The sequence below is a fragment of the Leiobunum rupestre genome, chromosome 10, assembly GCF_980474605.1.
Source record: "Leiobunum rupestre chromosome 10, qqLeiRupe1.1.hap1, whole genome shotgun sequence".
Classification (NCBI taxonomy): Eukaryota; Metazoa; Arthropoda; class Arachnida; order Opiliones; family Sclerosomatidae; genus Leiobunum; species Leiobunum rupestre.
Window position 1 is genome coordinate 10,213,266 of NC_143393.1, and position 138,670 is coordinate 10,351,935.

At 37.6% G+C, this 138,670-nt stretch overlaps 9 protein-coding genes across 12 annotated transcripts; 4 read left to right on the forward strand and 5 right to left on the reverse strand.

Annotated features, from left to right (window-relative positions):
* Positions 1-8,896: 8,896 nt before the first annotated feature.
* On the forward strand, positions 8,897-13,287 carry LOC149923610 (ABC transporter G family member 20-like). Its single transcript, XM_090161639.1, has 10 exons — positions 8,897-8,938; positions 9,136-9,290; positions 9,352-9,550; positions 9,607-9,750; positions 9,808-10,110; positions 10,172-10,349; positions 10,434-10,549; positions 10,612-10,951; positions 11,492-11,578; positions 13,076-13,287. The coding sequence occupies exons 1-10, from the start codon at positions 8,897-8,899 to the stop codon at positions 13,285-13,287; spliced, it is 1,776 nt and encodes a 591-aa protein (XP_090017765.1).
* A 25,491-nt stretch (positions 13,288-38,778) lies between these two features.
* Positions 38,779-41,947, forward strand: BCAS2 (BCAS2 pre-mRNA processing factor). The gene is made up of 5 exons (XM_090161334.1): positions 38,779-38,934; positions 39,015-39,107; positions 39,168-39,340; positions 39,402-39,593; positions 41,549-41,947. The coding sequence occupies exons 1-5, from the start codon at positions 38,860-38,862 to the stop codon at positions 41,667-41,669; spliced, it is 654 nt and encodes a 217-aa protein (XP_090017460.1). The 5' UTR covers positions 38,779-38,859; the 3' UTR covers positions 41,670-41,947.
* LOC149923612 (calcium-activated chloride channel regulator 1-like) lies at positions 41,669-47,025 on the reverse strand. 2 transcript variants are annotated; one of them, XM_090161333.1, is made up of 13 exons: positions 46,386-47,025; positions 46,032-46,326; positions 45,845-45,963; positions 45,619-45,786; positions 45,429-45,550; positions 45,224-45,332; positions 44,935-45,159; positions 44,575-44,877; positions 43,846-44,067; positions 43,509-43,785; positions 43,282-43,443; positions 42,564-43,208; positions 41,669-42,503 (listed from the first exon to the last, which is right to left on the reverse strand). In XM_090161333.1, the coding sequence occupies exons 1-13, from the start codon at positions 46,539-46,541 to the stop codon at positions 42,037-42,039; spliced, it is 3,270 nt and encodes a 1,089-aa protein (XP_090017459.1). In that variant the 5' UTR covers positions 46,542-47,025; the 3' UTR covers positions 41,669-42,036. The 2 variants fall into 2 exon arrangements, with proteins under 2 accessions (XP_090017459.1, XP_090017458.1); XM_090161332.1 differs by having other exon boundaries at positions 42,564-43,214; positions 46,386-46,993.
* A 374-nt stretch (positions 47,026-47,399) lies between these two features.
* LOC149923613 (uncharacterized) lies at positions 47,400-56,725 on the reverse strand. Of its 2 annotated transcripts, XM_090161330.1 has the most exons (21): positions 56,331-56,684; positions 55,975-56,269; positions 55,748-55,866; positions 55,398-55,690; positions 55,225-55,336; positions 54,919-55,152; positions 54,549-54,851; positions 53,861-54,085; positions 53,517-53,793; positions 52,940-53,458; positions 52,568-52,879; positions 52,376-52,504; positions 52,184-52,318; positions 49,902-52,121; positions 49,709-49,843; positions 49,095-49,229; positions 48,905-49,030; positions 48,703-48,837; positions 48,344-48,622; positions 48,114-48,275; positions 47,400-48,057 (listed from the first exon to the last, which is right to left on the reverse strand). In XM_090161330.1, the coding sequence occupies exons 1-21, from the start codon at positions 56,481-56,483 to the stop codon at positions 47,714-47,716; spliced, it is 6,642 nt and encodes a 2,213-aa protein (XP_090017456.1). In that variant the 5' UTR covers positions 56,484-56,684; the 3' UTR covers positions 47,400-47,713. The 2 variants fall into 2 exon arrangements, with proteins under 2 accessions (XP_090017456.1, XP_090017457.1); XM_090161331.1 differs by lacking the exons at positions 47,400-48,057; positions 48,114-48,275 and having other exon boundaries at positions 48,460-48,633; positions 56,331-56,725.
* A 721-nt stretch (positions 56,726-57,446) lies between these two features.
* Positions 57,447-64,543, reverse strand: LOC149923614 (cytochrome P450 4c3-like). The gene is made up of 10 exons (XM_090160664.1): positions 64,445-64,543; positions 62,497-62,582; positions 62,235-62,422; positions 62,106-62,175; positions 61,299-61,425; positions 60,356-60,544; positions 58,109-58,282; positions 57,982-58,048; positions 57,736-57,915; positions 57,447-57,640 (listed from the first exon to the last, which is right to left on the reverse strand). The coding sequence occupies exons 3-10, from the start codon at positions 62,374-62,376 to the stop codon at positions 57,477-57,479; spliced, it is 1,113 nt and encodes a 370-aa protein (XP_090016790.1). The 5' UTR covers positions 62,377-62,422; positions 62,497-62,582; positions 64,445-64,543; the 3' UTR covers positions 57,447-57,476.
* Positions 64,544-66,648: 2,105 nt separating this feature from the next.
* Positions 66,649-76,630, reverse strand: LOC149923615 (cytochrome P450 4V2-like). The gene is made up of 9 exons (XM_090161640.1): positions 76,569-76,630; positions 76,313-76,500; positions 76,188-76,257; positions 69,362-69,488; positions 67,794-67,997; positions 67,556-67,729; positions 67,230-67,296; positions 66,987-67,166; positions 66,649-66,809 (listed from the first exon to the last, which is right to left on the reverse strand). The coding sequence occupies exons 1-9, from the start codon at positions 76,601-76,603 to the stop codon at positions 66,652-66,654; spliced, it is 1,203 nt and encodes a 400-aa protein (XP_090017766.1). The 5' UTR covers positions 76,604-76,630; the 3' UTR covers positions 66,649-66,651.
* Positions 76,631-79,584: 2,954 nt separating this feature from the next.
* LOC149923616 (cytochrome P450 4C1-like) lies at positions 79,585-83,868 on the reverse strand. The gene is made up of 11 exons (XM_090161641.1): positions 83,628-83,868; positions 83,103-83,215; positions 82,959-83,044; positions 82,705-82,892; positions 82,579-82,648; positions 82,393-82,519; positions 82,141-82,329; positions 81,094-81,267; positions 80,961-81,027; positions 80,242-80,412; positions 79,585-79,928 (listed from the first exon to the last, which is right to left on the reverse strand). The coding sequence occupies exons 1-11, from the start codon at positions 83,851-83,853 to the stop codon at positions 79,726-79,728; spliced, it is 1,614 nt and encodes a 537-aa protein (XP_090017767.1). The 5' UTR covers positions 83,854-83,868; the 3' UTR covers positions 79,585-79,725.
* A 31,265-nt stretch (positions 83,869-115,133) lies between these two features.
* RhoGAP19D (Rho GTPase activating protein at 19D) lies at positions 115,134-125,409 on the forward strand. Of its 2 annotated transcripts, none has more exons than XM_090161995.1 (22): positions 115,134-115,313; positions 117,001-117,138; positions 117,255-117,279; positions 117,367-117,414; positions 117,493-117,670; positions 117,900-117,954; positions 118,282-119,659; positions 119,720-119,800; positions 119,873-119,984; positions 120,046-120,112; positions 120,192-120,305; positions 120,374-120,463; positions 120,525-120,722; positions 121,007-121,070; positions 121,593-121,747; positions 121,808-122,116; positions 122,186-122,275; positions 122,351-122,476; positions 122,551-122,695; positions 123,028-123,397; positions 123,541-123,881; positions 124,288-125,409. In XM_090161995.1, the coding sequence occupies exons 1-22, from the start codon at positions 115,302-115,304 to the stop codon at positions 125,055-125,057; spliced, it is 4,866 nt and encodes a 1,621-aa protein (XP_090018121.1). In that variant the 5' UTR covers positions 115,134-115,301; the 3' UTR covers positions 125,058-125,409. The 2 variants fall into 2 exon arrangements, with proteins under 2 accessions (XP_090018121.1, XP_090018120.1); XM_090161994.1 differs by having other exon boundaries at positions 121,007-121,214; positions 124,288-125,408.
* Positions 125,410-125,652: 243 nt separating this feature from the next.
* LOC149923618 (tripartite motif-containing protein 2-like) lies at positions 125,653-128,484 on the forward strand. The gene is made up of 2 exons (XM_090160979.1): positions 125,653-125,831; positions 126,064-128,484. The coding sequence occupies exon 2, from the start codon at positions 126,116-126,118 to the stop codon at positions 128,168-128,170; it is 2,055 nt and encodes a 684-aa protein (XP_090017105.1). The 5' UTR covers positions 125,653-125,831; positions 126,064-126,115; the 3' UTR covers positions 128,171-128,484.
* Positions 128,485-138,670: the final 10,186 nt, after the last annotated feature.

The following is a 138,670-nucleotide window of genomic DNA, read 5'->3' on the forward strand; positions in this document are numbered from 1 at the left end:
CCATGGCAACGAAAAATATTTTTGACAACATAATATGGAAATTTTTCCTATTTAAGCCATATCGGTTCATTTTCACCCATTTGGTTCAAATTTATCAAAATGTGATCAATTTTGATTTTCTTCGTCAATTTTTAACAATTTTTTTTAATATTTTGGTTTTTAAAATTTTTTCAATTTTTTAAAATTTTTCACATGGGGGAAGAATCGGTCAAAATCCCATGTTATTTTTAATGGGAAAATTTCCATTTTATGTTGTCAAAAACATTTTTCGTTGCCATGGCAAAACCGTTGCCCATTGAATAAAATCCATTTAGGGGTTTTTCAAGTTACATGAAGGTCTACCAATCCTCCGAGTTTGAACAAAATCGGTGTGTAACACCTCGGGTCGTCTCCTTGTAAGTGTAATTTTTCCCATTGAATTTGTAGGACTTGAAGTTGGTCCAATAAATAATTTTTTGCTGTTATACATGGTGTTTTTGTTGCTCGAAAAAGTGATTGTTTTCAAAAACTATGTTTTCTAGAAAGTTGAAATTTGTACTGTACATTAAACGTGCCGGGGGACACCTTCTACCAAAATTGCATCTAAATCGAAAAATATTTTCACGTTTTTTGAAAATTTTAATTTTAACCGCTAGGTGCTATAAGAAAATTGTCATGAGAAAATTGTAGAGCGTCACCGAAAACGTACAAATAGCGTTGGTACGAAAAAAATAGACGTCTTTTTCACTGAAAAAATACGACTTGAAAAAGAGACAAGTTGGGCAAGCTAAAATAACTTTTTTTTTCAATTCCATTGGGAGAGTAGTGTAACTTTATGAAAGGCAGAAATTTTTTCATCTGGTGTTTAATGCAACAAACCCCGCTGAAAAATCGAGGATACAATAGCGAAGAAATTAAATTAATTAGTTAATTAAATTATTAATGGCGATTTAAATTACGTAAGATCTGGCGACCTTGCTGGTCAATGTGCCGAACCGTTTCACCCTATTCATCGTTTTGAAATACAGTATTTCACATTTCGGGGGTCATGAGGCGTGGCACTCTTTTTGAAACACAATCTGGCTCATTTAGCTATTGACGTTTCCTATTAGTTTTTTAATCTAATAGGTCTGTGTTTGCATCTAGTCGTATTCGAAACCTATTTTAACCCTGATAGGCGAGAAGGTAAATAGACCACAGGTTTAAAGGTCAGTAAAAACCTTAAATTTATTTGGTATTTAAATAACTGTAATACAAACTGTGTAACATTATTGTGGTAATCAATCATGCCTCAATATTCCATAGCTGATCGTACGGAACTAGTGGCCATTTACTAGGTGGAAGGTGGAAGAAATCTACGACGAGTGAGTGAGATCTTTGAGCAACGACATCCAGATAGAAGACCATCCATAACTACTGTAAGGCGAGCTGTAAATGACTCTCACCAGTATGGTAACGTACAACCTCTATTTCGTGGGCCTGGTCAGCGGGATTTGGACTTTGAAAACACCGTTTTAGCCTATTTTGCCGGCGTTGCCGCATACCCACGTAGTAGTTGTACCGCGGCGAGTAAGGATTTGGTTTGCCGTAAAACTCGCATTTGGGAAATTTTACATAGGCATAAGTACCATCCTTACAGAGCAACGCTTCACCACGGTTTACGAGATGGAGACGCTCAATAGCGGCTGGATTTTTGCAACTGGATGCTAAATTCCGTGCACGACGACCCACAATTCCTTCGCAACATGGTATTCTCGGATGAATCCTCGTTTGCAAGAGTCGGCCCTTACAATCACCAAAATAATCATGTTTGGGAAGACACAAATCCACACTGGGGATATGAACACCATCACCAATTTCAATTTGGGAACTTGAATGTTTGGATTGGTCTTGTTGGAAACCGGTTAATTGGTCCAGTATTCTTACCGCAAAATGTAAATGGCCAGAGTTATTTAGATTTCTTGAGAAATGAGCTAGAACAACAACTTGACGAACTGCCTGTAAGCAGTAAACGAGAATAACGATTTTAAAAGTGCCTCTTAGTTTTGTTTTAAGTCGTTGGACGCCATGGTTGGGACGGACAAAGACTTTGAAAGGTTTAAACATTCCGACGAAGAATGGCACCTCATAGGTTCGTTAGAAAACGATCTTAAAGTAAAATATATATAAAGAATTAATTGATAAAAATAATGCCATTTAAATTAAGTCTATTTAAGAATTTTGATTTCGCCACCAACTGTATATCCCAAGGATAATATCCGAATGAGTTGTTAGTTATTGGAAATGTCTTCAAAAGATATAGTTTTCCAATTAAGAGACCTTTGCTCCAAGGCCTTGGATAAAATATCCGAATACTTTAAGTACTCGGATCAATCTGGTCTATGGGTAGCCTTGAAATTAGTAGATTTCAGTAACATTGCTTTTTTAAGCCGAAAGTCCGACACTAAAACTAGAATGGATTAAAGATCATTTTAATAAAACCACTGTTGAAAAGTTAAAAATGCTGTTGTCACCGTTTTTACAACGAAGATGACCAAACCCCAGACAATGTTGCAAAGGTTGCTCCCTAGTGCTCTCCCTCGATCAGATCCCCCCGAAATTTATATTTCCCAAAATCCTCGTTTCAATTTTTATATTCATAAATTTCGTAACGGAGTGATGGCAGGATTCATACAAGCGTTACTAAATATTAAAAGGACGGAAAAGGAGCACTAAATTATGTAACGTCGCGAGTCTAAAAGTACACGGGCAATTTCATAATTGTTTGATCATTTATCGTATGAATTTTAATAAAGCGGGTTAACATTTAGAGGGGTAGGGGAGTGGTTGGTACCTTCGCCACGCAACAAGAGTAGCCGGGTTTAATCCCAGCTTGTGGGTGAACACTCGGAACAACTCCTTCTGAGTTTAAATTTAAATAAATATTAAAATATTCTATTTATATTCAGAACCGAAAACTTCCGTATCTATGTCGACCAAATAAAACGTAATTAGAAAATTATTTATTCTAAACATGTATTGTTGACGCTATAAGAATTCCATTTTCAAGGCTCAACAAAAGTATGTTATAAAAATATAACAAAGAAATGAAAATTAATATGAAAATTTCCCAAGAGGGATTGTCAAGCGAAATATTAAAACTTCACATTGCATTTAAACAAGCAAAATCTTTCCATTTTTTTTAATTTGTAATAAATTAACGACTTTAAACGTTTCACACTCAAGGTTGAAAATACATTAGAAAATTTTCAAGGCGTATCTTTAATTATTTATCGAATACATTACTGATATCGAGTGCTCTCTTACGCGAAAAACCTGTCAGTCAATTACAAGATTATCAAAATGTTGTTCGTTACATTTCGTCAGAATAGGTAACTAGTCCGCGAAAGCTGTAAGCGAAACTTTATCCGTCCTTCAATAATATTTATATTCAGGATTCAATATATTTACTAAATAATTTTAAATGATTAAATAATTGACAGATTTAAATAATTATTGAATTACTATATTTTCTTGAATGAACAAAATTTGAAAGTGAGTAGAAAATATTAATCTTTCAAGTTACATTCTTACATTTTCTGTTTACGCTATAAGAATATAACTTTCAGAGCTCAACGAGCGCTTGTAATAAATAAATATTAAAATTTTTAAAAGGATCCATGGAGAATATGTAATTAAAATTTTAACGGAGGAAACACATAGATTTTTGTTGGTTTTTATTAAAACCTGTCGTGAACTTTCAATATTTAAAATATATATAACTTTTCACCACAAAAAAAAACAAATCGTTATACAAAGTTAAAAGATATTAAAAAACAAATTTTTTGGAAACAACTAATTTCCACTGGTAGGGTACAGGCGATGGTACAGGAGTTTCTTATCAAACAACCCCCACATGGGTGGCCTTACCGGGGGAACTGAAAAATTATTGGATTTCGCTAATTCTATAGATAACTTCGATTAAATATTCCTTAGAAATGGAAAATGAGGGTAAACTACCATTTTTAGATGTTTTATTACATGTAAGGCCACCCATTGTTTAAACTAAAAATCTTATCATATTAAAAAGGTAAAATTGGGGCTTGTAAAAAGTTAAAAACATAGGATCGAATCAATCACTGATACTCCGGAAGTAGATAAACAAACTTTAACAAACCAATTAATAGACGCTGGCTACCCAATATCTATTTCCCTCTCATAACTTAAAATTACAATCTGTTATTAACCCTAAGCCGACATTAGCTCTACCTTATGTAAAAAAAAAGCTGAACTGTAAATAGACTTCTTAAGAGTCAATTCAATATTAAGCCTGTTAGTAGGGGAGGTAAGAATCTAAAACGATTATTTAAAGATAATCCAGTTAAAAAAATATTGAAATAATAAACGAGAAATGTAGGGTGGTGGCGTGTAATTCCGTACACTTCAAATTCCAACCACCTTTTTTTCATGTTAGTTTACTTTTGGTATACGCAATTACCTTCAAGTAATGGTCTCTTTTTTACGTCGAATAAAGGGCTATCAGAAAAATATCACTTCAACGATTAATTCGAAGAACGAAGGAAGATATACCTAATTATTCTTTTTTTTTTCATTTAGTATGACCAAAACCCGCGGATCAAAAGCTCACGACAGTTTTTAATAAAAAAAATCAATAAATCTAGGTGTTTCCTACGTTAAAATTTTAATTGCCTGTAATAAATATTTCATAAATGAATTCTTTATGATATGCAAATTTCAAAGAGCGATTGCCAAATCTAAAAAGAAAAAACACCCACGAGATAAACTCTCATTTTACGTAAACCATCAGTCTTCCTAACATTTAAAATCGAATAATTTTAATAACTTGGTTTATTATATAAGAACTTATACCTCTATTATATAGGAAACGAAACTTTCAACTTCAGAAAATTTAAAGTTTTGTGACGATATATAGAAACAACCGATTTTACAAAACAACAATCACATTTTTCATGTTTAAAACTGCGTGGCTTAATTTCAAATACTGGTTCCTATTAAACTAATTATCGCAACTATAAATTATGTTTATCTTGGCGCTCGAGTCTCAAACGAGGCCGAAAATCCTTGAAAGGTGTTCGTCCGCAACAGGTGTTCCTACCACGTTCTAGACTGTAGCGGCGCGAGTGAGCAACGGCCTTCCTGCTAGCGCTACTCTCTTTTAACTAAAAAAAGTTGCTATTTTCGCAGAGTGAAAAATAATACAACTTTTCTTTTTGAAAGTATTCACTTTTAAATACTGGAAAAACGTATGGTTTTAAGTTGAGCGACAATTTTAAAATTTGTTAAAACATTAACCAGAGGATTGCACGATTTTCAAGGATAATTTAAAAATGATTTTGTGCTGTATTGTGAAAAGGATATTAACTTATGTTTGACGCCTAGGACGACACTTAATTTTAACTCCAATAAATTAATAAATTTAGGCATTTTCTAGTAGTAGATGATGAGTACAGGGTGTTTTAGTTTGATCACCCCAGGCTTTTTGCTCAAAAACTATATTACCTTGAAAATTGAAATTTTCAGAATGTACACTATTGGGGAAGGTCGTTTGTATTTGTAAATTTCAGCAAAATCATGACATTTTTAACGGTTTTTGAATTTTTATTTCTTTAACAAGTTGTAGAGCATACTCCAAAACCGTAAATGAAATTAGTTTCGTCGGAATAGGTGAATTTGTCACTGATATATTAGGTTATAAAAATAACGAGTTGGTAGTAGGTTGAAATGTTTGTATGACTGCTAGAAATGAAGGCTTTTTAAACTAAATATTTTATTGGTAATTAATTTTGAGAGAAAAAAACCAGTGGTCTAAGAATCTAGATGGTAGAAATATACTATTTGGTGTCTAAGGCGTTTGGCCGACACCATAAGTTTGCTCTCGAAAAAAATACTACGGTGATGATCATCAAAACGCACGTCTAGTAAGTCAGTTATTTCAAAGGTTTTATCCTGAAAGTTGTCCAGAAACTCCAGATCACTCTTTTTCCGTGCTTTTCGTGACTTTGAAGATGATTGCTACGTGAATTCCAGATTCCGCGAATGGGGACATCATAAAATTTATATGGAAGACACAGTCACCGCCTACTTTGTCGCCTACCCTCGAGCCAGTATAAGAATGACATGCTCCGATTGGGACTTGTCAACGTATTACGTCTGGAGTGTCCTTGACCACCACACCGTGCCACGCTCCACCAAGCACTTAACGATGCTGATACGTGACTTAGATTGGACTTTTGCAACTGGTTCAGTACCATGGCCGATGCAAATGAAAATCTCCTCCGTTTACTCCTCATGTCTGGGGATTTCCTCACCACAATCAGGTCCAATTTCGCTTCAACGTCTGGGCTGGTCCACTAGGAGATCGCGTTATTGGACTATTTTTTCTACTGAATCGGCTTAATAGGGACAAATACTTGGCCTTCCTACAGAATGAAGATGTAGAAGCGTTGGAACATGTACCTTTGATCGACATCCCACACCTTTGGTTCCCAAACTTAAACGAAGTGCAAATGCAAAAAAAAAGCTTTGGGAAATTCAATTTGCATAAATTAGACATTTTTCTAGACTTCTTACAACCTCCTTTTTTTAAATTTGTAACAAACACTTTCGGAAATTGTTTTTTCTATCAATTAATTACCAATAAAAACAAGTTGGCAAGCCAAAATATACCTCTCCTCGGAAGAATTGTCCCTAGTGGTATTAATTTCTCGAGACGACTGCAATAATATTCAGAGTTATTTACTTAAAACGTAATCCCGGTTCAATCCCACCCGGTATAAAATATTAATTTTAACTAAAATAATTGAGACGAAACCACGGAGTTTAATTCATTTATAATAATATAAACAAGTTCACCAAAATAAAAAAATCGCCGTATCATAACGGTTCCTTTACTTCAATATTTTGCCTGTGATGTGTTTTATCTTCAGGGAAAACAGTAGCTCGGCGGTAAGACATCTGCTCAGTAACACCACAACCTGGGTTCGATTCTTCGTCATGATCGTATTTTACAATTAAATTATTAATTCATAAATTAGTTATAAAATTATAAATTTAATATAAACTTAGTTCATAAATATTTAAAAGATTAAATCAACATAATTTCATTCGTAAAAAAACCAGATTAGGCCTTCATAAATTCATTCATAAAAAAATTCAAGACTTTATTACCTATTATGCTTACGATGAGTGTCTTATTTTCAGTGAAGCTAAGCAGCTATCGGTGGTTCTGTGGTAGAGCAAAGAAATACTTTTTAATAAAATGTTACTGGCACGGTTGGTGCGTCCACACGCACTTTAAAAATGACGGAAAGTGCACCGAATACGGTTAAACCGGGTCGAGACTACCTCTCGAGGTAGTCTCAGCCCGGGTCGAACCCGCGCCAAATTTTGTCGTGTGAACACGGTTGTCCCAGGCTCGGCCCACTTCTAAAGGTTTTCGAGTATGCTCTACAACTTGTTTATTGACAGTTTTCGTCTACCACCTAGCGTTAAAAATATTAAAATTACAAAACCGTGAAAAATGTATCGATTTTTCTGAAATTTACAAATACCAACGACCTTCCCCGACCGTGTACATCCCGAAAATTTCACATTTCTAGGTAATATAGTTTTTGAGAAAAAAGCGTGGGGCTATCAAACTAAAAAAGCGGCCATATTCTTTGTTGCTCACAGAAAAGGGGGCCGCTAAATTATTCTTTAAGCTGTACCCCTCCCTCAGAGCCCAAAACGTTTCGACGTAGTTGTGAAAATCAATCTGTGTTTGGATAGTGACCTATTATAAATGACTGTGGCGGCACGTTGGTGTAAGGAACGGCGAACTAGCTACGACAGAGTGGGATACACGGATTTCAAAACGGTCTCTAATTAATTATGGCCGTAAAAATTTCAATAGTGGTTTTGTTTTTGCATCATTATAATGTTGGGCTAGTGGATTTTAATAATATTCCAAATCTTATTATCTTGTTTTCTATTTTTGGTTTGGTTCCAGAACGTGACTGTAATTTAAAAATAAACTTATTTGCTTAATCGTTTTCGACGAATAGAGTAGAAATTAGTTTGTATTTGACCATGGGACGCAACGATGCCGTTAGGCTGACTGGCGTAGGTTATAGTGTTAAATCAGGACATTTGATTTTGAACGACGTTAGCATCAGGATTCCACACGGATGCATGTGAGCTTCCCATTCGAAGGCGTCTATTCCAAACGACTGATTCCGTTTTCGCGTCTTTTTCGGGAACTAGATACGCCATTCTGGGTCCCAGCGGGTGTGGCAAGACCACCCTGTTGAGGGTTTTGTGTCGCCTGATCACTTCCTCGAAAGGAAAGGTACAATATTCGTACAAAGATTCGGAAACACGTCCCATCCCGGGAAATGGAATCGGGTACATGCCTCAGGACCTGAGGCATGTACCCTGAGGCTCAGGTAATGTGCTTTCCAGTTGATCTGGTGTTCCAAAAGTTTGGCATATTCGGTTGGTTTCATATTGAACGTTTACATCAACACTCGGAGAATTATTCCATTATCTCAATGACTTAGCCCTACACCACATTTGTATCTTCATAAAAAATTCAATAAACTTGAAACTTGAAACACTTGAAACACACACATATTATGTAAAATAAAATTAAACGTTTCTCAATAAACGATTTATATACTTTCATTGCACACCAGTGCTATTATTAATTATAACAAAACGATAAATGTTTAGTGATAGCGCTTCCCGACAAAAACCTTCCGCGTCAGCTCGCTCTTTCGTCTCATCCAAGATAATATAGACCTTGTAGAGCTTTTCGATAGACGGTTTTGTAACGAAGTGATTATCCACTTCCGACACGTGACCTCTGAACAATAAGAGCATTGCAGTAACTAATGGAGGCCATCTACAGTTAGTTGCCATGGTAACTGTTAAGCTAATGCTTTCGGAGCTCTGGCAGAAAGTGGGTAAACACGTTTGACAACACGCGATATTATTTTTGGTCTCATCTAACTGCACCATTGCCAGAGGGCTACTTCCTTTCTCTGGTGACGTGTCACTCTCGCGAATAGCACTCGGTATACAATGTGGGGGAAAATTCCAAACTTATGGAATAATATTATTCAATTACGGAGGAAGTTAATATTCGTTGTACTGTAGGATACCGGTTTGGTCGAAGAATTATCCGTTGAAGAAAATTTGCGTCTATTCTCATCTTTGAATGGCGTGAGAAATAATTATCAAAAACGCAAACAAAATTTGATGACCATGATAGATATGCTCGATATGGGAGGAAAGGTGGTTGGAAACTTGAGGTAAAGGTTGTTAATTGTTGTAATTGTGTCATGGTCGTTCACAATAGTCGTCTTTGCACAGTGGGGGAGAGAAGAGGCGTCTGTCGTTGGTAGTGACGTTATTGCATCAACCTCCCGTTGTGGTACTTGACGAACCGACGGTTGGGGTCGATCCTCTGCTGAGGCAAGCCATTTGGAAGCACTTGGCGCGATTGGCCGCGGCGGGAACAACTGTTATCATCACCACACATTATATCACCGAAGCCAAAGACGCTGATTGGGTAGGATCTCAAACCAGGTGCCTGAAATCTTGAATGATTCGTCAAATTGCTTATAGATTTGCTTCATGAGAAATGGTCGCATCGTCACCGAAACCACGCCCAGGTCCCTTCAGGATTACTACGAAGATCCACATTTTGAGACCTGTTACGCTAAACTGTTCCAAGACGACGAAGTTCGAAATACACCGGCCTCTTTCAGTGTAAGCACGCACCAGGGGTTCTTATATCTTAAGATTTAAGATTGCGTCTTTGTCTAGACAAGGGATACGATGGCTTTAGAACACCTTGGAGAATCAACGTCCGTGACAAAATCGTCGTCGCCCTTCACGGCAGACATGCGGAGACTCGCAGCTTTGACCATTCGAAATCTCCACTTCATCAAAAGGAACGTAGCTGCAGTTGCGTTCCTTCTTCTGAGCTCCGTCAGTCAACCGCTTTTGTTCACAACCATCGTCGGTTCACCTCTCACCGGCTTACTGATAGCTGTCGCCAACGAGGAGAGTCCACAGTTTATCAGCAGTGAATTTCTTATAGAATTAGATAAAGATACTTTTCACGTAGTAAGAACTCTTCGGGCTTATCTTTTAACCATACAATCTTTAATAAAAATTCCTTCTACAGAATAGTTTTACGGATAGGAATGGAGCGATTGGAAGCGTCAAGGACGGTTCCCACTGGGGGGCGCTGCACATCGGAGCTAATTTCACAAAGTGTCTCTTTCGAAGGTTTCGCGACGGCCTCCGAGTCACTAACTCGACCATAGAGTGCAGTAGCGTCAAAATCTACATGGACAACACCAGTATGGTCATAAATATTAGTTATGAATATAATTTGGGGTTTTAAAGACCCACATGTGACCCAAAGGTTTTCGTTTTTTGTTTAGACAGTCAGATAGTGCACACCATGACGACTAAACTCTATTCGGCTTTAAATTTGTTTTCTAAGAAAATACTCACCTTAGTCCGAGGAAACCCTCTCCTTTCCGAATCACCTCTGGAAGTAAGATGGTCACATTTCTTTCGGGAAATGTTATCGCGTGACAATTTCTGTTCACTTCGCAGTTCCAAAACGCCGCCGGTAGCGGTCGAGCGGAGGTTCCCATGACGGAGTACATTATTCCAAGCCTTCTCGTCGCTCTCGTGTTCACAATGGGCACGATGGCCACGAGTTTGAACTTAGTGGCTGAGAAAAAGAGCGGATCTTTGAATCGAATCCTGGTGACTGGGGCCACTAGGACGCAATTGCTACTGTCGCAGTTCCTGTGCCAAATGTTCATTTCGATGTTTATGATGATTGTCATGTTTCTCGTTCCGTACGCGATCTTCGCCGTCCCCATCCAGGGATCAGTCATTCTGTCCATTTCCAATTTGATCTTTACGAACATTTGCGGGAGCGCGTTAGGTATTTTTTTAAATATTTAAAAGTACAATAGAAGTATGGCAATTTTATCCTTTGGCACGCGTGTTATTGCTTATTGCAACAAGAAGTACATAAAATATATCTGAGAAACCAATATCAGTCTTTCTATTCTGCTGATAATGTTCGTTTGAAACATATACCTTCCAAAAGATAAGTTTTGAAATAGTTTTCGGAAGAAAACAGTATACGGGGCGTCCAATTGTGACGTTCCCAAACTATTAAATTAGCAAATAATTGTAGATAAATTCCAAAAGAACCAATCTAAAATTATCTTAAGCAGCGAAGCGCGTTTATTAATGATTAATTTTAAAATCAAAGTGAATAATTCGTCATTGTTTTGCCTAACTATATGTTCCCGGAAGCTTAATTCACGAATTCGTAACCAGATGGTGCTTTTCCGATACTTTTTAAAGTCCCTGTGCATATATGCACAATTTCCCCTAGAGTCATACTTTTGTTACTACGTTACTTATGAAAGTATAAACTTTCCGAAACTCTAAATGAAATGTTTTTTTATTGTAGGTTTGTTCATTTCGTCGTTCAGCGACACGTTTTACGAAGTCATTCACGTTATGAACGGGTTTTTATATCCAGCAACTTTTGTCTCAGGTGCGTTTTTAGTTTAAACTTGGAACGGGTAAGGAACATTATGGTGGTCAACAGTAGCGGCGCCAGGATTTTTGGGGAGGTAGGCCAACCATTTGGAGGTCCCACCAAAATTATGGAGGCCCCCCCCACCACAATTTTTTCAAATCCATCCACGTGGATTATTTAATTTTTTTGAAGCAAGTGGTGAAAGTTTTGGGTAAAATGGGTACGCGACGACAAATTAGAGTTAATTATGAATTTAAACATTACTAAAAACTGAGTGTGTGTTGATCCTTTTTTGTGTACCGATAACACTTAACAAATGAGTGGTTATTTACTTATTACTACCACTGAATTCCAGTCTATCAATTTACATTCATTCTTTCGGTACTTCGCATGTACATCCCTTACATCAGAACTTACAACTTTACGAAAATGAATGTACCTAAAGGGATTTTATTCAATGGGCAACGGTTTTGCCATGGCAACGAAAAATGTAAATTAACATAGGAAAATTGAAGATTCCTAAATTATTAAATTTTTTTTAAACAAAGGTGGTTTATTGTGGGTAAATATCAAATTGTGGGTAAATATCAAATTTGATATTTACCCACAATTAACCAAATTGGTTTAAAAAAAATTTGAATAATTTCATAACGGGGGACCCTTAGAATCTTCGATTTTCCTATGTTAATTTACATAGATAAATAAATATTTTAGTTGTCAAAAACGTTTTCGGTTGCCATGGTAAAACTAAAGCCCATCGCATTTTTTCCCTTTGGGGGTTTTTTAAGTTACGTGAAGGTCTACTTAATCCCTGAATTTAAAAAAAATCGGTGAGTTACACCTCGGGTAGTCTCCTTGTAAGTTAAGTAAGTTTAAGAACCATTAATTTGTAAAGATAAAATTAAAGATACAATTTGGATATAGTAGCGCTCGCGAAAAATTAAAACTAAAAAATAAACTACTGTCAAAGAAAAGTTACTCGTACCTTTGAAAGGAATAAAAACAGCAGTGCCGTTAAGCCAATCACTCGCGTTGAATATTAGAAAATTAATAAATGAATAATTTCGCAAACAAATTACATAATTTTTTGTATTAAATAATTTGGAGGCCCATATATTAAATTTTGGAGGCCCCTTAAGACGACTTTTGGAGGCCCCTACCAAAATTTCAAGTAGGCCCAGGCCTACCCCGGCGTATTGCTGGCGCCGCTACTGGTGGTCAATTTGATTCTTATAAAAAGGGACGTGGTTTAAAGATTTTACATTTCTCATTTTACCCATTTGGAACTCGGCCAAAAAGTGTGAAAATGAATCGGGATTTTTTAAGTCAATGGATTGGTAAGTTCTATTCGTGCGATTGTCTTTCATTAGCGAATAGATTTAAAATATGTGGAACTTTACGGTGGAAAACAATCTGTAGATTTTAACACGTACATAAATTATAATGCATGTAAAATTGGTTTCTTTCCGCCTGATCTTATTGCTCAAACGCGTAACCCGAAATACTTTGTAGGTCTCTTTTGGCCGTTGGAGGGGATGCCCATCGTCTTGAGGTATATCGCGTACTTCATTCCGATGACCATGCAGATGCAGTCTCTTAGATGTATCATCACCAGAGGATGGGGTCTTGAGCATGTCAATGTCCTTCTTGGCTTCGTCTCTTCCGTCGTGTGGACAGCCATCTTTCTGACGATCTCATTCCTTGTCTTCAAATACCGGAAGTGACATTTCTGTCTCTCTTAATTATTTTGCGTTGAATATTAAAATTACTCAACTAATTTTTACATGTAATTATTAATCAAAATAAATGTAAATTAAGACGACGATATTATTTATAATTTTGTATTAAAGTGAAATTAACATTTGTAATATAGGTAACGGAGTTGTCCTGATAAGAAAGTTAACGTAGCGACATCTTCTTTTTAAAATTTCTACATCTAAAATATTATCTTACTTGGTAGAGCAGCCACGCTCGGGTTGATAAATGCCACACAAAACGCGTCTAAATCTCAAAGGACCCCGCACACCATCTATTTGAAAATGGCTTTCGGCCAATTTTCATGAAATTTGGATATGTTGTCCTCCTGATCATGCTGAACAAAAGTTTCAGTGGGCCCAAAGTCGCCAAATCAATATCTTGGCCGCTACTGACCCTTATTAACTTTTTGTCAGAAGTGTATGATTTGAAGTTTGTAAGCGCATATAGTAACAACGATATTGATGTTATTGTACTCTGCTTGCTAGCCAGATTCATTAGCTGCCCATCACCTCTTCTTTACTAGAAATCAAGTATCAGTTGCCATTCTCGTGTTTCATGCGGGTAGAGTTGCCATTCGCGTGTTTCATGCGGGTAGAGCTGCCATTCGCGTGTTTCATGCTGGTAGAGCTGCCCAATCGCGTGTTTCATGCTGGTAGAGCTGCCATTCGCGTGTTTCATGCGGGTAGAGCTGCCATTCGCGTGTTTCATGCTGGTAGAGCTGCCCAATCGCGTGTTTCATGCTGGTAGAGCTGCCATTCGCGTGTTTCATGCGGGTAGAGCTGCCCAATCGCGTGTTTCATGCGGGTAGAGCTGCCATTCGCGTGTTTCATGCGGGTAGAGCTGCCATTCACGTGTTTCATGCGGGTAGAGCTGCCATTCGCGTGTTTCATGCGGGTAGAGCTGCCATTCGCGTGTTTCATGCTGGTAGAGCTGCCATTCGCGTGTTTCATGCGGGTAGAGCTGCCATTCGCGTGTTTCATGCTGGTAGAGCTGCCATTCGCGTGTTTCATGCTGGTAGAGCTGCCATTCGCGTGTTCATGCGGGTAGAGTTGCCATTCGCGTGTTTCATGCGGGTAGAGTTGCCATTCGCGTGTTCATGCGGGTAGAGCTGCCATTCGCGTGTTTCATGCTGGTAGAGCTGCCATTCGCGTGTTTCATGCGGGTAGAGTGACCATTCGCGTGTTTCATGCGGGTAGAGTTGCCATTCGCGTGTTCATGCGGGTAGAGTTGCCATTCACGTGTTTCATGCGGGTAGAGCTGCCATTCGCGTGTTTCATGCGGGTAGAGTTGCCATTCGCGTGTTTCATGCGGGTAGAGTTGCCATTCGCGTGTTTCATGCGGGTAGAGTTGCCATTCAAGTGTTTCATGCGGGTAGAGTTGCCATTCAAGTGTTTCATGCGGGTAGAGTTTCCATTCGCGTGTTTCATGCGGGTAGAGCTGCCATTCGCGTGTTTCATGCTGGTAGAGCTGCCATTCGCGTGTTTCATGCGGGTAGAGCTGCCATTCGCGTGTTTCATGCGGGTAGAGCTGCCATTCGCGTGTTTCATGCTGGTAGAGCTGCCATTCGCGTGTTTCATGCTGGTAGAGCTGCCATTCGCGTGTTTCATGCGGGTAGAGTTGCCATTCTCGTGTTTAATGCGGGTAGAGTTGCCATTCGCGTGTTCATGCGGGTAGAGTTGCCATTCGCGTGTTTCATGCGGGTAGAGCTGCCATTCGCGTGTTTCATGCGGGTAGAGTTGCCATTCGCGTGTTTCATGCGGGTAGAGTTGCCATTCGCGTGTTCATGCGGGTAGAGTTGCCATTCACGTGTTTCATGCGGGTAGAGCTGCCATTCACGTGTTTCATGCGAGTAGAGTTGCCATTCGCGTGTTTCATGCGGGTAGAGTTTCCATTCGCGTGTTTCATGCGGGTAGAGTTGCCATTCGCGTGTTCATGCGGGTAGAGCTGCCATTCGCGTGTTTCATGCGGGTAGAGTTGCCATTCGCGTGTTTCATGCTGGTAGAGCTGCCATTCGCGTGTTTCATGCGGGTAGAGCTGCCATTCGCGTGTTTCATGCTGGTAGAGTTGCCATTCGCGTGTTTCATGCGGGTAGAGTTGCCATTCGCGTGTTCATGCGGGTAGAGCTGCCATTCGCGTGTTTCATGCTGGTAGAGCTGCCATTCGCGTGTTTCATGCGGGTAGGATTGCCATTCGTGTGTTTCATGCGGGTAGAGCTGCCATTCGCGTGTTTCATGCTGGTAGAGCTGCCATTCGCGTGTTTCATGCTGGTAGAGCTGCCATTCGCGTGTTTCATGCGGGTAGAGTTGCCATTCTCGTGTTTAATGCGGGTAGAGTTGCCATTCGCGTGTTCATGCGGGTAGAGTTGCCATTCGCGTGTTTCATGCGGGTAGAGCTGCCATTCGCGTGTTTCATGCGGGTAGAGTTGCCATTCGCGTGTTTCATGCGGGTAGAGTTGCCATTCGCGTGTTCATGCGGGTAGAGTTGCCATTCACGTGTTTCATGCGGGTAGAGCTGCCATTCACGTGTTTCATGCGAGTAGAGTTGCCATTCGCGTGTTTCATGCGGGTAGAGTTTCCATTCGCGTGTTTCATGCGGGTAGAGTTGCCATTCGCGTGTTCATGCGGGTAGAGCTGCCATTCGCGTGTTTCATGCGGGTAGAGTTGCCATTCGCGTGTTTCATGCGGGTAGAGCTGCCATTCGCGTGTTTCATGCGGGTAGAGCTGCCATTCGCGTGTTTCATGCGGGTAGAGTTGCCATTCGCGTGTTCATGAGGGTAGAGTTGCCATTCGCGTGTTCATGAGGGTAGAGCTGCCATTCGCATGTTTCATCCTGGTAGAGCTGCCATTCGCGTGTTTCATGCGGGTAGAGTTGCCATTCGCGTGTTTCATGCGGGTAGAGTTGCCATTCACGTGTTTCATGCGGGTAGAGTTGCCATTCGCGTGTTTCATGCGGGTAGAGTTGCCATTCGCGTGTTCATGAGGGTAGAGCTGCCATTCGCATGTTTCATGCTGGTAGAGCTGCCATTCGCGTGTTTCATGCGGGTAGAGTTGCCATTCGCGTGTTTCATGCGGGTAGAGTTGCCATTCACGTGTTTCATGCGGGTAGAGTTGCCATTCGCGTGTTTCATGCGGGTAGAGTTGCCATGTTAAGTACTACAAGGTTGTTTCGTGCATTCCTGTCGCAAACACCATCTCAGAAAGAAGTTTCAGTTCCCTGAAAAGAATAGAAACACGTCTTCGAACAACTATGGGAGAATTTAGACTTTCAAATCTGGCTACGTTGTCCATTAATCGGGATTTGTCGAATTGTTTAAAAGAAAACCCTAATTTAGTGGTTGACGAATTTGGTAAAAGCTCTAATCGAAGAGTATCATTCTTTGATTAAATTGCGAGGGCAGAAAATTTTATCTTTCCTAAGAAAACGTTTAAATTAACATATTAGTGTCATAATTTTAAAATTTTAACTATAGTCAAGAAAGTTCTTTAAAATCGGACATTTCAAAATTAAAATATATAGATATATAGGGGGGGTCTTTAAATCAGACCGGGCCTGTGTGTTTAAAATTCCTGGCGGGGGTACTGTACGATGATATTATTAAACCATCTACCCTTTTTCTACACCAGCAAATTGAGGAGAAAGTAACATTGCGTTTTTTAAAAGGGCATACGTTACGTATTTTACCACTAAAACAATTCGTTGAACAAGAACAACTTTCCATATTACTTAAATTCCAATAAAAGCAAGTTAGGCAAAGGTTACAAAAACTTCGTCCGTTTCGACCGATATCGAAATCCGAATTTCCGCGAAATGACCACGTGTTTTGTACAAAGTTGGGCACACTTTTCCAGATAAATTTTTTTCCTATCAAAATATAGTAGATGGCGATGCTATCAATTTTCTCTAATTTTTTTTTATTTCAAATATTTAAAGAATAATTTTGTTTTTGCGATTTAGATTCAATAGATGGCGGTAAACTCTCAATGAATAAATAAAATTTCCGAGATTTTGTGTCTATATATAAATTTACTCGCGTAAAGTTAGTAGTTGAAAATTTACGATCGTATCAGTATCAATTTTTTCCTTAATGACTTATTGGTAACTATCAATTATATATTTTTTTTGCATTCTACATATACATTTTTCTCTCATATCAATTTTTTTACAGATAAAAAGCTATAAATCATACCCCCAATAAAAAATATTTTTTTTTGTAATCCTATCAAATCAAACTCATCAATGAAATATGTTATAATCTAGCCTATCAAATCAATCATACCAATACAGTGTTATTTATTAACCTATCGAATCAATACTATTATTTTTTAAATTTTATCAAATAAAATAATATACAGCGAAATAATTAAATAATTTTTTTTCAAAACAATCAATTTTAATTCCTCGTTTGCGAAATAATGATAATCACAAATGCTTTGTTTAGTAGATATATATCACAATAGGCTCAATAGCTTTCACATGGAGTTTGACATTGTCCCGCCCCAGCCTCTTCCAGTTAATAAAACGATAATTATGAGGTAAATCAGGTAATAAGTAAAAATGTGATGCAAACATTCTATAAATCAAAAACAAATCCAAAACTAAAACTTTCGATAGAACTTTCGAAACGTCCCATTGGCCTTTAACCGTCACGTGATAATACCCCCTCAGTTGACTCACCTCACGGCCTTTTCACGTTTGCAGCGAGACATAAAGAAATCAGTGTAACCCTCCCGTCTCTTCCTTCATCCCCCCACTTTGAGGAGGGAGGAAACGGTTTGAAGTTAAAAAAAACAGTTCACATCATCATCCTTAATATCTGCCCTTTTCTCGCCTTTTCTGCATGCTTCAACTCTTTTTAAAGGTAAATTAAATCTTTCAAATCAAACTATCAAAAATCGGCAAATAAATTTTATAGAAGATAATTTTAAAATTTTTGATAGTACAGGAATAAATTTTTCTATAAAAACTTTAGCTTTTCATATCGTAACTATCAAATTTTGAAATTTTTACTAAGAGATGGCGTGAAAAACATATTTCAAAATTTCAATATTTATCCCAAAAACGCAGGTCGCATCATTTTTTTCGTAATTTTTTAAACTAGGATAAGTACTCCTTTCAAGTGAAAATCTATAAATTTTCGGGTAAATTTTCGTCAAATCTATCAAAAAACTAAAGCCATTACCGAGATTTCAACTCAATAAATCATTTAGAAGTTTAAATCGATGTTGATCACTATCAAAAATGATATTTTGATAGTATGAAATTTGATTCCCTATCATATCAAGTACCAAAACAATCAAAAGATATGATAGTGCCCAACTACTTTTGTAAAGCTATTACCAAAAATTTGTCTCCTTCCGCGTTAAGCAGGTAGCATAAAATCATGAATAAGTAATAAACCTTAAATTTGAGTGAATTATTACTTCTGGCTATATGCGGCTTCGATAAGTTAGTGCCACACTTATTTAATACTTCTGGTCATACGCGGCTTCGATAAGTAAGGGTCACACTTATTTATTACTTCTGGTCATACGTGAGTTCGATATGAATGAATTATGAATGAATGAATTTTTATTTGCCAAATTCCTTTTCGAGCAGGAAGGAGCAAAGCTCACAGGCTATAATTATATTACAAGTTATAATTATATATATTTATATTAAATGGTTAAAAAAAGGTTATGTATACTATATATACAAATTATTTACAAATGTTTCTATACATGGCGGTTTATTGTTTGATTAGTTCGACAGCTCTTTCCTCCTCGAGCGCTGGACATTCACGATCGAACGATATGGCACGGTCTTCGTTGGGTTCCCCACATAAGAGGCACGCTGGATCATCTCTCTGATTTCATGGAGACGTTTTCCAGTCGGAAGAGCTCCACGGCGTTTTTTCTAATACCCCCTTCGCACCTTTCCTCGCCACTCCTTCTCCGACTTCTCTTCACCTCTATTCGTCCCCTGACCATACAGTTGCTCCAAGTAAGTCATCCTTCGGAACCATTTTGTTTGAGTGCCAGTCAGGCGAGTCTATCGTGGTCCAAGTGAAGGAGTCGACCTAGGTCATTTAGTTTACTTTTCGCCTCGCGCTCTTGAAATGATGACCACGAAAGCTCACCTTTTATGGAAGCCTTAGACGCGAGGAAATTACTACCAACGGCCACGAGACCCACCCGATGCTGGGTTTGGTCGAAATTTTTAACGATAGCAGGATCAATTTTTAGAAACTCTTTACCATATGCCAGGGACGGAACACCTACAGCTTTCCAGATAGTGCGAGTAGTTGAGTATATGTCGTACGAATGGAATCCGACATGACGCGCAATCCCTGATAATTTTCCTGCTTTTTTCAGAAGTGAATTTTCGTGAGCGTCCATGTAATTTAGGCTAGTAGAGAAGGTGACGCCAAGATAGGTAGCTGTCTCTTGGTATTCGATCTTTGATCCTTGGATGAAGAGGTCGGGATAGATGTAGGGGATATTGGGGTTCATTACGAGGACACTGCATTTTGCGGAGCTGAAGGTGGGGCCGTATTCTGACGCGTAGGTACCACTTACGTCCAATATTTCTGGGTTTACATGGAAGCTCACGCACTCAATTATTAGTTAATGGATGTATTATTCGATACAAAGACGAAAATAGCAACATTTAATAAAGAGAATAGAGAAGGCCGTTAAACACCTAAAGGCGAAAAAAAGCATTTGTTTATTAATTGAATTTTGTCGAAGGTCGACAACATTAAAAGCCATTAAAAGTATTAATTAAATACGCCTATCTTTCATTTTCTTTCAAGAATGTATTTATTTTTAATAATGAAGTTTTCACGCTCTCATTTTCAAAGCGCAAAACCAGTGTGAAAACTCTCTGAATATGACGATTTATATAATTTTTGGGATATTTTTCCTGTCGACTAGTTTGTTGCTAGAACAGTTCTTCTTTCTGATGACTGGTAGCTGAACCGGGTGGTCGGGGTCTGCCACTTGTAGGAGATGTATCAAATGGTAGTAGGGGCTGGAAAATGAGCTTCGGCTCAGGCTAACAGGTTGGTCCCTGCACTGCAGATTTAACTGTCGTCGAAACCAAATCGTCAGATCTCTACTCGTTTCGATCTCTCTACCAGATGATGAATAAACCGATTTATCCTCAGGTTTGGATCGGAACATCCCACGGGTTAATCATTAATTTGAAGTTATCCCATTATTATCGGCACCGTTTGATTTCATTCTAGTGTATCTCAAAATTATTTAATTTTAATTGTTCGGAATATATCAATGGTAAATATGTAAAATTTAAATATACTAGTGAAAAGTACTGGTACTTCATGGATTTAAAGTTCCAGAGGATCTTATTCAACCTTGGTCAGACGTGATAATAATAATCAGCTAGGCTAATACCCAAGGCACCACCTTAGGCCTAAGTCATCAAGCGACTTTTGACGCCTTTAATTCAGGTGGCCGGGTTATGCGTAGGAGGGTGGTGGCAAGCCCTGCATGCCACGCGAGCCAACAGCTCCCTACACTCACTATTACCGTTAACCTCAACAAGTTTTTATGGAAGGGGAAACCGAAGAGCTCGGGGGAAAACCCCTTAAACCAGTGTGGAGAGAACTTGCAAACTCAAGGAGTTGTTCCGAGTTTTCACCCAGTGCCACAAGCTGGGATCGAACCCGGCTCCTCTTGCTGCGAGACGAAAGTGCTAACCACTCCACTACCGGTGGCAACTAGAACTATGCTTTCTTCACCGGAATGGACCAGCTGCTTCGTATCATTACCCTAGTAAAGAAGACCGAGGACGGTTTTTCCGTAGAGATGTTCTTGTAATAGCGAACCTTACTACAAAAACTGGTAGAAATTACAGGTTTTTCTGTAAAAAAAAAACACTGTTTACATACACAAACCAAAACAGTAAAATGTACATTTCAATGAAACATTAAAACTCCCAGTAAAGTTAACAGAACGTGTTCTGAAATTGGGGATAGTGATATATCGGTTCATTTAACAGTGAATTTCTCGAACTCTACCAGCCTGTAAAATTTACTGAGATTTTCAGTCATCATATATTAACAGAAAATTTCTGTAATATCGAGACTGTTTTTTCTCTTACTGAAAAAGAGTAAAATGTACAGTGGTTTTTGTGAAAATTATAGGTTTTCAATGCAGAACGAAACTGGCAAATTTATAATTATTTGTGTAAATAAATACATAATAGAAAGACAGATGACAACTGTAAAATTTACACATATTTACAAATTCCAAAAAACAAAACTTTTTAAAATAAATCGTTTAAAGTCGTTAATTTATTACAAAAACATTTTAGAAAGATATTGCTTGTTTAAATGAAATGACAAGTTTTAATTTCTCACTTGGCAATCTCTCTTGGGAAATTTGCGTATTAATTATCATTATTTATTATATTTTAATAACATACTTTTGTTGAGCCTTGAAAATGGAATTCTTATAGCGTAAAAAATACATGTTTAGAATAAATAATTTTCTAATTACGTTTTATTTGGTCGACATAGATACAGAAGTTTTCGGTTCTGAATATAAATAGAATATTTTAATATTTATTTAAATTTAAACCCAGAAGGAGTTGTTCCGAGTGTTCACCCACAAGCTGGGATTAAACCCGGCTACTCTTGTTGCGTGGCGAAGGTACCAACCACTCCGATACCCCTATAAATGTTAACCCGCTTTATTAAAATTCATATTATAAATGATAAAAACAATTATGAAACAACGACCATCACCGGCCGGTGGCCACGTTAGATTTACTGTCTTTAACTTCTTTATAGCCTTGTAACGTCAGCATATTATGTTATTGTACGTTTGGGCTTTGTTAATGGCCAAAGTTACATAATTATTTCCAAGAAGGCCATGTTTTTATATTTCCTGTGTTTTGGTTTTCTTAGATATAAACTCAAACTCACCTCCTCTCACCACCACAAACTAACTTTTTAGCTGATCTCCTCTCATCGAATTTCACTAATTAAATTAACCTCGCTCACACTGCAAATAAATTTTTTGAAAAATCTTATTTCCACTCACTCTCCTCTCACTTAAATTTATAGCTTGGAGACTCATCGCACGCTCCTCTCCATTGGAAGCTTAGATCATCTCACATTGCTCTCACTGATCTCACGGAACCATTTTAAAGTAATTTCTCGTCCTAGGCACACAAGTTAAAATCCTTTTCACGGTACAGCACAAACTCATTTAGCAATCCTCCTTGAAAATCTTGCAATCATCTAGTTACTGTTTTAACAAATTTTTAAATTGTCGCTCAACTCAAAACAATGCGTTTTTCCAGTATTTAAGCAATTTTTTTTATAAGAATGGCGTAAGCTAATGGTTTTGATTTTTTATTTTGTTAATAGATAGATTCTATTTTATTTTATTTATTACAGTGTCAACACTTCTACACTTGTAACACCTGTTATTTTTTAATTTGCTTATTTTACGGCTGAGACATTAAAAATTGAATATTGGTGCTTTTTAGCCTCACCCCTCTAGCAAAAGCGACATCAGAACGAATTTACACACTTTTGGGTCTTATGTCGCTTTTGCCTCTAGTTATTGAGGCTGTTATTTTCACTCATCACGTTATCGGTGGTGGTGGTAAATACACCGCGAAAAGTCGATTGCTCATCAACGGCACTCGATAAAAAATTAATTGATACGTCGTTCCATTGGTAGTAGTTCCCACTATCTAGTCATGCCAAAGCAGCGACGTTGTTATTAATCAAAGGAGTTTTTTTTGTCCACACAAATAAAAACGTTACTTCTAGGTCCCCACAAAATGGCGTATTTATCGTCAACGGCGTCAACGTGCCTAGTCACGCAATTAACGAAAATTCACGAAGATTACACGTGGTCATGTATTAAATGATTATTCACGAAGATTACGTGTGGTCACGCATTTAACGAATGTTCAAGAAGATTACGCATTAACAGTGCCGTATTTCCGCCTAGGCCAACCTAGGCAGTGGCCTAAGGGCCCATCCTTGGAAGGGGCCCTCCAGTGACCGTAATTACTGTATTCGAAGGCAAAAATCTAGATTATCAATCATAATTTATAAATCTATAATATCAATCGTAATTTATAAATCTATAATATCAATCGTAATTTATATTGGAGAAATTCCTAGGTAGAAGATTTTGTTTTGAAATTACCAAAATTTCTGCCTGGCAGTTTACGGACGCAGCCTTAAATCGCAATGTTGCATAATTATCGCATATTTAGTCGACGACTGTTAAGAGCTCAGACTTGAGACTTCTACGCTGAATCAGGGATTGTCTAATTTGCTGAATTTCTGGACGTCTGGAACGCTGAATTTAGAAGGATTCCTCCTACGTAGAATTAGCTATTATCTTATAAACCGTCTGGACAAAATTGACTAATTTGCTGAAGTGCTGAATTTCTGGACCGGAAAATTTTACTTTATTTTCGAATAGTTTCTTTAATTTTCAAACCGTCTGGACCAAATTGACTAATTTGCTGAATTTCTGGACCGAAAAATTTTACTTTATTAAAAAAGTTCGAAAATAAATTTTCCGGTTCAGACATTCAGCACTTCAGCAAATTAGTCAATTTGGTCCAGACGGTTTCAAAATTAAAGAAACTATTCGAAAATAAAGTAAAATTTTTCGGTCCAGAAATTCAGCACTTCAGCAAATTAGTCAATTTTGTCCAGACGGTTTATAAGATAGTAGCTTCTATGTAGGAGGAATCCTTCAAAATTCAGCGGTCCAGACGTCCAGAAATTCAGCAAATTAGACAACCCCGCTGAATCAGGGAAATTCAGGCATAGTTCCAGGGATACGAGTAAATGCATGCAGCGCGTGAAAAGGGGGGCCCAGACTCCTTATCTGCCTATGGGCCCATGATCTCTAAGTCCGACCCTGCGCATTAAACGAATATTCACGAATATTACGCGTGGTCACGCATTAAAGGAATATTCACGAAGATCACTAAGTAATCACACATTTAACGAATATTCACGAAGATCACAAGTAATAACGCATTTAACGGATATTGACGAAGATGACGCGTGGTCACGCGTGTTACGAATATTCACGAAGATCTTTCGTGATTAAGCTGTACTCAAGAAGTTCACACGCGATCACGTTTCATCCAATATGGGCCCCGTTTCTTTGATGAGACCGGGACTTCGTGTCCTGCTTTTATTGGTTGGAATTTTCTTTTTACATTTTACGAGAAATATTGTTTTTTTAAAAATGAACAAACATATTTGGCTTTGGAAACTTTTCGCCAAATTAAATTTGAACTTTATATCTGTTCTCTCGGCTAAAATATCCCTCAAAACTTCATAGAGGCTTTGCTTCATCTCTGAGATATAAGCTTGCGATCTTTGGTTAGTTTCGCCAATTGTTTACTTTTCGGTATCACAGTCAGGGGGTTTTGTAAGACTATCTTTGATCCTTTGTAGACTACGCTGTGCTATTATAGCACCACTGCCTCCGTTATTATAATAACGGAGGCAGTAGCACAGCCTACCTCCTGTACACTTTAAGTGGACTCGTCTATTCCTTGTGTAGTTCGCATTTGGATACATAAATGTTCGGCTGTCAAATATTCTATATTTGATTAGAATCGATAAAATCCTAAAAAAGACCTGTATGAGAAACAAAATCAATGATTATTTCAATTTAGATTAAGGACTTGAAAATTTCGCAATTAAGGTTGAAAATATTATTTAAATTAATTAATAATTTTTATTTATTTTTAAAATAATTATTCAAATTAAATATTAGAAAATAGTAATTTTAAACACGTATTTATAAGTATTTTCCAGAATAAGTTTTTGAATTTTCGATCTATAGCAGTTTGAGGGCTCAAGAAGAACCTGTCATAAATATTTAGTAAATAAATTATTCAGGAGCGATTGCCAAATGATAAATCAAAAACGACAACCAGGACACTTCCCATTTTGTCCAAAAAAGGGTCTTAAAATTTGAAATCGAATAATTTTAGTGACTGTATTTATTATAATTTTCTAAAATTTAGAAATTTAATTCATCTGACCGTTGTATATACCCTGAAAATTTCATAATTTTACGTCATATAGGTTTTGAGAATAAAGCTTGTGCCGATCAATTTGAAAGACCCTGTATATGTAATATAACCCAAGTATATACTATGGCACGCCAAACCGGACAAAATTCGTTTCTTTGGTTGCTGCCGTACGATTTTCGACTCTTCCGTACTTTTGTTTTAGTTCTCCCCTACTTTTTTCGACTCTTCCGTACTTTTGTTTTAGTTCTCCCCTACTTTTTGTTTTAGTTATCCCCTACTTTTTTCGACTCTTCCGTACTTTTGTTTTAGTTCTCCCCTACTTTTTGTTTTAGTTCTCCCCTACTTTTTTCGACTCTTCCGTACTTTTGTTTTAGTTCTCCCCTACTTTTTGTTTTAGTTCTCCCCTACTTTTTTCGACTCTTCCGTACTTTTGTTTTAGTTCTCCCCCTACTTTTTGTTTTAGTTCTCCCCTACTTTTTTCGACTCTTCCGTACTTTTGTTTTAGTTCTCCCCTACTTTTTGTTTTAGTTCTCCCCTACTTTTTTCAACTCTTCCGTACTTTTGTTTTAGTTCTCCCCTACTTTTTGTTTTAGTTCTCCCCTACTTTTTTCGACTCTTCCGTACTTTTGTTTTAGTTCTCCCCTACTTTTTGTTTTAGTTCTCCCCTACTTTTTTCGACTCTTCCGTACTTTTGTTTTAGTTCTCCCCTACTTTTTGTTTTAGTTATCCCCTACTTTTTTCGACTCTTCCGTACATTTTTGTTTCTCCCGTACGCTTTTCGACTCTTCCGTACTTAGAAAGCGTTTGCTATCCTATTTTGAAATCGGTTGTTACGGTACTTTAAAATCGGTTGTTACGGTACTTAAAATATAGCTTGTTACGGTACTATGAAAATGGGTTGTTACGGTACTTTAAAAATGGGTAGTTACGGTACTTTGAAAATGGGCTGTTACGGTACTTTGAAATGGGTTGTTACGGTACTTTAAAAATGGGTTGTTACGGTACTTTGAAATCGGATGTTACGGTACTTGGGAAGTGACTGTTATTGTACTTTGATTTATTCGCAACCGAACGCATTTTCGACTTTTTAAACTAAAGTACCTGGAATGTTAACGCCTCAGCTATTGGCGGGTGGAAATATGTGGTTATGTTCATTTGAACGTACCAGTGGCTTAGGGGCTGTTCATAAATTACGTAACCCAGAAAATGTACTTTTTCGAACTTCCCTCACCCTCTCCCTAGAACAGATTTCAGCCCCCTATAACCTATACTACCTAACAAATACCCTCCCTCGAATAAAATAAAACCATTAATTAACCTTCGAAGTATTGAATTTATTTCAAAATTAAGTGTATTGTTTGGCTAAGCTAAATTCATTGATAATTTAAATGTCGATGTAAAATTATGATGTGTGATGTAACATTTCGGTGAACCCTCCCCCACGTCACATTTAGTGACATTCGAACAAACCCCCCTTCCCCCCTTACCAGTGGCGTAACTAAGGACTCGCAGACCCCACGACCGCGGGGGGCCCATGACATTTTCATGAAATGTAGTAAATAAAAAAGTTGATTTTTATAAAGTCCGATTCACAAAAGACTTGCAGGGAAACAAATGTTTAAAGGATGCCATGTTTGACTCGGCTTTAAAGCTATTGGCCTATTCCTTTATAGTAGATGACGCCAATGTTAACTTTTTATGTTTAATAATATTATAGAACACTATATTAAGTCACAGATTCGTTAAATAAAAACTCTAAAGTAAAAACCTGAACAATCTCAAAATTCAAACAAACAACCGAATATTATTTGCGTCTAATGAAAAAAATGTGTTTCTGACTGGTATCGCCATCTAGTAACACTTGGCGTTTTTATAAAATCGGCCAAATATGGCCGGTAGCCCTGTTAAAGTATCTTCTCCCACTTCAAATGTGTATCGGTCTAGTGTGAAGTCTATCGCAGCCTTAAAGGGAATATAACCTCTGGTATTTCCTCTGCCCTCCGAGGGTTCCAATATTGTCCGCTGCCTCCCATGGCTTTTCACACTTGCGGCGCTGATAATCGCTGATTGTGAAGGGAATAAAGGAAATTGATGGGGTCTTCCATAAAGAACGCGTTGGAGGTTCTATTCCCTTTAATATACGAATTTTGGACCAAATAGAAAATGCTACGGTCTACACCGTCTACATCACGAGTAGACATGTTTGCATATTTTTTTAATTTTTAGGGTAATGCTGGGTTCTTGATGATAAAATGCGTCTTGTCATTACAGAAAATGGGAAAAATAAAAACAATTTTTTTTTAAGATTTACAATATTTTCAGCATGACAAAAATTGAAAGTGGGGACTTTCAGAATCTATAGGAGCCCCAGGCAGGGTTGGGGAATAACCCGGTTTTTTTAATATAAACCCAAAAACCCGGTTTATTTGGCTTAAACCAGGTTTTTTTGGTTTAAATCAGGTTTTTTTAAACACTTCCTTACTTTACTTCTAATCTATTTTGCGCTTTGTTTAACCGTGCATACATATTACCAATCAACTAAATATTAATATGAGTATTATTACAAGTCTCACGTTACCAGAACAAAGTTTTAGTTTCGTTTTTTACAAGTCTCACAAGAACAAAGTTTTAGTTTCGTTTTTTACAAGTCTCACAAGAACAAAGTTTTAGTTTCGTTTTTTACAAGTCTCACAAGAACAAAGTTTTAGTTTCGTTTTTTACAAGTCTCACAAGAACAAAGTTTTAGTTTCGTTTTTTACAAGTCTCACAAGAACAAAGTTTTAGTTTCGTTTTTTACAAGTCTCACAAGAACAAAGTTTTAGTTTCGTTTTTTACAAGTCTCACAAGAACAAAGTTTTAGTTTCGTTTTTTACAAGTCTCACAAGAACAAAGTTTTAACATATGTAACATTATTACTCATAAGTATGCCACTAGCTCTATTTCTTCACTAACGGTTTGTGTCACAGATATTGCGTTATTCGTACCCTACGTAATATTTGACGTCATCGAATCTCAAATGCCAATTATGCCGTCGTATAATTAGCTCTACGTGTGATAAACCGACGGCCATTATTTTAGTAAACAAACCAGTTTGAACAAACAAGGCTTAGGAGCTAAAATGAACTACAATATAGTGTCAGTTCTGTTAATGTAATTAATTTGCAAATTAATGAAGTTCTCGGAGACTCACGTTCTAAAGTAAATTTGCATTGTCAAATAAAAGGAGCAGGTTTATTGAAAAAAATAGTTGAAATTCAGGTTGAGCTTTTCTGGCGCATCTACAAGGTTGGAGTCTTTCAGTCTTTGCAGATTCTTTTGAGCCTAGGCCTAAACTCTTCTAGGCCTGATTTGGGTTTTAATAACGCTGGTGGAATATCCCACTTCGACGACTTGTTCCATTTTCGGAAAGCGATCACTTATTGATAATTTTCCCCAACCTTTTATTTTTCTAAATTACTCATAATTTAACTTCAGCATCCGCACAAACCGAGCGAGTTTATAAATTTCAATAAAGCTACATTGGGCAGACTAAAATTCCGACGCAAAAAATTCTTTCTCAATTTCGAGGTTTTCCATTGGCTGAAATACATATGTTACTAGCCAATAGTGTGACTCCCAAAATTACTAGGATGAATAAAAAGGTTAAAATCTAACGTAGTCCACTTTTTTACTGGTTCGTGGTGAAACATACCGTTAGTGAAGATTTTTGAATGGAATAAAGGTACAGTGGCATACTTATGAGTAATTATGTTACATATGGTTTTAGTTTGTTTCATTTTTGATTTTGTGTAAATGCAGAGTGACCAGGAAAATGCCTAGAAAATTTTATAGATAAAATAGGAAATTTTCAAGCGAACTAAAGGAAAATATAGGAAAAACCATAAGCAAAAATAAGGATTCTTATCGAAAAACCGTAGATCAAATTAAGTGAAATTTACGATGAAGAAGGGTACACGACGATATTATATACGACGGGTTATAGAAAAGTTAAGGGGTGAATAGGAAGGTATTGAAAATAAAGGAAATGTGGTCACCTTGTAAGTGTTTTAGAAATGTAATCATTTCGGTTAGAAAATTTACAAACATTTTGGAATAATTTTTGGTTAATTAAAAAAACCAAAATATTAAAAAAACCATTGTTTTTTTTTAAAAATCACTTGGTGTATACCATGATTTAAACCACGGTTTAAATCAGTGTGATTTAAACCACGGTTTAATCCAGTGTGATTTAAACCAGCCAACCCTGGCCCCAGGGCCGTGCCCTTTTGGCCCAATGGGAAAGACGGCACTAAGCTCTAACATATGAGGAATTTTCCCTCTGTCCCCTCATTCTCGCCGTTCACGTCCCGCCCATTTGCGAATAGGTGCTTAAATAAATCCGAGGCGAATAAATAATTTATTTGTTTGCCTTTATATTTGTTTGTTAAATTTACATGAAAGTCTTTATTCTTTTTCCCCCTGTTTGGGTAATTGCTCTTTTAATCTTTGTTATTTTTATGCTAATGTACCTTTAATATATTTTTCTTACTTTGTTGTGCAAACAAAAGAGGGCTATAAGTCGCACGATGACTTGGCCCTCAAACCCCAATACATTGTAATGAAATAGTAAATTAATAAAGAATTGAATTGAATTTCCGAGAGCCAGGACCCGCAAGGTATTGTTTATATAATACTTGTTGAAATAACGGAAAATTTTCACCAGTAAACAGAAAATCGTGTTTTTGCCAAGCCTTTATAGTTAATATGTCAAAAAAGCTACCTGGTTAAAAGCGAACGCCTGTTGCTGCCGTCAAGGTGAAACATTTCCCTTATTTTAACAAGCACTATATAAACAGTGACTTACAGATCCTGGCTCTCGGAAATATTACTGCTTGGCGATTTCCTTGGAGGACGATTTATTGAAGCGTCTATTCTTGAAAAATACCACTATGCACAGATAGGGGGACAGAAGGGGTTGACAGCTACCGCAGCAGCAGTGAAAGTGTCTGTTGAGAGAAAGCGGGGGGATGAAAGTGGCGTTGGCGCGAATTCTGCACCCTCCCGGTCCACGGTAGGGAAAATGTATCTTGAAAATTTAAACATATCGAGTACCTTGAAACATCAAAACAAACATTTTTTCATTCATTTAAGATAGAATGTATATATATATATATATATTATTGAAAACCTTAGATACGAATTAATAATAACTAGCCTAGTTAACTTAAATAACACAATATTTAGGAACTTATTAAATGCTGGGGGGGGTAGGCGAAAAATAGACATAAGTAAGCAGCGTGACGGAAAAGTCGTAAATTTTTAAGCCCCTTATACACGTAACCCTTTATACAATATAATAAATTATGTATTTATTTATAACTATGATGTTGGATTGATATGAACTTTGAATCGCCTAATCATCATTGCGATTATCGTCTCGGGGTCCCCAGACAGTTTTTTCCTATGAGTGGGGGGTGGGAACAAATATAAGCAAACTCCGGCAGGGAAACTTGAAGAAACACCGCTACTTCCGGCTCCGACACTTATTATAAAGATATTAGACAGCGGCATACTTATGAGTAATTATTGTCCATATGTAAAACGATGTTCCCGTCTCCTTACCGGCGGGGAGGAATTGAAACTAATGAAGCGCATTTTTCCATACAGAGATTGCCTTCAAGAGAATAGGTATCCGGAGTGAATGGCCCATGAACTGCCTCATATTTTTGTATAAGTTAGAATTTTTCAACTAATTCAATTAAGGAGGTCTGATTTTACTGGTTGATTGCCTAGCCCTTCCCTTAAGCTTTCGTTTGTCGTGTAAAATGGGCCTTTGGCGGGAAATGCGGGCCAAATGGAAGTGGATGACTACATTATAAGTCTAAGATATTTTTACCAATCCTTCTTGAGATACCGCCTGAGCGATGATTTAAAAATCATAGAAATGCTTCACAGAAGACTGCAATAACACGGTTTCATAATTGAAAGATTTTTATTGGCCTTGAATCAGTACCCAATTCCAGACGACACCACAAATCATTTAAGAGAATGGATGGAAATATTAATGAACGGCTTGAACGCTCATTTGTTAGAAATGGAAAATCAACTAAATAACCAATTTGATGTGGTTTCTGACCCATACGTTTGTCCAGATGTCCGCTCAGGTTCAGTAGGTAGACCAGCGTATAATATAACGAGAGATCAGATTTCGGGGTGTCGAAATAATTTGGGACTCTCTTGGACCAGGACCGCAGCTGTAGTTGGAGTGAATGCGAGGACCTTATATAGACGTCGCACAGTGGGGCAAACGGAGCCCAAACCTAGTCAAAAACCGTTTCCTGAACTAATTTCCAATTTTTGTGCCACTTAACACGTGTTGGGGAACAATTCAAGGTCATTGAAAAATTATCTCGAGACCGTTAGATTTAGAAACTTCGTTCCAATTAGAAAGTTGTTCCTCATCATATTTCATGTCTGAATAACTTTAGCCCGAATTCATTTAAAATATAAAGGCAAACAAATAAATTATTTATGGTGAATAAATTATTACTTCCTGGCGATTTCTTTGGAGGATGATTTATTCGCCTCGGATTTATTTAAGCACCTATTCGCAAATGGGCGGGACGTGAACGCCTGGAATGAGGGGACAGAGGGAAAATTCCTCATATGTTAGAGCTCAGTGCCAAAAGGGCACGGCCCTGGCCTGGCCTATAGATTCTGAAAGTCCCCACTTTCAATTTTTGTCATGCTGAAAATATTGTAAATCTTAAAAAAAAAAATTGTTTTTATTTTTCCCATTTTCTGTAATGACAAGACGCATTTTATCATCAAGAACCCAGCATTACCCTAAAAATTAAAAATATGCAAACATGTCTACTCGTGATATAGACGGTGTAGACCGTAGCATTTTCTATTTGGTACAAAATTCGTATATTAAAGGGAATATAACCTCAGGTATTTGGTGTGGAACACCAACGCTTGCAGCTTTGGCCGCTCTTGCCTTTGGCATTAGAAATGTTTGGCGCCACGGTGCAGGGAAATTTGAAATATTGAAGGGGTCTTCCATAAAGATGGCTTTGCAGGTTATATTCCCTTTAAAGGGAATAGAACCTCCAACGCGTTCTTTATGGAAGACCCCATCAATTTCCTGTATTCCCTTCACAATCAGCGATTATCAGCGCCGCAGGTGTGAAAAGCCACGGGAGGCAGCGGACAATATTGGAACCCTTGGACGGCATGTTCGCACTGAGTATTCCGACTTGAATTCCAAAGCCGAAAGTCGTTCGCACGTGTCATTTTCTCTCCCATTTTTTGATCAGTTCCATTTTCAATATTTAATTATTCGGACATGGTTCATGAGGTAGAAATTGAAACTATTATGAGTTTGTTTATAGCAATTCAGGCCATTTCAAATTTCTTAATAATAAATCAACGTTTGATAACCCATCTGATAAATTAAAAGAAATCTATAAACCGAAAAAGACAGGTGTGAAAAGCCATGGGATGCAGCGGACAATATTGGAACCCTCGGAGGGCAGAGGAAATACCAGAGGTTATATTCCCTTTAAGGCTGCGATAAACTTCACACTAGACCGATACACATTTGAAGTGGGAGAAGATACTTTAACAGGGCTACCGGCCATATTTGGCCGATTTTATAAAAACGCCAAGTGTTACTAGATGGCGATACCAGTCAGAAACACATTTTTTTCATTAGATAGAAATCACGCAAATAATATTCGGTTGTTTGTTTGAATTTTGAGATTGTTCAGGTTTTTACTTTAGAGTTTTTATTTAACGAATCTGTGACTTAATATAGTGTTCTATAATATTATTAAACATAAAAAGTTAACATTGGCGTCATCTACTATAAAGGAATAGGCCAATAGCTTTAAAGCCGAGCCAAACATGGCATCCTTTAAACATTTGTTTCCCTGCAAGTCTTTTGTGAATCGGACTTTATAAAAATCAACTTTTTTATTTACTACATTTCATGAAAATGTCATGGGCCCCCCGCGGTCGTGGGGTCTGCGAGTCCTTAGTTACGCCACTGGTAAGGGGGGAAGGGGGGTTTGTTCGAATGTCACTAAATGTGACGTGGGGGAGGGTTCACCGAAATGTTACATCACACATCATAATTTTACATCGACATTTAAATTATCAATGAATTTAGCTTAGCCAAACAATACACTTAATTTTGAAATAAATTCAATACTTCGAAGGTTAATTAATGGTTTTATTTTATTCGAGGGAGGGTATTTGTTAGGTAGTATAGGTTATAGGGGGCTGAAATCTGTTCTAGGGAGAGGGTGAGGGAAGTTCGAAAAAGTACATTTTCTGGGTTACGTAATTTATGAACAGCCCCTAAGCCACTGGTACGTTCAAATGAACATAACCACATATTTCCACCCGCCAATAGCTGAGGCGTTAACATTCCAGGTACTTTAGTTTAAAAAGTCGAAAATGCGTTCGGTTGCGAATAAATCAAAGTACAATAACAGTCACTTCCCAAGTACCGTAACATCCGATTTCAAAGTACCGTAACAACCCATTTTTAAAGTACCGTAACAACCCATTTCAAAGTACCGTAACAGCCCATTTTCAAAGTACCGTAACTACCCATTTTTAAAGTACCGTAACAACCCATTTTCATAGTACCGTAACAAGCTATATTTTAAGTACCGTAACAACCGATTTTAAAGTACCGTAACAACCGATTTCAAAATAGGATAGCAAACGCTTTCTAAGTACGGAAGAGTCGAAAAGCGTACGGGAGAAACAAAAATGTACGGAAGAGTCGAAAAAAGTAGGGGATAACTAAAACAAAAAGTAGGGGAGAACTAAAACAAAAAGTAGGGGAGAACTAAAACAAAAGTACGGAAGAGTCGAAAAAAGTAGGGGAGAACTAAAACAAAAGTACGGAAGAGTCGAAAATCGTACGGCAGCAACCAAAGAAACGAATTTTGTCCGGTTTGGCGTGCCATAATATACCGCCCCCCAGCTGGGCCTTCTAAAATGCGACCTAGAGGACAGTATCTAGCAAAACGCACCTAGTATCGTCCAACCGCCAAATGAGCAGTTGGCCAAATGAGAAGTTGGCCAAATGAACAGTCGGCCAAATGAGTAGTCGGCCAAATGAGCAGTCGGCCAAATGAGTAGTCGGCCAAATGAGTAGTCGGCCAAATGAGTAGTCGGACAAATGAGCAGTCGGCCAAACGAGCAGTCGGCCAAAAGAGTAGTCTTACAAATGAGCAGTCGGTCGAATGCACTGTCCATTTGGCCGATTTCTCAGTCGGCTAAATGGACAGTCGGACAAATGTTCAGTCGGCCAAATGAGCAGTCTATTTGGCCGACTGTCCATGAGAAGTCGGACAAATGAGAAGTCGGCCAAACGAAACTCTCCCATTTCGGATACCCAAAGAGTAGATGCTAGACTCGCCGCTGAGGTAATGGCCGACGAGCGGTTGGCAAGTTGAGGGGTAAAATAAAGGCGTGAAAAAGAGTGTGTATAAGCAACTTAGTGCGTAGTTTAAACTTTGGTCAGAAGTATCGCCGCCTATCAACTGAGTTTTAAATCGAATGTGTAAAAGCTGTCTCCTCATTCAAAATTATCTGAACGTTTCAGTTAAAGAACATTCATATTCAAAAGTCGTCTGCTATTTCTTCACACATTTAGTTGACAGGTATTAAAGTAGATGGCTCGAAGCCTATATTAGTATTACCAAGAACGTATATATGTCTAAGAACGTTGAACGATCAAATTGGCGCCTGGTGCCATGATGCAATCGGTTTTAGAATAACTCCGCCCAAAAAACCGCGTGCGGCACGCGCTAAAAGTTAAAACCGTTTCTAGCTCAAGCGCGCCGCACGCGAATTTTAGAGCGGGGTTATTCTGAAACCGATTAAATCATGGCCCAAGCGATGCTTTTTGTTCAACGTTCGTATACGTATGTACGTTCTTGGTATTACCTGTACAATTCTGGTACAACTATACAAGGAAGCATTGGACGATCCTAATTTACCTACATACGAATACGTCCGAAGCATTTAGCTCCCGATGAATATTTATTAATTTTTTGCACATCGGAATTCAATTAAGTTAAAATTATTAAAAAAATAGTTTTTAGTTCCACATCGAGATATATATATATATATATCGAAGTGGGACTATTGCTATGGACGGAATGTCGTTAAGTGTTGTTGTGGTTTGTTCGTTGTGGAAAAGCGACGGCACGGTAGATGGAGCTGCGAAAAATAAATTATATAAATTATTGTTTTGGCGGCGCCGGGACTTGAACCCAGATAGCCGCTGGCCGCGGTATCTCTTACACCAACGCATTTACCAACCGAGCGGTGTAAAATTACTCGGAACTTTTAGTACTTTTTAACGACGCGGGGGGATTTGTCTAGTTAAGTTGTCGCAATTATCGTTCCTTTTTCCGGGTTATTTTACGTATATTTACGGCGTTTTAGGGTCAAGTTAACCTCAAACTTCGCCTCCCCCCCGCCCCGATTTCGACCCCCCTTATCGAAACCGTGTACGGTCAGAAGTAATAAGTAAGTGTGGCACTTTCTTATCGAAACCGTGTATGGTCAGAAGTAACTAATAAGTGTGGCACTTTCTTATCGATACCGTGTATGGTCAGAAGTAATAAATAAGTGTGGCACTTTCTTATCGAAACCGTGTATGGCCAGAAGTAATAAATAAGTGTGGCACTTTCTTATCGAAACCGTGTGTGGTCAGAAGTAACAAATAAGTGTGGCACTTTCTTATCGAAACCGTGTGTGGTCAGAAGTAACAAATAAGTGTGGCACTTTCTTATCGAAACCGTGTGTGGTCAGAAGTAATAAGTAAGTGTGGCACTTTCTTATCGAAACCGTGTATGGTCAGAAGTAATAAATAAGGGTGGCACTTTCTTATCGAAACCGTGTATGGTCAGAAGTAATAAGTAAGTGTGGCACTTTCTTATCGAAACCGTGTATGGTCAGAAGTAATAAATAAGGGTGGCACTTCCTTATCGAAACCGTGTATGGTCAGAAGTAATAAATAAGGGTGGCACTTTCTTATCGAAACCGTGTATGGTCAGAAGTAATAAATAAGGGTGGCACATTCTTATTGAAGTCGTTTATGTGTGGCACAAAATAATATTATCGCCTTCTTGGCGAACTTGTATAGTTTGTATAGTTGGTCCAGAGATTTGGTCTCATTCGATAGAACTCTTTGATGCGCACGCAGTGCCGTTAATTTCCGCCCCCTCCGAACAACCCCCTTAAAGGGAAAGTGACCGAAAAAAACCAGTTGGTCTCATTCGATAGAGCTCTTTGACGCGCACGCAATGCCGTTAATTTCTGCCGCCTCCGACCAACCCCCTTAAAGGGAGAGTGATCGAAAAAAACAATTTGGTCTCATAGAACAATAAAAGTAAAAGATTGGAATCGTCTACGCTCGCGTCTACTAGAAAGAGTGAGACCAAAAAATCCAAAGCAGTCGAACTTAGGGCGTGTTGCAAAAGTCTGCTTTGCTAGAATCAATGGACTAGCACTTGGGCTAGGGCTTTGGCAACAGGCCCTTAAGCTGAAAAGTATGCGACCATGGGGAAAGAATCTCCGTCTTGCCATATTCTTAGTACATAAATACATTCTTGCAATAATATGATTTATGCAGTTGTTAATAATCCATATTAAATATCTGCTCAAAGAAAATACTAATTTTATCACCGAGATAATATAAAATCACATGGCCTGAACAGCTTTTGTATTGGTTTGCCCACCCGCGTATCCTGAGGGTGGGCGGTGGCCACTCTTTAACATAGGATGGTAAATTATATATCAAACGATAGGAAATCACATGGCCTCAACAGCTTTTAAATTGGTTTGCCCTCCCGGGTATCCTGAGGGTGGGCGGCACCCACTCTTTAACTTAGGATGGCAATTTATATATCAAACTGTAAGAAATCACGTAGCCTCGACAGTTTTTGTATTAGTTTGCCGACCTGTGTCTACTAAGGGTGTATGGGTTTGCCCACTCGAATACACTGATGTGGAACTAATATTTCTGCCTGGGCCGACTTGTTTATCTTATCGCCTCGTCCGAGCGACTAAAATACTAAGACAGCTCGCGCTCTTGGTCACGTGCATTGAGTTGGGAATAAATAGAGGTACAACTAAATCTGGCTGACGCGGGACCAATTTCTTTCAATATGGAGACTTTTTCAACTATATCGTTCAATCGTGGCGGCATCTGTCTCTAGTGGTGGCAACTATATTACAATTGAATTTTTGCGCGAATCATATAACTTTACAAAATATAGATGGCGATACCGCCTAATTATAAAGATGAATTTCGTACAGTCTTCTCAGAACAGGTCCCGCGTAACCATGACAACCGAAATCGTAATTGTAATTCTAGCAGTATTATTCCCAATTCAATGGTCACGTGCCTTCCTCGGTGTCTGCTAGGTGTCAATTCCGTATTTTATGTTAGGCTTAGACGCCCAGAAATTTATCTAGACCTTTATATACATTTCTTATATCTATTGGCAGCATTCTAGGTACCCATGAGATTTCTATGGAGTGTTCTAGTTATTTCTCCATTTTCTAAGTCTCCGCGAGTCCGAGTAGGGGCTTGGGGAGTTAACAAAGCCTGTCGCGCTTTTTTTTTGCCAGCTCACTTGCTTTGCCTTTCAGCAGCACCGGGCGCCGTCATAGGTGGAGGTGCCGAAACGGGATCGGACGACGGGACCAATAACTTTTGCCCGCAAGACGGCGCCACAATGAGATCTCGCACCACCGGAAAAACTTGCTGGAGCCACTACTGTGCCTTTTAATATAATGACAATAGAGCTACGTATGCACAGCGCCGTGCTTAGAGGTATCGCGGCCCCGGGCGAAACTGAGTGAAGCTGCGGCCCTCCGGTATATACATCCCCATAGTAAAAGTTGAGAGGCCCTGGGTGACCGCCCGGTCCCCCCCCCCCTAAGCACGGCCCTGCGTATGCATTCGCGCTAAAATGAAAAGGTACGATAATGCTCTCAATAAATCGATAATTTCTTACCCTCGATCAGCCTCGGTACGATAATTTAAGATTTTTGATCTGGCAACGCTGTTAATGAGGCTGCTGAGCCCCGATACTCTAGTTCACCCAAACACCCATAGTTCACCAGCCGGGAGTAGTGGTTCACTCCTGTAATCCCAGGCGTCCGGGAGGCAGAGTTTGTGGATGGCCGTGTGAGGATGACCACCAATCCCCTAACGGGTGTTCGGAATACTTCCGCCAAGGGTGTTCCCACCCCTGTCCCCACGTATCCCCCCATTGGCGTGGCCGTTACACATATCTCGCCCTGATTAATCAGTTATTGTGTGTGTTTGCTGGTGTCTAAGGCCTCGGGTCGACACCGATGTGTGTGTCTCTCAAAAAAAAACAAAAAAAAACCCATAGTTCACCGACTCCATTCACAGCCCATTTGGAAAGTTACTGACGTTTTACAATAAACTGTTTGAAACAATTTCATAAAATATCATTTAAATGGCTGGGGAAGTTATTGTTGATGCTCTACCGTATATTGATCAGGGATATGATGATCCAGGAGTTCGAGAAGCAGTAAATATTAATGTTTTATAGAAGAAGCCTCATGTTAGCTAAGGTACATTACTGATATTTTAATGCCAAATTTTTAACAGGTGTTAGCCATGGTTGAAGAAGAAACAAGGAGGTATCGGCCCACCAAAAATTATTTGGAACAGTTGCCAGCTATCAACATGCATAGCTTTGAGGTAAAATTAAGAACATGAAACTCTAGGTTATATCCTCAAGCCTAACTCTTGAATTTTCAGACAGAAACGATGAAAGCAGAGTTTGAGAGGTTACAAGCTAGGCAACCGATGGAAATGATGAGTATGAAGCGATATGAATTACCACAACCACCAGCAGGTAAAATGACTGACATAGCAGCATGGACTGAATGCGTTGAAAATTCCATGGCACAATTGGAACATCAGGGAACACGGTATACAATGCAATTCAGGTATAAATATAGACCCCTTTAATTTTGATTGTATTCTAAACAGAATAGCGAATTTAGATCTGATGTCCACATATGGCTGTGAGTCTTGGAAAGGCTACAATGATCTATTAACAAAAATGATGGCTCAGGCACAAAAGCAATTGCAAGAACTTAGGAGACAAATACAAGATGTAAATTGGCAAAGAAAATCAAAGCAAACTGATGCCGGAGAGAAACTGTATTCCTTAGAATCTAGGTAAGGTACATTGTAATAAACCAATTAAAGTGCATCAAAAGTGGTGTGGCAAAACTACAATGCAGAACCTGATCAAACTGCACCAGTACACTGAAGTTAGTACCTATGGTGTTGTACAACCGAGCCAAAGGTAAACTTCCTCCGACTTAGTTAATGTCGGAGTTTTCCCGTTTCTCCAGTGTGCCTGTGAAGTTTGAGGAGTTTCTGAAATGAATTTTTCCCCCTCGCCACAAGTGGCAACTTTCATTTCCTATTATACTATGGTTAGAAAGTTTCTAATTTATGACAAAAAGTTATTTAATAAATTCCTATAATTATAAATTTAGTATTTAACAACAAATAAAAAGATTAATTTACTCATTTTACTGCGATAAGAAAGTCAGTAATTTCCTATAATTTTACTTCAATTAGAAGGGGAAAATAAAGTACGGCAATACATAATTCAATTCACGACTGAAACGAGTGTAGGTGGCTTTAAGATTATCCATGGAAAATATTAACTAAAAATTAACTAGACAAGAGACACGCATGGAATTATTTGAAATTTACTTATTTATTATTATATTTATTATTATTTCCTATTATACTATGGTTAGAAAGTTTCTAATTTATGACAAAAAGTTATTTAATAAATTCCTATAATTATAAATTTAGTATTTAACAACAAATAAAAAGATTAATTTACTCATTTTACTGCGATAAGAAAGTCAGTAATTTCCTATAATTTTACTTCAATTAGAAGGGGAAAATAAAGTACGGCAATACATAATTCAATTCACGACTGAAACGAGTGTAGGTGGCTTTAAGATTATCCATGGAAAATATTAACTAAAAATTAACTAGACAAGAGACACGCATGGAATTATTTGAAATTTACTTATTTAATAAAATAACAACTGAGCTTTCATTCACTCTGCGGGTCAAAAGCTCAGTTGTTATTTTATTAAATAAATGAATTTGAAATAATTCCATGCGTGTCTCTTGTCTAGTTAATTTTTAGGTAATATTTTCCATGGATAATCTTAAAGCGTTTAATATTTAATAACTATTTTAGAAGAAAAAAGTTTTTAGAAATTTATTAATGTGACAAATTATTAATTTCTTAAAGGATTTTAGAAATTTTCTTAATTTTAAAAATTAGCAATTAAGTAATTTGAGTAATTTAGATATTTACAAAAGTTAAAGTCCAGTAACTGTCAAAAAAGGTTTTTTTTTTATAATTTCCAAAATTACTAGATTAATTGGTAAGAATGTGTCAATTTAAATAATATATGTATTAGTTATTTGCATATTTAGGAAATAGGCAGTTTTATTTTTGTTTTATGATGTATTTCATTATTTGCTTTATTAGTAAAATACACCATAAATTTTTAAATATCTTCGATAGTAAATTAGACATTCCCTTTATAAACAAATTGAATAAATTACAAATATTAAAATAATTTCCTTAATTGATATTTCTGAATTTTAACAAAGAAAAAATAAATTTCATTGATAATACACCTGGGTTGCCATGGTACAAGGAAAACATGGAATTCCTGGAAAAGTCAGGGAATTTGGATATGGGTCTAAAGTCCGAGTTTTAAGAATTAGTAAAAAAAATGAGGGAAATGTCAGGGAATTTAATTTCTGTTGCAAATAAGAAACCTTTACTAAAATTAGGGGTAAACAAAAACAAAATTTTGCTACAAAATAAGTTAGGGAAAATCTTCAGAGATAGTCATGGAGAAGTCAGGGAATTTGAATGTGAAAAATCTGTGGCAATCCTGTACATTGCAATGAAAGCCTAAGAAATTTGTTATTTAACTTTGTTTATTATGACAACAAGGCCTTAATTTTTTCAACTATATGGAGGTATTTAGGGCCTCATAAACCTTATATACTTTACTGCACACCACTTCTGTTGCCTTTCATTATTGAAAATATATGAAATTAATTGGCTTATGTAATTTCAGTTGGGTAGGTTTAGTAAGTAAAAACTATGAAATTGAAAGAGTTTGCGCTGAACTAGAGAAGAGGGTTGGTCTATTGGATCAAGAAATTGAGAAGAAGAAGAAAAAGACGGATGATGAGTAGATTTATTTATTAACACTTTTATCATAAGCATCTTATAAATAAAACTTCCATTTTTATAAAAAAATAAAATAAAAAAAAACCTTACATTTTGTGTACTGTATCTTTAACTTCTGAATATAAACTTAGAGACTAGTAAATAACACAATTTTTGATATAAGTGGTGTGCTAACACTTACATAAACTGAGTGCTTGTAATGAGTTTAAAAATTATTTTTAAAATTTTATCAAACTCATTAAGGACTCTAAACTAAGATAAAGAGTTAACTTAAAACTTGTAACCTCTCTTGTTTTTTGAACTTGAATTTGGTTAAAAAATGTCTTAAACGGAACTCGGTATCAAAATATTAAACTCGTATACCCCTTTAAATTAAGCTGCTGACGAGTATGACAATACTAAGCGATAAGCGGAAGTTTTTCTTTGTATATATAGATAAGTAGCTGCTATTAAACCAAATAGAAATACTATAGCTATTACGACTCCAATGAAAATGTTGCCTTTGTTTCCTTTTTCAACATTAGACAATTTCAATGTTGACTCATGTCTTAATAGAGCGGACACTATGTTCGACATATTTCCACTGTTATTTACTTCATCATAATAGATTAATCCAAAGAAAACTTTATCAACATTAGTTTGTTCAACAGATTTATCAGCCTTGTTTGCATCACTAATTAACCATTCATTTGACACTAGCAACTTAGTGGAAGTTACCAAACCACCTTTAGTAATTGAGAGAGGGACATCTAGAACTAATGTCTTGTTGAGTTTCACTCTAATAGTGTTGTTTAGAAGATCACTTTCCTTCGTTGACATCAATATATCCAATAATGTAGCTGAAAAGCATGTGTATTTAAGACAAAGTTGACACCAATGTATTGTCTAAGCTATTTTACCTTTCCCTTCAAAATCATCATCCCCTGCAGCTGTCCACCATAATGTAACAGCCCAACCATTAGGTAACACTGAAGTGTTTGTAATCGTCAGATCTTGAACGCTTGCTGGTGGAGTAATATCAAGTTTTACAAATACAGCTGACACAATGTTAGATAAATCCCCTTGATTGTTAGATTCATCTTTGTATCGAAGCCCAAGATACACTTGATGCTCGATGTCCACAGATTCGTTATGCAATGTCCGTTTCAAAAAGAACTCTTTTGGGATTTGTAAAGTAGTTGAAATTACAGCACCTCCCTCAGTTGGTTGAAGAGTTCCATCCAGAATCTGAGGTTGGTTGATTTGGAACTGCTTGTCGAAGTCCATAATAAGTTTATTTATATCAGTAGACATTCTGATTTCGAGTGCAGTTGCGTTGCCGGTAAAGAAATCGTCACCGGCAGCGGTCCATGATAGAGAAACGGTTCTTTTATCGTACACATATGTAGTATTCTCTACAGACAGATCTACAACCCTGGCGGGTTTGACGATATCTCCAAGAGTCGGAGTCCAATTTTTAACAACCAATATTCCGCCTTCTCCGACTCTCTCAAAACTGGAGTTCAACCATATCTCCTGATAGTCTATATCGTATTCTTCGCCCTCTAAATCTTGAATTATCAATTCAAACATTGTCTATCTTAACAGAGAACATTTCATGTTTAAGATATTACATACCATCGACCGAACGTTTTCCAATAGTAACATGACTCTTGACTGGTTTCAAAATCCTAGCGTTTTTACCACCAGTAACTTTTGCCTTGAACAAATAACGACCATCGCCGTTTAACTTCGTCACGGTCCCGGTATAAAGGCCATCATTTTTGAAAAGGTCATGTCCTATAAATTACGTTACGTATCAGTGTCCAAAGTATGAACAAAACTCTTCCCAAAAACCAACGCACCAAGACCATCGTCCTTCATTGAAACTGGAATCGAATCCTGCGGGGCTTCCAGCACCCCCTCGACAACGGCACCAATTAATGGCCTCCCCGACTTGGTCACTTGGGCGTTCAATTTGATCTCCGTTTCGCTTCTTCCAAAATCGAGTTCGAAATTGCTCAACCACGTTTTAAGCTGGACCGGTTTCACTTTGGGATCGGTGGGCTCGGATATCAAGGTGAACCATATATCAATGTTTTCCGTCGCCTGCTTTCTAACCAGCACTTTCCAGATACCGGTCTACGGTAAAAACTATCAATCATCTGTTGGGTGTTATTCATTTCAAAGGGATGTTGTTACCTCGGCGGTTCTGAATTTGTACTCGATAAGGTTATTTGAACCATCCCATTCTTCGCTATGTCGATCAAAAGCTTGTCCAGAGGAACTAGTAAGTTGGATATCAGGGACTACCTGGTATGTCCAACGGAACGAAAACACTGTATTTTTACCCAATTCCTCGTCCAATGGTACGTTCATCTCTAACTCTTCCGGTTGGTTGAAAATTAAATTTTCAGATTTTACCTACAACGTAAAGGATTCGTTCTGTAAGTTAAGTACTATCTTATTTCCGGTACTGCGTTGCTCTATGGACCACCACGACACTAGTGTGTATTTTAAAGAGTAACGCAAGTGAGCTGGTAAATGAAAAAGAAAACGCGACATGCTTTGTTAACCCCGCAAGCCCCACTCAGACTGGCGGAGGCCACGCAGACTCTACGGTAAATTTCTAACTTCGCACACATATGCCCGGTCACTTGCGTTGCCCTTTAAAGGAATATTTTCACCTGGTATTTTTCTATTGGTTGGGCCAATACCAAATTCCCATTCAAACGTAGGGGGGCACAGGGTCCTCACACTCTGCGCGTTGAATATTCATTCCACTCACGGGGCCACTGGCTTGATTGTCCTATCGTTCGCACACTGGTGTACTGTATTTAGTTTAAACTTGCTAAACACCCGCGTGCTTAGGCGGAATCGCGAGCTGGTCCAAGAGCAACACATTTGCTGGTACAATAATTTCATCCGTACTTTTTGCCCTTCGAACTTAATGTCCGATTGCAAGGTGGTCGCTAGCATTATTTTGTAACCCAATTCTTGGGAGTTAGCCTCGGCGTTGTGGATATCTTTAAAAATAGTAGTCGAACCTCCAGTCAATTTAGCCAATTCCTCTAGTTTGAGAGAGGCTAGTTCCCCGTACGAGATGACATTCAAAATGACCCCCAAACTCAATATGGTGAGAGTGACGTCATTTATGTATGGTTCCACGTTCTCTTCGCCGTCCGTTATCAACAGAATTACACTGCCCTCAACAACACCCGAAGCCTTTAAAACCTGGAAATGACCCAACATGTTAACCTTTATACATTAGTACGCGAGATTGTTATTTACCTCTAGACCTTTCAACAAGCCATTCCCAATACCAGTACCTCCACCGTTAGCCAATTTAGGCATACTATTGGCCAGTGTTTGCCTAGTGGAATTTGTGACTTTGGTCATGGTTTGGCGAGCGAACGCTTGACTTCCAAATACAACTATCCCTATTTCGCTGTCATCGAGGGCAAACTGCAAAACATGTCTGGTTGTTGTTCTATGCAAGAGCTCCATCGGTGTTCCCTAAGCCAAATATTAAATTTATCATACGATGTTCCAAATAAATTACTTCTATTACTACACTAACTTCCATGCTTCCGGAAATGTCTAGAACCATCACAGTTTTTCCACTGCTTTTAATCGTCCGCCTCATTAAAAACGTTGGCTCCGCCCGATGTTTGTCCATCGATGGATTTCTATTTTGATAAAATAGTTAAGAGCGTTGCTAATAGGTGTTTCCATAAAATAATACAATATAAAAATTAAAGTATAAAATGGAAACTCAAACGTGCATTAGAGTTTTGTAGTCTTTATGGTTTTTGATAATTTCCCAAGTACTTTTGTAAAGGCACTGAATATTTTGCAGGTTCGGAGCTTTATTATTGTGCTCAGTTTCGTCGCAAAAGCGGTTGACCTGCGAATTTTGGAGCTCGAGTTAAAAGAAGTTTTACGGTACTTTAAATCGTGCAGTATTTTACTTACGCTATCGAAGAAAGTCGAGTACATCAGAGACGCTGTTTCTTGAATATATTCGCCATAGTAAACGCGAAAATGACACTTTGAATCCGTGGAAGGGTCGCAAGGAAATCTATTATTATCTTCAAATCGACCGGTGGAAGATATATTTTTGGTACAAGTTGCGGGAAGTATCTGTCAATGAAATTACCATTAGTTGTAACAGGACTTCTTAGACAGCGTACTTTCATACTTCTCCTTCATCGTGATAGTAAGTCTTCAAGCGTGGATTCGATTTGGCCATATAGGCCGTGACACTTTCATCAAATACACCGTAGCGAAATTTGGCCCATTCTCGAATAAATTTTTTTTCTGGTGAATTGTAGAAAGTACCGAACGTTAGTAATAAACTAAAAATGCGAGGCAATAACGTAACAAACCAGGTTTTCCACTTCGTCGAATTATATTGGGATTTTCAATGTTGAGCAAATAATTGGGCGTCAGATGAATGTACTGGCCTGGTTCACCGCAGCCCCCGGCTTGAAGGGTGAATGGCTTTTCGGATACCTCGGATTCGGACACTTCAATATCCGCGTTGACGGAATAGTCTTTAAAAGAACCCTCGTATTCCGATTTGCTAGCCCAAGAAGAAGGTATGGCTATCGTCACCTCTTCGAAAAAGAAAGCGCCTCGGGTCGCTACGTTCAAAAAAGCTGAGGCACTTCGGAACAAAGCCTGAACAAATTTCGCCAATGTAGAACCTACAAAATCAAACTAACTAGCTTGTCTTTTACCTTAATAGCGGGGATAAGTTGTTCATCTTCAGACACATCCCTATCTATAGCGACAATCACGTTCGAATAACCACCGTCGTCGGAAACTGTAATTGTGGAACCGTTCGCGAATGAATACAATAATATTAAAATGCTTAGGAACGTGGTTGACTTCATTGTTAAAGCTATGGCGTCAAAGGGAACAGGAGAAACTGTAGAAGACTGAATAGCGTGATATTGACATGATTAACAGTGTGAAAAAATACCACTTTATGTGACGGGTTCCTTGTAGACATGACATATTAATAGCCTGTATTAATTAGAAAAAACAGTTGAACAGACAGATCCCGCGATTGTAATGATATTTCCTCTCGTTGCGCAAGCACACGAGAGGAAAGTTTAAGAGATAAGTACAGCCTTTTAAAATCACGCGGACTAGCACGGCATTCGCCTGAAGTCAGAATCTACACCGGAGGGGGGGGGGGGCTAGTTTATATCGCTAACCTGTTTGAACGATATCAATTGGGTTATTTTTTAAGCACGAACCTGAGTAATACAGAGATTAGAAAGGATTTCTGTATTGTTATCTGTAGGGTAGTGGTAAAACAAGGATCCTAAATAACGGGTAAACGAGACACTTCAAAAGCGTTTCATTTAAGAGAAATTATTTATGTTTGACCCTGAATTTCAGTTCAGCGTGTTTTGGTTTCGCGGTTAAGGTTTCTATGAAATTCGTATCGTATTATACCATTAACTTCGAGTATTGAATAACTTTTAGTAAATCTAGCTACGCTAATGGATAGACGAAATTTTCCCTAGGCGATCCGATAGGCTTACATATTAAAATAATATTTTGTAGTGGTTTTTTTTTAATGTAACGGATATTAAGAATGCCATGACAATGTATTCGTCAATTGAAAATGCCGTAAATAAAGTTGAATGACATAAAATTTAATTTATTTAATAATTTACTATAAAAGAAAACGTTTAACAATATGGTCACGAAGTAATCAAACTTGTATATTTCTTAAGAGCATTTAAGTTAACTTTTTAAATGTTCAAAAGGCTTTTATCGATGGTGGTTAAAAGAAATAGTAATTGAATCAGACTATTGACAAAGCCTGAGTTAATAGTATAAAAATAAGTTTTATCTACTACACCCAAATTTGAGAGACAACTTAAGATAAACTGGATAAAAGCGAGATAAGGTCACTAATGGAAATAAATTTCCCCTCTATAGCTACTTAGCATAACTGAATTATTAAATATTGCATAGGTCGATGTAGATTACGATAACGTTTTAAGTGCTTTTCCGCGTATCAAAAACAATAACAAAGGAAAAATGGGTTTTAAGGTTCTCTATTCCTAAATACGAAGGAACAGGACAAGCCATTACACCGATCCACTCTCAAATAAACCGATTTGCCATGTCCATCTTCGGATTCGCTTCCAACAGGTTTACAGACGTAAAATCCAGTGTCCCGCACCTGGAGATTCGTTATCTGTAGCCTACCCCGCTCCACCATGGCCCCCGAGGGTAATGGGCGACCATCGGCTCTGATCCATTCGACAGGGAGCCTTTTGGGTCCTTCGTCACGACATCTGAAAACGGCGGTTCGACCTTCAACCATTGTCTGATCGCTGTCGTGAATGACGATTTTTGCATCTTCCGTGTCATCTTCGTTGGTCGACACTTAAAGGACGATGTAATTTAATTAAAATATTTGTACGGGAACGTTAAACACATACCCATCATTCGACCAAATTTAAATGTACCACTTGACGTGTCTTGATAGTTAAGACAGTTATACTCGTCCATACCGTCGTCGCAATCATGACGTCTATCGCATCGTTTGCTAATATCGAAACATTGGCCATCATGACATTGAAATTGATTTGAAGGGCATGTAACTAAATGAGTGAAGGCGAATTGAGTCGTTTGGGTCAATGAGGAAATATCTTCTAAAGACATATCTTACTCGGTCGAACTTTCAAAGTGGCTCTTTTGCGGGAACCCTTTGTGGAAGGGTAAACGGAGGGGGTGAAACAATAGTAGACGCCGCTGTCCCGCGGCTTGACATCCCGAATTACCAAATCCCCATTGTGGATGCTGGCCAATTGTGGAAGGCGCCGACCATCTTTTCGGACCCATCTTACATTCAGTCTTCTCTTTCCCTCATCCCGACATCGGAAGGTGACTTTTCGACCTTGCGTCACTGTTTGTTTCCTATCAACTATTCTGACATCGACGTCTTTGTCTGGATATTAACTTTTATTAGATTTAATAAATGGACTTTGGGGTTAATGAAGGGAAGTTATATATAAAATGGGTTTCTACCGGTGCATTTGCCATTTCTCCCAGGAACGGATTCACCGTTGCAACGGCAGTTGAAAGTAGAGGTGTCTAAGTAATTAACTTGAGAAGTTGCTTTTTTCTTAGCGCAGATCTGGTTACCTTTAATCTCGCACACATCTGATAATATTTGTTTTCTGACAAACTTAACTCCAATTTATCCGGTTAAGATTTTTAGCGCACTCACCTCCACACATTCCGTTCATATCCGGCGCGATTCCGTTCGGGCACTCGCAAGTATAATTCCTTCCATTTAAGACGCATTTACCGTTTCTGGATAAACAGTCAGTATCCCCCCGTAGTTTGCAAGCGTCTACCACGAATTCAGATGTATATTAGAATATGAATGGTTACAGATAGATGAAACGTAATCTTACCCAGACAGAGGCCATTCATATTAGCCATTAGGTTTATCGGACAGACGCATATGTATTTTGTAGAATCGACCTCGCTTAAGACGCACTTGGCGTTCAACATGGCGCATTTGTCTGTGCCTTCCATCTGGCAAATATCTGCAAAGAATCTCGCTTACTAAATATTTTACCAGGGTTATTCAACTTTTAGGGGGCTGGACTACCACGCTATACCACTAATAGAAAAGCGTGCCCCACAATAAGTCAGACTTTCTTCCCTCCACCTGCGCGAAGGAAGATGATTTGTGTACAACGCCCTCTATTAAAGATAATAAAGTAAATAGAATTAGTCGATTAATTATGGAAATACTTTTTATCATTTACAAACTTAGAAAATAAATGAATTTATTATTTAAAATTATGGCTCTCTTTACTCAATGTAACTAAAAAAGTTAATAAAAAGGTTACGTAGATGGAGCTAAAGCGCAATAACGCAAGAAGAGGGGAATTTTAGAAAATGAAGTCTGACTTATAAGCGCTATTCCAAAAGCGCCCGTAATCTAGCCTCCTAAAATTTGATAACTCCGATTTTTCTTAAGCATAAAACGGAACACGGTATACGAAATGACTGTTCATACCGGAACATACGCCATTTTTATTTTTCTTCAAGTGAGATGAGCAGTGACAAGAGAAATTTAGTTTATTGTCGGGGTCGACGACGCAAAGAGCGTTGGATGCCCTACAGATAGCCTCACCCTTGGCCATACACGTATCTATTGGTTAAATGAACTTGTCAATCATCAACAAAACTATGTATGTCCAATTATTTACCTTTACAGCTTCCTTCGTGAAGGACTAGGCCAAGAGGGCACTCGCAGTGGTAACTGGAGTGGTTGAGATTATCAAGCACGCAGATAGAGCCACTCTCCAAACACAAGTTATTTCCAACGGATTGACAAGCATCGGCGCATTTTCCATCGCTATCGAAGGACAATCCTGGGGAGCATTCGCAATGGTATGACGTCTTCACATCAGAAAATGTTTGGCATAAAATTTCATTGCAAGTACAATTATAAGTTACTTCAGTATCAACCACACAAACTGCGTTGTTTAGGTCGCATTCCGTTTGACCCTTGGTTACGCAGATATCGGAGCAGTTACCGTTAGCGTCGAATGACAAACTGGGTTTACATTCGCAATGGAACGATGAATCGTCCGAGCTATTCTTAACGCAATTGGCGTTCCGCCGAGAGCAAATGTCGCTCCCGACAATATTACAGACGTGGTCGCACTTTGAGTTGGAGTCGCGAATTAGACCTTCGTGACACACGCAACTATATGTCGATGGATCGGATTCGTTCACCAAGCAATGAGCGTTCATCTTCGCGCAGTCGTCATTGCCGGAGAGTTGGCATTTGTCGACGCAAAAGGTTTCGTCATCCGGAAACCGACCAAAAGGACATTCGCAACTATACGTCGAATTGTCCGATTCGTCAACGACGCATTCTGCGTTTCTCGGAGAACAGTCTTCATTACCCGAGTGCTTGCAAATGTCGACGCAAACCGATGTTTTAAAATCCTCAAACAGACCACTGGGACATTCGCAGAAAAATCTCGTATTATCGGTTTCGTCAACGTAGCAAACGGCTTTAGAAGCGAGACACTCTTCATTGCCTTTAATTTGACAAACATCGGCACACATGTCACGGTTATCAAAAGCCAAACCCGCTGGACATTCGCATTTATAAGTGGAATTGTCCGATTCGTCCACGACGCATTCTGCGTTTCTCGGAGAACAGTCTTCATCACCCGAGTGCTTGCAAATGTCGACGCAAACCGATGTTATAAAATCCTCAAACAGACCACTCGGACATTCGCAGAAGAAGCTCTTATTATCGGTTTCGTCAACGTAGCAAACGGCTTTAGAAGCGTGACACACTTCGTTGCCCTTAATTTGACAAACATTGGCACACACGTCGAGGTTATCAAATACCAAACCCGCTGGACATTCGCATCTATATGTGGAATTATCCGATTCCTCAACGACGCAATTGGAATTTTTCCGAACACAGTCTTCGTTTCCCTTGAGGCTACAAATATCGACGCACACCGCGTTAGAGTCGGGGAAAAGTCCGTTTGAACAGACGCAAAAATAGGTGAATTTATCAGTATCGTCAACGAAGCAAACTGCGTTCGAAATGAGACACTCTTCGTTGCCTTTCATTTGGCAAATATCGGCGCAAACGCTGTTGCTATCAAAGACCAGTCCCGGAGGACATTCGCAGCGGTACGAAGAATTGTCAAACTTGTCGACGAAGCAGAGAGCGTTGACTTTAGAGCACTCTTTAAGACCTTTAAATTCGCATACATCAACGCATACTGGACGCGAGGAATTGTCGAAATGCAGACCCGGCGCGCATTCGCAGATGAAAGAAGTGTTTAAAGCCTCGTCGATTTTGCAAAGCGCGTTCACTTGAGCGCAATAATCATCTCCCGAAATCTTACATTGATCAGAGCAGGTTCCGTTTGAGTCAAAATAGAGTCCAAGTTGACATTCGCAAGCGTACAACGCGTTATTGACCTGGTCTAAGACACATAACGCGTTTGATCGAGCGCAGTCGTTATTGCCAAAAGAGTGACAAACATCGACGCACACACCATCATGGTCGAATGAGAGTCCGGCCTCGCATTCACAGACGTAAGATGAGTTGCCAAGGACCTGCAAAGCGCAGTTGGCGTTACGCCCAAAACAGTCTGCGTGGCCTTCAATTTCGCAGGCGTCAGAGCAAATTCCTTCCAAGTTGAAGGTCAGAGACGTTGGACACTCGCACGAGTAGGAAGAACTATTGGTTTCCTCAATAACGCAATCCGCGTTAACCTTGGAACAATTTGTTTTTCCAGAAATGGCGCAAATGTCTCGACAGATCCCGTCTATATCGTTGGTTAAGTGTTGAGGACAAACGCAACGATAAGTCGAGTTGTCCAAATCGTTTAGTAAGCAATCGGCGTTTAGATCCTCACAGTCACTTTTCCCTTTAAGCTCACAGACATCTATTGATACACGAGTATTGTTATAATATTACATCAAATCTAGGTACATTTATGATTAATACCTAAACAGAAACCTTCCTGATTCGGATAATAGCCTTCTGAACAATTGCAAGTAAAGGAACTATTGTCGTCATGTCGTAGAAAACAGTTGGAATTCAATTCCGCGCATACTTCACGTCCCGTCGTTTGGCAAACGTCTTAAAAAAACAACTATTTTAATCAACTGCCATGGTGTAAGTTACATCGAAACTTACCAGTACATATGTCATCCGCGTTGACTACAAGCCCAGCTGAGCAATTGCAAGAATACTGGTTTTCCTCGGTCAGAGTACAAGTGGCGTTTTTTTCAGCACATATTTCATTTCCCACCCTTTGACATATATCTTTAAAGATCAAATTCATTTACCATTAGAAATCTTGAACAAGAAGGGATTATATACGCCCACCTTTAGGTTTGAGAAAGGACACCGTAGCGATGTTCGAAACGGGACCTTTGTTGTCCTCTTCGTCGGTGTAGCGAAGAGCGATGTAAGACTGATTCGCTACGGTTGGAGTTTCGTCCAATGAACCACCTTCGGCGAAGCTGTCAACCGATAGAAAGTTTTCCGATATGCGAAAAGTGACCACTTTCAACTGTCCGCCAACCCCTGGGTTTAAACTTCCCTCAGAAACATCATCGTCGTCAAGTTGTAGTTGCGTGTCGAAAAAATCTAAGAGACTCTCGAATCTCAACGAAAATCGTACATCCAATGAAGACGCTATTACGAATAGGCAATGTTAATTTTCTGCGTAACAGGATTCTCAAAGAAGGGACTAACCATTGTCATGGTTTAAGTCATCCCCAGCCTCGGACCATGATAAGGTAACGTGCTTATCGTTTCCGACCCAACTGACGTTAATGACCTCCAAATCGGACACTCTGTTAGGAGCAGTCGTATCTTTGATATTTGGAGTCCAATTAGAAACGATGATGGTCCCAGCTTCAGAGTCACGTTCGAAATCACCCAAAATTTCTTCTTCTTCGATGACGTATTCGTAGTCATCATCCACTTGCACCGAGTTGCCGTTTTCTTCTTCTATGTCCTGGTCATCGACGTTAGTCGCTTCCACCGAGTTGACCTTTTCTTCGGGTGCAATTTCCAATTCGCTCTCAAAGAATTCCACATCCGATCTCTTGGGTCGTTTCTTACCGAGTCCTTTGTACTTGCGTCGAAGCTTCAGACTGGCTTTACTTCTACCGGTCACTCTGGCCCTGATGGTGTAACGCCCATTTCCCTGAAATTCATTGACGGTGACCAAACCGGTGTATATACCATCGTCTTTTGAGATATCCACTCCTAACACGCATAATTGGTTAACAAGAATATTCAAGCAATGATTTTGGTAGGATCTAACCTTTCCCATCGTCAGCCAGCGGAATCGTCTTACTGGTCTGTGGGCCCGCAGCCACTGCCACTACAGACGCTCCTAAAACGGGTATGTCGTTCTTGGTGACCCTGGAATAAATTCGCACCGTGTTCAATTGATTCTTGGGGTCAATTTCCACGTTACTAGTCCAGCTCCTCACGCGGACTGGCTGCCTTTTAGGATTTTGGGGTTCGGAAGTTAGGGTGAACGAAACGTCGGGGTTTTCGTTCGGGCGTTTTCGTATTATGATGGTCCAGTGACCAGTCTGTCGGATAAGACATTCTGCTATCAGGATAGCCTTTCTAATACTCTATGGTTTTACCATTACTCACTTCCGCATCAGCAAACTTAAATCGTATTCTATTCTTATCCTTGGTGTAATAAATTCCTTCGCTTTGCCAATTGTACTTCGTTCCGGAAGGACTGACTAATTCTATTTCCGGCGAAGCATTGTAAGTCCAAGAAAAGTAGAAGACGGTATTTCTTCCCAATTCATGGTCGAGAAAAACCTTATCTTCGGTTTCTTGGGTGTGCAAGACGAATCCCGAAGACCTTAACTATACAACATCAACGGCTTATACTTAATAAATGAAATCAAAGATAATATTGAACTCTATACCCTAGATTCGAATTCAGAGTGCTTTCCGATAGACGATTACCCACTTCCAGCACGTGACCTCTGAAAACTCAGAATCCATTGGTCGCTGTAAGGCACTATCTATAGTTGGTTACCATGGTAACTATAGAGCTTATATTTTCGGAGTTCCAGCAGGAAGTGAGTAAACAGTATTGACTACGCGCGAGACAGTGATTTCGAATCTAGGATACGAGGGCCATATTACCTTTGACGAAATTATATTGAAAAAAAATAATGGTTGGTTTTTACTATGGTAGGAATTCCGCGAAGAAAAGCGTCGACGCAAAAATATTATACTAGCCCTAACGGATTATTTAGCGTCGACACTCGCCATCGTGGCGTTTTTTGTAGCGAAAACCAGCCTTAAGAATGATTAAATCTACTTTAACGGGTTCGAACTTGACGTCGGCCTGCGCGGAGCTGGCTTCGACCAGCATATCGTTAAGTTTCTGGGTTTGAGCCTCGGTATTGTTAATTTCTCGAAAGAAACTAGCCCTGCCCTCCGTCTCCAAGGCCAAAGATTCCAACTGTTTGTCGGCTTTTTCCCCGTAAGCGATGACGGATATGACTACCCTTTCTTGTAATAAGGTCTCGGTGACGTCGGCGATTTTGGGAGACTCGTTCTCCTCTCCGTCCGTGATCAACAGCAAAACTCCACCCTCGGCTACCCCAGACTGCTTCAAGACCTTGATTTAGTTAAAAAAGGTGAATCAGCCAAACGGGAACATTTCCGAAGTCTACTGATAGGAATACCTCCAAACCAGTGATCAATCCTTTGCCAATAGCGGTGCCTCCGCCGTCAGCCTTGTTGGGAATCGCGGCGGCTAAGGACTTGCGCGTGCTATTATCAACTTTGACTAACGGATGGACCACTTTGGCGTTCGTGCCGAAAACTACGATACCCAAGTGACTTCCGTCGGGTACAAACTCCAGAATGTGACTCGTGGCGGTTTGGTGCAGGAGTTTAATCGGCGCGCCTCCGAAAAACTTCAATTTCAAACAAAATTACAAGTTAATTCGGATAATTAGATCGTAAAGGCTAAGGTTTTACTATCTTACGCCCATACTGCCCGATATATCCAAAATGAGGACAGTCTTGCCGCTGTCTTTTAAAGTACGAACGAATCGGAAATTAGGAACGGTGTTTCGGGCTCTAAATACCCTCGGAACTCTACAGTAAAAGACGGCTTTAATCGCAATTATATCAACTGTGGATGGATAAGAGTACGCACTGAGCTACTTTGAAATCATTGTGGCTGGTAATTACTTTCCAAGTACTTTGATAGTTGCAGATAATGTTATGTCTATTCGGGGCCTTCTTGTTGTGATTGCGTTCGTCGCAGAACATTTTCACCGAGTCGTACGAGGCGGAAAACATCAAAGAAGCCTCTTCAGTGACGTAATTGTTAAAAATTTTGTAACGGCAGTTTTTCGTGTCCGTTCTAGGGTCGCAAGGCTGATTTCGTTTGTCGACGTAAAAGATATTCTTCTTACCAATATCAAGCGTGCAAGTTGAAGGTACTTTCTGAGAATGAAATAAGGTTATGATCTATTTTTTTTCAAACCGAATTAAAAAAACTACCTCTCCAAAGTCATCGTAGTATCTATGAAAGCGATGGTCTTTTCTCTCTAATTCCTCGGTTACAAACTCTTCGAAAACTCCGTAACGAAACTTGGCCCATTCTTGAACGAATCTTTTACCTGAGAGGCAAATTAGGCTAGTGATGTTGTAGGTGTACAGAATTTAAATAATTTAGGTCTACAAAAGCGCCAATATTCAAACGCGAAACAAAGCGTTTTGAAAATAACCTGGAATTCCCGTTTTCTCCACACTGGCGGGCTCCTTCATGTTACTCAAGTAATTGGGGGTCAAATGGATGTTCAATCCCGGTTCTCCACACCCGCCAGGTTGAATGGTCAACGGATCGTCGGAATAGTCCAACGGGGCGACCACCACGTCGGCGTCCTTGACGTTATTTTTCAAGGAACTGGCGTATTCCTTCTTATCGGTCCAAGTGGACGGCAAAGCTATAATTACATCCTCGAAATAAACCGCTCCTTTGGTGGCCACGTGCAGATATTCCGAGGCTTCAGTCATCAACTCCTACGAGATAAATTACCCGTCTTAATAACCTCTTTACATACGAGAGAAGATACGCTATTACCTTAATACGGTTAATAATGTCCTCATCTTCGTCCACATCTTGGTCGATGGCTACCGTAATCTCGGAGTAGCCACCCTCGGGTGATACGTCTACGCGCGTACCCTTGACGCCACAGGCGGCTAGCCACGCCACAATCAGAAAGCCCACCCTCATTTTACAAACTACAAGATTTGATTAAACTCTCCGTTCTTATCCTAGACGCGTAAGACAGCGCCGTTGTAAATGATAAGCGCTTTAAATGTCAGACGCCAGTCTTAGAAGCTATTCCGGGTTGCGCAACGACGGAGGCAGATTGGGAACCAAAACCATAACCATTCCACGCGAGCCAGTTCGTTAACGCTAAAGAAGGGAGACGCTAACTATATGTCTAAGCTGAATGCGCGTATCAAAGGCGGAACTTCGATGTGGAAGGAAGTGTCGTATCATTTTTCGCGGAAGGTAGGATATGCCAAAACGGAATTACAAAGAATCGGAAACGGAGAAGGTCAACGGCAAAAAAAGGAATAAATCTAAGACGTTGCAGTCGCGATAGTTTCGAGGGGAAAACCCGCTCGGTGTAGTTGATAAACAACCAATCTGTTTATTCGTGGAATAAAATATTACAAATACCGTTAACGAAGTAAAACGCCTCGTTATTTACAATAAAATAAATCACGCCATATTGAATTAAATCGTTAAAATTGGGAATACACTTCAATATCTTTAGGGCAATCAGCCCGGGGAATTTTTCATATACAACGAAAGGAGGGGGAGACTATTAATTGCAACCTTCTTTTCAGTTTCCCACTTTCACTAAATTGACTAGAGAGTAAAAGCGATATTTTTAACCTCGTTTTATAGAGAAACTGTTATCAAGCAGACGTGATCGGGGTTTCAAATCAAGCAGTCGTTCTCGCTGTATAACTTCGACTTTGAAACAAATCTGTGCCAAGGCGAGGATTATCCGATAATTATTTTCAACTTCCACCATTGTTTTTTTAAAGCGTTTATAATCATGGGATACTTTCATTATTAATAATATTCGAGGTTAATTTACGTTTAGATTTTTTAATAAAACTTATTTTTGTACATAAAGTGGTTTTAACTTTATTTATTTTTTATTTCGCTATTATAATGTACAAGTGCTTTAATATTTAAATTAATAAGTTACGCTACTCGAGGGTCAAAGATCAGGCTGAAACCGCATAAAGGTCGCTGCACCATCTCAACAGACAGCACCATCTTGTCTCTATGAACTGTAGATTTGACTTTGAAACGTCGTAAAACGTTGCTCAGAATAGTTTTCATTTGCATGTACGCAAATTTGGTACCTGGGCAATTTCGTGAAGAGAAATAAATTAGATTTGATAAAAGTAAGATAAGTTATTTCGATTCGAATGATTAGAACAAAAGAGTCGATTAATACCAGGACATCCTCTGGGGCCAGCCGAGAAGGCCAAGAACGCGTAAGGATCCAAAGGAGCGCTTCCGTTTTGCATAAACCGATCTGGATTGAACACTTCCGGTTCCGGGTAGATTTCCGGATCTCGGTGGACTGCCGCTATAAAGACTGCGGCTGTCGTTCCTCTTACCAAAGTTTTATCGCCTTTTAAGGGCAGCTTATATTATTATTACGAACGTAAAAGTTGTAATATTTGAATATTGTAATCACCAATCGTTAGATCCTCACGTAATTTCCGGGCGATTACTGGACTGGGCGGGTACAAACGTAAAGTTTCCTGCCACAGTAAGATATAATTTTAGTCCAATATTAAGAAATGATAAGTATTGAATCTAACCTTAATAACGCATTCTAAGTATCTAAGACGCTTCAAATCCTCGTGGGTAACTGGAACATCCGAGTCGGAACCGTAGGTGTGGTCCAATTCTTCGTGGACTTTGCGTTGTATCTCTTCGTCGAGACCCAATAAGTACAAGGCCCAACTTATCGTAATGGCTGACGTATCGTGTCCCTATACCATACACAGAAGAATGAGTTCAGGTACTTAGAGTCTACTTTTCAGCAAACGTCAACTTGGAACTGGAAAAGTTTTCATTTCCATGTAGGTAGTACCAGTGTGAGAAATAAGGCACTATCACAGGCCAATCGCCAGTTTAAAATTAGCTGGGCCCAAGGACGTATATAAGGGGGTGGGGGTTAGGGGGTTCAACCCCCCCCCCCCTTAGGACTCGATTCCTTTCTTACGAAAGGAGCGCAACATTAAGAAATAAACAGTAAGACGTAAAAATGAATTGAAATATCCGCTACGCAGCACAGTAAAATATATTAATATATTAATAGGAGCGGGGCCGCCCTGCGCCTAGAGCAGAACATTTCCAGCAAAGCCAAAACTTTAGAATTTAAAACAAAAATATAAAAAAATCTAGAGATTATACTAGTCTATACCAAAATATTATGCACGAGTCCAGCTGCATCTTCGTGTACCTACGGTGGTACTAATAACCGTAATTAGGTAGAAGCATTGAGTTGGGAATATTAATCTGAAGGTACATTCTATACTACGAATTCGGAATTTCGGTTGGTCAAGGTTTTGATGGAGCTGCCGTCATGAGCGGCCGACTAAAAGTTGTTTTTCACTTTTCCATTTTTTATAAATTTACTGTTTTTCCAATTAATATTAACTACTCGCCGAAGAGTTTATACGTTAGATATTTTTTACCAAGTCATTAAACTTTAGCTATACACATAATGTGCTAAAATACTAGAATTGCATATTTTAATAATTACTACTTTAACATTATCCTTTTCGAATAAAAATATTAAATTTTGCAAAACAATATCAATTTTGTTCTTTGTTTTATTATCATTTTCTCGCAAATGTATTAAAAAACTTCGTTTGATACACGTTCGGAAATGTCATTGTCACTCGTCCCGAGTCTAGCCAGTACTTCAAATATGCGTTATTGCTAACGGAAAATTTCGCGCTCGCGATTTCATCTGGTTGTGTTATAACCCCCCCCCCCCCTTAGACTTTCTATATCTACGTGCTTGCTGGGCCAGTTAAAAAATTAAATGCTTGGGGTGTTAGTGGCCCTGGTGACCACTTAATACATTCTAAGTATTTTCCCTTCAAGATTTTAGTTCATTAAAAAAATATTATATAAATCCCTAAAATTGTTTGGTCTTTGCTTCTATGCTGCGTGCTTGGCCTTACAATGTGATACATTTGTGATAGTAGTGATTTTTTAAATTTAACATTGCTCAATAAAGATGTTTCTACATATTGCTTAAGCAGATTTATAGTTCTTTATTTAACACTCCGAAATTTTGAAATACCCATATGTAAGCCTATGCCCTAGCACATATTGTCAAGAATAGATAATTTGACCATAAATTATGAAAGCCTGATTTTGAAGGTTAAAATGGTAAGTAGCCAGTGGCCAGTTTTTTAAATAGGTCCAGAGTAAAAAAATTCCTTATTTCTGATAATTTATCAGCCTGGGTAGTACTATCAATTTTCATAAAGCTCAGAGGTAGCCATCTACTGAGTGAAATCGAAAGTATTATTAAAGCAACTTTCACCAACACTAAATTTTCTAAATTTCTAGCTTATAGACTTTTTGAAAATATTATCCCGATAATGTTAAATTTAAAATAATTACTTTTATTATAATATCATATTATTAATATATTATATATATAAAATAAAACAATATAAATGAAATGTAATTTATATGTATATTACAAATATTATTTAAAATATAATATTTAAGATGTGACGTATTTATAAAACAATTATAATAACGTTTAGTATTCCGTTCAAGAGATGGCACTCAAGAGCAAAAATCAACATGTAGCTTAAAATGGGCGTCGTTATAGCAGCATCTTCCGTGCGTAAATCAGTCCTTGATATATTCTGGCTACAAGTGTTATATTTCCTTTTAAAATCCGGCCTCGCGATAGAAAATTACCAGATATGTTGAGCTAGAAAACGCGTAGGGAGATAGCGTACGTACGTACGTAGCCTTAGGAGTTTTCTAGACCTGGCGTAACCTTAGACCAAGAAGCGTAACCTTTTACTAACCCCGAATAGAAAAACTTCGACTTCGTCTTGCACATCTTCCAAAGTGAAAGTGCGATGAGCCAAATGAAGGTCTAAGGCCAAATCCAGAAAGGATTGCTTGTTTTTAAAGTCGTCATCTGCACCGGCGTTATTGTTCCTGGAGATCTCAGCTCTGCGCTTGACCACGCTACACTTTCTCTCCTCGATAATCTGAACGCAAATGTCCAATCAGTGAATAAATAGTAACACCAGAAGCGTATAATGTTTATCTTACGAGATAAGTATAATAATTATCAGCTAGGCTAATATCCAAGGTTTAATTCAGCCATTAATTCAGGTGGCTGGGTTCCATTCATTGAGTTGGGAATATTTATCTAGAGGTCCAATCAAAGCGTCGGATTTCAGTATTTCGCGAAACAAGTTTTTAAAAAATAAGAATACTGCCGTCTGCTCCCAAATGACGAGAAAACTTTATCATTCTACCCGTGGCGCCGTCTATCTCTCAATAGTGCGTTTAAATAAGACGCGTTTTCCGGCATAAAGGTTATTTTTTCAAAAATAATGGATGGCGCCACGGGTCATATGTTAACGTTTTCTCGTCAATTTAGAGGAGACGGCACATTCGTAATTTTCAAAAACTTGTTTCGCGGGGAGCAGATTTTATTGGATCTCTAGATTAATATTCCCAACTCAATGGTTCCATTACCGTTAACCTCAACACGTTTTTATGGATGGGGAAACCTAAGAGCTCGATATTAAATCCCTTAAACGCGGAAGGATCTGTTCCGATTTTTCACACAGTGCCACAAGCTGGGATCAAACCCAGCACCTCTTGCTGCGAGGTGAAAGTGCTAACCACTTCGCCACCCCCATTAATCTACCTAACCTGCTAATTAGCTTAATGACCTAGATAGATACTTTTCTCGTATGAGATATATTTTGCACTTTTGATAGTACGAATTACCTTCTTCGTGAAGCCTCTAGTATATCGTAGCGCTTCGTAGAATTTTTTTCCATGAGGAAGGAATCCGAATAGGAAATCCGACCATAGCCAAAATCTGGCTACGCATTCTATTACAATTTGGCCCAGTCTGAAATTGAACAACGTTCTTTGTTTTTGTACAAAATATCGAATAAAAAATTTATATTTAGCTAAACATATTTCTTAGTTGTTACTATAGACAACTTACATAAAATAATTATGTAATGACTTAAGGTTGGGTACTCTTTCTAAAGATATTTATACTTTTAGAGAAATTATATTCCTTAGAATTCCTTTGGAGAAATTATATTCTTAGAATACCTTTAGATAAATTTAATTCTTAAGAATATCTTCAGTTAAATTAAATTCTGTAGGATACGTTTAGATAAATTATCTTTTTTTGATCAGCTTTAGATAAATTATATTCTTTAGATCAGCTTTGGAGAAATTATTTCTTTAGAACAGCTTTAATAGAGAAATTGTATTCTTTAGATCAGCTTTAGAGAAATTATATTCTTTAGATCAGCTTTGGAGAAATTATATTCTTTAGATCAGCTTTAGAGAAATTATATTCTTTAGATCAGCTTTGGAGAAATTATTTTTTTAGAATACCTTTAGATCAGTTATATTCTTTAGAATACCTTTAGAAAAGTTATATTCTTCAGAATACCGTTAGAGCAATTATATTGGAAATATCTATAGAATATGCTAAATTCTATACAACCCCATAAAGTCTTTATAGTGATTCTAAAGAGTTTCCGTAGAATTAGTTTTTGATAAAATACTTACGTGTGAATGCTCTTTAAGTATTTGGAATCCTCCTTATCCTGAACGTGTAATTGAATCCCCATAGCCGTTTCTTTAATTAAATATTTAGTTTATGAAATATTTTTTTAATAAATTCAATAAGAAACTAACCGCAAATGATATCCAACGTACAGTAACTAATCAGTGGCAAAAAATTCACTTTTTCACCGGCAGTTTTGCCCAATTTCTTGGCTAATATTACAGATTGTTCTTGAAAAATATGCAAATAGGATTCGATGATTTTTGGGTACATTGTGGGCCCGAGCAATTTTCGGTGGGCTCGCCAAGTATCGACATCGCTGTAATTAGAAAACTTGGTTGGTATTTACATTTGCGTATTTAAATTAAATAACAGAATAATTAGGGTAATTACCTGGTTAGTAAACCATTACGAAGCCATCGTTTGGCGGAAGAATACTCATTCGATTTTTGAACATTTTCTTTACATCTTAGTAACGCCTATTAAGTGTATATCGTACAAGATAAATATGAATGCTATTTGCTTGAAACATGTACCATCGCAGGCTCCCGGTAAATTTTCACAATAGAAAAATGTGATTTAATAATAGTGTGTCGAGCCTGCCAAGTTACACGTTTAATTTCTATGGTTTAGAGGGATACTTTTCTCGCAAGAGATATGTTATCAACTTCTGAATTTATATGTCAATCTAATCATAGCGAAATTAATAAAATTAATATTAAATAATAATATTAATAAAATTAATATTAAATAATAATATTAATAAAATTAATATTAAATAATAATATTAATAAAATTAATATTAATAAAAATTAATATTAAATAATAATATTAATAAAATTAATATTAAATAATAATATTAATAATATTAATAATATTAATATTAAATAATATTAATAAAAGTAATATTAAATATTTTATTATTTAATTCAATTCAATTCAATTCGAGTTTATTACCTGCATATAAACATGTTTACAAAAACACTTTTCAGATATATACAGGGTGGTCATATTACATTATATTACATTAAAGGTTTATATTAATAAAATGAATTGTCGACTTTTCCAGCTTCGTTTTGACATAAAACATATTACATTCATTTAAAATATGAAAATTTTAAGACATTGCACAAAAAAAAAATAATAATATTAAATAACATATTTGAAAATTATGTAATTTCGCAATTCTTATTTGTTATACTGAACTGGTCAGAAGTGTTTTTTTAAGAGCGTTTCTAAACAATGACTTATTATTACAAAAGATGTCTAATTTAGTACAAACATGATTATAATCAGTCTGACTGCGTCTTATTGCATCTAGCCTTGATTGGACATTGGATACATAAAATGTTTCAGTATTTCTAGTTTTACATAGGTTTGTATTTAAATTCACACTTGCAATAAATTCCATACAGTCTATATTATTATGAACGATGTTATACAGGAACATAATTTCTAGAAATTTCAGTCTGTTAGGTATCGTTAATAAGTTACATTTTTTTAATATGTTTTCATAGTCATAGTTTTTGTTTTTCCAAATAGTATTTTCCCAGAAATAAAAATACAACAATCTAATAAATTTTCGCTGAACTTTGTCTATCTTCGTTATATTTTCACTGCTGCAGCCACCCCATACAATGATATTATTGATATTATATAATATTACTAATTTTATTATTTAATATTATTGATATTATATAATATTATTAATTTTATTATTTAATATTATTGATATTATATAATATTATTAATTTTATTATTTAATATTATTGATATTATATAATATTATTAATTTTATTATTTAATATTATTGATATTATATAATATTATTAATTTTATTATTTAATATTATTGATAATATTATTATTAGAGTTATTTTCCGAAAAAAAAACAAATGCGGAAAAATGTTTGGAAAATTTTCCAGAAAATGTTCCGAATTGCGGCAAATTTTCCGCAAATGGGAAAAATAGAAACATAAATTACTTTTTAAGGGTTTGAATTCTAGACTAGTTTAGATGTTTCGTTTTACTTTTGGATTGGAAAAAATGAGGCGAAAATGGCGCGAAATTGAACTTGGCGAACAATATTAGGCTAATTATGGAATGAAAACTTTTTTTCGGAAAAATAAAGAAATGTTGTCGGAAAAAAGGCCTCGGTAATTTTTCGGAAAATTTTCCGAATTACAACTCTAATTACTATATTATTAATACTAAATAATATTATTATATTGTTATATTTGATAACATAAATACCTAAACTATTAATATTAAACAATATTATTATATTATATTTGATAACGTAAATACTTAAACTAATAATATGGGAATAATATTATAAAAACCTTTGCTGTTTTGGCTTTAGTCAGGCACACCGTGGGTGTGTTCAAGATCCAGAATTTGGCCAGGCCTTCTTTACCGAACACGTGACTTAGACCAGCAAAAAATTCGCCGGTCACTACAGAGGAATATTATTAGCAACTAATAATAAAACTATACGTCCGTAATATTTTACCCTAATTATGCTTCTTTCGGGAATGAATATTTATTACTGAGAGCTATTTACAGAATGACGTAAATTTGTGTAATGGGAGTGCCAAAAAGTGCATAACAAGTAACTCTCAGTAAAATATTTTAACGTGAAGAAATGTTTATAGACTTATGATAATACCCGATAAAATATTGAACTATTGGACCTCAATCTTAAGCAAAAACCCGTTTCTTCGAATTTTATCATCCTTTAGCGCTCCTTCTGGTATAATCGCGAAACATTTCCACCCAAATACAAAGCGCTCATAAAAAAAAATAAGACTTAATAATAATAATAATAATAAGCTAGGCTAATACCCAAGGCACCACTTTAGGCCTAAGTCATCTAGCGACTTTTAACGCCTTAAGCGGGTGAAAGTATTTCCAATATCGACCACCGTGGCGCTACAAGTGGCGTCGCCCATAAAGAACCAAGCGCCCAATCTAGATTTGAGTCCCTTAGTTTATTTGTCCAAGATTAAATAATTTGGTTAATATAACAACAACAAAAATTGAAACTCACAGACGCAACTTGACACGATGGGCGTTCGAAAACATAAAATGTATTTCATGAATTTAAAATTGGCGACAAATACATTTCCTTCGATACCGGGGATATTTCGTACCGAATCGGATAGCAATAAGAATTTCCAAATGAAGTTTAAAGGAGCTAGGACGTAACGGAAGCATTTTTCCAAGTGCCACGGAACTCTCATTTTCACCCGCCGAACTTTTTCGAAATGAAAATAAAACTGATTTTTAGCTAATTGCATCCAATACAATAATGAAAAATATTACCCTAGCAAGGTTAGCAATTTAATCTTTAATTTTAACACGTGCGAGGTGAAATACCCTGTTCTTCGTGAAACCTTGAATTTTGGCCGGTAGTGTTTTTAGGTTTAATACTCATATATCCGAAATTTACCCTTCGAAAACGTAATTATTTTGAGCAATTAATCGATAGTGCTTTAATATTACAATGGCGCTTTAATCATGTCCACTTAAAATGACTTTAAATTCTGCAATCCTGAAGCCAACAGTTACTGATAACTTTCAAATTTCGAGCAAATAAATTTAAAATAAGCCTCTCAAAATAAGTTTAATTTAAAAATATCGTAACAGACTCTTACGAAAATTCCCGATTGTATTTTAGATTGATCTTTTACATTGAATACTTAAATTCGTCATAAGCTAGGCGAAAATATATAATTTTCTTAAAGAATTTTAAAATTTTAATTTCAGTTTTCTTAAAACTTGATTTATCGAGTTACGTTGTTTTTTAGGTAACTAACAAGGAGAGTACCCGAGGTGTTTACTGCCAATTTTGTTCAAAGTCGGGAGTAATGTAGACCTATATGACATATGAAATTTCCCAAAAGGAGACGTTGCACTAACCATTCGATTTGCCATGGTAACCGAAAATGTTTTTGGCCACTTAAAACAAAAAATCTCCATTTAAAAAAGCATGGGATTTGCTGGGTTTCACAGGGTACTTCCTACGTATTTTTTTTTATTTGAAAATCACGAAATGGGTGATTTGGACCACATTTAGGTAAATTTCATGAAGTTTGGGTAAAATAAGGAAAAAATCTTATTTTTGTTTTAAGTGGTCAAAAACATCAACAATCTCCGTTTGGAAAATTTCATATATCATACAGATCTACATCACGCCCGACTTTGAAAAAAATCGGCAATAAACATCTCGGGTACTCTCCTTGTAAGCTTTTGTTTTTGAAGTTTTATTAGACGCAAATAATTTAAAATAATTCTTTTTATAAAAAATAAATAAAATATTACAAAGTTTACTGACACGTTCGAAACGAAAACGCCAATTTTCGTCGTCACACGTACAATTTATAAAGAAATGGGGCCAAAGCAGTGGCATAGCCAGGGGGGCACAGGGGGCAGATGCCCCCCCGAAACGTATGGTCGTACGTACAAATATTTTTATTTTTTTACTTTTTTTTTCAATGGTGTGCCCCCCCCCCCGAAACAAAATTCTGGCTACGCCACTGGACCAAAGTCATCGGGCGCTAAATCTGAGCGAAATGCCGCCAATGGGGCTCAAAACCATATCGAATGAAAGGAGCATTTTGTCCCTGGGGACATCCGAGAACACAGTATACCGCCTGAGAATGGTGCTTAGGATGACCTTCATCTGCAACATCGCAAATTTAGAGCCTGTAAAATGTGGTTGGTTGAAAAAAATAATATAGCGAGGGAAAACCTCATTGAAATAGAATACTACAAATTAAGGCTGGTTTTCACCGGGGCGAAAACGTCTCGCCAAAAATACCAGTTAGGACTAATGGTTTTTTGCGTCGACGCGTTTTTGCCCTTGTGAAAAGCAGTCTTTACCCGGGCATCCTCTGGGTCCAGTAGAAAAGGCCAAGAACGCGTAAGGATCGAGCATCGACGCATTGCCCACGAGAAATCTTTCCGGGATGAATTTTTCCGGATCAGCGTATACTTCCGGGTCTCTGTGAATTTGGTAAATGTTGATGCCGCAAGTCGTTCCTTTGGGTAGAACGTAACCATCTGGAAATATTTTACGAACGGTCGTTTCAAATCATCCGAAACAAAAGCGTCAACTGTCAAAACCTATTTTTAAATCTTCGTCCAGGGTTCGTCCGAGAATTGGGACGGGAGGGTAAAGTCTAGCCGCCTCCTACAATGTCAACCAAGCGGATACAAATGTTATATTTTACATCAGATATCATTCATGTCAGACCGAGGGGTCTGACATTTGTACAAATCCCGTACACTCTAGAGATAAATGCTTTCAGAAATCTTGAAATCAACTTGAAAATCCCGAAATTTCGACGAAAATTAGTTTTTAATTTATGAAATAACTTTGAGATTCAAAAGCCAGTAAGCAATATTTGCTAATGTCAGACCCCTCGTGTCAGACGTAAAAGGAAGCTGACTTTGAGGACGCATTCCAAGTACTTCAAATTTCGCGTGTCCTCCAAACAAACGGGGATGTCGGGATCGGTGCCAAAGACGGCGTCCAACTCGTCATGTACGTTCTTCAGCGACTCTGGGTCGTGTCCCAGCAAGTACAAGGCCCAGCTAAGGGTCATGGCCGACGTCTCGTGTCCCTATCGCGCGCCACTGATGATTAGGGCGTATAGCGCTCTCACAATATTAATAAATGGGTCGTACCCCCAGTAGAAAGACCTCGACTTCGTCCTGGACGTCCTCCAGAGTGAATGTCTTGTCGTTCAAATGGAGCTCCAGAACCAAGTCCAGGAACGAAAGAGACCGATTCTTAGCGACGCCACAACTGTCCTCTTCCAAGTTCTTCTCGTTTGGATGGTTGTCTCCGTCCAATTTGCTCAACAATTCTTTTTTGCGTTCTTCTATAATCTATGTATAGTATTTCAAAGGATGTATAGATCGATTTACAATTTATAACGGGCAAAGACGACTTTAAAGGGGTAAAATTCATCCGAGGTAACGTGGTGATGGCGTTATTTGTTAGTAGATGGCGCTCTGATAGCAACATGACGTCATAATTTTGATTTTCAACGATTGGTTGAAAGTTTTCAGTTTTAGTGGAGAACGGTTTTGTCGAGATTTAAAATACAAAATTATCTTCCCTGATTGGATATTTTAAAATCGTATTATAGTTTCATCTATGGCGGAGAGTGTTAACTACTGTTAAAATTAATTGTTAAATTTAAATTACAAAAATTATATATTTTTAATAAGAATTGAAAGTACTATTATTTAGTAATTAATTAATAACTTTTTAAAACCGTTTATTTTTCATAAACTTAATAGTGTCGCCATCTACCTCAAACATTATTAAATAGGAAGGTACCTCGGTCCTCGGCTGGATTTCGCCCCTTTTTGAATATTTCCCTGTAGGCAATATGTGAATGCGTCAATTCAGGTTAGCAGAGAATATGCGGAAAATTTCGCGTTTCTTTGGAAGGAACGCTAGAGCGCGATGCTATTTGAAGAATGGGGTTTTGGCTTATGATTCGAGCCCCGTAGTTTATTCGTCCAAGCTTCAACTACAGCTTCGTTTTCTGATTTCCGGAAGATATTATTCGCGGTATTCACGAGCAATTTAGTCAAGATGGTGACCATGGCTCAAAGGCATGAGCTGATAGGGGAAAGGGGGATGACGCTAACCTTAAACAATAGAGATGGTGACGTCACGAATGCCATCCCTTACTGGCAGGAAGGGGAATGCCGTCCACATATTTTAAGATCTCACCTGAATACAAATAGCCCCTTAAAAAAGCTTTATGTAATTTATATTATTTTATAGTTTAATTTTCCGGAAAAATAAAATGCGGAAAAAATTTCCAGAAAATTTTCCGCAAATCAGAAAAATAAAAAATTTGAAATATAAATTACTTTTCAAGGGTTTTTAATGTTTTAAACTTTTTATCGATATAAAATGTCTAATATCAGTAAACATACTACAAAATATTAATAGTTTTACATTGTTAATCAGTTTAAACTAGTCTAGAGGTTTAGTTTTACTTTTAGATTCGAAAAAATAAGGCGAAAATGCCACTTAATTAAATTTTCAAACAATATATTAGACTAATCATAGAATGAAAACGGTTTTTTATTTTTTTTCGGAAAAATACGGAAAATTTTCCGAAAAAAAGGTCTCGGTCATTTTCCGGAAAATTTTCGGACTTACAACACTATTTTTTTATCCCTTCTTCGTGATTTAAATTTTTTGGTTGAAAATATGCAAATGATCTTACATTCATGGTAAAATTCCTGGTGTAGTCTAAAGCGGCGGTGAACTTTCGGCCCTGGGGGAACAGTTTGAAAAGGCAGTAGGGCCACAGCCACGGTTTTCCAATACGGTCGATGCAACTGAAACTTAAACTACGCTTCGAAAGAAAGAATTGTCTCAGATGTTACCGGATTCGAAAGGTAAATGAAGCATGCTGCGCAGCGCCTGAAGCAATAATTTCGTACTTTAGGTAACGTGTCTGTCTTGGTTTTGAGAATCATCATACTCGATAATTTCTAAAACTCATAAAACTCGAAAATTTCTAAAACTCATAAAACTCGAAAATTTCTAAAACTCATAAAACTCGAAAATTTCTAAAACTCATAAAACTCGAAAATTTCTAAAACTCATAAAACTCGAAAATTTCTAAAACTCATAAAACTCATAAAACTCGAAAATTTCTAAAACTCATAAAACTCATAAAACTCGAAAATTTCTAAAACTCATAAAACTCAAAAATTTCTAAACTAATTTAACTCAAAAATTTCTAAACTAATTTACTCGGAAAATATATTATATTATCAATCTAAAAATATGTCAAATTACCAGATTCGAAAATTATTATCAAGCTAAAAATGTTTAAAATTATCACATCCGATTTTTTTTTAAATTAAAGGGACCAATTTTTCAAATTAAAGGGATCAATTTTTAGTTCCACATCTATGTATGTATACAGGGTCTTTTTTTTTGCTCGGAAAAGTGTTTTTTTTCAAAAACTATTTATAGTACCGATTTCAAATTTGGAAGGTCAATTCTCTATACCGGGGGACATCAGTTTGAGAAATTTGAGCGTTTTCGGTAATGTTTTTCACCAATTTTGAAAAATTATTTTTCGACCACTAGGTGCGAGATAAAAAAATTCTATTATAAAGTTGTAGGCCGTCATCGAAAACCCTTAAAAATTGTTCACTCGACGAAAAACAACTTATTTATCAGTGAAAATTCGAGCTTGAAAAATTTACAAGTTGGTGAAGCCAAATTACGATTGTTTGAAACGATAATTGAAAAGGGAACAAGTCTAATACAAACGTAGTAGTGTTTTCACACTTGAAAAAATGTACACGTTTGGTTTTTAAATGCAGATATTTTATTCACATAAATGTTTACAAAACATTTTCAATAATATCACCATTGGCTGCAACACAGGTTTGTGCGCGGACAATTAAGTTCTCTACCATTTCTGGTGTGACGTCTCGGCAAGCACTGATTATTCGTCTAATGAGTTCCTCCCTAGTTTCAATGGGCGTGGCGTATACCTTTGCTTTAACGAATCCCCAGAGAAAATAATCCAGCGGTGTTAGGTCAGGTGACCTTGCTGGCCAATGCACTGGACCATTTCTCCCTATCCACCTTTCAGGAAACTCGTTGTTGAGGTGCTCAGTTACTTGCCGGGAAAAATGCGGAGGGGCGCCATCTTGCTGAAACCACAACTAACGTCTTTCAGCCAATGGAAGGTCGTCGATTGCGTCACTCAGTTCGTTCTGTAGAAAATGTAAATACCTTTGGCCGTTGAGGTTCGTCGGCAGGAAAAAGGGACCAATCAAACGGTTTCCAACAAGTCCAACCCAAACATTGACCCGTTCAAATTGAACCTGGTGATGATATTCAAAACCCCAATGTGGGTTGATGTCAGACCAAAGATGGCTGTTTTGATGATTAAAGGGCCCATCTCTAGAAAATGACGCTTCGTCGGAGAACAAAACATGGCGCAAAAATTGTCTATCTTCTTGGACAGCATTTAGTAACCAGTTGCTAAATTCATAACGTCTTTGATGGTCTCCGTCAATTAGTTATTGGTGGAGCGTAGCTCTGTATGGGTGATAGCGGTTCTTACGAAGAATTTTCCACACACGATTTGCAGAACAACCCAAATCAGCAGCGGCGTTAGCGCAACTGTGACGAGGATATGCCACAAAGTACGCGAGTACATTGTTCTCGAAGTCTAAATCCGGTAGACCCAATCCGCGAAACCTAGGTTGCAAGTTACCAAATTGATTGAAATCGTGAATTGCTTGTCTTACTGTATTTACAGATGGTGCTCCATTTGGTTGTCTTTCTGCGAAGATTTCAGTCACTCTTCTAAGGTTTTGCGCTGCTTCTCCATAGTAAATGGCAACTATCTCGGTACGCTCAGCTACTGAATAACGAGGCATTGTTCGAAATATTATCAAACACTGATAATAATCTCCCAAAGTTTTCCTTTAAATACCCAATGCATGTTTAGGATTGACCTATAGCCTCGTGTTTTTTAAATCCGGTCGTTTTTTTAACCAAAGTTTCAACTGGATTAGGTAATTCGGTTTCAATTATCGTTTCAAACAATCGTAATTTGGCTTCACCAACTTGTAAATTTTTCAAGCTCGAATTTTCACTGATAAATAAATTGTTTTTCGTCGAGTGAACAATTTTTAAGGGTTTTCGATGACGGCCTACAACTTTATAATAGAAAATTTTTATCTCGCACCTAGTGGTCGAAAAATAATTTTTCAAAATTGGTGAAAAACATTACCGAAAACGCTCAAATTTCTCAAACTGATGTCCCCCGGTATAGAGAATTGACCTTCCAAATTTGAAATCGGTACTATAAATAGTTTTTGAAAAAAAACACTTTTCCGAGCAAAAAAAAAGACCCTGTATATATATATTATAAGAAAACCAGTTCTCCGAACTGAAAAAACTGTTTAGAGCTCTTACCACCCTTAAAGGTGCAAATATTAGTTTTAATCTAATTTTATATCTTCATTTATTTAGTAATGTAGTCAACCATACATTCTTATAAATGACAAATACTCTATTCCTTCCATATCTTTTTAATGGAGTAACGTAACAACAACGTTTATTCCAGGAATAATGAATAGGTTCTTCTCTATCTGCATAACCAAGTTCCGTGGGGTAAAAGTAGTTAACGGCGATTTGTCAGCCCCTTTCATCTGACCCCCCTTAAACACTTAGTAAAAAATACGTACTCTTATAATATTGGATCCGTTTGACTTTTAAATTTAGATTATTTTGTTAATCTTTATTACTGCTATATATTGTGTTAAATTTTCAGCTCTGTCAGATAAATTGAGGGCGCAACATGCCCCCTTTTCCGATTGTGAGCGTTGATTTACGCACTCTAATTATTACCAACTGAGTGACTTAAAATTTAATTTCCTTTTTAAAATACGTATTTACGTTATCTCTAATGGTGTGCCATGTTTCGGTGCCCTAGAAAAATTAGGGGCCCTTGGGCGCCGCATAAACCACATTACCGCTGACGTTCGTTTTTGCCTTACGCAGAGTACGAAAGTTCCCAAAAAAATATTCCCGGAGAATGGGTTATTAATAGATTAGTTGCTATTGGATTTTAGATACGGGACCCAAACTTAGAATTCAGATAAAGAAGGTGAAATCTGACGCTTAATGTCCGGAAAGTGAGCCCACCTCCCCGCAAGCCACCACGTAGCGTTCCCAACTTCAACAAGGCTGACTACCCGGCCATTTCGGCGACCTTATCGCGAGTGACTGTAACTCAAGCCACCTCGGTTCATGACGCTTGGGCCACTATCAAGGCGGCCCTTCACTCTGCTGTACTCGCTCACGTCCCTTTGAAGAAACTATCCTCACGGCATAACCTGCCTTGGGTAGGTCAGTCTCTCCGCCGACTCATTCGCATTACGAAGCGTCGCTGTAATAGGGCTTGAAAATACCCTTCCGCTTGTAACCAGCAGAAATTCTCCCATCACCGCTCCATTGTCAAATTCGCTCTTCGTGCTGCACGTACCCATCACCTGGACCGAGTGGCATCAGATCTCACTAACAACAGGCGACAGTTTTACCAGCTTGTTTCGCAAAAAGCCAAGCACTCTGGTATCTTAATGGCCCGGAGGGTGCTATCACCTGCGCAGAGTCTAAAGCCAAACTGATGGCCGAAACCTTCAAACGCACTTTCCCTGTTCACACATTTGAAACTGTCTCCCTTCTGCCGCCCCGATGTCCTGTAATGCCTCCGATCATCTTCACGGAGCAAGGCGTACAACGTCTACTGCAGAGCGGCAAGTCTTTTAAGGCTGCGGGCCCTGACGGAATTCCCGCTGCTGTCTTGAAGAACTGTGCCGTGGCCCTGGCTGCTCCCCTAACGCGGCTTTTCCAACTCTCGTACGACTCTGGGAGTATTCCGGCTGATTGGAGTACAGCTAATGTGACTCCCGTTCCAAAGGGCGGTGACAAATCAAATCCGTGTGAATACCGCCCGATTGCACTACTTTCCCTGGTGCTCAAGGCTGATGAACATATAGTGGCTTCGGACATAACCTCCCACCTTCAAGCCCATGATGTTCTGCAGCCTTACCAACATGGTTTTGGCAGTGGCTTTAGTACGGAAACCCAACTACTTTGCTGCGTTGAAGATTGTCTCGACGGGCTGGAACGCGCTGGACGTGTTGACATAATCTTCCTCGATTTCCGTAAAGCATTTGACTCTGTCTCTCACGAACTCTTAAAAGCCAAGCTCCACTCCTATGGCATTAGGGGCCAGACCTTGCTTTGGCTGGCTGCCTACCTTCAAAACCGACGTTTCCGTGTGGTGAGACCAGGGGCTGCGTCCGACTGGCTTCCTGCGGCCTCTGGTGTTCCACAGGGTTCAGTCCTGGGCCCCCTTTTATTCGTCATTTTCATAAACGACATTGGGGACCATGTTATCTCCCGACTGTATATCTTCACCGACGATGTTGCGCTCTGAAGAACCGTTTTCGCCCCCTACAAGAGGATCTCAATCGTATTCTGTCTTGGAGTGACTCTAACAGGCTACCTCTAAATGCCTCCAAATGCTCAGTCCTCTCCCTTCAACGCTCAGGGGAGCTAGCTCACTCTCCCCACTACCCCTTGGGGGATATCGAACTGAAGTCCGTCACCTCCCAAAAATACTTTAGGGGTAACGCTATCCTGTACCCTTGATTGGAATCCTCATATCTCGACCGTCACTTCCAAAGCCGCCCGTGCCCTAGGTTTTGCGCGCCGACACCTCTCACATTGCTCCTTCCAGACAAAAACCCTCGCTATTAAAACATATGTCCTCCCCATTCTGGAGTATTGTTCCCCAGTCTGGTCCCCCAACACCGCCAGCGGCATGCGTATACCATTGAAACCATCCAACGTAAAGCCCTCCGTTTTGTTGCCAACATCGGTTTCTCTTGGAGTACAAGCATGACGCGAGTCTTGAAAAACTTTAAATGGGATTCCCTCTCGGACCGTCGCCGCGTCAAACGCCTCGCAATAGTAAACAGTGTTATTCACCGCTCCAACGGAGCCCTGGTCCCGCTTACGTCCGCCATCTCGTCTTGGCGTCGAGCTCCGCGCGGAATGAAATCCGCGGCCCTCATTCTTCCTGGCTTTCGACTCTCCGTCCGCAGGCACTCCTTCCTCCCCTCTTCGATCCGTGACTGGAACTCTCTCCCGGACTTCCTAAAGTCCATTCCCAACCCCAAACAGTTTCGCAAGGAGCTAACTGAGTTCCTAGGACTTTTTATTTAACACGTTTACATGTAATAATGTAACTCCTTTATTTTGATTTATTTCCCTTGTATCTCCCTCACATTGTACTGTTTTCCTGTACATTCAAACTGTATATAATATCTCCTCTGTATATGTATAATTTGTATTGTCCACTGTCTTAACGTGATGGGTCTTAGACCTCTTGTTGAGCAATAAAAGAACTAAAGAACTAAAGAACTTTTAACACGCGCCGAGGCTTATTGAGCGTAATCGAATTTTCTTCGTCGTTCCTATTGGATTTGAGATACGGGGCTTAAACTTTGGATATAGGAAAAGAAGTTTACGTTTGACACTATATTTAAATAATTTAACCATATGAACATGCGCCAAGGCTTATAGGGCCTACACGAATTTCCTTCGTAGTTTGGATTGGATTTGAGATACGGGGCTCAAACGTTTAATACAGTTAAGAAGCTGAAATCTGACCATATGCGCTACACCTTCCATATCTTTTTAATGGAGTGACATACCAAGGACGTTTTCTCCAGGAATAATGAATAGGTACCTAATTTTGTACTGCTTAACCCTTTATCGCGAGTAGAAGTCTGGCGAGCGCACGTGGATTTTCTCAAATGTTTCATATCGATTTCAGATATGGAAATAAAAAAAATAAAATTTCTCCTCATCGATGTGGAACTAATTTTACGGCCTTGGCCGATTTGTTTAAATTAAACGGATAATTTTTTTAAATTAAACAATCGGACTTGAAATATTGGTAAACAATCGGACTCGAAATATTTTTAAAAAAACGGACTCGAAATATTTTAAAAAAAACGGACTCGAAATATTTTTAAAAAATCGGACTCGAAATATTTTTAAAAAATCGGACTCGAAATATTTTTCAAAAATCGGACTCGAAATATTTTTAAAAAATCGGACTCGAAATATTTTTAAACAATCGGACTCGAAATATTTTTAAACAATCGGACTCGAAATATTTTTAGAAAATTGGACTCGAAATATTTTTAAAAAATTGGACTCGAAATATTTTTAAACAATCGGACTCGAAATATTTAAAAAAAATCTGACTCGAAATATTTTTAAACAATCGGACTCGAAATATTTTTAAACAATCTGACTCGAAATATTTTTAAACAATCGGACTCGAAATATTTTTAAACAATCAGACTTGAAATATTCCTAAATAATTAGACTTGAAATATTCCTAAATAATAAGACTACAAAAATTGGGTAATGATTGTCTAATGGCGCTGCGAAGCACATTGTATAAAGAAAAGAAAACGATGAAATCTCACGTATGGATGCTATTCAGGTAAAACGAATCTTCGTTTTGTTGAAGACCCAATTGAACGCCCATGGCCGTTTCTAAAAACATTTCCGCCATTATCCCGAAATTTTAGCAGATTGCCTTTTAGCTTACCACCGATGATGTCGAGTGTGCAATAACTGATTAGAGAAGATATTTCCACCAGTTGACCCTGTCGGCCCTTCAATTTCTTGGACAAAATTAGCGCTTGTTCTTTGAAAATAGGCAGATACGATTCGACGATTTTGAGGTACATGGTGGGTGCCAACAGCCGCCGATGGTTTCTCCATATAGATTTCTCACTACAAGTTCATTAAATTCAATTTCATAATAAACTATTGAATTTAATTTAATAACTGTAAAATAGTACCTGGTTAATAAACAATTTCGCAGCCATGGTTTCATTAACTCGTATTGAATCGATTTGTTCACGTTTTCTTTGCAACGTAAAAGAGGCTAGTGTATTAAATATTATTAAAAACAAGCTACACTATATATAGGAACGCTACCAATTAAAGAAGAAAATAACTTCAACCAGAAGTATATCTTAGAGAAACGTATTACTGTAAGTTTACTTAAAATGGCAATCATTGAAAACATGTACCTTAATAGGTAGCCGCTGCATTATCAAAATAATTTTCAGAAGTAAACAAAATGATAGTGTTTCTAAAACTATCATACATTGCTAAAATCTTTTTTATATAAAATTGAAATACCTTTTATAACACTTTTAAGTAGCTTCGCTGAATAGCTACAACGCCTTTGTGGTAAATTCGCGCTCATTACAACCGGTTTCGATGACTCGAAGGTACACGTTTCAAATAGAGAGATACTTCAAACAGGGCCGTCTTAAGACCTTTTTAGGCCATGGGCTAAATTATTTCTTAAGACTTTTGCGATCCCCAACGGTCAGCCTTTGTATGTCCGTTGTCTAAATTTAACTACACAATAATCAAACCAAAGCTTTTAATTTCAAAAGTATAGTCCTACTGAAAATTAGATTTTTACTGACAGTGACTCGCTGTTAGGTTTTAGAAATTCTTGGTACCGTATGATGCGCGATGTGGCGATGGGTCAAATTACTTTAGACGTAACTAAAAGATACGTAATATTAAATGAGTATAAATAATATTTAATTAACTAATCCCTTATCCCTAGAGTAGAGGCGGTATGGATGGCCTTTCCGGGGCCCCAAACTGGCTGGAGGCCCTGAGTTGTAGCCCACTTAACCCATGCCTTAAGACGGCCCTGACTTCAAACGTTTTATACTTCTGATAAAAGATATAACGTCAAGCTAACACGAGCCTTAATCGCTTAAAATGTTCATACTTTAACAGACTTCGCTTTGGTAAGAAGGACCGCTTTAAGTTGGAAGAAACGAAGAACTAGAATTCCTTGACAATCGGAAAGCTGATGTAATCCATTTATCAATTCCAACGCCACTAGTTCGGAAATTACATATATATCCCACTTCTTAAAACATCAAAATCTTCGTCACTTACGATTCGTGGTTCCTAATTTTCGGCTTGTCCATAGAATTGGACTTAAAATTTCCCAAGTCGCCGTCCAGAACTTACCGTATGTTGGCAACGATTTCGCAGAAAGCGGTTTAAATTCTTTGGACTCGAATACCAATTTTGACCAAAATATCGTCTTGAAATTCCAAAGGAACACTTCCAACCGCCTAAATTGTACCAAAGTCCACCTCAGTTTTCCCATTATGAAGAATAAGCAAGGCGAAACTTAATATTACAATTCAAAATCCATAAGATTCCAAATAAGAAGCTAACACATTTGAAAAATCGCTTTATATAAATTCGGATTCCAGTTATTAAAATCTGGAAGAGCCAATGAAACTCCGTTGAAGAAAATTGTCCTCCTTATTAACCTTTCTGTTAAATAAATCAAAATGCCGAAATAATTAGTAAAAAATAAACCAGGTTACCTAAATATAAGAGATTTGTACAATAAATGACCCATGAAATAGGCTTACGTGTTAAATTAATATTCAACGTAGCGTATGAACGGTAAACAAAACCCGATATCGGACTGTTTCGCAAACGTCGCCATAAAACTTCCTTTCGAAGCGCGAAAATTGTAATAAATTGTAAGCCATTAAGCGAAAATAACCCAATTTCCAAAAAGATTAAAGTTGACAAAAATGGCTCAAGAATCACAATGATTTAATTCCAAAGTGCCCGTTTGAACTATCTCGCAATTACATAAATTATTATTACACTAAAGAAGGAATTACGGAAAAGATTTATTAAAAAAAAAGACTTATCTAAGAAGGACGTATAGAATGGCCGTTTTTTCGGCTGCTACAAACATTCTCGTCTATCACTCGGAGTGGGTTGCCAAAAATGGGGACTTTTGATCAAAAATTAACTAGTATTTCTCAAAAAACGTTTTCGTTAATAAATCTTTCGTTGATTTCCAGATTCATACAATAGGTTTTTCTATAAAATTAAATCATACAAATGTACATATCTTGTATAAACTGTTATTCTCGACGTCACTAATCCAAAGTTTAATTTTAATCTAATTTGAATTTCCAATTCTGAAGCTCATAATAATAATAATACTAATAATAATAATCAGCTAAGCTACCCAAGGCACAACTTTAGGCCCAAGTCATCAAGCGACTTTTAATGACTTTAAATCAGCTGGTCGGGTTACAATGCGTAGTTTGCTCAGGATTTAGTCAATCTCTATAATTATCTAGCATCTATTAATTAAATTATACAAGGTGTTTCAAGGTTTATGTAAAGATTTTAAAGAGTTGTATGGGGTGAGTTGAGAAGTATGCCTATTTTTTACCCATTTTCCTACGATGAGTGAAAAGAGCGCCAGAGAGCTTCAAAGTGTGGCCTACTAGCCCCTGGAAGTAGGCTGCAACAAGCGCGAAACCAAACAGCAGGGAAACGCGACCATTAAGGTTTGGGTTCGTGTGATAGGTGAAAAAGGACTTTGTAAACAAATCAAGGTAACCAGCGTAAAAAGGTAAACTTAAACAGTATTTAAAATCCCTGCTGCTTGGTTTTGCGCTTGTCGCAGCCTACTCCCAGGGGCTAGTAAGCCACACTTTGAAGCTCTCTGGCGCTCTTTTAACTCATCGTAGGAAAATGGGGGGGAAAACAGGCATACTTCTCAACTCACCCCCTACAACTCCTTAAATGTTTTGCATAACCTTTTGAAACACCCTGTAAAAGTCACTGCGACCTTAAATATAAAAAACTGGGCAAAAAAAACACGTTATAACATTCAAAATAAATAAAAAATCGAGGGGAATCTAGGTTTCAGCAATAAAGTAGAGAGTGGGTGACTAGCCTTGGAATAAATCAAGTCTGAAGACGTGACTCAAATATTTCCCAAATTCTCTCCCTTTGATTAAATTCCGTGTAATAGAGCGATTAAACCACCTCTCGAATACGTGTAGGGGGACTTTTAGGACGGTAGATTGTACGCGATACAGCTACCCTTTTACAAATTTCGCCTACACGTTTGTGAAGGCAGACTTAATCCGTCTAATATTCACGGATTGAATCGGATGAAGATAGGGAGGAGCTGTTTGAAAGTGGGATGAAGGTCAAAGATAAGTCTTCGGAAGGCCTCAGCACCATTTCCACGGACAGCCGGATCCGGTCTCGAGGAACGACGGAAACCACGCTAAAACGTCTCAGAATCGTACTCAAGACAACCTTCATTTGGAGCATGGCGAATTTTGAACCTGCGTACGTTACATTTTTAGATTATTTTAATCCGAACACAGTCTCGCGAAGGACTAATAATAATAATAATAATAATAACAATAATAATCAGCTAGGTTAATACCCAAGGCACCACCTTAGGCCCAAGTCATCTAGCGACTTATAATGCCTTTAAACAGGTGGCCGGGTTACAACGCGTAGGAGGGTGGTGGCAAGCCCTTCATGCCACGCGAGCCAACCGATCCCTACACTAACTATTACCTTTAACCTCTACAAGTATTTATGGAAAGGGGAACCGAAGAACCGGGGGAAAACCCCTTAAAAAAATCATACCAGGACATCCTCGGGGTCCCGCTGAAAAACTCAAGAAGGCGAAAGGATCCAAGGTATTTTCCAGGAATCGATCCGGCATGAACCTTTCCGGGTGCGAATAGACATCCGGGTCTCGATGGATCGCCGTAATGTCGATTCCGCAATTCGTGCCTTTTGGAATCGTAAATGAACCTTCAAATTCGAATGGTAAAATAAACATCTTCGACTGACATCCCGAATTGTAACCCGCCGATTTTGTTCAAACTCGGGGGATTGGTAGACCTTCATGTATCATGTAAAATCCTAAAGGGAATTTATTCAATGGGCAACTGTTTTGCTATGGCAACGAAAAATGTTTTTGACAACACAAAATATTAAACTTTCCCATTGAAAATAACATGGGAGTTTGACCTCAAATTGATCAAACGTTCATCAATTTTGAGGTTTTTTGTCAATTTTTATCTATTTTTCTATTTTTGGTATTTTCGAAATTTTAAAATTTGTTCAGGAATCGGTCAGAATCCCATGTTATTTTCAATGGGAAAATTTCCATTTGTTGTTGTTAAAAACATTTTTCGTTGCCATGGCAAAACGGTTGCCCATTGAATAAATTCCCTTTAGGATTTTTCAAGTTACAGGAAGGTCTACCAATCCCCCGAGTTTGCACAAAATCGGTGGGTTACATTTCGGGATGTCTCCTTGTGAGTTATAGTTAAGAAACTAAATTTTAGAGCTCAAACCGATAATCATATCCCGATCCAGTTGACGCCCCACAATTGAGACTGATGGGAAGAGCCTACTCGATTCCTGCGTTAACGTTATTCAGTTTATTGACGCTATCAAGATAGTACGATATAATGTGGATAAACTTACTTTAATGACGCATTCCAAGAACTTTAGACTCTTGGCGTCTTCCAAGTTGAAAGGAACATCCGGATTGGTCCCGAAAATGTCGTTGAGTTCATCTTGTACCTTTCTAAGATAGTGCGGATGTTGTCCTAGCAAGTACAAGACCCAACTCATAGTCATAGCCGAAGTCTCGTGCCCCTGTTGCAAACCTTACAATTAAATTACAATTCTTTTTTATACCAAACCAGGAATCCATACCTCTACTTGGAATGCTTATAGTGAAGGATGATAAAATTAGCGAATAAGTAGTCCATTATGAAAAGGGATAATTGACCGATTTCAAAATTACGTTTTTGCGCGTGACAGTACCTTTACATTGTGAGGTATAGCAGGCTTTTTTACCTGCTTTTATACCCTAACATGGCGGCGTATTTTCACGCGCAAAATGAATTTTAAGATCCCCCGATAATGCTAAACTCTAAACAAATTTGAAGAAATTTAAAAACTTACAAATAGCTCGTACCGATAGGTCTTCGAGCAAACAAAATGACGCGAAACTCGGACCAAATAGATCTTCGAGTGAAAAACTAAATTAAATTAAATAAAATAGCCAGAAATTCCAACGGTAGACCGGTTTCGTCCTATTTGGGACTCGTCAGTACCGTGCGGGAAATCTGGCTCGCGACTATAACACCGAATAGAGAAACTAAGCCTAAATATTATAAATTTCAAAATGAGTTGCATAGCAACGGAAAGCCGAATAGGGGGAGAGTGGTGGAGATTAGTATGAACGCAATGTTAAGTTAAAAGGAACCACCTATGGACTGCATTGTAAAGGATGATAATGCTTATCGTGGCAGATTTTCGTCTCAATGTGGCTGACGGTTATTGTGACGTCACTACGTTAACTTAACAAACAACTATGTGATAGGGGAGAGCGCGCAGAGGGGATTTTTTCTCTCGTAGGCGGGGCCAAAGCCGTCAGAGTGATCTGACCATACGCGATACGGCAGGATAAGTATTCCAAGTAGAGGTATGGATTCCTGACCAAAGTAAGCGAAGTAATCCTACCCCTAAAAGGAACACCTCAACTTCATCCTGAACGTCCTCGAGAGAAAAATGTTTGTCCTGTAGATGCATTTCTAAGACCAAATCTAAGAAGGACAAGTGACGGTTTGCTACCAGTTGACTTTCATCATCATTGTCGACCTCTCGATGAATTGTTCGGTTGACCATCTCTCGTTTTCTGTCCTCAATGATCTGATAATGCGCGGAAGACAATAAGAATCGGCGCTTGCAACTAAAATCGAGAAAGTGACGAACCTTCATAGTGAAATCCCGAGTGTATTGGAGAGCGGCCGTAAATTTCCGACCTTCTGGAAATATTTGATAGAGCCAAAAAGGCCAGTACCACGGCTTGGAATTTCTATCGATGCTACTGTGGCTCAAGCTATCATGAACCAAGAAATAATTTGTACTTAGAAATGAACCAAAACTCGAAATATTTACGTGTGAATGGCGTTTAAATAACGCTTGTCTTCGTTGTTTTGAAGACCAATCTTGACGCCCATGGCCGTTTCTGAAGTATTAAGGTTGATATAATACGAACGACAAGGTTAATTTAACGAGACTCACCGCAAATAATGTCTAAAGTGCAGTAGCTGATTAAAGGAATGAAGTTGACCGACATCCCCTGTTTTTCCCTCAACTTCTCAACCAGAACCAAAGACTGCTCGTTAAAGATGGGCAGATAGGAAGAGATAATTTTAGGGTACATGGTCGGGGCCAGTAACTTACGTCGACATTTCCAAATGATTTTATTGCTACAAAATAGGTCAAAGTTATCAAAAAAATAAACATGATTAAAATAACCCAACGGGCTAAAATACCTAGTCAGTAGGCAACTCCTCAACCAGGGTTCCATAAAGCGGTAGTGTATCGACTTGGAGACATTCTCTTTACAACGCAACAAAACCTATCCAACAATTCAACGGTTACGTTACCTAAATCGAACATCGCCACATGAAACATACTTTGGCAGTACTAGCCTTGGTGATCATGACGCAAGGGTAGGTGAACAACCATAACCGGAATATGCCATTGCGTCCAAACATGACGTTCAATCCAGCTAACATTTCGTACAAGGCTGAGAAATGGACGCAAAAATGTAAACAACTTAGCAAATATTTACCATATTTCCCGTAATTCTAAAATATTTACCATATTTCCCCTAATTCTAAAATATTTACCATATTTCCCCTAATTCTAAAATATTTACCATATTTCCCCTAATTCTAAAATATTTACCATATTTCCCCTAATTCTAAAATATTTACCATATTTCTCAAATAGTTCCCATAATTCTCAAATATTTCCCAAATTTTCTATTTTTCTAAAGATTTTCCAAATTTTCTATTATTCTAAAGATATTCCAAAATTTCTGATATTTCCCAAATATTTTTAAAATCTCCGATGTTTCCCAAATAATTCCCATTATTCTTATTTCTCAGATTGTCAATATTTGAAAGCAAGCGCCAAATGCACCAAATGACACTTACACTCGGTTGTGGACAAGCCCCTTTTATGGCACAGCAGAGTGCGTAGAAGTGTGTAGGTGGCCAAATAGTAGGTGCCATAATAAGGCAATTCAACTTCTGGTACGCGGCCATTCTTGAACATAATGAACTTTTGGCACCGCAACCACGCCAATTTAAATTTGCAAAAGATAAACGCTAAGAAATGACTAACTTCCACCATTCTTAATTTTTCGTATAGTGTGATCATTACAAATTATAAATCGAAGTTGCCTGGCCACCCCACGCCTGATAGAAACTCAACTAACAAAATGAGATCGAAAATCTGTCCTATTTATCGCTTCCGATTTTGATAAATCCTTCGAAATCCACAAGCGAAAAAAATGCTTATAAAGGTTGGTCGATCGAAGGGAATATATTTGGATCTTATCATTTTTATATATCGACGAACGTGGCATAAAATATTAAAGAGCTCTACTTCATTTAAATGCGAAAATTATAGTCATGACCTTGCAGTTCTTTATTACTTGGCTTTCGAACGTAAGTTCAAATTATTTCACCTTTTATAATATTATTTTTTATGTGATGAGAATTTGGGCATTAATTTTTACTTCGATTTCTTTTAAGCCTATTTCAGGGGAACGTAAATTAAAATTAATTCAGTTTAAAGTAATTTAATTAACCATTACTTTTGGAGTTTCCTTATATCGTCTCACCTGCAAGTAATACTTAAATATTTGTTTTCAAATGACTTCAGCTTTTGAAAAAGGTTTTTGAAACCCCGACAGGAGGAGCTACGGTAAAATTTTGCCAAAAAGATATTTAATTAATTTCAGGTTTAGTATTATCGTAATATTTTTAAATATAATTATTTTTTAAATATAATCGACATTGTTTTGATCTGCTTAGTGGGTAGTTATCAATATTATGAATTCCAGTTGAATTTCACCCGCAGTAAGGTCAAAACGTTCTATTCGTGACCCAAAACTATCGCAACGCCCCCTTTGGTTCGTCATTGAAACCTTGAAAGGTAGCGTCTAAAGCAGACGCTATTAGTTTTTCCTCATCGATATTCGCAAAATTTTAATTTATCTGTAGCAGACGCTAGATCATGGTAACATTTTTAAATTATTACAAAACAAGACTTTCCATTTTTGGGTCCATTTATTTTAAAACAAGGTTTCATTCAAATGTTTTCTATGGAAATGTCATACAGAGGAATTCTTATGGCTGATTATGTTACATACTACACCTTTTCGAATATTCGACTATTATATCACACAAACGAATATTTGTTAATATTCAATTTGGTATTTGATCGAATTATTTAGTGTAACCAGATACCTTTTACAACCTAAAAATTAATTAATTACTATAATACAATTTTATAAATGTATTGAGCACAAATATAGCGCAAATCTTTATTAAAAAAAAAACAAGTTGGCAAGCTTTCCAAAATATACCACTCCTCAGAAGAGTTTTCCCTTGGCGTATTAACTACTGGACTCAACGATATTTCGCCATATTCAAAGCGTCCTCCAGAAAATCCAAATCCCAGTTCTATCCCAACCAGTAGAATATTTTTTATTATAATTAAAATAAATATTAAATATTTCAAATATCAAAAGAACGAAAAATCAACTTTAGACCCTATACTTACTATTACCGTGCACCTCAAGAAGTTTTTATGGAAAGGGGAAACCGAAGAACTCGAGGAAAAACCCCATTTGACCAGTGGGAAGAGAACTTGCCAATTCTACGCGGAAGGAGTGGTTTTGGGTTTTCACACAGTGCCACAAGCTGGAATCGAACCCACTCCGCATTTATGTAGTTATCACAGATGCATGCTACGGTTCATTGAAAATTATAAGCTCAGCTTAAGCGGAAGAGTATATTAATAGTTTTTAAAGTCTACCATTTTTTACGTATGAAATTTTAAAGGTCAAATCTTGTTTTAGCGCAGTCAGCATCTCGGTCAGCAGAGATAAGATGGTTAAAGGGTAGAACCCGTGGGTGGTCCACTTAGTTATTTTTTTGTAATTTATTTACGGGTTTTCTTATCGACTTAGATATAGTTGTATTAATGCGGTAGCGTTGGTTTGACGTTTATTGATATACGAGCTGCCTTTTAGTGGCTTTTTGTGCTTTGTTAATGGTACGATTCCTAATGCAGTCATTGATTTTCTGGGTGTGCGAGTCATTATATTATATTGGAAATTGGACGACATTGGTCTTTTTCATGCGGTATCGCTGGTATGTGTCACAACGTCAACAGGAAGTCTACGAGTCGTCCACTACCAGATGTCGAATATAGCTATTATACGGTATCTTCATCACGGGCGAGTGTTGAAATAAAATAAGCGTTAAAGATGCGGCAAGTATTTCGTAAGCGAGAAAAATACAAATACCCTCTGTAGATATTTCTTTCATTAAAATTGGCTTCGTATTATATTTAACTGATAAACTTGTACTGTTTATAGAGTTAAATTCAATTATGTTAGTATGTCTAACTCACTGCTGTAACTACTTGATTTATAATATTCTGAATAAATTAAACTCGGTTGTTTCGTCTCAATTATTTTAATTATAATTAAAATTTTATATCGGGCGGGATTGAACCGGGATTACGTTTTTAGTAAATAACTCTGAATTGCGGAGATATATCTTTAAGGGTCATCTCGAGAAATTAATACCACTAGGGACAATTCATCCGAGGAGAGGTATATTTTGGCTTGCCAACTTGTTTTCTTCAATCTCGTATAAATAAATTTTAAAGGTTTAAAGAAAAATCCCACCAAAAACCAAGTTAATGTAAAACTAACATGGTTTTTTCCCATAACCTCAATAATAGTTAAAAATAGGCCATTTACGATATAGCCCACTTCATTTTTATGTTTTCTCCTATGTTTTACAGCTTTCTTTTATTCCCTTTTAATGTACCTTCTACCGGTGGAAAAGTTTTATGTGAAGAATAAATATACCCTACACGTTTTACAATTCCATAGCATTTTCACACATAATAAACAAAGACACTTGAGAACGTATTTAAAAACTAACCGGTTCCAGGAATAATTTTGTCGTCTTGAAATCGAGAAAAAACAAAGGCATCTTGAGTGTCTATGGTATAATGGACACCCCAAGATAATACGTGATCTCGATGATTTTGAGCAACTGGCAAATCCGTTACTACCTCAATATAGATAAAAGTATTCGATTATAAATAAATCTTAAATAAGGCGTTTGATTTGCCAGGAAACATTTAGAGCTTTCATTATTAAAATCAACATATTAGCAGGCTTCATTTAATGAAATAAAAAAACCTCCCAGGATTTTAATCAAATTTTAAACGTTTAATATTTTTCGGTTTACTTTAAAAACCACCCTTTTTTAATTCAGACGCTCTAAAGTATCCTTCATAGTCGTACTCCTTGATCACGAAGGTGTTTTTTTAGGTCCAAATTCTGACAATAAAAGAAGTTGAGGCGAATTATTTGCTCCAGCAGACACCATTGAAGTAATCGTGTCTGCTGGAGCAAATAATTAGCCTCAACTGGCCTTAAAGTGACGGATTTCCCCTTCCACTTTATAGAAAACGCCACGAGCTACTTTGTTCTGGATGTCGATCTTCATAAAAATTAAACAATATAAATAACTCATAAATATATATAAATACTGAAACCAAGTTTTAAACTTAGATTAACCAAAAAAATGCTCAATCATATATAATTACTTTTGTGGCCAAAGCGTTTGTAATGACATAAACGTTTTTCTTTTGGTATGATTGACGAATAAAGGCTTTTTCGGTACTACATCTTAATCCGTCCCTGGTTGTAGTTTGAACTGGAGTGAACCCTGTAAGTAAATTTTAAACTATCCAAAAGGCACAACAAATATTTAAAAAAATTCCACTTTCGATTAATAATAGTCATAAATGTAAATAAAAAAACTTATTTGGCTACTTGTAATTGAATAAAAGAATACAAATTTAAAATCAATGGTATTTATTGTGTACAATTATAAAATATATAATTCTAAATAAAATATATAATTTTAAATGAAATATATAATTTTAAATAAAATATATAATTTTAAATAAAATATATAATTTTAAATAACATATATAATTTTAAATAAAATATATAATTTTAAATAAAATATATAATTTTAAATAAAATATATAATTTTAAATAACATATATAATTTTAAATAAAATATATAATTTTAAATAAAATATATAATTTTAAATAAAATATATAATTTTAAATAAAATATATAATTTTAAATAAAATATATAATTTTAAATAAAATATATAATTTTAAATAAAATATATAATTTTAAATAAAATATATAATTTTAAATAAAATATATAATTTTAAATAAAATATATAATTTTAAATAAAATATATAATTTTAAATAAAATATATAATTTTAAATAAAATATATAATTTTAAATAAAATATATAATTTTAAATAAAATATATAATTTTAAATAAAATATATAATTTTAAATAAAATATATAATTTTAAATAAAATATATAATTTTAAATAAAATATATAATTTTAAATAAAATATATAATTTTAAATAAAATATGTAATTTTAAATAAAATATATAATTTTAAATAAAATATATAATTTTAAATAAAATATATAATTTTAAATAAAATATATAATTTTAAATAAAATATATAATTTTAAATGAAATATATAATTTTAAATGAAATATATAATTTTAAATGAAATATATAATTTTAAATAAAATATATAATTTTAAATAAAATATATAATTTTAAATAAAATATATAATTTTAAATAAAATATATAATTTTAAATAAAATATATAATTTTAAATAAAATATATAATTTTAAATAAAATATATATAATTTGGAAAATGTACCACATTCACTTACCTAATTGACTTCTCCAATTAATATCTAATGTTGGGTATCCCAACAGTTTACCAACTTCGAAATAGGCTTTTACCAGATTCGATTGGTAATCTATCGAAGAAACTGTTATTTCCCCATTTTTTCCATGAAATTCTGTAATTAGAAAACATAATACGTTTTTTATGTGTAATTTCAATGTACTTCCGCATCTTTTTATAGAGATGGCGCGAGAAAATAATATATCTTAGTATTGGCCAAGGACAGTAGATACAGGGACGAGAAAGCAGGGGGGGAAATTCGATTTTAAACGTCTTCATATTCACGGGGAGTTAGATGTAAAAAAACCGCGGCCATTGTTAAGACGTGGTTCACCATGGACAGTATTATTGTAGTTAGTTTTTACCATTTTGTAGTTAAATTAAAAATAAAACTACGAGCGTAAATAAAAAAAATGCCCATTTGTTTTGAAAACTTGAGCCTCGTCAAGAACCGCTAAAATTAGGTGACCGCCATTTTTTTGTTTACAACTAAAGGCCTTTTCACACGAGCCAACTTTTTTACCCAATTAGATGAGTCAACTTGAGTTGAGTCAACTAGTTGGTTCGTGTGAATAAAAGTTCGATGAGTTGATCCACCAAAAAAGTACGCGAGTAAAAAATGGATCACTGATCCATTTTTGCTGACTCAGCATTTTGATTTGAAAAGTTGGCTCGTGTGAAAAGGCCTTAACTCTCCTTGCATTTAGGTCGTTTTAGGTGATATATTCCAACAGAGGCCACCAATACACTTTCTCGTCCCTGTATCTACTGTCCTTGGTATTGGCAGACAAGGTACAGGCAGGGATCTCGCGAGACACTTTGTGCTCTGTATGAAAACATTTTAAGTCACATTAAAACTGGCTATAAATCTTAGTTATTAATATGGTTTTTTCATCAAATATTCCATTGAGGAAATTTAATTGTTAAATATTAACTTGACAAATAGATAATAATGTGGGGTGGTGGAATGGTTTCGCCTCACAGCAAGAGGAGCAGGGTTCAGTGGCGCCGATCCCATGGGGGCGGCGGGGCCGAAGCCCCCATTGAGAAAAATCAATGGGGGCTCTGCCCCCATTGGTAAAACCGCCGATGTTAAAGGCCATTTACTTTTAAGCAAGAAAGTGTTGCCAGCAGCCTCATTCCAAGTTTATTAGTGAGCTTCGGCCCCCATTGGGAAAAAAATGATCGGCGCCACTGGCAGGGTTAGATCCAAGCTTGTGGCACTGGGTGAAGAGTAGAAACTACTATTTTTTGCAGTTCACAACCCACTGGTTTCCGCTTTGAGAGGTTAACGGTAAAAATTAGTGTAGGGAGATGTTGGCTCGCGTGGCATAAAGGGCTTGCCACCACCCTCCAACGCATTGTAACCTGGCCACCTGAGTTAAGTGCATTAAAGATCGCTAGACGACTTGGGACTAAGACGATGCTTTGGGTTATAATTAGTCATTCGGGGACCATCTATAAAGGATCGAGGTCGTAGAACGGTGAGGATGATGTTGATGCTCTTTGAGACCGTGAAGGGGTGAAACCTACAATTCCAACGTTCTAAATATCAGACCTAGAAACACTGAAGTGGTCGGAGGTATAATTAGTCATTCGGGGACCATCTATAAAGGATCGAGGTCGTAGAACGGTGATGATGATGTTGATGCTCTTTGAGACCGTGAAGGGGTGAAACCTACAATTCCAACGTTCTAAATATCAGCTCTAGAAACACTGAAGTGGTCGGAGGTATAATTAGTCATTCGGGGACCATCTATAAAGGATCGAGTTCGTAGAACGGTGAGGATGATGTTGATGCTCTTTGAGACCGTGAAGGGGTGAAACCTACAATTCCAACGTTCTAAATATCAGCTCTAGAAACACTGAAGTGGTCGGAGGTTCCGGCAAGACGGAGTGATGAATATGATACAGTTAATGCCTTGTTATATTTCATGTGTCCTCAAGTATATGACAGTTGAATGTTCAACTTTCAATGACAGATCAAGGTAATTACCATATTATAAAGATCATTTTGAGAGCCATTATGGAGTCATCTTGAAGATGGAAGCAAGGAAGAATATATGGTTTGTAAAAGAATACCGAATTGATTGATATGTGTGATTGGTTAATTTGTGATAGGCTGGTTGTCGAAATAAGGGACCAAACCCCATCTGAACTTTTACCACTTGACAGTCAGCTATAATGAACGCGAGGCAAAGTGAGAAAGTATGTGGTTGTTTGTAAAGTTGTTTTTGTTTTGGCTTATTTTTTAATTTGGTCTGTCGGTGGGTGTGTGTGTCTGTCTGTCTGGGCTGCGAACGCGTTCGCATTTTCGGAGCAAAGTGTAATCGTTGCGTACGCAGTTTCTTAGAATTTGGGAAAGGTTTTTCCAAAAGCACCCTCTTTTTGTCATTGGGTGTATCAGGGTTGGCAAAATCCTTGTTTTTTTCAAAAAGAACAAAAACAATGTTTTTGATTGTTTTAAACAAGATTCATTGTTTTTAACTGTTTTTAAATCAAACAATAAAAAACAAATAATAAACAATAAAAACTATGTTTAAAACACGTTTTAAACTATTCATTATACTTATGTATCAGAATCACGAGAAAACTCATTTAAATAAATATTACGTATCATTAAACGTATTATCATAAGTGGCTTAAATACCCTCAGTGTGTCAATAAGAACGAAGGTGACGTAAATTACGTAAATTTCGTCACTGGAAAAAATTACGTCATGTGTTTGCGAAGCGGCGTCTGCGGCGCGTGCATTAAAAATACCATATAGGGTACTTGAACGGAATTCGTGAGTCCTACGTTTCTTTCGTCTGTTTAGAACAAGCTCAAATTGAAGATTTTCTGCGGGAAAGGCTCCTATTGGCACACTTAGGGTAATTATGCCACTTATGGTATTATAAATTAACTCACAGTGAGAAGAACCAAAGAGTACACGCTTATTTAAACGAGCGAAGAATTTCGCTAAGCGTTGTTGACCAATCATTGACGGCCTTAAGAGTTTTCGATGCCCCATGCAAATACTACCTAACCTGTAGTAGGGTTTTTAATATTGCTATCATCCTGGAATTTTCGGTCGGATAGTACTAAGAAAAGGGAAAATAGCTAGTTATCCACACATTGTTTTTAGTTTTGGTTTATTGAAATGTGCACGTCTGCAGTCATAAATCATCACAAATAAACAATGTTATAAAAAAATAAGAATTTCTAAAAAATTGAGAAAGGGGACCGAAATCCCTTGATTTTTATTTAGGAGTGCCGCCTAGTCGGTTTTAATCCGATCTGTCCACACCGGCCGTGTTTCTTGTTACTTAAAACCCGGCACAACCCGACTAAACAGCAACCCTACTTGTATATCGTGCATAGGTAGTGTCCCAAATAGATGTTTATTGGCAGCTATATACATTCTATTTAAACAAAAAGACAAAATTCAATTCGTTCGTAGGATTTTTGCACTAGTAGGAAATTTATAAAATCATATCGAGCCCTTTCAGTAGCTCTTTTCAGAGAATCTTAAAATCAAACTACCCGTTATCAATACAATTTACCTTTCTTAGAGCCTTGGAATGGTTTTTCTACCTTTTCCCTAATATTAATTAACCAAAATCTTACAAAAAAAACAATGAAAATTTACCTTATAAAAAACATGTTTAAAACAGATAGTTTAAAACGTTTAAAACAAATTGGTGTTTGTTTAAAATATTTGTTTTAAACGTGTTTTAAACACTTGTTTTAAACATTTTGTTTAAAACTTGCCAACCCTGGGGTGTATTATAATTTTCTTTTGCGAATTGTAATTGTACGTGAAGAACCTTCGATGTTCGGGACGGTCCGAGTGCTGAGTTTTACGGTAAACGTCATAGTACCATTTTCCGATCGCACCAGGCGGGTTTCGAACCCAAGCGCTCCTTCATGACAGGCGAGTGTTCTATCACAGAACCACCGATACATATTACAATTCATTGAAAATTATAAGCTCAGCTAAAGCGGAAGAGTATATTAATAGTTTTTAAAGTCTAAATTTTTTTAGTTATGAAATTTTAAAGGTCAAATCTTGTTTTAGCGTAGTCAGCAGAGATAAGAGGGTTAAAGGGTAGGACCCGTGGGTGGTACACTTAGTTAGTTTTTGTCTATTGGTACTTTCGAACCGTTAAGGGTCATTTATGAATACAATTTCAAGTGGTATACTACGAGCTTTTTTCGTTTTGCTTACTTTACTCGTAACTTCGTAATTTTTTTTACGTGTTTTCTTATCGGCTTTAAATGTGTGATACATTTTTCATTACTGTGGTTACGTTGGTCTTATATTTTGAGATATGCGCTGTTGTTTAGCCTTCACTATTCAGTTAATTGTTAACGGTAAGGTGTTTTTGGTTTTTTCTAGTACAATTTTCATTGCCGTGGGTATATGGATGGACATTTTCTGGACTTCTAAGTATTTGAATTACCTTGTTGTTTGATTGGGTTATTATTATATATTTATTATTGCATATTTCTGTTAATACAATGTTTATTACTGTGGGTATTTTGATTTACTTTTTCTTGATTCCTAAATATTTTAATTAACTTGTTACTTGATTGGGCTATTATTATATATTTTTCCATTGGTTATTTTTCTTGTTTGTTGATAATGTGAGGGATAATTCATGTCTACGATATTTTAATTGCATGGCTGTTTATCGGCTTCGTTGGGTTGTCGTCATGAGCCCACGCAGTTTTTATTAGTGCTTTCACTTATAGTTTTGGTTTGTCCATATAAATTTGATTGTTTAAGACCTATAATACAATGGGTTGGTTTTTCTCTATAAAATAGCTTCTTGCGCGTATATTTAATGTTTCGTGAGCGTTCTAATAATTTTAAATTTTGTATTTTCTATTTCTCATTTTGTTGCTTTGGTAATTTAATAACGTTTTGGGTCAAAAGTTGGTTTTTTGTTCTATTGACATTGTAAATTTGTTTAATGCAATAACATGTGTAATAATTATAATCAAAATACAAAATAATCTACTGGTTGGGATAACACCGGGATAACAAGTTTTTGGAGGGCGCTTTTGATGGCGAAATGTCATTGAGTACCGTGTCCAATAGTTAATACACCCAAGGGAAAATTCTTCCGAGGAGACGTATATTTTGGCAAGCTTGCCACCTTGTTCGTCTTATTTTCAACGACTCGTCTGCTACAAGACACACCAGAGTGAAATTATCAGACTTGGAGTCCTGGGCAGTGTGGGAAATAAGGCGGTGGCGTCGGTCAAAGACCAGTTTATTTTGGGCGATGACCAGCAAATAAAATCAAATCGGGGGGGCCCACTGGTCATAATGACCAGTTAATTTTTAGTTAAAAGTAGTGAACCGAAATGAGAAAACGATATAAAGGTTGTTCTCTCAGTCTCTCCACAGAGTCCACATACCACACTCCAGCCAATGGAACTACAAACTTTGACTTATTTCCCAGGCTCCGAAATTGAAGTGTATTTCCTGCAATCTGGCAGACAATTAGACATTGTTCTGCTACAGTTATTCAACCATTGTTAAAATAAGATGAGTGGTTGTCATATAAAAGAATGATTTCGACACAAATTTCAAGTAAAGTAAAAACTTGTCCCAAAGATCTTTATGCACTAACAATAAATAAATATAGAAGTAGATACCCAGTGCTCTCAAAGATTTTAGGAGTAATATCTCTCATTGCCCCGTCTTCTGCTGAAGCTGGGAGAGGTTTCAGCCAACAAAATCTCTTAAAAACGCAACATCGTTCATTGCTAAATGCCGAACACCTAGATGAATCTTTAAGAATATGTTTAAGGAACATAAGCGTAGAAGATTTTGATGCCTTTCGTGCAATTTCTTTTATGGCTTTAGAAGCCAAAAGACGGCCAAAAAGAAGTAAAACTGTAAAAACATGTGTAAATACAGGAGCGTTATTATTTGATGAAGAAAACGAAGATGAAATATTTTTTAAAGTTCCTTAAGTACAAAATTCTTTGTAATTAATATCAAAGCTCTGATGTTTTCGATTAAAGGGATCCCTCACTCACTGCAGGGGTAACAAAAAAAACTGTAGCATAGAGCCAGTCTGTATTTTATGTTACCCCTCTGCCTTCCCCTGTTGTGAGTGATGGATCCCTTTAATGTAAAAAAAATATTTGTGATATATATCAAAGCTCTTGTTTGTGATCATTATCAAAGCTCTAGTTTGTGATCATTATCAAAGCTCTAGTTTGTGATCATTATCAAAGCTCTAGTTTGTGATCATTATCAAAGCTCTAGTTTGTGATCATTATCAAAGCTCTAGTTTGTGATCATTATCAAAGCTCTAGTTTGTGATCATTATCAAAGCTCTAGTTTGTGATCATTATCAAAGCTCTAGTTTGTGATCATTATCAAAGCTCTTGTTAGTGATAAATAAAAGTTTATAGAACTTCCTAATCGCTATTGACAATTTATTTACAAAGGTAAAATAAAAGGGGGAAAGAAGTGGGGGAGGAGAGTGGTCATGACCAGTAAATTATTTTTTTAGTAGGGGGTCTAGTGGTCACATTGACCAGTAGTTTTAAAAAGCTTATTTCCAACACTGGTCCTGGGGCCAATGGCTCTTAAAAAAAAACAGGGGGCTCTTAAAATAAATAATTTGAAAGGGGACATTTTTTTTACGCCGTCTCAGAAAAGCTGTTTTCCTACCCTAATCGAGAGCGAAATCTAGCGTTAAAGTTAACGTTTTAAAGTCAATAAAGTTTTACGTTAGTAACGTAACCAATTTTTATTATCGTATTTTCCCTCCCAATTTTTAAAATTTTTCCCCCATTTCAACCCCCTAGGCCAGTGGCCCTCAATAAAAATAAACTGAAGGAAGGCATGCGGAGCGTCTGACACACCCGATTTCTATCCTTCCCTATTGCGATCGACCCTACCTTCTCTGGAGCTCATCGAGGACCGTTTCCCACCGGGCCGACTCCCTTTCCCTCTTCGAGCGTGGTGCCTTGCACAGGAGTACAATCTCACTTGGCTTTTCAACTACTCCAGGGCCCATCTCCCTCGTCAGCGAACACCGGAGTGGGAACCACCAGTGGCCACGATCATTCCTCGCTGGCTCTCTTCTACCAAGGGAGACCTGCCATCTGACGCGCTTCGGCAGCTCTTTTTCGCGACCCTCTAACCTTACGCCAGAGATGCTACGGTCATCTATACGGACGGCTCGCTCTCCTCGGACTCGGGTGTTGCTGGTGCGGCTTTCGCGATTCCGGCCCTCGGCGTCGGCACGAGGTCCTTCGTGGACTCCGGGCATCCTATCAACCGGGTTGAGCTCCTCGCTATCCAGATGGCTCTTTCATACGCGGTGACAAATGTGCCTGGTGAGCTGGTTATTTGCTCCGACTCTCAGAGTGCCCTCACCCAACTGCTGACGCGCTCTTCTGATCCGGTTGTTTCAATAATCCACGATCTATGTGACAATTATCCTTCGGTGCCCAGCTCACGTGGGAGTGCCAGGCAACGAAACGGCGGACAAACTGGCCGGGGTCACCCAGCTTCAACGTCCTCAGGGGGTGCACTTCTTCCTTCCCTCGACACTCTCGGAGCTAAAGAGTGTCTGTGGGAAAGCGATCACCTCTTCGTGGACTCGCACCTGGCGGTCTCTCGCAGCCCAGTGGCCTCTCCTGGCTGCGAAGCCGAACCCTGCCTCTCGAGCCGTTCAACTTCCTAGACTGGAGGACACTCTTCTCGCGCGGCTTGGTTGTGGCAGACTTCCCACGAAGGCGGTTCTTCATCGTTTCGGGCTTCGGACCTCAGACTCCTGCCCTCGGTGTGCGGTACGAGAGGACGCCAAACACGTCCTGTTCGCGTGTGCCTCCTTCGCGACCCCTTGCCGGAATCTCTACCTTTCGCGCCAGGCGCGGGGTCTCCCGGACTCCGTGGTGGGCGTTCTCACCGCCGTTCACGCGGGTTGCCAAGATGTGATTTTGGACACTTGTAAACTTCTTCGTAAAGCTTTTCCGCGATGATTGTGATTATTGTTCTTTTTGTATTTATTTTTCTGATGTGTGTCCCTTTCAGCGCGTTTGTTCTTACTCAATAACGTTTGTTCGCGGACTTTTCTCCCTGTGCGCCTGGTGTGAAGGCCTCGTTGCTATATACACCAATCCCCGCTACTATTGTTATTCTGCCCCCCCCCCCCTCAGCCGGGAGTAGTGGCTCACTCTTGTAATCCCAGGCGTCCGGGAGGCAGAGTTTGTGGATGGCCGTGTGAGGACGACCACCAATCCCCCAACGGGTGGTCGGAATACTTCCGCCACGGGTGTCCCCACCCCTGTCCCCACGTATCCCCCCGTTGGCGTGGCCGTTACACATATCTCGCGCTGATTAATCAGATGGTGTCTTCGCCGGGCTCGCGGTCTTCTCAGACTCACTCAGCCCTTTCTTCTTTGAATAAAAAAACAGGAGGGCCTCCCTTAAAAATATCACTATTTCCAAGTCTGGAAATTATTAACGGAGTGGTGGGAATTATTCCCGCTGCTGAATACGATGTTTTGTTTAACAAGTTATAAATTATAACTGGTCAAACCATTCATTATAACTTATAATGAATCAAACGACAAATGATTTCTATTTTCTATTTTTAGTCATCCAACTCTGATTATGGCTTCTGCACCAAAAAAGAAGTATGCGAGAGGAGGAATTTTTTTACCAAGTGTTATGATACCTCAAGTGAAAATTTTAATCAAAAAGGGAAATTTTAGGACCCTGTGAGGAAATTTCATTTATTTTTTTGTAAATGCGCCCCTCGCGGTTTTTATGCAAAATCCATGCATTCTCTAGTCGCAAAAATTTCCGAGGAAAGAGAAGTTTCCGTGCTTAGCGACAAATCGTATCCTTTATACAAAAGAAATGTAATAAAAACAAAGACAAATATTATGTCGGGATGTAGTACCAAGTGTGTGAGATCTTGGATTTTCTTAATCCAAGGTGAGGCTAGCGGCAGAGATTTACCGCGTCCCAGGTCTAATGTTTCAACTTCCATAATTAAAAATATTCAATGGGCAAATAATTTTATTCCAAAACATTGTTAAATCGAAAATATAAACGTCCAACTCTCGAAAACTAACTCAGTTCTTTTCTCCATAATAAAAAATTAAGCGAAGCCACAAATCCTGGGTTCGTTGGTGGTGAGCTAAGAAATGAATTCGCGAATGAGAGCAAAATTGCGCCACGTGAAAAAGGTTTTCGCGCTGTATAAAATCATCCTTGGAATACCACCTTACGACTTGTAGAAGAAAACATAGTTCCAAACCAAGCGCCCCCCTGCATGGCCACTTGCGTTGCCCTTTAACCGTCTAACAAATGAAACATGTACACTCTGTTTAAAAAGTCTTCAACAGGTGAAATTTTTGCTCTCTTTTTAATTCTGCTAGAAAACTATAATAGATAGATCGATGAAACCAATTGCAACTTTGATTTATTTTCCAATATCTTTCGTTATATATCGGTTTCATCCGCCAAAACTTAACAGTTTGGCGGGAACCGTGAAAACTCATTTTTGACAACTTTTTAAATATTGGTTCTACGGCACTGACTTGCGCGTTTTTGAATTCACAATGGTCGGTTCATATTTAGAAAGTGGAAAAATTATCCCTCTACAACCAACGGTTGAGAAGTTATCGCGTTTACAAACGTTTGTCGAAACTACGAAACACCTAAAATGCATCAAGCGATTATTAATAAAGCAACTTCAACAGTGATCCAACAACATATATTTAATTAAAGGCTGGTTTAATATTGTGGTAACAATTATTATAAACAAATTATAACGCAAATAGCTTTTTAAAAGCTTTAATGTATGAAAAAGGATATTCTTCAAACCACTTGCCAAGTTGTCCAAGGAGTGTTTTTTTTTTAAACAAGCCTTTAATTAAATATATTTTCAATGTTGTTGGATCGCTGTCGAAGTTGCGTTATTAATAATCGCTTGATGCATTTTAGGTGTTTCCTAGTTTCGACGAAAGTTTGTAAACGCGATAACTTCTCAACCGTTGGTTGTAGAGGGATAAGTTTTCCACTTTCTAAATATGAACCGACCATTGTGAATTCAAAAACGCGCGATTCAGTGCCGTAGAACCAATATTTAAAAAGTTGTCAAAAATGAGTTTTGACGGTTCCCGCCAAACTATTAATTTTTGACGGGCGAAACCGATAAATAACGAAAGATATTGGAAAATAAATAAAAGTTGCAATTGGTTTCATCGATCTATCTATTACAGTTTTCTAGCAGAATTAAAAAGAGGGCAATAATGTCACCTGTCGTAGACTTTTTAAACAGAGTGTACACACTTCTGACGGGTTGCGTTCTCCTTACTGTGTTTGTTGCACCTTCTGCTGGGTTGAGTGGCTTGCGTCCACTACCCATGCTGGTTTTGTCACCTGTCCGGGCTGTGGACGCTGGCGTAAGGCACTATGATGATAGACCTCCGGTGGTATGGTCTCTGTTACTAGGTACACCGGGCTATAAATTCGGACACACTGTGTTTGTTGCTCCTAGCTATCAGTAACCAGAGTAAAAGACAGGACTGGTATACAGGAATTATTAAAAAAATATATACCGTGGCAAAGATGGTAAAACACAATAGATAGCTTTGACTGTACTATATTTCCACCCCCTTCTCGACCCCTTGAAGAATTTCTGGCTACGTCACTGGATAGCGTAAAAGAAAAAGGAATAAGATACGATACGCGTCAAAATTGGAGATTATTTTGAATTAATCCATGGATGATGGATCTCAAAATTCATTTGGCGGGTGAAAATAAAGTAGTATAGGCGTGACGTATGTCGACGTCACCCACGTTTTTTTCTATAGAGTAATGGGAGTGCTACGTCACACGACGTCACCCATACTTTTTCTTATTCTAAAAAAATTCGCGCCCACAATGGCGACCATGGCCAAAGCTACGGAGTGCTAATACTCTATAGATAAAAAACTGCCCTCAAAATGGCGGCCATAGCCCAAAGCTACAGAGCGATACTACTCTATACGCCGCTATCTTAGGGTATAAAAGCGTTTAAATAGGCCTGATAACCTCATAATGTAGAAGTAGTGTCGCACGCAAAAACGTAATTTTATATACGTAAAAAATATACTAAAAAGCAATAAAAAAAAGTTTAAATTTATAGTATTACAGACAAGTTTATGATTTGCAGTGACGCGTAACATGAATCCGTGGTTCTGTGGTAGAACCATAGATATAAGAAATGTATATAAAGGTCTAGATAGATTTCGAGGCGTCTAAGCCTAACATAAAATACGGAATTGACACCTAGCAGACACCGAGGAAGGCACGTGACCAACAGCGCGAGCTCTCTTAGCATTTTAGTACTAAGTGTTTGACCTTTCCGCAGGCCGTAGTCTTTAGACACCATCTGTTGGTGACTTTTAGTATAATTTTAAAGCCGGAGACAATGGCTCTCGTGACGATAGCACGAGCTTTCTAACCGATAGATAGCGCCTTATAAGGAGAGCCTGCAGAAATTACGCGTTTCTGCTAGCTGTCACCTCCGTATTCACTCCCTTTGAAATATTTTATCTAGACATTTATATACGTTTCCTATATCTATGGGTAGATCGCTCACCAGTCGTGCAGGAGGGCTTGAGTTCGAATTCCGCCCGGTACTAACGCAAATTGAAAAAAATTATACTACACCCAATGACAAAAAAAAGAGGTCTCGTTTGGAAAAAGCTTTACCCTAATTCCAAGAAAATGTGAACGCAGAGGATTACACCAGGGCCATCTCTACCTTTCAGGTGCCCCTGGGCTAATAATATCAGGCACTCTTTTTCATATCACCGCGTCTTTATTGAATACTTTACAATTAAATTATAAAAAATATAAAGGGCCGGACGGCGCCCCTTCAGAGCGCGGTGCCCTAGGGCTTAGCCCTTCCTAAGCCCAATGGTAGAGATGGGCCTGGATTACACTTTGTCCCGAAAATACGTACGCGTTCGCAGCCCAGACAGACATACCCGGTGATTGCAAAACTCCTCCTAGGGGACATAGTCCCCTCGGAGAGGTAAAAATTGAAATATTTAAGTACGAACCTTGGACCGAAGCCGCGAAGGGCATTGGTGAAGCATCTAGACGATATTTTAACAGGGTTTCCAAAATTCCCATGGAGAATTTCCATTTCTCTTCGAACTTATCGTTTTTTTACATCAAATGATGCTTGGAAAAACCGATGCGCAATGACTTAGAAGTGACAACATAGGGCGCGTCAAAATTATAAGAAGGAGTTCTCCGTGAGAGAATGCCAAGAACGTTGTAATCTAAGCCTTTGACAATTAATATTATTTTTTACGCGAAGTTCTTTATTAAACACATACGAAATGGCTAAGCCTAGGCTACATTAAGAAATATATGATTAAAGCCCAAGACATATGCCTCCGCCTAATTTTTCAAAAACTTGTTTATTTAATAAATAATATGAAGATGTCGCATAGTTATTTATCAGAATCTAAATTAACATCCGCTAATTCACGAGTCACAATTTCATATTTCATAAAAAAACAAAGAACTATCTAAAAAATTGTTTCAATAATTCATCGATAGATATGGGGCGCGTCAAAATTCTAAGAAGGAATTCTTCTCTTGAGAATAGTTCTTCGTGTTCGTGATAATTGTTCTCCCTTTGAAATGCGTCAAATGTAAAAAGATTCTTTTAAATATGGCGGCTCACGAGAATGCCAAGAACGTTGTAAACCATAAATATTATTTTTACACGATTTCACGATAATATATGAAGTAAGAAAACATTTTACTTATAATTTAAAAGGAAATATTTCATCGGAAATTAACTGAACATTCGGTTTTCTCTGGAATTCATTTTCGTCCGCAAAAATATCGTACTGTTTATTTTCTTCAGCATCAAGTAAACTAACTAGAATATTAGCTGCCATTTTTATTTATAATTTCCCCCCCTTTTTGACTAACAAGGAGACGACCCGAGGTGATAATCACCGATTTTGTTTAAACTCGGGTATAATGTACACCTCCATGTAACTCGAAAAATTTGCAAGGGAAAAGTTGCGAGGGGCTTTCGTTTTGCCATGGCAACCGAAAACGTTTTTGACAACATGATTTGGAAATTTTTATGTTGAAAATAACATGGGAATCTGAAGGATTTTAAAAAATTTCAAAAACGTTAAAAATACCTTAAAGTTGATTTCAAAAATTAAATTTCATCAAGTTCAAATGCAATTTGGTCAATTTGATCAAAATGAGTAAAGAATGACCAAATTGAGAAAAAATTAAAAAAAATTGTCAAACAAACTTCTAATTTTATTTAAAAACAATTTTATTTAAAAAAATTGATAAAATAGGTTTTAAAAGAATTTTGGGAAATTTTTTATTATTATAGCTCTTTATATCCATTTCCTTTTAAATTTTATCATTATATAACATTTTGAATAAATTTTACCCATTTTGTTCAAATTTAACAAAGTTCATTATGATTTGATCAAATATATTAAATTCATAAATATTTTTAACCAATATTAAGCAATTATTCAAATTTCATAAATTTTTTAATCAATTTTGATCCAATTGATAGAAATATAATAAAAATAAAATTGATCGGGTTTAGCCTATTTTATCAATTTTTTAATTGAAATTGTTTTAAAATAAAATTAGATGTTTGTTCGACATTTATTTTATTTTCTTCATTAATATTTAAATAATTTTTATAATTTTTATCCAATTTTAATAAATATAATAATTTTTTAAAATTTTAAAATATTTTTAAAAATATATTTTTTTAACAAAAAGCTTAGAATATTTAGCCAATTACAGTAATTCTATTAATTTTTTACCTTGGATTTTTTTTGAAATTTGGATTTTTTTACCTCGGCCTTTTCTTTTTTCTCTTTTTTCCGTGGATTTTTTTACCTTGGATTTTTTTTTACCGACCACCGTTATTTGAGGCGCATTGACCCCCCCCCCCCCCCTAAATTTTAATGAGCTAAGAAAGTTCACGAATTTTTCTAATACGAACTCAGAATCGGATGTAAATGTTTTGTTTACTGGCAATTATGCAACAACTATTTTGATTAAAAATCAAAAATGTTAAATTCCACGCCCTTTATAAAAATTAATTTCGTCCCTGCTAGCGTTTAATGTCTTTATCGCAGCTATGTGGCCGGGCTAAATTGCCTAGGAGGGTGGTGGCCAGCCCTTCACGCCACGCGAGCCAACTATTACCATTAAACGGTACAATTAAGTTTCAATCGAGATGATAAACTGAAGCACTCGGGGAAATACCAATTTAATCAGTGGGGAGTGAACTTGCACTCTCTAAGCGGAAGGAGTAGTTCCAAGTTTTCACCCAGTGCCACTTAGCTGGGATCGAACCCGGCTCCTCTTGCTGCGAGGCGAAAGTACTAATCATTTCGTTACGTAACGACCAACTCATATACTGCTGAATTTTCGTCTGCTAAACAGATGCTTGGTGGCAGCCTTGGAAATAAGGTTTTTTTTTAAACTGGTCCTTATGACCAGTGACCCCCTAGCATATGAATTATTAAACTGGTCCTTATGACCAGTGACCCCCTAGCTTATGAATTATTAAACTGGTCTTATATAAAATGTGCCAATGTCATTTATATGCCTTAAAAAACATATACTACATGTTTAGAAGTTAGATTATGTTGGTAACATTAATATTCGTATTCAAAATAGTTAACTTTATTTTACGAGTACCACAAGAATAGTACAATATAGTACTATCTCACTTAAGACTACTACCAGAGCCTAGAAGACCCTCGTAATTTACCGTATTATCTCTCTTTCTCTAGGCCCCGTAACTCCAGAGTCCCCGGTCCGTTACCGCGTAGCCAGGTAGCCTACCGTACACGGGGGAAAGCGAGACTGGAGGATTGAGGGTTTGAGGACAGAGGGGGGTTAGACAGTTCGACTCGTTCAAGGGATGCGAGCGAAGGGACTCTACATAAAACCTCGACGTGCGGCCCCGGCGGTAGTAAGAGGAGTCGCTGTACATAGGGAAATCCAAATTGATATAAACCTTTAATTAATCTAATATTATTTGGAATTATTAAACTGGTCACCTTCTGTTTTTTTTTATATTATTTCGAATTAATAAACTGGACACGGTGACCAGTGACCCCCCAAATTTTGAATAAATAAATTGGTCTGAACAATTAATTAACTGGACCACCGTTATTTCCAAGGCTGCTTGCTGGTTTATCGTCGGCTTAGCAGACGAAAATCCATCTACAATGCTCTATGTAAACTGAAAATAAAAGAATACTTGCAGAAGTTTACAAAAACTATTTAATTCCCTATTCAGCCTATTTTGAAAACGTGCAACCAATTGGGATTTCTCCCAATTTTAGGTTCCTTTTCCCGAAAAAATCCCTCATCAAAATAATACTTTCCCCGTATTGGTTTTATCATGTTTGCTTCACGTGTAAAATGAAGGGAAATTAATGATTATTTTCTTGTAAAATTCGCTGTATAAATTAAAACCCACAAGATGTCACGGACATTTAGGTACACACAATCCCCCGGTGTATTAAATATATTTTGAATATTAAATTTAAATTTGAACAAATTTTCACTCACCTTTATCATCAGCTAGGCTTTTATCAAAGGCACCACCTTAGGCCTAAGTCATCATGCGACTTTTGAAGCCATTAGTTCAGGTGTACATACATTAACAGGAATAATAGGAATTTGGTTGAAAATGAGGCCCTGGGGTCTCAACCACTCTGTATACTAAAAACATTAACTCAAGCAACCTGTCGTTTAACATAACTTCTTGTTTTATTATACGTTTATTAAGTTAATGTAGAAGACGATTGAAAATGGGTTCAAATTAAATTCAATATAGACCCATGATGAAAGTTGGGCGGCCGAAAATTAACATTTTTACCTGGCAACTCAGCATTTGGACGGAACATCCGTTTCCTTACTTCCGCCTGTATATTTCAATGGCGGTCACGTGGTTCAAAACGTCACAAACAGGATGTTCCGTCCACAGGTCTCGCTTAAGCTTCGTCTGCGGCCCCTCTTTTGTTATGGGTCTATTCCAAACGTATTTAATACATCGGGGGGATTGGGTGTACTCAAATGTCCTGAACATCTTGTTTATTTATGACGAACTGTTTTCCGACAACTTATTCGAATTTCGAACGCAAAAAAATTCATAAAAGATTTTGAAAAATATTTTATTTTCCGAGGTGTATTCATTAAAGGGATACCAATAGTTAATTATATGAAATTAATTTTAATTACGATTTCGTGAGAAGAAATATAGTAAATTAAGATCCATCTAAGAGGTAGAAACTGTATAGGTTGTGTCAGGAATCCATACCTCTACTTGGAATGTTTATCCTGGCGTATCGCGTATGGTAAGATCACTCTGACGGCTTTGGCCCCGCCTTACGAGAGAAAAAATCTCCTTTGCGCACGTTCCCCTCTCACGTTTGTCAAGTTGACATAGTGACGTCAAAAAAACCGTCAGCCACATCGAGACGAAAATCTGCCGCGATAAGCATTCCAAGTAGAGGTATGGATTCCTGTTTGTGTTATATGTTTTTGATATTAATAATAATAATAATAATAATAATAATAATGAACATGAGATAAAGAGTAATTTAGACATTTGAATTATTTATTTAGAGCTATCAATATAAAACGCACGAAAAATAACCAAAACCCTAAATAGTATGGATGTTTTAGAATTTTTTGCAACATTCCAAATATTATGGTAAATAACAGAAAATAGTGATAATAAAATCATAAAAATTTAAGTTTTTAAACATTATCTACATACAAAATATATTACTATACTTTGTAAATAATTAACCCAGTTTGTTATTTACTATGAGCTACTGCATTTACTACTTTTGGCATTTTATACCATAACGATATTAACGAAAATTCCTACCACCTGTTAAATACCACTTTCTTTGAATACTTTTTGGTAAGAAACAAGTTTATTTTTTTCTTCAAAACATTTTATTCAAGGGAAAAAATTTATCGCCTATTATCGTATTAGCATAAGTAACAAAATAATTGAAAGTATGACACTTATAGCCCTGCTAATCCATTTTTTCTTACTACAAAGATAAATCAGTAAAACGACTAGCTACTCTGTAACCCGGAAGTTTAACCCTCTTAGTGTTTGAATTTTTCTTTTGGTCATCCAAAAGGAGTCAGAGTTCAAATTCAGCCAATCATATGGTACTCCGAAAAAAAGTCTTCTGTTGCGTAACCGTAGTGCGGCTAAATACGCATTAAGCCTAAAAATCGCGCAATAAATTACCGGAATTAACGGAAGTTGGGTTAGATTAGTTAATGGGCCGCTACCGAGTGGCGCTATTTGGAAAAAAAAATTCGCGTCACTGTTAAGAAAGGATGTAGAAAAAAAAATCCTAAAGTCATACTTAGAGGTATTATGTTACTTATGGTATTACCATTATATAAAAAAGTTAGAATTAAGCCAAGGTTCGTAAAAATGCTCGCCGCACTATGGAATTATGCAATGCTAGCTATAGCAGTGCGACAGTGCTACTGATGGTATAATATAACCATTAGATTAACGTATAAACAAGCGAATAATTAAATAGCTGTACAATTTAAAAGAATAACAAGACGTACGACGGTCAGAATACACACAATCCTTCTAATGTGTTAAGTTTGTTTGAGCTATTCACAGCAACCTGCAACGCCGGTATCGCAACCAAAATATATCCACGGTCACACATATAAACATATTTACACTTATTTGTTACTTCTAGTCATACTTTGAAAGCATCGAAAATTTCTTCGATCAGTGTCACTTTTATTTTTTACTTCTGATCACACTTATTTGTTACTACTAGTCAGCCGTTGAGTGTCACACTTATTTCTTCTAGTAACTTATTAGTTACTTCTGATCACATTTATTAGTTACTTTTGATCACACTTATTTGTAACTTCTGGTCATACGCCGAAGACTAGGCCGATCAGTGTCATACTTAATTGTTACTTCTGCTCATACGTTGAAAGCGCGGCCCACTTTTAATTTTTTTTCTTGCTTTTCCACTTGGGTCTTGGCATAAAGCGAAATTTAGTACGCACTGCGCGAAAACGAATGCAGGTGGCTAGGGATTCCTTGGTGAGAGAACGCTACAAACATGAATTCTTGACTCTCCAAAGAGAGTACAAGAGCCTCATCATTTCTTCTAAGTTGGAGTCTTGGAGGGACTTCTGCTCTTCTGTGTCGAAGGAGGATCCTTACTCTCTTCCTTATAAATTGGCAACTGGCAAGGCCAAACGTAAAGATGCTGTCTCCTGTGTGGAACGAGAGGATGGCACGCTGACAGAGGGACGCACCGAAACATATGAAACTATTCTTAATTCTCTTTTTTTAGACGACTCGCAGGCTGATGACCTTGAAGTACACAAGGAAATCAGAGAGTCAGTCGAAACTCCGTACGTCGAGTCAGACGACGTAGATTTTAAAGAAGAGGAAGTACTTAATGTCATTGATTCCTTTAAAAGGGGCAAAGCCCCGGGTTTTGATGGCATTTCTATCGAATTTTTTAAGATTATGTTCTTGGTCTGTCCCTTGGTTTTCGTGCGCCTCTACAATGCATGTTTGACTCTTGGGCACTTCCCAAAAATTTGGAAAGTGGCAAGGATTGCATTGATCTATAAGGAGGGGAGAGATAGGCGGAACGCTCGATCGTACCGACCGATCTCTCTACTGTCAGTAGTGGGTAAGGTTCTTGATAAGCTCCTATCAAGAAGACTGTACTACTCTCTTCATAAGAGAGGTCTCATGAATTCAGCCCAATATGGGTTCAAACATGGCCGCTCCACGACGCATGCTCTTTATAACATCGTCGATTGCGTTAAGCATAACAAAGAGAGTGGTCTGCACACCAGTCTAATCTCCCTAGACATAGAGGGGGCCTTTGACAATGTCTGGGTTCCGGGGGTTCTATCAAGACTCCGACAGGTTGCTTGTCCAAAGAACTTGTATTATTTATACAAAAGTTTCTTAAGTAACAGAATTGCTTCGATTGATGTAGGCGGTAGTGTTCTTAGTAAGTCACTTACCAAGGGGTGTCCACAGGGTTCTTGTAGCGGACCTCTCCTCTTCAATTTAGTCATGGATGGTGCTCTTAGTCGGGTTTACCCGGCTGCGAGTGCTATTCAGGCCTTTGCAGATGACCTGCAGGCGATGGTTTGGAGTTCCTCGAGGCGGGGCCTTGAGGTTCTTGGTAACGAAGTTCTGGATACTCTCAATCAGTGGAGTTCAATTTATAAATTGAAGTTCTGCGCTAGGAAGACTGTTGCAATCACCTTTGCGAAAACAAAGGTGATGAATCGGCTTCCAATTTTTTCTCTTAGTAATGAGAGAATCCTTAATGTCAAAACCGTCAAGGTTTTGGGCGTTACCTTGGATCAAACTTTATGTTTCTTGCCTCACTTAGAGGAGGTTAAGAATAAGGTAACTCGTCTCGTTCAATCCGTTGCATGTTTTGCAAAGGTCGAGTGGGGTCTGGACTATAGAGCCTTGAGAGTGGTATATAAAGGCTGTATTGAGCGTATTGTCACCTACGGCGCTGGCGCATGGTGGCGCGAGATTGAGAACTCTTTGATGGTTCGAAAGCTCAGGTCAATCCAACGGATTGCGGCTCTCAGAGTCTGTTGTGCATATCGTACAATATCGACCGATGCGTTATTGGCAATTACCAACTTAACCCCGATAGAAAACGTTGTAAGTGAGGAAGCAACCATCTTTAGGTCTTTTTACCAACAGATGTGCGCTAAACACTGTGAATACAATGTCATAGGTGGAAATTTTCTTTACCCGGGCGATCCTTGGGCAAGGCACCCAGCCTCTCGTGTAGAGATTTCAAGTGGGGACGCTCTTCCCACTAATGCAGGTTTAGAGATCTTTTCCGATGGTTCGCTAACGGAGAATGCCGCTTCTGCGGCATTTGTGGTCTTCTTTAATGGTTTGGAACTCATGTCAAAGACATTTCGTCTAGACATGAGTTATAATCCTAGTATATATTATATAGAGCTTTACTCCATACTGGAGAGCATTAAGTGGTTCGCTAGGGAGCGACCCCACGACGAAGAGGTATCTATCTTTAGTGATAGTTTATCTTCTCTACGAGCCATTGGAAATCCTTCCAACCTTAATGGAATGTGTGCTAACATTAGGGAGTTGATTAATAATCACGGCGCTAGAATCACCCTTAATTGGGTTAAAGCACACAGTGGTATTCTAGGTAACGAGAGAGCGGATGCGTTGGCCAAGAGCGCATTAACGAATCAGGTGATCCATTCTATTAAACCCGATAAGGGCAGTATTAAAAATATTTTGAGGGGCATTACCAAGAGTAGTTGGAGCGACAGCGTTAAAGGCAATGTTACAAGGAATTTTATTCCTAACGTGGGCGACAATGCGATCAACCCTAACCACTTCTCAACGCAGATTCTTAGTGGTCACGGCAAGTTTCCTAGCTACTTGCATAGTTTAGGTCATGTGCTCAGTCCTGCCTGTGTTTGTGGGTCAGACACAGGCAATTCTGAGCACTATTTAGTTAATTGTCCTTTCACTCTCCATCTGGTCCCTAGGGGCAACCTTGGAGATATGAATCTCACTGAAAAGATGGTTGTCTTTGAGAAAGTTATGCGGTTCTTAACTAGTAACTTCGAGGACATTTGTCCGGGTTGATACTAGTTTTTTAATGGTTTTATTTTTACTCGCCGTTTTATTAGTTTTTATTTTCTTCACCCTTCTATTTAACAGGGTTTTTATACATGTTCCTTGTGCTGTGGTTTTACTTTTTAAAAAATTAAAAAGAAATTGCGGGATGCGTGATGATGAACATGCGTGGAAAGATACAAATTAGTTTGTATATCTTGTGGTACCCCCAGTAGTGCCTAGTGGAACTGGGGGTATATAAATACTATAATCTGATGTGGGTTATATACAAGCTATTCTAGCTTCGTAACTTGTATTTTTCTTAATAATAATAATAAAATAAACTCTGAACGGCCTTGAAAAACGCCAGAGGGAAACGGGCGCGTAGACCTTTATAAACACCCGGATTTACAATGTTGGAAATTGCGGGGGTCCGTATACGCTGCCCAAAAAACCTTACTTTAAATTTAAGGAACGTATTTGCAATTCTAGGTTAAGTGTAAACCACAGCTATTCAAAAATATAACTCTCATGAAAATTGAACTTAAATATGTAGATTTTTAGGCGAAAATATTAAACCACCAAAATTGGGGTCCCGTAAATTACCCTGAAAACTATACTTAAATTTAATATTCACTGATATAACCGAAGTTGTAGGTCCGCTGAATCCTAACCTATCCAATAATATTTTTTTTAATGTTATCGAACTTAATTTTAAACAAAATATCTACCACATAAAGGAAATCACCGAAAATAGTAAATTGGGCAAATTCCCAACTTCTTGGGCTCCGATTTGAAAACTTTATGAAAGGCTATCAATGGTAATGTCTGTACATCCGAACGAGATATCATTGACACGTCTAGCCCTAACCGTTGAAGAGGTATGCGTGACACGGCGCCATCGGTGGCAACGGCTACACTGTACGTGAGACTAATACACACAAATCCTTAAGATTGTGTGTAAAAACGGTTTTTCAGTTCATAGAAATGGTTTTCGTATAATTTCTTTATGTGGTAAAAGCATTCGTTAGCTTCATCCTTCGTATTCAAATTTATTTTAATCAAACCGCATTGCTTTGCTATCTTTAAACTATGACAACTTCCATTTAAAAGAGTCTTAAGTCGATATGTACGCCGCACAAGTCTCGCAAATTAGCGGCGTTTTTCGCGGGAAATCTCGGATCACCTGATCGTCGGCCATATTCTCAGAGCTGAACGTCCCGTCAAAGATAATCTAGACTACATAACTTCCGTACCAAAGACACATCGTCCATTGAGTTGGGAATATTAATTTAGAGGTCCAATCGAAACGTCGGATTTCCGTATTTCGCGAAACAAGTTTTTAAAAATAAGAATACCGTCGTCTGCTTCCAAATGACGAGAAACGTTATCATTCTACCCGTGGCGCCGTCTATCTCTCGATGGTTCGTTCAAATAAGACGCGTTTTCCGGCAAAAAGATTTTGTTTTTCAAAAATAATGGATGGCGCCACGGGTCATATGATAAAGTTTTCTCGTTTCACGGGGAGCAGATTTGATTGGATCTCTAGATTAATATTCCCAACTCAATGACATCGTCACTCTGACGGGTGTGTTGAAAGCGGTCCACGCCGGCTTTTCAGACGTTATTTCCGCCACTTGCGATATACTTTGCACCGCTATTCGGACTTGATAACGTTCTTCGGACCATTATTTCTCGTTTCTTTTTTGTTTTGTTATTTGTTATTCGCTTTGTCGCGTATTTTAATTTTTTGTTTGTGTTTTCATTTTATTGCATTGTTCGCTTGTAGTGCTTGTTAATTTACCATTTGTTTTATTGTGAATCTAGTGCGCATGGTGTGAAGGCTCATTGCTAAGTACACCAACCTATATCCATTCTTGTTATTCTGCCCCCCCCCCCCCCCCCCGTCGTCGAGAAATGCCATATTCTTAAAGCAAAGATAATATATAACTACGTACCCTAGATTCGAAATCACGGCGTTTCTCGATAGCGCGTTTTCTCGTGAGGCTCTTACTGAGTTCGCGCCGGAAGTTCGGAAAAATCGGGCTCCATAGCAGGGTGGGAAATAAGGAATTTCAAGAGATAACCCAAGATTAAATTACTCACCTTTAGTTTTCTTTCATTTAGAAACATTTTTAGAGCTACAGGCATGATCCATTATTGTTTTAAAACCATATAACGCAAAAATATCTGGTATCTTGAAAACCGCGAGTCAAAAACAACGGCGCAATTTTCACTAAAACTTTACGTTTTAACTATATGTCGGTAGTCCTGCCAGCTCCATGGAGGCCATTTTTTCCGGCTTCCTCCGGGAACTCAGTAAGAGCCTGCGTTACGTTCAAGGAGCTTGATTTCCAATCTAGGGTACGTAGTTATATTAACTTTGCTTAAAGCAAGGGGTCGAATTGAATTTGAAAAAAAAACAATAAAAAGCACGAAAGATACTGTAATAATGGTAGAATTACACCAAAAACAAAGGAAAACAAAATGAATAAGCCGATCAGAATGTCAATGCACCGCACGTCGCAGAATAGCACAGGTGGCGATAATGATGTAAATATGACCTCCATATAGTGCCGCTTGTAAGAACCTTGACCTCCATGTACTGCTTTAAGAACCCCCACACAAGTGGCGGTTTGACGTGAAGTAGCTCTTTTTCAATAGATGTCGCTAGCGTCGAAATCAAAAAGGTGGTACTAGAGGATAGCGCCGCCGACGATTATTTAGATAACGCCGAAACGCCGCCGCCGAATTAATTTCCATTATTAAAGTATAATAATTGCGTTTTGAGATCTAAATTCGAACTACATAGATTTTTCTATTGGTACGATTTATAGGCTGTTGGGTGCACCGTACTCGCGTTATAAAATTGTAAATAATTAATAATTTCCAAAAGATCTGGCACCACTGCACCGCGCGCACCAAGATTTTCTGCAGCAGACAGCTGGGATCGGAGAGAGAGAAACGAAAACGGCGTTGGAGTTGCCTCGCCTCGTATTTTGTAATAAGTACAGAAACGAATCAGCTGCATTCAGCAATAACTAGTCTATTATATTTTTAAAATTCCTTTGATACAAAGATAAAATAATTTGTGATAATAGAGAAATAGACTTTAACGCGCCTTCCCAATCGACTGCCATTACCTTACAGTCTACGGGGAGGGCTATGAAAAAACCGGTTTTGGGGAGATGAAATTTCTGCGGTAGAGGGCTGGCTCGTTGGTTGTCTGTACGATAATGGCGGCGCCCAGTAAACATTTCTAAAAAGAGTATAGATAATAATACTAGTGAAATGGTAGTAAATAAGTACAGTATTGTTATTACTAGCGTAAATGTTTTAGTTTAATAGTATCATATGTAACATAGTTACTCATAAGTTTGCCTCTGTTTAACATCTCTGTATTAAAAATTTAAATGAGACCTTGTTTCAAAGCCACCAAAGAAAATACAGCACTAACGTCGCGTAAAACTGGTTTTAACTTCCTACCCTCCCCGCCAAAACTACTTTTTATGACGATAAAACCAAAGACTATATAGCTTATATAGTCTTTGATAAAACCGTCATCCATTGGGAAGTGACGTCAATTACGTCATATCTTTGCAACAAGGTCTCATTGTGAAAAAGTTCTTTCTGGCACACTTCTGATTAAATAAGTACATATGATAGTATTTATTTATTTATTTATATTATAAAGAAATAGGTCACTAAGCTAGTGTTAGCTTATATGTGGCCGTACAGTATATCAAAATAGTTACAGGTGATTAATTAAACAACAAAACTTACAATGCAAATAAAAGGGGTGCATACGGTACAACGAGTTAAAAGGGTCATTTGAGACTAGAGTAAAACAGAAGTCTAGGGGAAAACGTAAAAGGGGAGTTAAATAAAAGTTAAAAATAAAAGTTAAGCCAGTTGGTCAAGTTTAGGACGCACAATCTCGTGAACAGAGCGTCGGAGAGCAGAACGAGTGCCACAAGAGAGAACATCAGCTGGTAAAGAATTCCATAGATCAATTGTTCGGTGGGAGAAATGCCATTGGCGAAGGGATGTTCTAGTTCTAGGTTTAAAGATTTTTGCGTCGTGTCCCCGGGTGCGATGTAGAGAGTCAAATTGGAAGAATGAGTTCGGGTCGACTGATGAGGCACCATGCCACATACTCCAAAGTTGTACAATGTCGTTCACGACATGTCTGAGGTTGGGGGAGTCGAGATGGAGTGCAGCATCACGGTCATCAGGTGATAAATAGTCTAGGCCGCGAGTCAGTTTGGTAAATCGATTGTGCGCTTTCCTAAGGCTATCTTGGTCACCAAGTAGAGAGGGCCTCCACACTTCTGAGGCGAAGTTTATATGGGGAAGAACCAAAGTTACCTCTTTCTCGTTTTGGAAACAAGTTGTTCCTATTTTAATAAAATACATTCTATTAAACATGTATTTTTTTAAATGTGTTTAACAGTTTAAGTTCTAGCGGTCTTTTAAAAGAGTGGCGCAATTTCTGAGGGGGGGGAGCAGTTTTTCCCATAGAAATCTCATAGGTAACTAGAATGCTGCCGTGTAACTGGCAAATGGGCCAAACGCCGTAGCAGACGATAGCCAGATCTCAGCCAATCAGAGCTCAAAGAGTGGTTCTGCCAAGAATTTAATGTCACCAGAGAGAATGACGTCAACAATCACCCACTATAGTAGCGGATCCAAGGAGGATTATTATCCTCCTTGGCGGTACCACTCTACGGCCTCTCATTGGCTGAAGGTTCAAGGCGAACTGGCGTCAAGCTCGGCCATAGGCGGCAGCATTCTAGTTACCTATGAGATTTCTATGGTTTTTCCCCTTAGGCGCCGCCGATTATTTTCTGCAAATCGGCGCGCCACGCCGCCGCCGAACTAATTATCGTTCCCGCCGCCGCCGTAGAAAATTCGTTCGGCGCTATGCTCTAGGTGGTACTTAAAGGTACCCCTGCCCTAACCTAAATTAATTACAGCAAATATAAAAAAAAAATATATAGGAAATATAATTTAGGTTAAAGTTCACTAAATAGAGTATAGTAGGTTGTCTAACTTTAATCCTCTACTATGGCTCTCTGAACATTATCATTTGGCTATTTTAAATTTGAGCTTCCTTTGCCATAATAGATGGCACTACGCTCTCCAGTAAAGTCGCATTCGAGGGGTCGGTCATTTGGCAAAATCCCGTACAAAATTTGGAAAAAAATCCACAAATCCAAAATCCAAGAATTTTGCTTCCATAGACTTTGTATGACAAATCCACAATAACAAATCCTGGATTTTTAAAAAATCCATAATCCCGTACACAAAACAGGCAAATGTCCGACCCCTCGGTCGCATTTTTAGAAAAATCGGATCAAGATCGGATTGATTCATGGCCATCTCCGAGGTTGGTAAAATTTGGACTAGAAAAGGTTGCCTCGAAAAGGGGGCTTTGATTTGCCCGTCGTCTGATTCTAGGTCTGTTACTCAGCCTTCTACTGTAGTACATGACGTCACTGGTTCGGAAAATGCTAGGCTTCTCAAAGTTACAAGTGACGTCACCTGGTTCGGCCAATAGCATTTATTTTCGTACATGAGACCCCCTTAGGCCATCTCTAATAACAGGGGCTTTTTCATAGTACAGGTGGTAATGATAGAGCCGCCACTTGCTGGTATGTAATGCCTCTGTGGTCGCTTACTTGTCGAAATAAGTATTATTATTATTACTCCAGAAGAAAAAAACGTAGATGTTCGTGTTTATCCAATCATGAAAATAATTGCTACCATGGAAACCCTATTGCCATCTATAGCTAAAACCTTAAAAATTATTATTCAATCATAGATGGCGAAACTGGCTTGTTTTTAATAATAAAATGCGACCCCCGCAGTTGGTAATATTCAGAATCAGCCATTTTGAAGCTAATTAGGCTTAAAAATTCTAATGGCATTTTTAGTTAGTGCGTTGTACGTTGTTTAATGTTTCGAACTTAAAATGTCTTTTTCGGGGAAAAATAAGAAAAACAAGCTTCAATTGACAAAGAACTGCAACGCGAGTCAACATTCCTCATGAAATAACGGAAAATGTCTGCCCAAGTATGATATAATTAGCTCTTTTTTTATTGGCCAAGGCTTATTATTTTATCCTCTAATTCAAACCATTGATTTATTTGAATCGTACAGTAATAGAAAGATAGTCTTATAATATGAATAATTTTAGCTTATCCTATTCATTGCGTTGAATTTAGCCTTAAAACTATGCATTGTTGTTTCTGAATAAAACAATGTGTTATGTTGTTTGAGTCAATATTACATATGTCTTGGACAAATGTCGTTTTTGTACAAGTGCTATGCACACCTGCTGATTCTTAAATCCAGTGATTTATCATTTAATTAGCCCGGTTCTATTCTCTATGCCTATTGTAATTGAAGGTTTCCCCATCATCTTTTATATATTCATATTTTGTACTTTACAATATATGGTTTTTGTTGACAATTACATTAATGCTAAGACCTTTGTCTTCAAACTTATTCACTTTTGATGCTTATTCACTACCCTATTCTTTGATTTCATCACTAAAGACCTCCTTCTCCTAGACTAAATAACTTATCTAATCTCTGAAAAAAGGGCAGGTAGTGTTTATAGACAATGAAATGTTTATCCGGAGGCATTAACTGATAAGCAACGGCTTTTGATGTAACCAGGCTCAAATTTTATCAAAACTTATTTAATTTTCACCAAAATAGTTTGTTTAATGGTAATTTCTACATTAACTGTTGTTGTCTAATATTGTCTCTGCTTTTATTAGCCTGTGGAATAAAGTAAAATTTCGGAAGATAGGAAAATGGGCGTATAGTTTAACTTAAAGAAATTGTCTACCATACTTATATTGTAGTATGATGATTTAAAAAAAAAACTTTTGAACCGGTTTTGAAAATGTTAGTCTTGGTAGTTTTCCTCGGCAATTCAGAATACTCTTGTTGTCTATTCCATTAAGAAAAAAAAGAGTGTATCTCTATGGTTGTTATTACTGGCAGACTCAGTTTTTAACATACCATTATGTTATGCATGCTTTGGCAAAATGTCAATGTACAGAAAAAAAGGGAGGGAAAAGAAAAATGGTAAGTCCCACTAGAAAAGACTAGAGGCTTATAAACAGTTGTTTAAAAGAGGGTGGCTTGGATAGAGTGGGAGATGAAAGAATTATTTTGCTGGCACCCTTTACATAAGTACATCTCTAAATATAGTCAGCCTACTTTAAAAACGGGGAATCTTTGAGCGTTCGAACTCTTTTGTAGTATGTGGGGGGGGGGATACTTTTTTTTTTAACCCGAATGCTTCGTTAGTTTGATACCATTCCAGTCACACCATTTTTCACTTCCTCTCCCTCGCTTTTCAGTGACTGTGAGTAAAATGAATGATTAATTTCGTTTTAGAAATGTAGGCAATTTGTATAATTTTGTAAAAATGTCTCTTAGGAATCTGTCTTATTTGAAGTTTACGTTACGCTTCTTTTATATACTTTAATTTTTCAACCTTCGCTTTAAGTGGGATTCAGTCGAAACCTTGTGGGTTTTAACAGATTAAGTTTATTTTGAGTGTTTATATATTAAGATTTTATCTCCATTTATTTTCTATTAATAAAGTTACTTGTTACATTTTGAATTTTTCTTTTGATCTGAAATTTAAAACTAAGTCATGACGTATTAACTTTCTATGATTGTTTGTTAGTGATTTGCACATTTTTAAGCACCTTAATTACAATATTTTTAATATTTTTAGGCATCTCAACAATCTACATTAGAGAAATTAAAGTCTTTCGATAAACGGGGTCCAAGAACGGTGGTTATTCATAAAGACTCTGGAGGTTTTGGCTTCACCCTTCGACATTTCATCGTCTACCCTCCAGACAGTATAAAGGTATCACCTCAAAAATTGTCTCTTTTAAAATAATCCGCTATAAGCTTTTATTATCTACGGCTCTTAAAATTAACTTTTTTTCTCTCTCCTCCTCCAAAATGTGTTTTTTTTTTTAGAATCAGTTGGCAGAAAACCAAAGTGGTGAGTAGAAAAACTTTTTGGTTTCATTGTAGGACATTACTGAAGCTGTTAGATGTGAAATAACCTTACTTTTTTATTCCCTAAAAGATAAAATTCCATCAAAGATTTCATTGAATTATAAAATAGACGATTTCTGTAAGATTCAGTTTTTTAAATCGTTAATTAGGGGTTGAAAAACTTTTTTAAATTGTTTTCCTGCTACGTCTCTTTTAGACCAACCATGGCAGCTAAACACTTCAGACGCCATGGATACAATTTTTGTCCGGGAAGTGAAAGACGGGAGCTCCGCTCACAAAGCTGGTCTAGTCACGGGGGATCGTATTATTACGATTAATAATCAGCCAGTTACGGGAAAAAGCTACGGAGAAGTGATAGATCTCATACAAAACAGGTTTGTTACTCATACCGATTTCTTAGTTTCTCTGAATCTTGTTTTGGCATTGTTTTTAGCTATTTATTTACTTGCTTTTTAATTTTAATTTACTACTTTTTTCTACTTGGCGCATGTTGCTATTTTGTACTTCATTTAATTTTATCGTTCAATTAATAAATTAACAAGTAGTGACATTTTGCATGTTTTTGTTGGTTTTTTTCTTCCATGTTTTTGGGGGTCAAAATAGTGGAAACACCTTACATTTGCTTGTTGTTCCTAAAGAAGATGATATCCTACAACTGGTGAGATGGCGTTTTATTTTTTTCATATAGTTCATTTCTGTTTTTTAACACCAAAAATCTGCATGCGTTACTGGTATTTTTGGTAGGACTATATAAATAGTAGTACTTTAAATTATAGTAGTTTACATGGAAAGTATGGTTTTTTTCATGGGTAGTAGGTGCTAGTTTTTGCGCTGGCATTTTATATGTTGATATATAGGGTAATTACTATATTTAATAAGATAGTATTTAATGCTATTAGTTTTATGGTATATTTTGTCACAGTATATTAGAATAGTTTCATTTAAACGAATCTAGGTTTTAATAGGTTTTTGGGTACAATTTCAGTACTTTTCTGGTTCAGCCTATCAACCGGTTGATAGAGCGTATGAACAACCCGAATATCACTCTCTTCCAAGCTCACTATACCATAGTAATTCTTCAGAAAGAGACAGGACACGCACCTCATCCACAGCTTTCCCAAATTCAACAGAACCAATTTATGCAAAAGTGAATAAATTGAAGAAAACTAGAGTACAATCCGATTCGGTGTTAGATAAGCCAGTAACGAACAGTCCAGATAAAATTTACGTTAAACCACTCAATAATGGTCAAAGTGGTTTGCCCAAGGATGATCCTGATGGTTACAGCAGTTTGCCTACTCGAATAAATAATTCCCCACCTTCTCGAAGTGATAATTTTCACCCAAGTGAAGTGTTAGACGAAGTGAATAAGCCTTTCCAACATTATAATTCCGTGCCTCCTTTGAGATCAGCTCATAGTTCGGTTAGTAGTGACGTGTTCTATGATAACGAGGTTCTAGTTGAGAATGGGAGTCTCAATAATGGGCAGAGATATTCACCATCGAGTGGGGCACATAATGAAGCAGTTACCAACGCTTGCGTTGTTCCGAGGCCTCATAGATTGCATGACACTTTCTCAAGACTTATCATTGACATGTGGTACCCTCATAAATCACCTCGACGACACCAAACCCAGTCATTAAGTACTTTTGAACATAATCAGCATCAGCAACCCTACTTCTTACCCAGTTACGGTAAAACAGGTAGAATGTCGTCAGATTCAATTGATAATCACTCTCACCCTCATCACCACCACCATCACCGAAGAGAACACAAACCCGGGTTTGGTTCTTTACTTACTAAAACCATGAAGGCTTTCATCCCTGGTCAAGATTCGCACAGACATCACGAACACAGTGGATCTGACCCTGAAATGTTTGCTGGAGGTTCTCATTCGTGGCACGAAAAGCAACGCGTTAATGGACAAAGCTCTAGAATGACTAGAAGCGAACCTAATGGCTACTCAAATGCAAAGAGTGAAGATCAACTTAGTAGTTTAGAAGAAGATAGCCAGAATGGAACCGTCAATTTGGTGGCTCACAGATTGCAGCAGTTTGAATCGGGAGCAATTAACGAGAAGGCTCTCGAAAGAACTAATATGTATAAACACGAATTTGCTCGAGTTTCAAGCCCTAGTCCTTGTCAAATAGTTTCGCAGAGAGCAGCTCAATTTGAACGCATTGGAAGCCCCAGCAATAGTCCAGCATTGGATACTACTCTGTTGAGTCTTCAGAGTTACCCACCGAGCAAAGCGCAACTGAAAAACTACGTTATGCAAAGATCTAGTGATTCTGCTAATGGATACCCCATTGAAATTGATGGTAACTGTTCACCTTTATCTGAAGGAGTGTGCCATTATGAAAGTCAGTTAAATCATCCCTCATTTTCATGGATTTGTTCTCAAATTGTTTGTTTGGATCTAGGCGATAGTGCTACCTCACCCAATTATAGAGGACGTCAAAACCATGTTCCAGGTGTTATTTATCGTAAGAAACATATGTCAGGTATGGAATTCTTATCAGTCGCAAATAACTCCTGACAGGAGGGAAATGTTAAGAGCTGGAATTCTTTCATAGACAAGGATCGACATGTTGCTAGAAGAATATCCTATCTCAAAGCGACAGCTGGGGAACGTATGCTTGTTGAGTCAGATCTCAGTGAGGAAGATGAAAAGGCAGCTTCTAAAAGGTTTTATCTAATTTAAATTTATTTTGACAGGAAGTCACGAAAATAATTTTTTTATTTACAGACTTCCAGCTGCGAATGAAAGTAGAGAACATCGTATTGAAAAATTGAAGTCTTTCTTTGGAGAAAAGGTGGGTGGTTTTCCTTCATGTTGATCTATATTTTTTATAAATCACACACTTCCTACTTATCATTAAATACATTCTACAGACTCCCAAAATTCGGCAAGCTATTGATGTACCTGAAAATGTTGAAGAGACGGAAGAGCAGCATAAAGGTATTCAGGGATGGCTTATCTGTAAAATGGTGTGGAGTGAAGGGAAAGTGAGTATAATTATTAGTACTTTTGCGTTTCAGTTTTTTTATTAAACCAAATTTTTCGAATATCCTAGAGGTCCATAGACCGATCTTGGCGAACAGTCTGGGCTGTATTTAAAGGAACCTGTTTACATTTATTCAGGGATAAGAAAGAAACTTCCGAAGTCAGTAAAAAAAATTTTAAATTTAATACATGAATTTTTTGTACAATTTTATCCCTTATAGCACAATTCCGAACTGTACGATACAGTGATAAATTTGAAGACGACATTCTCGAGTATCGCTCACGATTATACAAAACGAAAGAATGTTCTTCGATTGAGGCTGGCCAATGGGACAGAGTATTTGTTTCAGGCAGATAATCAAACTAATATGTTGGACTGGCTGAGAGCGCTCCGATCTGTTGGCCTCGATACAGAAAAGGTAAAGCCTTTTTTTAGTCATGTGCGAGCCTTGATTTTTAGGTTTAGAGCCGAGCTTAGGGTATAAAAAAATTAATTTTTCGAGTATCAAGCCAAGCTTCAAAATTTTATCAATCTTTCGAGCTTTTCTGCTTAGTTTAAAGAGTGGTTTCAAGTACTCTAATTATTAGGCTTAGCTTAAAAAGAGGGTTTCTAGTACTCGAACGAAATTAAGTACTCGCACATTCCTACTTTTTTGTATTGTTTATATTCGTTCACTTTACAAACCTGATAAATTTAATGTAGGAACTTCTTTGGCATCACGCAAGCGTTCTGGAAAAGGCAGCGGCTTACGAACAACAAATTGGAGGTGTGCAAAATAATACAAACAATGGTAGTGGCCGCGTATCTCCTCCTTTGCCAGCTTCACGTCCAGGTGTTAGATTGCCATTCAGGCATAGATCTCCAACTGGTCAGCCACCTACGGTTAAAACTAGAAGAGCGTCTCACGGAGGTTTGTTGGTTTGATCGCATTTAGGCTTAGGTTTTTCAACTATGAAGTTATTTCTTAAATTTGTGGAAATGACTCATAAATTAACTTTTATGCCCAGGGAAAAACTCTTTTGAAAATCAAAACTTTAAAAAGAATTTTTACTCACGTAAGGATTAGTTTTTAGTGGCCGTGTTAGCCTGGCTGGAAATCGCATCAGAAACGTAGTTTATATATTATTTAATCCTTTTTTTGTGAGCCAAATTTGTTTCCTAGTGGTGTTCCACTGTCGTTGAACAGTTTGTGTAAAATTTCTGCTTTAGCAAAGCTGGTGTTGGTGCCTTGGGACTTAAATATATGCTGGGTGTCTGTTGTATTTCCTTAAATTTATTTCATTTACAGATGAGTTGGGTCAAGGTCCAAAATTTGGCAACGTTATTAAAAGTAGAGTAGTGCCTGGTTGGAAGAAGACTCATAGTTTACAAGCGGAGTTGTTACCTAAAGGAGCTTCCATTGGCGTTAGACTTGAAGATTGCCCACCGGCCTCTGAAAATGAAGTATAATCATTTTAAAAATGAATTTTCTTTCGTCAAATTATATTTGATCCTTCTTTCTAGTATGTGCCATTAATAGTTGAGCTGTGCGTTCGCATAGTCGAAGCCAACGGTCTGGAACTTGTTGGTGTTTATCGTGTGCCAGGTAACAATGCCGCCGTTTCCCTGTTGATGGATACGGTAAATCAAGGATTCCAGCAATCAAATCTTCAAGATCAACGCTGGAATGATGTCAATGTTGTTTCTAGTCTTCTCAAAGCTTTCTTCCGTAAACTTCCCGAACCCTTATTAACTTCTCATCTGTATAGTAAATTTATAAATGCTAGTAAAATTGATGAACCTGATCAACGTCTTTCAGCCTTAAAAGCTCTTGTAAGTCTCGTAATCAGTCCCAACATTTCATGGTATTAATTTTGTTTTTGACTCTTTAATATTTGAAAGGTTCATCAGTTACCTCGCCATCATTTTGAAACTCTCAACTATCTCATTCGACATTTAAAGAAAGTTGTTGATCATTCTAATGTTAATAAAGTAAATAAATTACCATCTTAAAGCTGTTGCAGGGATCTTCTAAATGTCATGGATAAAATAACGTTTTCTACTTAGATGGAAGCCAGAAATTTAGCAATTGTATTTGGCCCTACTCTTGTTCGTCCTTCTGATTCTAGTATGATGTCATTAGTCACAGATATGTCTCATCAATGTTACATTATTGAAACGATGATCAACTGTGTATGTATTACCAAAGTCACAAGTATCAGCCTTTTTCTTTCTAAATATAACCTGAAACCACTTTTTCCCTCTAGTCTGACTGGTTATTTGATAGCAAATTCCCTGATGATGGGAAGTACTTGAAAGATCTCAGTTCTCGGAGAATGTCTCATCCTCTTCCAATAACTCATTCGGAGGCCCTTCTTCGAAATGTACAGAAAATGGACAGTGCTCAATTTGGTAAAGAAAAACTCAAAGCTCTTATTCGAAAATTTGATCCTAATTCTGATAAATGCATCTGGAAATTACACAAGAGAGGATCTTTTTCTTTGAAGCTTGCTATTTTTTAAACTCATTTGAACCTAATTTTTATTTGCATTGAAATATAAATTCTTTTGTACAGTAGATCAGTTTTAAACGTAAAAAATAAAGAATGCGGAAAAAACACTTCCTAAAATTTAATACATTTAAATTTGCACACCTAAATTTGCATGATTCACGTGGGTTTGTTTGTTGTTTTGAACATTCTATGTTTCAAGTAAAATACTTATACCGGTGAAATATTTATATAGGAAAAAATCGTGATTTATTCCCGAGAGATTTTCTATCTTCGATGAATGTTGCCAGTAGAAAAAGTGCTAATCCCGCTAGAAGGGATCATAAACCACCTCGACCAGTGGGATATTTTTCAAAGGGCTCGGATAGCGATTCTGAGCCGTGCTCTCCATTTGGTGTGCCTGGCCATAAATTGGAGGATGATGACACTGCTCCTCCATCTCCTAGTAAAGATTTCCCAGACGAAGTATCCGTTAGTAGCTATGGTAATGGACGGGACCGGAGTCGGCATCGTAATACAGTCAATAGAATGTCAATTGAAGAAGAAGATGGGGAAATTGAAGCTCAAAATGAGGTGCAGAATGTTTCCAATGAGCCTGATAATGGGTAAGACAAAACTAGTGGCATTTGCTTAGGATGGTTTATTTTGGGCCACTTTCTTTTTTTATATTGCATGGGTCATTCTTTTTACTCAGTATTTGACATCAGCAATAGTGTCTCTGTCAAATGAAAACTTTCTTAATTTATAGGCTTATTGGAGATGAAGTTATTCATCACACGTATGATAAAATTAAGACGTTAACGCAAGAGAGGATTAAAAAATTTGAGAAGGAAACGAAAGCTTTGCTCAGAAGGGATATGAATCAACGTCACCATTCCTCGTCTCAGAGTAGAGTCGAATGGGAACAAATAGAAAAAGAATGGGAAAAGGCCAAACGGGAACTTGAGCAAGAGGATCTCTTGGATTACGTCGCTGATGACCCCTCGTTTCTCACGTACTTGCTCAATCGAAAACAACACGATACCGATACGACAGGAGCTGTCGTGTGTAACAATTCATCTCTTACGCAGTCTGACCGCGTCCATTCAGGTGCGTTATAGTTTTGACACCTGTCACCTGACAATTGTCTATAATAGAGGTACAAAAATGAGTTGTAAGGGGAGCAAGGTTTTGCCATTGAATTACAATGCTTTTTTGATTGTTTAACGTTGAGTTTGGGCTTTATTAAAATATAAAATGGTGATTCTAGTAACTCCAAAAATTCAAAGTAATTAATGTAAAGAACTAAATTTCTTTAAGAAGAGCCTATATTCAAATAAGAAGTATATAATATATTATCTTACTGGAGAAGCATCAAGTTCCTTGTAGAGTTAGTTATTAACCTTTGTAGGCTTGTGCTAGTTTTTGATAATCTTTATTATCATATTCTTTGGTCATGCCTCTTCTTGAAAATACTGATAAGCCAGCCAGTAAAATACTATTTTGTATGGTCTAGATGACGAACTGGATTCCATCAGTTCATCTATGGAAAATACTCTCAATTCGAAGAAAGGAGACCAAAGTACAAAGTCCTACAATTCATCTAGTCCAGTGCTTAGAAATGCCAAGCAAAGCAATTCTCCGTCTTCCGGAAACCAGAGGCGGTATTCCTATGCTTGCGATCTAGCACCTCCTATCAAATCATCATCTCCTTCGCTCTTCGGCCTCCCCAAGCCATACGCTGGTCTTTCTTACTACCATGGTGGCACTGACAAACCCAAAATGGGCATTAGTGCCTGCACTCCTAAATCAACACTCTCTAAGGGCAATAGTTTTCGTTCTAGCGGCAATAGCGTTAACGTTAGCAGCTGTAGTTTGGTGCCAAATGCCAGTCCTCCCGTCCCCATCCCCACACAGAATTCAATTGAAAACATGCATATCACGACAACAAGTTCACCTTCCGCCTTTGCTTCTTGCAGCGCGGTTGCCCCCGTAAACCCACCTTTGCCTTTGTATTCTCACGCTGGAAATTTTGGAAATTTTTTCGGAAGCGAGGGCCAAATTTTTGATAGGAGCAACCTTCTCCCTTCCACCAGTGCTAAAGCGGAATTTTTGCTAGCCAGTCATAACCCAATTTCTTCAGGAGAACAGCCTTGGGACCGACGTCGAGAAAGCGAAGATAAAAATTGTCATATCCCACCAATAGCTTTAACGCAATATCCATCTTCAAGAATAGGGGCGGTTAGACCGTACCACGTATCTAATCCCAAACAGAAAGATTCCTAGATCTATTTATTTTATTAAAAGATTAAAATCCTTTCCCTTTTTCCTCATGCCAGAAGCAATCAAATTCTTTTTTCCCATAGAAGAAATGTTACTGTGATTATATTTTCTACATTTTTGAAGAAACTCCTACTAAAACCCCAAAAATCTATTTGACTATGTTTTAAAAGTATAAAAATTAAAGATAAACACTGTATTATTGATATAGGATATAATCTTGTACATATGTTCTTCGTATTGTAATTATTAAGTGATCCTGCTATTTATAAATTTGAATTAGCTTGTTATAAATTTGAGTTTTATTTGTCCAGAAGAAAAAGTAATAGAGAAGTATTTTCATTAAATATTTCACTTGTATATAATATTATATATATATGCCCCTTGATATAGAATTTGATCTATTTGACGACTTTTACACTTATTAAAAGTTAGTATAAATTGAACTTATTGAAGGTGTTATTTTTTTGTGGTATGTGTGGGTTTTTTTTTTCGTTTGTAGGGAAAGCCCAGTGACGAAAGAAACAGCTGGCGGGTGACGTCATATTTCTCCAGCCAATGAGGAAACAAAAGAAATTAATTTAAAACACAAAATAATGGCTTCCTGTCAGTGACGGTCATTTAACGTCGTCTTCGTTCACGGTATTAATTATTCAATTATTAACTTTTAAGCGCTGCGTCATTGTTCAAAAGACCGATTCATGAGTCGGTTCAATTTGAATAAACCAAAACCCTACTAGCCTACCTCCCACGTTTATATCCGTTACTACGACTAAACAGGTAAGCCTTTGTGTTTTGACAATGAATGAATGTTTTGATCATTGAGTTGGGAACCCAACTCAATGGTTTTGATGGAGGCATGTATTAGCGAACTTAGCAATTTAATTCATGGTGGAGGTAAGGGGATATTTGACAACACCTAAACTATATCAAATTGTAATACCTCAAATGGAGTGAATGTTTTAAATCTTATGTTGTTTCTACAATTTTTGAGACAAACGTCGTATTTCAGATTGCACTAACAAGTTAACCTCGGCGCTTTTTAACAATAATTACTCGCCAAAATGATGTCAGCATCATCAACACTTGTTGAAACTGTGTCTATAAACTATGAAGATTTCAACGAACATTTCCTGACTTGTGGTACATGTTTATGCATGTACGATGATCAAGAACATACTCCGAAGCTTTTGTCATGCAGTCATACAGTCTGCCGTAGTTGCTTAGAAAGAATAGCCGATGGTGTCGGTGTCAGAGATACTGGGTCTTTTCGATGCCCCATCTGTAGAGAAACAATACCAATGCCTAGGGGAGGAATAATCGCATTACCACCCAGTTTTTTAGTCAATCAATTGTTAGATTTGATGTCTAGACAAAGAAGGGAAATAATACCTAAATGTTCTACACATCCAACTCAAGAACTAATGTTCTGCGAGACGTGTGACATTGTGTTTTGCGTGGTTTGTACCGGTGGAGCACATGAAAATGGGAATGGTGGTTGTGATCATACGATAGTACCATTCTCAACAGCAATCAAAAGAATGTCCGAGATTTTGCTTTATAAAGCTCAACAATGCATTGATAAACTTGGGAAAGCTGCAGACAATGTCACTAACGAAATTAGCAAGCTCGAGAAAAATTCTGAAGATGTGTTAAGGTTTATTGAAGATGCTTTTCTGGAAGTTACATCTATGATAGAAAAAAGAAAAGAGGAACTCTTGGAAGAAAGCGCTAAAATTTGTTTGAGAAAGAAAGCAATATTGGAAGAGCAATTATCCATCATTGAATGCGAAAAGAGGAAAGTGGAGACCCATTGTACTGGCCTACAGCACCAAGTGGAAATTAGAACTATCAGTTCCAAAATCAGTGACTTGAATGAAAAAATGGATTCCTTGGGGGCTCTGTTAGATCCCAGGGAAAACTGTTTCATTAAGTTTGAATGTAAACATAACTTTGCCCTTAAAAACCTGCAAAAGGACATTTCTCTATTTGGAAAAATGAAGACTAGCAAAACTATGCCCTCTCTCTGTTTCGCAACTTTGGAAGAATCCTCATCCCATTTGCTTTCTAAAGCAACAGTTCAAACTGTAGATTATCACGGATCCTGGGAAGAAACAGGAGGAGATCCTGTAACTGCAAAACTCAGGCACGAAAATGGTGACCAAGTTGATACTGATGTTGTTGATAACGAAGATGGATCATACCAAATTCACTTTACTCCGATTCACCCTGGCGCTCATTTGCTGCACATCTTAATTTTTGGCAGAGCCATCAAAGGAAGCCCATTTTCACTCAATGTATCTGAGCACATAAACCCAGTTGCCCGCTATGGAACGAGAGGAAGTGGAGACAAGCAGCTTATGCAACCTGTTGGAGTAGCTACTTGCTCAATACAACAGGATGGTCTAGTCTTGGTTTCTGACACTGGTAACAGCCGCATCGTAGTCATGACTGAGGAGATGGTGCTATTAAAGTACATTGAAGGTCCAGGCCTAGAGGATCGTTCGGCCACTGGCTTCGTTGTGACGCCCCGTGATACTGTACTAGTCATTAACTGGAGAAACAAAAATGTGTCTCAGATAAATTTTGATGGTGAGCTTCTGAGCCAATTTACTCACGGTATGTTTGTGGAACCAATTGATGTAGCAATTAATAGCAAAGGTCACGTTTTAGTCGCTGATAATGGAGCTCACGCAGTTTTTATCCTAGACATGAATGGTAAAATGCTAAAAATTGTAAAACAAAGGGTAAAAGATGGTCAGGTGCAACAAATAATGTCAATATGTTGCGGACCCCAAGATGAAATTTTAATAGCTGGAAGTGTTATAAATGTTTTTGGCCCAAATGGAGATTTTCAGAGAGAAATAACCGCTTCTGAGAAGAAAGGTCTTTTTGGGGGTATTTGCTACGATGGCCATGGTTATTTACTTGCAACGCGGAGTAGTAAATCAAAGAGCTATATCAACGTGTATAACTACGCCTCTGGAGAGCTTACATTCGTGATAGACAGTGAGGCTGATAAGTTAAAACGACCAAGTGGTCTGGCTATTACTCCCAACAATCATTTGTACGTTGTTGATTTAGGAAATGATTGCATTAAGAAATTTAGATACCGTTAGTTTAAAAATATTGGTTTTTGAAAATTAGTTTCAAATGGAACAATAGTCTTTTTAGATCTGATTTTCATTTAAAACCACTTCTTGGGTACAATCCAAAGTATATTTACCAAAAAAAAAATTTAAAGTATCTTTACTTTGCGTTCCTAGGCATTTTACTTAAGTATTTTATTTTAGAAAACTGTGCATCTGACTTTATTTTATTCGTCTTATGAGAAATATGACACAGCTTACAAATTGTAAATTTTAACATATATTTACTTGCTGTGTTAAAATATCCCATACTCATGATACTCTTGTCACATTAATTTTATCTTTAAAAAATTATGTTCACTCAATGATAAATTCATAAGTTTAAACTAAATATGATGAAAGTTCTAGCCATTCAAAGATAATAATTTAAAAAAAAAGTTTTTGTTGCTCAGATTTCCATTTTCGTGTGCCATTAGCATTTGAAAAAGTCTCATTTTTGTTTTATCATATTTAGAAAAACTCCCACCAAAATATTCTCATTTTAATTGTGTTTTTTTTTTCATTGTGAATATGTCACAAAGCAGCCCAAAAATACAGTGTTAGCAATATTGTTTAATAGTGTAATATATTAGATAAGATAGTGGCCATATTAAGGAAATTCTGTGTTTTTTAAAAGCTAGCCTTTACTGTATCCAACACAATATACAGCATCATTTTATGCCAAAAATTTTAATTGCCTCTGCTAGTCACTTCGGGGTGCTTATCGATCAGGGTTGTCTTTTAAAGTAGTTGTACTGAACCGAGAAGTTTCAGCGCCTTGGTTTTGTTTTGTTAATGTTATTTGTAAAACACATTTTGTTTAAGTTGTTTGATTATAAACCAGTGCAGTACACCCACCTTTCCAATAGTTCAAAGGTGTAGTCGTTCCGTTGTAGCATGATCATATTTCTTAGTCAAGAATCATTTTTGCAAACGAGTTAATAGCTTCATAATTTTGTGCCGTATTTAATAGTGGAAAGGAAAAGAAATGGTCACAGATTGAAGTTTAAAATGACAGTTTTTTGTAAAGCTGGTATTGCATAAAGATTTGTATTGTAAAAATCCTGCTGGCAGGGTTATTAAAGATTACTTGAGTATCTGTTTGGTTGATATCTGAATTTAAATACTAAACGATAAACCTTAATCCTAACAAGCGCCAATTTTTAAATTTGGGAGCGGCCAAAGTGAGAAGCTGGATTTTTATCTGCTAAAATGGCGATTTTCCATTTTAAAATCTAAAAGCGTTTGCTTGGCTGACGAAAATCAGTAGATTCTTGCTTTGGTCGTTACTTGGCTCTATTTGAATTGGAAAGCCTAATTTTAGGCAACCGAGATTACCAACTTCCAAGAGGTCCTACAATTCCTTTAAAATCCTGTTCCATAGTATAGTGTATTTTTTAAATATTTTCTTATTAAATCTTAAAAGTCTGATTTAGGATATGATACCGAAATATTTATTTAGCAGCATAGTTAACCATCAAAAACTATCGCAACGCCATCTTTTGGTTGACGTTAAAAATTTGGATGTCTGTAGACTCTTCTGTTCTGACGGGTGTGTTGAAAGCGGTCCACGCCGGATTTTCAGACGTTATTTCTGCCACTTGCGCTATAGGGAAATATCACTCCGTAGCTTTGAGCATGGCCGCCATTGTGGGGGGAAATTTTTTATCAATAGGAAAAAGCACGGGTGACGTAGTGGCACGTCATACTGTAAACTCCCTATACTTCGCAACGCTGTTCGGACTTGATAACTTCCTGCGGACTATTATTATCTCTTTTCTTTTTTTTTGTTATTCGATTTGTCGCGTATTTTAATTTTTTGTTTTGTGTGTTCATTTTATTGCATTGTTCGCTTTTAGTGTTTGTTAATTTTTCCATTTGTTTTATTTTGAATCTGGTGCGCTTGGTGTGAAGGCTCATTGCTATATACACCAATATTCATTCTCGTTATTTCCCCCCCCCCCCCCCCGACTCTTCTGTTCTTAAATTATCGTATTCCTTAGACGAATAAACTACTGGACCCAATTCTTCGAATTGAATCACTCGCCATTTCTCCTACCGAATTTAATAATAATATTTATTTTGCAAAAAACCACTTTGCTGGCAACCACTTAGGCAAAGCCTATACGTACTGGATACCAAGACAATACAAACATATAAATTAAAATTATGATTAGAAAACGCTACAAAAATTATAAAAAAAACACAACAAATTTAAGAGTTTTGAGAGAGCCAAACGCCGAAAAACAATTCCGAAACTAAATCACGAAATGTGGAATTGAAAGCTTAGTGGCCTTCTCCCTGATGTCGGTGGCCAACGAGTTCCAGCATCCAGCATGGGCCAAATAATGATAAATCCAGGACATGACTCTATGCGAAAAACCCGTTCAACAGTGCTAACACCCGACGACTATTGCCACCTATTGGGAAAAACGCGCGATCACGGAAGTACGTCATTTTGGGGGCAAATGTTTTAGGGACAGTTTTCAAAAATAATACACGTGGTCGTCGCCGTAAAATCCTGGAATATTTATTCACAGTTATCATATATGGTGTGGTTATTAAGGTAAGTACTTATTTTTATACGTATGAAGTTCATAATTAGTATAATACATATTTTTATATAATATTAAACATATACTTTCCAAGAAAAGTTAAAATTAAAGGGTTCCAGCAGCCTCGTAAGGGGATAAACTTGCGCCCCCCCCCCTCCCCTCTTAGGTAGTCCGGATTTTGATTTCGATTACCGCCACTAGAGGGCGCACGTCGCGCTAAACGAATGTACGATGACCGCATAGTATTCCTCCACGAGTTCGCCAGTCTGTTTTGAAATTTTCGGTTTAATAATGTCGAGCAATGAAATTAATGGTAAATACATGATAAACGAATATAAAATCAATCACTAAGACAATTCGTTGAACAAGAACAACTTTCCATATTAATTCTAATTAAATTCCAATAAAAATAAACTAGGCAAAGGTGACAAAAACTCCGTCCGTTACGACCGATATCGAAATCCGAATTTCCGCGAAATGACTACGTGTTTTGTAAAGTTTCGTACTACCAAAAATTTGTCTCCTTCCGCGTTAAAAAAATAGAGCTAAACGAATGTACGATGACCGCATAGTATTCCTCCACGAGTTCGCCAGTCTGTTTTGAAATTTTCGGTTTAATAATGTCGAGCAATGAAATTAATGGTAAATACATGATAAACGAATATAAAATCAATCACTAAGACAATTCGTTGAACAAGAACAACTTTCCATATTAATTCTAATTAAATTCCAATAAAAATAAACTAGGCAAAGGTGACAAAAACTCCGTCCGTTACGACCGATATCGAAATCCGAATTTCCGCGAAATGACTACGTGTTTTGTAAAGTTTCGTACTACCAAAAATTTGTCTCCTTCCGCGTTAAAAAAATAGAGCTAAACGAATGTACGATGACCGCATAGTATTCCTCCACGAGTTCGCCAGTCTGTTTTGAAATTTTCGGTTTAATAATGTCGAGCAATGAAATTAATGGTAAATACATGATAAACGAATATAAAATCAATCACTAAGACAATTCGTTGAACAAGAACAACTTTCCATATTAATTCTAATTAAATTCCAATAAAAATAAACTAGGCAAAGGTGACAAAAACTCCGTCCGTTACGACCGATATCGAAATCCGAATTTCCGCGAAATGACTACGTGTTTTGTAAAGTTTCGTACTACCAAAAATTTGTCTCCTTCCGCGTTAAAAAAATAGAGCTATTTCACCCCCCCCCCCCCCACTGTCATCCCCTTACGAGGCTGATGGAACCCTTTAATCTAAAAATGAGGGACCAAATATGGCAGGATTTTCGAATTACAACCGCCACTTATTTCCGAATTCCAACTTAGTCAACACTAGATGGCGTTCGGGAAACCGGAAACTTCTCCTTGATTTTGCTCCCAATAGTTGATTTTATAAAATGTCTTTACGGTTGCTCAACTTGTTGAAATGTGGACCTGGAATTACAGTTCAGCCAATGCCTAAGAATGAGTTCATAAACTCTTTAGTGGGATAGAAAACGGATCCACAGCTGAAGCGGGGAGGCAACATTTCAACAAGATGGCCAAGGTTATTTTATAAAAAGAACTATTTTTTATTCGCTCCTTCCCCCCTACCAAAATGGCCACCTGTATCTTTTGGTGGACGACCGATTTAGTACTTGTGAAGGTACCAGAGTCATGTCCTGGATGTATCATTATTTAGCCCATGGTTCCAGGTCCTAGTACTCTGAAAAAAAAGGAATTTTCCAAAGCCAAGCATCTGGCAAACTTTAGATAGTACGTCGGGCAAGACTGCCGAGTACTAAGGGTCACAAAGTCACCAAGATTGAATATTGCAGACCTGGTAAATTTCAGTAGCGTAACAATGTCCCTACGAACGGAAAGCGGGAAAAGATGAAGCTTTGCTAGTCGTTGATCGTTCGACACATGGCCGGGTGACTTAGCACGCAGAGACTTCGTTTAAAATCGGGTGAAACCCCGCTGAACACGTTCCAAAGTAGCAATGCCCTTTTTGAGATAAAGATTCCAAACCGGAGAGGCGTAGTCTAGTACTGGTAGACATATAGTGCTTGTGGAAATAATGGAAACTGTTCACCTGTTCGGTATGCAACAAGTGTTTCCTTTTAACCAGGTAGCTTTTTCTTGACATATTAAGGCTTAGCAAAAACCCGACATTCTGTTTACAGGTTAAAAGTTTCCATTATTTCAACCCGCACTAAATAAACAGTAACCTGCAGGTCCTGGCTTTCAGATATATTATTATTATTAGTAGGGGTTGACCCGGTTGGGTCAAGCCCAACCTAGCATTTCGACCAGAGGTCCATTGCGCAGCCCCAGCCTCTTAGACATAGAAAATCCCAGTCTCCGAAACGAAGCGCAAGATTTGCTCCGCTGAGATATTGGAAAGATCGCTCGTTTCCAGCCTGTGCATACCAAGATTCTCAAACCTTTGAGCCGCATAAAAATCACAGACACAAAGGACATTAGAGGAAGTTTCCACCTCGGCACATAGGACTCTCACTGATGCCAATCAGATGCAGATGTCTATTAAGCTGGCAGTGACCTAAAATTAGGCCCGTAACCACCATGATACTACTCATAGAGAGCGAGAACAACTCAGTTGCTCTTTTCTTGGAAGGCCCAGGAATAAACTCCTTGGCCTGCCTCTGACCTCTAGCAAAGCTTGACCTGTCTCCCAGCCGTAGCCCCCATGCACATGGCTGCGAACCAGGCCATTGGGTATTGGAATAGCAGGTTCAGCCATCTCATTGGCATGATGTCCCTTATGACCAGGCACCTAATATAGTTGAACCCTATTATGGGTGCCCAGTTCTGAAAGGAGATCCAAACAGCTAAGAACAAGCTTAGAAGTGATACTAAACCATATGTAACATAATCACTCATAAGTATGCCATAAAAGTATTTTCGTTAATGAAACCTTGTTCACGGGATATGACGTAAATTACATCACTTATAATTCCGTGACGAAATACGCGTCATCAACTTTACTGATTGGAAACGGAAGTTAGTGAGAATTCCTCGCGCGTTTCTGGCTTTGCCCATGTCAAGTTTAGCTCGTGTCTCGCGATCACGAGATTTTGTTTCCATGGTAACCTTTTCAATAGCGCAAGGATTATAAGCATTTTTGCATTTTTGGGTCCGCTTAAAGGGGCTCCAAAGTTCGGAGGCAAAATGTGTGTAAAGTCAGTAAAGTGCGAAATTTACGGTTAACTCTGCCCGCCTCTGCCTAGGCCGAGTGAGGGGTTGGGGGGAAGGAAAAGCATGCTCAATTTTCTTTTTTTTTTGCCACCGAACTTTGGAGCCCCTTTAATGTATGTTCCGTGTGAAACAAGGTCTCATTGAATTTTTTTCAATGGAAATGTTATACAGAGGCATACTTATGAGTAATTATGTTACATATGACTAAACTGATTAAGAGCTTTAAGGGCAGCCTGGCTGTCCGAGTAAATCTGAACAGTCTTGCCCCGATATTTCTTCTTAAGACAGAAGTCCACAAAAGCAAATGTCAGAAAACTCTGCATGAAAAACCGTAGTAAAAACGCCGAGGCTCTCAAAAAAAGCCAAATTTCTTAGTCTGACAGTAAACTCCAGCTCCTACCCCAAGATTTGCTTATGATACCCCTTACTCTACTAAAATAAAGATTAGCTTACTGTCGAGAGTGACACCGACGTATTTTACCCCAAATATTAAAATATCGTTGAACAAGTGTTGTACTTTCCTCCGATTGAAGGGAACCAGGCTCGTCTTATCAGGATTGACGGTGAGGCCAACCTCCCTACACCAGCATTCCACCTAGGAGCCACAAACACAACACCCCACACAAGGAGAACGCAAAAGTCGTGGATTTTCTTGCGTACGTTTTTCATTGGCTAGACGCTTTAGCGCCTGCTGCCGTCGGAAGGGGAAAATTCGGAAATTGTCTTACCCCCGCCCGTAAAACGTTCAGCGTAAAGGCTCGTGACGCTCGTCCAATGAAATTCGTACACCACCCTTCGTTAGCGTGTTTAAAGGCTAGCTGCGTTCTCTTTGTGTTTGTTGCTCCTAGATTCCACAGAGATGAGTGCTCATCATAGCCTAATAATCCTCGCGACGTCGTCGGCGTAACCAATGCCGTCACAGCCATCCCTGTTTAGCCTCACCAAGAGTTCATCCACAACCAGGCACCAATAATTGATGAGACCAAGGTGAGCCCGAGACCAACCGTAAGCTCATATACGAATTTAGTGAGGTGAGCTCGAGCCCAGCTCGTTGACCTATGGTAGCGACCGATCAGTCAACATAGAATCGATCCATAGACACAACGTATCATCGATACCGAAACGCTTAGCAGCCTTAAAAATGACAGTCTTAGAGACTTTATCAAAAGCCCCCTCGATGTCTAGAAAAACAGCTAACGCTATGTCTTTGAACTCAATTGCACGTGAAGGTAATTATGCCATGGATGTTATTCTCAGTAGATTTGCCCTTTTGATAGGCATACTGAGCATCTGTAACTCCAGGGCTGGGGAAAAAAACTCGGTTTTTTAATGAAATCATTTTTTTTAAACACTGCTTTATTTTACTTTTAATTTCTAATTTTCGCTTTTGTACAACCGTGCATACATATTAACATAAGTGGATCATTCTCTCTAAGTATACAAATTCCGGGTCTCAGTCGGGTATCTTAGTCTCGGTTTCGTGACGTCAGAGCTTGTATAGAGAGCAAACTCCAGAGAGATAAATTTTGAAAATATTTCGGCGGAAGCGCCACCGAGTGGTCAAGACGGCAACTAAAGGGGCGTTTATTGAACAAAACTCTACCGTTGGATTTGAAACTGACCTTGAACAAATATGGTATAGGTTTTTGGGGGGAAAAATTCGAGGAGCCAACCCCCAAAATTTATCTCTCTCGGGCCCTCGAGACATGTTTCAGACGTGAAACGTACCATAAGAAATTTAAGAAACGTTAGATTCGGCAGTATAAATTCAGAGTGAAGTTGAGGTGATACACAGTATAGGGCGGTTGTAAAAGGCTGCCAGACCGACCCCGACAAAGACTCTAGTCATAGGTAGCATAGCGTTTGGTCTACTTAGAGAGAATAATCCACTTATGATATTACCAATCAACTAAAAATTAATATGAGTAATAAAAAATATGCCTAGATTAAACCATGCACAATCTCTTTGAAAAAATGGTTTTATTTTCTTTGTACTTAAAAGTCTTACAAATTAATTTTTTAATCATTACTAATGAATCGAAAATTTTATAAGAAATTTAAACCAGCCAACCCTGCTCCTCTCTAATACAGGTTGTCCACTAAAATATGGACCACGGTGAATATCTCCAAAACAGTTTTAGGTACGAGTTTGAAATTTTTAGGTCGCATAGAGTGTGTAGGGGGAAACCTTCTTTGAAAATTTCGATGACCTTGAACCATGTCTTTGAAATTTGCTAGACAATCTCATCATGGTGGGAGATTTTAATATTCGGATAATTGTATGACCTTGAACCATGTCTTCAAGGTCATACTAAAATTATCTCGAGAACCATTAGGCTTAGAGCAGAAATGCCAATTAGAAAGTTAATGGTAATGTGACGAAGAACAACTTTCTTATTGGAATTTTTTCTCTAAACCTTATAAAAACAAATTTACGAATAATGATGAGGCAAAACTAATAGCGTCTGCTTTAGCCGTTAACTATGGGTTTCAATGGCGAACCACAGGGGGCGAGGCGATAGTTTTCGGTCGCTTGCTCACGGTTCGTAAAAATGCTCGCCGCACTCTTGCTAGTGCTCCACGTGGCTCCGGCTCCGACTTAAACCGTATCGACTCCATTTCCAGTTAAGGCCGCAGCCGGATCTGGAGCTGTGGCTCCGGCTCCAAGTGTTTTAAACCGGCTCCAATACTTTTTATAGTAATTTTTAGCAATCACTCTTTAAAGGGAATATAACCTCAGGTATTTGGTGTGGAACATCAACGTTTGCAGCTCTGGCCGCTATTGCCTTTGGCTTTAGAAATGTTTGGCGCCACTATACAGGGAAATTTGAAAAATTGAAGGGGTCTTCCATAAAGATAGCTTTGCAGGTTATATTCCCTTGAAGCACCAAAGTTAGTTTTGGTGCTTAAAGAGTGATCGCTATAAATAATTTTAAATATTATTTAAAAAAATATATTTCTTCCCCTTCATTAGTAATTAGTTTGTGTCAGAAACTAATTACTAATGAAGCTCAAAATATATTTTTTTAAATAATATTTAAAATTATTTACAGGGCACGCTTCAAAGTTTCTGAATTCTAGGTCTGTAGGTCATAGCAGTTCTTTTCAGAAATATTTGAATAGCGTATTCTTTCACAGACACATTAGTGTTATCTTTATACATACATGCGCTTAAAAAACAATAAGTGCAATCGGAGTCGACTCCTGGCTCCGGCTCCGGCCTCGGCTTCGGCTTTTTAGAGGAGCCGAGTTTTGACTCCGGCTCCGGCTCCAACAAATATTTGGAGTCGATATTGGGGATTTGTGCATATGTTTCGGTTTTTCACCACCATTTGGATTCGTGTAGCCATTTTGGACAGTCGTTATCCGAACTTTAAAATCAAGCTTAGCTGGACTTTGATATTCTTATGGTTCCCTGGACCAGAACTTACCCCTAGCTTCTTTTAAACCCGGTGGAAGAAATATTAAAGTTCATACTACTTTTAATAATAATTCCAGGGTTATTCAACTTTTTGGAGGTTGTATTACGACCCAGTACCAGTAATAATAAAATGTCATGGACATGTAGGTTAACTTAATCCCGCAGAATCGCCGATGTTATAACTATATTTCAAATATTTAAAAATTTTCAATCATCGTTTACATTAACTTAATAAACCCAAGAGGAATTTTATCGAAAATGAATATTTCGAGTTATCTGGTTTTGGAAATAAACCCAAGAGGAATTTTATCGAAAATGAATATTTCGAGTTATCTGGTTTTGGAAATAAGGTAGCGAAGCGCGAACGAGATGGCGCCTGTAACAATTTGTACGAAATTCAAATATGACAATAGTGCGTACGCACGAAATGGCCAGAAATCTCACTTAAAATTAAAACTTGAATGCAACCGAAAACGTAGTTCAGAAATGATCAGTACCAACTAAACATTTAATATTCAACCAAGTCGCTCTTAATTTAAAAAAATATGTAACTTTTAAGGCAAAAATCATCAAAACTCACTAAAATGGGAAAATTATTAACTCCTTGTGCTCCGATTCCAAAAATTTATAACGGGCTACCGAGGGTGTGCCATATGCTTTCGATTGACATATCAACGACCCTTTTAGACCTAATTGTTGAAGACTTATAGTCCAGGGAAAATAGGATTTAACCTTGAATAAATTAGGAGGCAGCTGAATTTTGGTTGGCTGGTAGTATATGACTAGATAAGCAAAACCCCTTTTACGCCCCCCTCAAGTTGGGAAATCATCGATTTTGATGTATACACTAATTTCGGAACGGCACTAGATAGAGAGATAAATGAGCATTCGTTTTAAAGGTCATAGCCAATGCTACCACTTATTATTACATGAAAAAACTATCTCTAACGGTTTGGCGGAAAAAATTAATATACAGGGTGTTAACTAGTCAATTACTCAAAATGAGTTTTATGTAAGAATTTGAAATTTTTATGTTGCATAGAGCGGGCCGGAGGACAAATGACAATGAAAATTTCAATGACCTTGAACCAGATATTCAAGGTCACTCAAAATGTATCTCGAGAACCATTAGGATTAGAAGAATGGTTCTAATTAGAAATGCGTTCCACGTCTTATTTTAAGTCTTAACAGCTTTGACCCGATCTGATTTGAACAAGGAGAAGCCGGGAAATGTTAGACCAAAAAACAAAAGTTCCTGTGTGGTATTCTAATCAAGATATGGCATTTAAGGGCTTATAAATCGAAAAC

Coding starts and splice junctions, on each gene's coding strand:
- LOC149923612 (XM_090161332.1), bottom strand. CDS start 46,541: ATGAAGTCAACCACGTTCCTAAGCATTTTAATATTATTGTATTCATTC. Junction 45,333..45,428: donor AAAGACTACAAAACTCTAAT/GCACGTTTGAGT, acceptor TTATCAAAATAG/AAATCCATCGATGGACAAAC. Junction 43,786..43,845: donor ACAAATTCAGAACCGCCGAG/GTAACAACATCC, acceptor TTTTTACCGTAG/ACCGGTATCTGGAAAGTGCT.
- LOC149923614 (XM_090160664.1), bottom strand. CDS start 62,376: ATGTACCCAAAAATCATCGAATCCTATTTGCATATTTTTCAAGAACAA. Junction 62,176..62,234: donor TACGTTGGATATCATTTGCG/GTTAGTTTCTTA, acceptor ATTTAATTAAAG/AAACGGCTATGGGGATTCAA. Junction 57,641..57,735: donor TGGCCCCAGAGGATGTCCTG/GTATTAATCGAC, acceptor GAAATTGCCCAG/GTACCAAATTTGCGTACATG.
- BCAS2 (XM_090161334.1), top strand. CDS start 38,860: ATGGCTGGGGAAGTTATTGTTGATGCTCTACCGTATATTGATCAGGGA. Junction 38,935..39,014: donor ATCCAGGAGTTCGAGAAGCA/GTAAATATTAAT, acceptor AATTTTTAACAG/GTGTTAGCCATGGTTGAAGA. Junction 39,108..39,167: donor TCAACATGCATAGCTTTGAG/GTAAAATTAAGA, acceptor TTGAATTTTCAG/ACAGAAACGATGAAAGCAGA.
- LOC149923616 (XM_090161641.1), bottom strand. CDS start 83,853: ATGATCACACTATACGAAAAATTAAGAATGGTGGAAGTTAGTCATTTC. Junction 83,045..83,102: donor CCAAGGCTAGTACTGCCAAA/GTATGTTTCATG, acceptor ATTGTTGGATAG/GTTTTGTTGCGTTGTAAAGA. Junction 81,028..81,093: donor TCTTGGAATGCGTCATTAAA/GTAAGTTTATCC, acceptor ACGTTAACGCAG/GAATCGAGTAGGCTCTTCCC.
- LOC149923613 (XM_090161330.1), bottom strand. CDS start 56,483: ATGAGGGTGGGCTTTCTGATTGTGGCGTGGCTAGCCGCCTGTGGCGTC. Junction 55,867..55,974: donor GGAGAAAACGGGAATTCCAG/GTTATTTTCAAA, acceptor TTTGCCTCTCAG/GTAAAAGATTCGTTCAAGAA. Junction 48,058..48,113: donor TAAATTTGGTCGAATGATGG/GTATGTGTTTAA, acceptor TCGTCCTTTAAG/TGTCGACCAACGAAGATGAC.
- RhoGAP19D (XM_090161994.1), top strand. Junction 117,415..117,492: donor TTATAAAATAGACGATTTCT/GTAAGATTCAGT, acceptor CGTCTCTTTTAG/ACCAACCATGGCAGCTAAAC. Junction 119,985..120,045: donor GAAAAGGCAGCTTCTAAAAG/GTTTTATCTAAT, acceptor TTTTATTTACAG/ACTTCCAGCTGCGAATGAAA.
- LOC149923618 (XM_090160979.1), top strand. CDS start 126,116: ATGATGTCAGCATCATCAACACTTGTTGAAACTGTGTCTATAAACTAT.
- LOC149923615 (XM_090161640.1), bottom strand. CDS start 76,603: ATGAAACCATGGCTGCGAAATTGTTTATTAACCAG. Junction 69,489..76,187: donor TACCTGAATAGCATCCATAC/GTGAGATTTCAT, acceptor TTCGAAGCGTAG/TTTAAGTTTCAGTTGCATCG. Junction 67,998..69,361: donor CCAGGAATTTTACCATGAAT/GTAAGATCATTT, acceptor TACTATACATAG/ATTATAGAAGAACGCAAAAA.
- LOC149923610 (XM_090161639.1), top strand. CDS start 8,897: ATGGTAACTGTTAAGCTAATGCTTTCGGAGCTCTGGCAGAAA. Junction 9,751..9,807: donor ATACACCGGCCTCTTTCAGT/GTAAGCACGCAC, acceptor GTCTTTGTCTAG/ACAAGGGATACGATGGCTTT. Junction 10,550..10,611: donor TTTCCGAATCACCTCTGGAA/GTAAGATGGTCA, acceptor TTCACTTCGCAG/TTCCAAAACGCCGCCGGTAG.